The 144,179-nt window shown below is 40.7% G+C and overlaps 1 protein-coding gene across 2 annotated transcripts; it reads left to right on the forward strand.

Moving 5' to 3' along the window:
• Window positions 1-28,100: 28,100 nt before the first annotated feature.
• LOC146311257 (protein jagged-2-like) lies at window positions 28,101-100,098 on the forward strand. Of its 2 annotated transcripts, XM_084743131.1 has the most exons (26): window positions 28,101-28,549; window positions 29,520-29,843; window positions 53,335-53,392; window positions 65,559-65,819; window positions 67,351-67,411; window positions 74,276-74,406; window positions 75,640-75,759; window positions 75,843-75,956; window positions 76,817-76,930; window positions 78,798-78,911; window positions 80,061-80,107; window positions 81,751-81,924; window positions 82,033-82,183; window positions 82,638-82,802; window positions 83,373-83,486; window positions 84,947-85,060; window positions 85,461-85,574; window positions 85,754-85,870; window positions 86,978-87,005; window positions 89,785-89,870; window positions 90,534-90,647; window positions 91,329-91,444; window positions 92,236-92,499; window positions 93,762-93,893; window positions 98,687-98,846; window positions 99,535-100,098. In XM_084743131.1, exons 1-26 carry the CDS (start codon window positions 28,481-28,483, stop codon window positions 100,041-100,043), a joined length of 3,771 nt encoding a protein of 1,256 aa, XP_084599257.1. In that variant the 5' UTR covers window positions 28,101-28,480; the 3' UTR covers window positions 100,044-100,098. The 2 variants fall into 2 exon arrangements, with proteins under 2 accessions (XP_084599257.1, XP_084599258.1); XM_084743132.1 differs by lacking the exon at window positions 78,798-78,911 and having other exon boundaries at window positions 28,102-28,549.
• Window positions 100,099-144,179: the final 44,081 nt, after the last annotated feature.

Here is a 144,179-nt window from a genome sequence, read left to right on the forward strand (position 1 = left end):
AAATTATGATACAAGTAGCAACCTCAGTAAAGGGTGATGGTGTTGGTTCAGCCCAAAATCAAAAATACATATTTTTCCTCCGGAAAAGTGCTATTTATCCCTCAGAGTTTTTGAGATATCGGCTGGAGAGTTTTTTGTCTTCTCTTCATTATACCGGGACTAAATGACACAAGTCCGGTGGAGATCCAAGCATGAAAAAAATGCATTTGAAAAATTCAAAAACCAGCAAACCAGAAATCATAACTCAGGATGTCTTTGTTAGTTTTTTATCATATTTCATCAGCATCATCTTCTTCGCAGTTTTGATGACTGAAGTCTAGACAACAAAATCTTATCTTAGTCAAAGAAAAATTTAACTATTTTAGTCAAGTTTTCTTCTTTTTTTGATCATCAGATTATGTTGAACATTTCTGTCAGTCTAGTCTAATCAAAGCCATTTTTTCATTTTAGTCATTTTGGTTCTTTCCGAAAAGTCATGACTTAGTTTCTCAAAGAAATCCACAGATCTTGTTGGGAGCAGTTTCATGCAGGGATTATTTTCTTTCTGCTGAACCACACCCGCTATCCGTATCACCGTGCATCAACTCATGGATGAGAGCTTGCAGCTCAGCCGAGGAGCACGCCATTAATGTTTACATCCTGCGCTGTCACGAGCACAAGCCTCGCGGCCCATGGGTCCAGGATCTGTGGATTATCTTGAGCAGTCGAATCATGATTTCATGAAAGAGATGCTGCTGCTGAGTTTTTCAAATGTAGTTTTTGCCATCCAGTTCCATCATATTGGAGAGAACTGTCCCTGTAAACATCCCCATCAATCCTGCCTCCACAATTAGACTCCACAAGATTACATCAGATAACTTCTAGTAAGCAACACAACTCCTCGACTACCACCTGATTGTTCCCATGGCCCTTATGAATGATAGACAAAAGCTAAATAAAGAAATAAAACGCTGGCAGGAAAAGCGTTTCTCTTTTTTAAGACATGAGCCGGATCAGGTCCCAGTTCAGGAGGAAGGTTGGACAGAGGGACACGTCAAGTGTTTTGAGGAGAGAGCCTCAGCTTGGATCAGCTCCAGTGCTTCAGGTCTTTAGTTTTCCTACAGTACCTGTGATGTTTATCTCTGCAGCCTCAAATCATCTTGGCATAGACTTCCTGTTGGAGCCCCAGGACCCATGACTCAGGAGTGAAATATTGTGCATGCATGCGTTTTTATCTTAAATGCTGCAAGTTTGATATGTGATTGTACAGTATCTGTGTCTGTGTGCTTGCTTGCAAGTCCTCCACATCTGTACTGAATGTTTTTGTGTATTTGTGTGCGTTTGGGTGCTCCAGAGAGCTCAAAGGAACATTTTCCCACTGCTCCGTGGAGCCGTCGTTCTGTTGTCGCGAACCCGCAGCCGCGCTGGTCATTGTATTTGTGTCCTGTGTATCACTTCCTGCGTCAGATTGTGGATTGTTAGCGAAACAATGGTGTGTTTCGCCTTGAAAGGACACCTCAATCATTTACCACTAGGCTGTAAACGCAGACGTATACAGTGCTGTTGCTCTGAGACAATATGTATTTTTTCCCCCTGTGCTGTCACTTGAATGCAGCCTGAGCCGACAGTCGACGTAATGAATCATAATTTAGATATGAGCATAGCACTGATTTCTTTCTTTTACAACATCTAAATACAATACAGTGAACTGCAACTGGCATTCACAGTGATCAAGCAACAGGGCGCCAAGTTTCTAAACCCCACCCATGTCTGTTGATAAAAGAAAAGCCAGAAAGAAAGATCTTGTCACAGATATCGCAAGCAATAATGTATATTTCCAGTGAAAAGAGAAGATTTATGTCTTCTTCTAGCATTACAAAACAGCCTGGTGGGGGGTATCACCTACTGTACTTTACCACAAAATATTCGTGTGAGCCAAAGCAAACATGCCCACCTCCACAAATATGCAGTCAAGCACACACTTGTCGCTCCTGGTTGTGGTTGTGGTTGTGGTAGAGAGAATGAAGCCTCTCCCGCATCCCGGCTCACCACCCACCAAAGATGTTATGCAAAAGAAAGAGAGAAGAGGAAAAACAGAAGAACACAAAGAACACAAAATGTAGGCCAGTGCAAGACTTTGTCAGAAAAACTAACATGTTTAGACCAAATGGCATTCTTCAGGTCATGAAGTCTGCATTTCATTCATTTAAGATATGCCTTTATTTTGAAAATACCATGGCATGTCTGGAAGAGTTCAGTCATAAAATTCTTAAATCATAATTTAGCTGACAAAAATGACTGCGTTAAATGGACATACATCATTTGATATTGATTGCAGACCCCTGAATTAAACTGAAGCAGAATTGTTTTGTGGTAGACTTTGTGTTATTGGAAAATATCATATCGTTGTCCAAAGAATCAATAAAATCTTGTGATGAACCATGTGATTTACACCCCAAAGAATAGTGCAGAAAATAAACTCAGAAGTAAAAACAAAAGTTTGTGATACTGACATGTTTCGTTCAGCAAGATAATCTTCACAAATAAACGTTGCTTTTATAATTTTTGAAGCCTAAATTCAATCACCAGGAGTAAAAAGCAGTGTTAGGCTATTATTTCAAGTATCCAACTAAAAGCTCAGTCAAGAAACCAACTGACTCTGAGAGGAGAGAACGGATGGTTTAAATATGCTAACGGTATGTTCAGACTACCAGCGACAAAGCATGAAGCTACAAACTGACGTCCTACACTTGTTGCTGTGTGTCGGGCGTCAGGTGATTGCTGGTCCAGCACTCCAGTGATGTGGTGACACGTTGATTAGATGTTTTGGGGTTTTTTGCCGTGTCCCATCTCCTCACCCTTCTTGTGCTGTGTAAACAATGGAAGAAAACCTTATTCTTCCCTTTAAACAGTTCCAATTTAATCTAACCCTACCCTTTTTTCGTATCGGGGTGTCAACAAAAATATGCAGCTTGACAATAAATGTTCGCTGACTCTGCACAATCGCACTCATTGATGTCAACAAGGGCAAAACAGCACTTCATGGGTGATTCAGCAGCAACATAGCTGTTGATTTTTATCCGTCTGTAACTTTGTCACTGGATTTTAGGACTCATTCTTGCAGCCCTCTATTGCCAGTTAAAATTTTCATTTTAGATTTATGACAAAATGACTTTTGAGATTGTGTAAAGTTTTTTGAAGTGGACAAAGACTTGAGATTTTTATCAGAGGAGGAGACCAGAAATCCAAGCTGAAATATTCTGTAGTTCTTCCTTAACACCAGTGACATCACTGTGACATCACTGGATGTTTTTGCAGAGAGCTCAGCTTTCTTATATAGCAAACACAGGAATTTTTTGCTTCAATCGACTACATTTACTCTCAACACTGACTGGACATCCACATGAAAAGTAGTGACTTTTTTCCCTTTAAAACTTGACTGGTAGTGAAGAGCTTACTTGCGTTTTCTACCCACTTTTCATTTTCAGTCGCAGCCTCTTCTGAGCTCTGTTCCTTGCAAAAGAACTTCGCAATAACCAGTGTTTGTTTTGTGGGAACAACTTTTGTGCATGTGAAAATCAATTTAAATGTATCTTTTTTCTGTGGGTGTATTTCTGTAAATAATTAATAATAAAACCAGAAAAGTTATTCTCAAATCCATTTAGACTGGACTAAATTTAAACTGGCCACAGATAATAGACTTAAGTTTTGTTATTATCACCAGGTTGATCACAATGCACAAAGAAATTTCCACTCGCCGCTGTGAGGTTACCCACAGCCGAGGTGAAATCTTCATCTCTTCATCAAAGAATGTGAAGTGCTCATTCATACTCACACTCCGTGGCAGCGAGCGGGTAACACACAGAGAAAGTGATGATTCGTCTGCCGCTATCTGCTGCCACAGCAGAGGGTCATCAGATGAACGCGAGCAGATAAAACACACAGATCAGAGTGAGATACAGATGATATGTGTCATACATCAGGAAGAGTTTTATTTCCAGAGGAGCCAGTGTCTGATGGAGGGGCCACACAGGAAAACCATTGACATGTTGCAGGACTTGTGATTGGTTGTATTTTGGTCTGTTTGCTGATAAAGCAAACAGTTGAATTACTCTCAAGGTCCAAAGAAATAAGAGTTGATCAATTTTTCCTTTTCTCTTCAACCATGAAGCGTTTTTTCCATCTCCCTTCCACATTTAACTTCTGAGTTGTCCAATGAAATGCAGATTGATTTAATTTAATAAACAATCAATACTCGATTAATTGTTGCAGCTCTAATTGAATAACACATTTGAGGGCCACACAAAATGTCAAAATATGAAGGCTGCCATTGGCCTACAGGCTGCATTTAAGGACCTCTGAAGTGTTTTAGGTGTATTTGTACAGGAGTAAATATGGTTTCAATGAAGAAATTGTTCACTCTCCTATAAAACTAAATGTTCTGTTTTTGTAAAGCCTCGTGTCAACACTGCAAAAAAGTAAAATGCACCTATAGTATAAAGTTTAGTTACACATAGGGCATCCACAAAGATCTGAGTAAAAATAAACAGTCAAAATTGTCAGAAAACCTTGTTCAAAAGCAGCTCATTTCACTGTTTATACCATTTCTAAACACTATAGGTGTTGCAGATCACCTTTGATATACTATATAAGAACATTTTACTGCTGTACTTTATTGTCAGACAGCCTTTTCTAAAGGGAAACTGAATCTTCTGTCAAGGTTCTCTTCAATGCCATCAGACTCCTTGAACAGAATAATTAATTTTACCTCACAGACAGCAGGAGTTGCAGGTCAATCTGTTAATTTGTTTGTGTTATTGTGTGACTTTGGCGTTTTAACACATTAGTACATTGGTTCAGATCCAAACTAACCGTTACTTGCTGCAGTAGACCAGTTATCACGGTGGCTGTAAAGTGGCGAAAATATTCTAAATATAGTGTACACTTAAACCAACAGTGATTTCTGCAAGATAAAATAGTTGTTTGTCAAAGGAGTCTGGAGCAGTGTGATGCCTTCATCTGCCATGGCTCAGATTCAGAGGCAGACTTAGCCAGCGGCAACACACAGAGGGATTTATTGCAAGACAAACTCAACAACTGACGCGGATGTTTTATGATCCGTTCAGTAAATTAATTGTGTAATTATCGTACTAAATCTCCAAACACAAACACACCCAAACTCAAACCCAATACAGGAAACTGAACAAAAACTTAAATGACAATATTTAGATAGGATATTAGATTAAATCTAATTTATAATACTTTATGTTTGTACTATTATGTACATAAGACCCTAAATTACATGGTTGGTGGTGGTTGGTGTGTTACACTGCAGCTTTACTTCCCCTTATTGTTGTGAACTTTTTCCCAGGAACGTTTTCTTCAGTACATGTAATATTAAATGATTTAAGAAGTGTTTTTTTTTTAAATCTGTTGGAAGGGAAAAGCTGCAGAGACATGCATGTAGCAGAGCTATTTTAACCCATCATGATCTTTTCCTAAACCCTACTAATTAGATCAGACTGTGACTGAAAACGGAAAATAATCAGTTAAAAATTTAAATAATAAGTCTAGGAAATATTCAGGTAAAAGTGACAGTTTGATACTTCCAGGTCTTTGTGTTCAGTGTTGTGTCTCCTCTGAGATCACAGGTCACAGACTCACGTAGTCCTGGTCTGTCCTCTCCCTCTGTTGACCCTTTGACCCCTCGCAACACCTGAACCAGCTTTGAAAAGCGTCAGGACCCAGGTATTTTCCTTGCAGCTCTTGTTTGTACTTGTCTTTGTCTTCACTGTGTTCTTGTGCACAGTTATACACTCATTACTCATGCCTGTGATGATACAGATTTTCAGCACATAAATATTTGCTCCTCTCGCTCACTGCTCTGACTCCTCAGGTGTGCAGGATGCAGGGAGCCTCGTCCGTACTTCTGTGAAAGCTTAAACAGAGTTCACAGAAAGCCACTTGAGCTCGCGCAGGTATTAATTTGCAGTGATTACCTGTAGCTTCACAGGACCTGCAGCACCTCCAGCCAGCAATCTCAGACAGGGGCCTAATTGACACTGTCTGTGAGGAGAGAGGGGGGGTTGCTGTCGTTTTGTTCCTTCCTTTTTGTAGCTGAGGGCTCCCCACCCTGCACGGCTTAATGAGATGTTTACATGGAGCTGGGTGTGGGAACCGGGGCCCATATGCTCCTGTGTAAGATGACAGGGACCTGCTTTGTGTTTTGGCCTTGTTAAGAGGTTTGAGTGCTGAAATCAGAGCCTGCGGCCTTCATCGACCTACAGCGAGGTGACAGACACTCAGCATAACATCTGCTATCACACAAAGTGTTAAAGCGTAATGGAAGAAAGTCTTTATGAAAATCTAGACAAAGCCGACGTGAAAGACAGATTCGATCTGATTTTAACAGATAAGCCCTCTTCTTTTTATTTGGATTTTTAAATTAATTTTAGAGTTTCAGGTTCCCCTCTTACTGTTTACAAAGGCTGCGTTCAATCATTTTTCAATTCCAGTTCCAACACAGTACCTGATGTTTTTAAATACCTTAGTTTGAGGAATATAAACATGCCTTTACTATCATTTTTGATTTATTTATGGTTTATTTGATAGGGACAGATTCAGTATACATAAACAAGCTGAGAACCGATGGAAGTATCATAGTGTTTAGAGCGAATGCTAATTTGTAACACCTGTCCCTTTAAGGGCTTTTATGAAAATAAGTGATTGTAACAGTGAAATAAAAAGATGGTTAATTGATACAACAAAATATCATAAAATTAAGCAAAAACTGAGCACGGCAAAAAGCAGTAAATCACACATTTAAAGAAATTGCATTTAAAAATGAGACAGGAGTTCATGTTTGTTGCTAAATTCACCAGGATTTGGGAACTTGCTTAAAAGTGACAAAGTCTGCAGCAGATTCCAGGTGACCAGACAGTGAGTTCAAAGACTTTGATCCTTTCACACATAAAGCTGTCTGAGTAAAAGATGTTGTACAGAATGAAACTTTACAATTGCCACTTGAAGCCCACAGTATCAGAGGAGCAAGTCCATTTAAACATTTAAACACAAGCTTTACATATTGCAGATCAATGTAATGATTAGGTAAAATGATGTCACCTTATTCGTTTTTATATATATCCCACCCCTTGATATGCCACAACATGATCAGTGTTACTCACTTCACCTGTCAGTGGTTGTAATGTTGTAGCCGGTCAGTGTAGAAGGCAAAGGTGTCTGTAGCTGTTTAGGATTGCCAAATTTAAAGAGGGGAGTGAAAAGCCGGTCATCACAGTCATTTAGCTATTACGGTAACTGCACACATTTTCGGATCACGCCTTTTTGGAATGTATTTATAGTGTTGCACACACCATGAAGCTATAAATAGTTGTGCAGTGATTGGGCAGCCCCTAGGTCAAAATCTATTATGTGGCTGGACCGTGTATGCTCAGTGTGCTCCTCATGACACAATTCAGGACTTTCCAACACTTATTCATTGTGAAAGGACAGCAGCCACTCGGTAAGTCAGGGACAGTTTCAAGTATATAGGGCTGGCCCACTTTGCTGCAGTCCTGCGATAAAACGAGAAGTTCAAATCCTGCGTAGTTTCTCACCTCATCACAGCTGGCTAATCACTGCATGAAGTGGGCGTCAGTGTCAGATTGTCAGTTTTGAATAGTTACTGAAATTGGTGGTCGCAAGCTGCCCAATTCCAAAGTCGGAAAGGTTCTTGGGGAAAATATTTCTGAAGCTATTTATAATGTCTGAAAGGCAATTCTGACAGAGTGCACTCCATCTAAATATCTCTAGAAACCCTCTACAAAGACACATCCATGAGGCATCTTTATCACATTCACGAAATACATCAACCATCTCCTTTCCATGTGACGTAACAGTAGTTCTAGTCTGAATTTTTCATGCAAAATGACATAAAATGCTGTTTTCAGCCTCTCAAATGTGTATATTTCCAACTGTTCTTGTCTTCTGCTCTTGTCTTCCGCTTTTAGACTGACAAAATGAGACATTTAAAGACGTCACCTTGGACTTTGAAAAAAAGGGATGAACATTTTTCACTATTTTGTGACATTTTACAGACGTTGCAGGTGGAGATTAAACATGACAATTAACTGTAGTTTTTGTTGTTATTTGATAACTGCTGACCACTTTAAATTGACCTGCTTGGAGGTTCTGATTCTCATCCTTCTTTTCATCTACTACAAATATGAGTCCACTAATGTTCTCATTGTTCTTCATTTGTCTTTTCTCTGCTGTTCCAGGCAGTTCATGATCAGAACAACTTGTCATTGATATTTCTGACAAGCCTGCATCTCATTGCATAGCGTTCACGAGACACGGACAGACAGACAGGTGTAAAGGTTTCAGTCATCCTGCTTGCTGCAGCTGATAAAGGCAGTAAACCATCATGTCTCCAGTGTTATCAGACACACACACACACCTTTGGATTAGAGCGACTGCACCTGCTGCTGCTGCTCACACACTGACCTCAGTTTAGAGGAACTGAATCCGCCCGCCAACAAACACCTGCTCACCTGCCACCTGCCCTGTATGGGCGTCTGTGTTGAGTGTGTGTTCATGTGTGTGGGTGTGTGGGTGTAGAAGGGTGTGTGCAGGTCGGAGCGGTGGCGTCAGATCACTTGTATCTTTGTGTGAAGGCATGGAGGAGTGTTTGTGAACATGTGTCGTATAATTTTCTGTGTTAGAAGAGGTTTGTGTGTATGTTTGAAGATGATTTGAGGTTAAATATTTGTGGTTTTCAGAACAGCTGTCAGTGATGCTGTTTGCTGGGAAAACCACAGACATACTCTTCATGTCACACCTACCTTAAATGAATGTACATGTTCACATTTTAAGCCCATATTCAAAATCTAAGAAGCTCAGAGCAGCAGAAAGTGTACAATCATAAGTCTGTCAGTCTGCAGTGAAGGACAGTTCCGGAGAATATATGGGAAACATATACAACTAACATGGAGCACATTCTGATTGGCTGAGAGGTGTCTTTTTAAATTAAATGTCAGAATGTTTCACACTTTGTTAAATTTATCACAGCATCAACAGATTAAACTGGACGTAACCAAAGCATTGTAATATTCCTGGTTGTCATCAGACTGGCACATACATGTGCTTCACCAAAACGTCTGGTATCGCCCATTTTTGTCGATATTTTTTTTTTTTTAAATAGGTTTTTAAAACATGGGTAAACATGTTTGAAATTTTCTCATTGCCAGTAAATGATTTTCTGATGTGCACTGGAGACCTATAATATAAATGGTGGTATAAATGGTTTGAAGTTTAGTTTCTCTCCTGTGTTGTTGTTTGTGCTTTCAGGTATTTGCTGTATCTTACAGTTTCATGATCACTTTCAGCTGTATAGGTGTCGTGTTAAGTTACTGCTGATGAAAAGCCAACATTTCCTTATTTTGACATACACTCCCTGGCCAAAAAATGTCACCACCTGGATATTTAACTAAGAAAACAAGTAAGATCCTTTCATTGGATAATTACTGCAGTGATTGATATGTTTCAGCTGGTAAACAACCATGTTAGAAGACATATCCTGTGATCGTGGAAAAGATGTTACTCTGTTTCAGAAGGGTCAAATTATTGTCATGCATCAAGCAAAGAAAACAACTAAGGAGATTGATGAAACTACTGAAACTGGGTTAAGAACTGTAACAAGGATAGGATAGTGGTGAACCATCATCTTCAAGGAAGAGATGTGGTTGGAAAAAATCTTGAATGATCACAGATCACTTAAACGTTTGGTGAAATCAGATCATAACAAATCAACAGTAGAACTCACGGCTGTGTTTAATAATGACAGTAAGAGCATTTCCACACACAGTGTGAAGAGAACTCAAGAGATTGGGACTAAACAGCTGTGTAGCCTTAAGAAAACCACTTATTGGTGAAGCTAATCAGAAAAAAAGGCCTCAGTTTGCTAGAGAGCATAAAGATTGGACTGGGGATCAATGGAAAAGGGTCATGTGGTCTGATGAGTCCAGATTTACCCTGTTCCAGAGTGATGGGGGTATCTGAGTAAGAAGAGAGGCAGATGAAGTGATGCTCCCATCATGCCTAGTGGCTGCCGTACAAGCCTGTAGGGACAGTGTTGTGATCTGGGGTTGCTTCAGTTGCTCAGGTCGAGGTTCAGCAATATATTCATCGGATTCATGGGGCTCAAGTAGTGACAGTGACAGAAAGCATGAGACATGATTTTCACACAAGGATTGTCCACCACAGAGTCCAGACCTGAACCCCAATGAGAGTCTTTGGGATGTGCTGGAGAAGACTGTGGTCCGACTCTCCCATCATCAATACAAGATCTTGGTGAAATATGAATGCAACTCTGGACAGAAATAAATGCTGTGACATTTAACAAGCTTATCAAAATGATGTTATGGTGAATGTGTGCTGTAATCAAAGCTAAAGGCGGTCCAACGAAATTTTAGAGTGTAACTTTGGCCAGGCAGTGTATATAATAAAAGCTTTTAGATGACATAATAATGGGGCAAGAATCTGTCAGAAATTGGATCTTTTTCCATTGTTCAGATGGTTGATGAGCGCTTCATTCAACACACACCTTCAAGTGGGCTGACGCAACAAGTCTAACTGGGTGAAGCCAAGTCTGCACATGTACGTGGAAAAGTGGCAAAAGAGTCACAGTAGGTACGAATAGAGGCAACAAGACTTCATTTCCTTTGCGGAAAAGGGGTGAAAATTAGCATGTCCACGTCGGTGTCATGTTTCCATCACTGTTGATCGGAGCTGTAGCTGATAAATACCCGTGACAACTGATGCGTCGGCGTTTTGTCAGCGTTTTGTCCCTCTGCTGAACGGTTCTATCATAAACTAACTTTTATGTGTAGTTTCAGCCATATCTCACGTTACACTTTTAATGCCCTGAACGCTTTTAATTATATTTATAAATCGGTGTAAGGCTTTTAGCAATCGGGCACTTTGATCTCAAACTAACAGAGGATCAAGCTGTACACACAAGCTAAGTAGCCATGGCCCCACTTACCTCGCCATTCGGCTGCAAGAGCTGTGTCGACCTCGGCAAAAAGGTCGCTGAGTTGGAGCAGAGGATATCCACGCTGTATAAAATCCAAGAAGCTGAGAGACACTTGGATACTATCCTCTTCGGCCCCACACAAGGCTCAGTCAACAGTGAGGAACTGGAGGCCACTGCTCCGTACTTGCCTGACGCCCCTGCTGCTCCGGCCACAGGGCCTTTTCGGCCCCGCAGCTCCACTCAGCCCGCTGCTACTGGTCCGTCCGCTGGCTTCATTCCACCGACTGCTGCTGCTGGTGCTCCGGCTGCTGGCTTCATTCCACCGACTGCTGCTGCTGGTGCTCCGGCGGCTGGCTTCAGTCCACCGACTGCTGCTGCTGGTGCTCCGGCGGCTGGCTTCACTCCACCGACTGCTGCTGCTGGTGCTCCGGCGGCTGGCTTCAGTCCACCGACTGCTGCTGCTGGTGCTCCGGCGGCTGGCTTCACTCCACCGACTGCTGCTGCTGGTGCTCCGGCTGCTGGCTTCACTCCGCCGGCTGATACTGCTGCTGCTCCAGCCGCTGGCTCTACTCTTTCTGCTGCGGCCTGCGCTCCGGGTGCTGCGTCCGATCCTGCTCCAATGGATCCCTGGCTCCGGCGAGGGGCAAAGCCAAAAGCCCCAGTCAGTTCAACTCCATCACACCCGGAGCCCTGGGTTGCTGTCGGCAAGCGCGGAAAAAAGGGGAGGCTCTCCGCTCGCACTGCTGCAGCCTATGGCATCCAGTTGGAGAACCGATACGATATCCTCGACCCGCATGACTTTCCCCCACTATCCGGGAACCGGCAGCCTCCTCCACCTCCCGGGTCCAGCGGATCTCCATCTCCCACGGTCAACATACCTGGACGAGCCTCTCGCCCCACGCCCCGCCGCTCAATGCCGAATTTCACTCCGGCTCCGCGGGGCCGTTACTCCGCCATCTCCCCCGTCCAGCCCCCGTACTCGGATACCTCACCGAGGGAGAAATCTACATCTTCGCCACCATCAACCACCATCATCATTGGAGATTCCGTGGTGAGGAACGTGTGGATGAAGGGGGCACTCACGCTGTCTTTCCCAGGTGCCACCGTTACGGACATAACAGAAAAAATTCCAGACATCAGGAGATCTTATCCGGAGGCCGACAGAATCATTATTCATGCAGGTACAAATGATATCTCCAAACAGCAGACCGAACTCCTGAAGCGGGACTTCATTCACCTTTTCAACGTGGTCAAACAGTTTCAGTCAGGAGTTTTTATCTCTGGCCCCACCCCCACCTGTGGCCGAGGAATCGGCAGTTTCAGCAGGCTGCTCAGCCTGAACACCTGGCTGTCCACTGCCTGTAGATACCACAAGATGGGCTTCATAAACAACTTTGATGCATTCTGGGAGAGGAGGCACCTTTTCGGGGCAGATGGACTGCACCTGAACAGATCCGGCAGCCGTCTGTTGTCCGCCAATCTGGCATACGGTATCAAGCACGCACACACATCATCCACCTCTCCCTGCTACAAGCCCACACCTGCTGACCAGCCCATCAGTGATTGATGTCCCCCGGGTCCAAGTCACTATTATTTTAGTTCCACTATTAACGATGAGAGCTGCATTACGGGACTGGGACCCTCAGACTTCTCTAACAATTCATCTATCCCTGTTATTATTACCACCAGAGAACATTTAAAATACCACGACAAAGAAATATCCTCAGGCCCTAATCTCAATAACTTGAAATTTCTAAACATACGTGACCCCCCTGCTGTTCCTCCCCAAACATCACAGAGGTCACTAAACATGGCACTTTTAAATGTGAGATCTCTTTCAAATAAGACCTTCCTTATAAATGACCTGATTTTAGAGAACAATCTTGATTGTATGTTTTTAACTGAAACGTGGCTCGGCACTGATGGACCTGCAACCCTCATTGAAGCCTCACCCCCCCAGTACGACTTTTCATATTCTATTAGAAATGGTAGAAGAGGAGGGGGGACAGCCACAATCCTTTTAGCAGCACATGGTTTTAAAAACTTTTTATTTGGTGAATACATGTCTTTTGAATATCACTCTTTTCTTTTTAGCAGCCCTCCCACACTATGTCTGACAATATACAGACCACCCAAACAATGTACCTCTTTTATCACTGAATTCTCAGAACTCCTTTCAATTATCCATGCTAAATATAACAGGATTATTATTTTAGGTGATCTTAATATACATGTGGACAATAAATCAGACTCCTTTAGTCTAGATTTTTTAAACCTAATTAACTGTATGAATTTCATGCAACATGTTACACAGCCCACCCACAACAGAGGACATGTATTAGACCTGGTCATAACCTATGGCCTGTCGGTACAGGTTTCCTCTGTTGTGGATGTAGGCCTATCAGATCATTTCTGTGTCTTTTTTAAAGTGAACAGTTTTAAGCAACAAGAAATTCCAGAACATACTGTAAGGAAACGCTATCTGACATCTGACGTGGCTGCAAGTTTTATTGATATTTTACGTGATATTCCTCCAGAGATTCTACCTTCTTCTTGTGATTTTATTGTTGATAATTTTAACAGTAAACTCAAGTCAGCACTGGACATAGTTGCACCAGTAAATCTTAGAAAGATTAAAACAAAATCAAAACCTCCCTGGAGAAACAGTAACATAATAAAACTGAAGAGAAATTGCAGAATAGCTGAAAGAAAATGGCGGAAAAACAAACTAACAATTCATTTTCAAATGTTTCAGGAACAGCTGACTATCTACAACAAAGCAGTTAAAAATGCAAGAAGAGAACATTTTTCAAAATTAATCAGTAACAACCACAAAAATCCAAGAGTCCTTTTTTCAACCATTGACCATTTAATTAACCCTGTTTTTAACCGAAGTCTTGAACCAGACTTTTCATGTGAAGATCTTGCAGCCCACTTCAGAAGCAAAATAGATACTATTAGATCTAATATTTTACATTGTCAGTCTACACATTTTAATGTTTCAAAATGTTCACCTTTAAATGAGGAAACACTGGAGAGGTTTGTCCTGGTGGACGCTGAAATGCTTGAGAACGTTATCTCCCAGTTAAGTTCAGCAACCTGCCTTTTAGACCCCATTCCAACATCATTTTTTAAAGACGTTTATAGCTTTTTAAGAAACGATCTGCTGACCATCACAAATCATTCACTTCAGACTGGCGTTTTCCCCACTGCTTTTAAGACAGCAGTAGTTAAGCCACTCTTGAAGAGGAACAATTTGGACACATCACTACCAGAGAACTATCGACCTGTTTCCAATTTGCCATTTTTAAGTAAGATTTTAGAAAAACTTGTTTTTAACCAGTTAAATGATTTTATGACCTCGACAAACGCTGCTGAAATATATCAATCTGGTTTTAGAAAATATCACAGCACAGAGACAGCATTAGTGAAAATTGTCAATGACATCAGGTCAAACATGGACACAAAAATGCCGTCTGTCTTAGTGCTTTTAGATCTGAGTGCAGCATTTGACACAGTAGATCATACCATTCTTTTAAACAGACTCCATAATTTAATTGGCATCTCTGGCACTGTTTTTAACTGGTTCAAATCATATCTCACAGACAGGAAATTCTTTGTCAGCATGGGTGAACACACATCTAGTTTTTATCAAATGAAATGTGGTGTTCCCCAGGGGTCAATTTTAGGTCCAACTCTTTTTAACCTCTACATGCTACCACTTGGAAATGTCATCAGGAGGCACGGTATCAACTTTCACAGCTATGCAGATGACACACAACTTTACATCGCCGTGTCTCCTGATGACACAGGACCACTTGATGTCCTTTTTAAATGTATTTCAGACATTAAGTCCTGGATGGCAGAGAACTTTCTTCAGCTCAACCAGGACAAAACTCAGGTTTTAGTTATTGGTACAGGGGACCAGAGAGAGAAACTGGCTAGCAAGCTACAGGCCCTCTCTGTTAGCCCGTGTCAGCAAGTCAAAAATCTTGGTGTAATATTTGATGCAGAACTGAATTTTGAGGCTCATATAAAGGATGTCACAAGAAAGGCATTTTATCATTTAAAGAACATCGCCAAAATAAGACAGTTTCTCTCTCAAGCCAATGCAGAGACACTTATTCATGCTTTTATTACTTGCAGGATTGATTACTGCAATGCTCTTCTTTCTGGTCTCCCTAAAAAGAATATTTTACAACTACAATTACTTCAAAACTCAGCCGCTCGGATGCTGACAAAGACCAGAAAGAGAGCTCACATTACACCAATTTTAAAGTCTCTGCATTGGCTTCCTGTACGTTTTAGAATTGATTTTAAAATTCTTTTATTGGTTTATAAAGCTCTTAACGGTCTTGCCCCTTCTTATTTATCTAACTTGCTTTTACCCTATGAACCCAGCAGAGCCCTCAGGTCTTCTGGAAGTGGCCTTTTAACAGTGCCAAAAGTTAAAACTAAAACATACGGTGAGGCATCTTTTTATTACTATGCCCCCCGTTTATGGAATAGCCTGCCTGAAGATCTGAGGGCAACATGTAATATTGATATTTTTAAAGGCAAACTTAAGACCCACCTTTTTAGTCTGGCTTTTAATTAAATTTCTAATTTTATCAATTTTTTTTTTTTTTTTTTTTTTTTTTTTTTTTTTTTTAGGTATTTTATTCATTCTATTCCATTTAATAATTGTCAAATATTTTATATTCTTTTATCTTATGTATTTATTTATTCTTGTTTTTATTATTTATACTTTTATTGTTTTAATATTTTAAATTTATCTCCTGTGTTTCCTCATCTAATTTCTATCTAATTTCCTCATTATCATGATGTAACATGAGTGCTGATTGTATGGGTTTGTGTGATCCTGTGTGTGGGTGTGTGGGCGGGGTTGGGGGTGGGGGGGTATTCTCTTAGCTATGATTGTAAAGCACTTTGTGCTACAATTCCTTTTGTATGAAAAGTGCTATACAAATAAAGTTATTATTATTATTATTAACTGCAGACTCATTTGACCCGGGACTGAATTCTGACCCTTTCCCACTGAAGACAAAAGCCTTAAGTTTTTTTGTTCAGTGTAAAATGGGCTTAAGACCAGACAGGATGTATGTATATTTTCTGCACAACAGCTATAGTATGCGCCAGATTGAACATGTCTTATTTAATTATATAGTTTATGTCTGTCAGATTTGATTTGTACAGTCAGATTTAATCCAGTTTTAATCCAGTCTGACAGAAGCCTGATATGAAAGTGGAGCTGATGGATCTGCCCACAACCAGTCAGAGAAGTGACACAAATGACACATAAGCCCAGTTTATTACATTATATGAAATGTTTCTACAGGCTGCATGACAGCTACATAAACAGGGAAAATATGTGTGTGTGGGTGTGTGAGTCAAACACACACTGCAAGAGGATGGTTGATAAATCGTGAATAATGCTTCATCTTCTCTGCCTGTTCCAACACTTCACTCAGACGGTAGAGATGTGTGTGTGTGTGTGTGTGTGTGTGTGTGTGTGTGTGTGTGTGTGTGTGTGTGTGTGTGTGTGTGTGTTTCCTGCCCGGTATGTGCAGAGGTGGAGAGTGGGCCTCCAGCCTGTCAGCGGGCTGTCAGCTGATCAAACAGTGTTTCCTCTGAAGGTGTGAGCCTGTAAAGCAGGAGGTGAGACGAGGTGCACACTGAGGGCAACTGCTTTCTTGACCCTGTCTCCGTGCCGGAGGTCACTGCGCTCAGAACGCAGCACAACATGAAGCCGCTTTGCTCAAAGGTACTTCAGCAGGGCGGACGTTGGTTGCTGACATCAAAGTTTGAACCCTGTCCTCCTCTCAGGATGTTCTGACTCCTCTTAATCATCAATCATCAACACTCAAATGAGCATAAAACATCACCTCCAGGCAATGACCATAAAAAATTTGAAGAATACAGTCTGACTGACTCATCATTTATAAAAAAAAAAAAAGTGATGACACCAAACCTCTCAGCTGCCTTACTTTGGGCATGATGCAACCTTTATGCCTCTTACCTTCCAAAGTCAGATTTATCTTCTACTTAAATGAAAGCAAAGTGTGTTTTGTCTTGACTCTTTTTGCCTCTATAGAACCTTGACTGTGTGCTGCAGGAGTCACATGACATGACACATGATGTAGTCGATGTGTCTCGCCGTTTATGATGAATTCTGAACTAGCAGACCAGTTTCCCTCGGAAGTATGTCCGAATTGAATTATTCAGTCAGACCTGCAGTCAACATTTACCTTTTTATTAGCCATCACCACTCTTTACCTAAACTTAACCAGACTGTGGTTGCTGTGCACAGATACTGTAGAAAACAAGATTTTTAAGATTGCCTAATATTGATGTTCTTGCTAGTAAGTGGCAGTTGTGTTGTAGGGTTGGGAATTGTTTGTTTTTTTCCCAACACCGGTGTTAAAACCAAACATTTAAAAGGATATTGGCACCTAAATGGTGTCTGAACAGGCGAAGGCAAGCAAAGTTAGGCTTGAAGTTAAACAGTATAAACTGTTAACGATATAAAGTTTACTTGGTATGAGGTCACACAAGCAGTCAAGCATGGTGCACCCCTCTGCTTACAAGTGTATCCTGCGCCTGAAGCTTCCGTCCTTTGCACGTAATTGTTTTTAAACATTTGTTGCATGTCCCACCATGTGGTCGGTGTTGGAATCCTTTCAAGTGAAACACAGCCACACTTTAGACTGTTTAGCTTGATAGTTTACCTTTGTTTAGGCTACCTTCTAGCTAACAGTAGGCTACCTGCTGCCACAGCCATGTAGAAAGAGTGTTGCTGTAATGTTAGCTACCGGTTTGGTGATGTGTCTGTAACATCTGCACTAGAGGATACTATTGCAATCAACAGTTCAGGCACCAAAATGAGGCACCGTAATCTGCATCGTGATTCAGTCCGATGGGTACTGATTGTACCGGGGGACTGGGCCGGCACTAGTTGCAACGAAATGTTGCTGCTTTTTTATAATATTGTGGTATCATTTAGTAAGATAAATTTAGTATATGTCCATAAAAAAACAAAAAACAAAATGCAGTTTGTAATTTATTATACTCGATAGAAAATGATTATTATTATGTAGAAGGATCATACGCTGCAGATATACATGTATACACATTTTTCTCTGGAGCAGAAATGAATATGCTGTTTTTTAGCATGTGTTTGCTCCTTCCAGTGCTGCTAAAGTTTAGTCAAGAAACACTGAATTAACAGTTTTCTCTTCATCAGTCATCTTATGTAGCCTCTGGAAATTAAGCTTGAAATAGTAAAAATGCACATATGTTATCAAAGTTGAGTGTCTCACTAAGCATCCACAAAAATCTGAGTGAAAATAGACCTAATTATTAGAAAACCTAGTTTGAAAAACACCATATTTTTAAATTTTTTAGACCATTTCTTGGATTGTCATCTCCCTATTGAGCTAGTCACTGTAGTGCTGTACATTTGTTTATGCTATACTGTTTAAATTTTTTCACCTCTTCACTTTGCCGTCACAGCAGCTCTTTTTGATGGGTAACTGAAGCATCAGTGCTCACTTCAAAGGCCACAAACTTAACTTACACAAAACAGTAATCTTACCTCACAGAACACAGTTGTTGAGCTGTCGCTACCTCGATTGGTTGGTTTGTGTTTTTCCGTGACTTTCTGCAGATCGAGGCAGTGGTAGACCTGCAGCTCCTGTGTTCTGTGAGGTAAAATGAGTCTGGAACGATAGAATAGCTTCAGTTCCCTGTTGTTGAGTTGGTTCAGACTCAAAGCCAAGTTCAGGACAGTGTGCAAAAACTTGATAACAGTATTTCGAATTTGGATTAAAACTAATGTCTAATATTTCTAGATGCATATTATTATGTGCATAAGACAATAAATTATATAGGTAGAAGGCTAATATTTGAATCCAGTGATTTTTTTTGCCTGCCTTTTCCATTTTATCTTTATCTGAAGGGTGTAAGGTTTGCACCAGCACATAAACGCACCACATTCCTTGTTTTTGTTTGTATTTTTTCCAAGTCCGACAGCATTCCTGGAACTTTGCATCCAGACATTGATCCACATCTGAGTGTGACCTCCTCCTCCTCCTCGCAGACCGCCTGATAACTTCTACCTGACGCAACCTGAGGAAATCCCGCCTGCTTCTCCAAACAGCTCACAGCCACTACTTGACCCAGACCTTCACCCCACCCTGTGATGAGCAACAGTGATCTGTCTGAGGGTTAGTCGCTGGGAATTGAGCATCACACATTTAAATGCCTGCTGGGAACTTGACAGTGAATCAGTAACTCTCTCCACTCCCTGAACTACATCATCACCAAGTTCACATGCCCCTGAGCAAGGCACTGAGTGTCTGTGAATGTGTGTAATCCTCTTTTTTTTCTGCTTTAACTACCTCCTGAGCTGTTCCTGTAAACAAGAATGCACTTTTATTCAAGTCGCGGGGTTATACAGGGATTGAAGACAATCATCCATTCTGAGAAAATGATCCTCCAGTGTGCCGTATTGTAGTTGAAGGACCACACAGGCAAGCCGCAACAAGACTGTCTAAAGTTTACTCTTTTGTCAGATAAGAGCTCTACTCAGTTCTGTTTGCATTCTTCAGGACGGGACTTGTAAACGTTTCTATGGCAGCCCTCTCAGCCCTCAGCCTGTTTGTGTGCTGTTGCACTCAACATTGTGTGCAGAAGCTGCGGGCGAAGGTGAAAGCGATTGTGTTTTTGGTCGTATCCCTTCCTGAAAACACATTAGTCTTTGATTTTCAACAAGACCCTTGAACAACAGTAGCTCGTGAGTCATACAGAAGGAAGAAGAAAGAGATGGAGGTCAGAAAGGGAAATCGGGGGTTTCGTTTTGACAGAAAGGCAATGATATGAAGACTCTCATGTCAGATTAGAAAGGCAAACTGATACCCAGTCTGAGAACGTGATATGGTTCTGCTGGTGTGAATGAGTCATCAGCATTATGTATGAGGTTCTATAATATTGGCAGATACACTTGAGGAAGTGGAAGAGATTAATAACTAAGAAAGGGAAGTTGGAGGCCATATTTAGACAATCAGAGACCATCAGATGTACTTTTTTGATCCCCATGGGGGAATTGTTTAAAACTCTCTCCACCAGCATGTTTAGAGAGGGTGCAGCTTATACAAGTTGCTTGCAAAAATAATAAAAACCAAATATGGTGAAGAAGAAAGTTAGGAAATAGAAAAAAACAAGCTGAAGCAATCGCAACAGGCGCATGTGCACTAATATAGTATGGTCCAAGGTGCAGGGAATTTAAGGCATGTCCAACTCCACTTTACTTTTAAAGGGTGCATAATCTGGGTGCTAAGTAATGTGCACGGCACAAAGAGGTTGCGTTTAGTCTCTTAATTAATCATTGGTGTGTTTTAGGCGTAACATGAATGAAAGTGTCTTCTCCCATTACCTTTAAGAGCCAGGTTTGTCTGTCTGTGGCGCGTTGCTATTTAAATGAAGGATTCGGCGATGCTGAAGTGAGCCAATTCAGGGACTGCAGTTAACCTGCAGGTTGAGCCATAACCACAAAAATTATGTTATTTTACGGATGGGTTTCGGGTGGGAGAAATGGGATGGAGCGTCTCCTCCTGCAGACTTAATGCACGATCAGAGGTACAGAGGGATGACTGCTGTGACATTACAGCACACATGGAAATGTTACTGCAGCAGGATAATTACTGAACCTCTCAAAACATTGGAGTAAGTTGTTAAAGACAAGGCATCGAAAGCCGGCGCTGCCTGACGGGGCTGCTTTCAGTTTCATTTCCGTTTGCGCACTAATGTCAGTGCAGCAAATATATTTAACATTTAAGCAGAAAAACAAAAAAAATTAGCTATAAACTTGACAGGACAGAGGAAACTCTCCAGAGGAAGTAACTTTTTTAGTCAGATGTGATCTTTATACAGCTGCTTTACTCCAAACAGTTTGGAGTCTGAACTTCAACTGTGTGTGAAACCTTTACGATGTGTAGAACACAGAAAATTAATTATCAGACCCTGTCAGATTTAAACAATCATTGAAGTTAAAGATCTGTGCGTAAATTGGCAATGTCTCTCTCTTATGCGCACAGGGCTTCATCCCATTTCACTCACCTGCCATCATCATCCGCTATTAATCGGATTATTCATTTTAATGACTCGTGGATAAACTGCAGTGTCCTCGAAACAGAGTGCAAGCCTGTTGTGAATCCTTCTATGTGCGCTCATCTTACTGAGCAGGAAAAGTCTGCACCATTGATTTTAGATTTTGTTGGTCAATCATTGCCATAATGATGATATTAACAACATACAAAATTGATTTTAGAAAACAAATCAACAAACAGCTGATGGTCTCACATGTTGATGCCATAAATTCAGTCATTGAAACACTGAGAATCAGTTCTATGTGCAAGTGAGGCCATCAGTTCAACAAGATGAAGCAATAAAAAGTGAAAATGACTGACTCCTCCTGTGCAGGCAGGCACACGCTGTGCTCACCTGCAGCGCTGACTCAGGACTTCTGACAATGACAGAGGGATAAGTCTGAATATTTCATGTCCACTCATAGTAAAATACAGTCATCAGAGAAACAATTATCTTAATCACCAGGTGTGATTAATGTGCAGGAATTTGTACCAGTGGGATCGGTGCAGAGACAAACCTGAGCTTGTAAAGCAGTGCAACATATACACGCAATGGAAGACACGTATAAATAAGTATAAATCCACGGACAGTAAATATATAGTGCATATAGAGGGCATGTTTTTGGGGAATGATGCTGAAACAATTTTAAAACAGAAACCAACATGTGTCAGATCTAAGTGAGAGCTCTGTATGAACACAATCTCCTCGGATAAAACTTGTTGCTGGCAGCTGGAGTATTGTGTGACGTGGTGCAGCACTCGTAAACAACAGCATCATATCTGCACTGCAGCACATATCAGATCAGTGTGTGTAGACTTCAGCAGGGCTTTTGTTTAGTCTTTGTTCTGCATTAGAGGCCCCAGCGACGCAAGATGGGACTTTATCTCCTGCTGAGTTTCTTAATCCTTCAAACACTTAGCTGCCGAATATGAAAACAGGGTTTTTTTTTTAGATGTTCTCTTCCATCTCTAAAACAAAAGTCAACAGGTACAGTAGAGCTACACATACTGTACTTTACACAGTGTGATCATCCTTTTATAGAGGCAAACTTTCTTTGAATTCAAGATTTCAACAACTGTTGGATAGATTGCTGTAAAATTTTGTATCGGGGGCCCGGGGAACACTGTCCAACACCACCTTACCCTCCCTAACGGTCCATCACAAACGTACCTTCAGCAACTCTCTCAGTCCAATTCAACTGAGCAGTTCACTTCAGCTCACTTCAGCTCCAACAACCTGTACCATCCTGTCAGCGTCTTCTGTCTCTGGTGGCTTAAACATGTCTGGGAGAAACCAGACTTGCCAACCTTGAGACCTCAATAATAGGGAGGATACGATACCGAAAAATCTGAGGTTCAGAGACTTTGTTTCCTACATTCAATGACAAAATAACCATACAAAAGTACAAAATACACTGCAAGAGCATTCATTACTTTTATTTTTCAGGAAAGAATGCATAATTCGTCCCTCTAAGGTGGACTTGTATAAATCTCTGGCATAAACTGATGAAGTGAGGCATGTGCAGGCTGGTGTAACTGAACTGTTGCGTTGTGAAGTGACCAGTGATCCTCAGCTACAATCAGTCCAGTAAGTTTTACACAGCTAATTAACCTCATTACTTCCCCAGTTTGTCTGTCTGAGCAGCGTTTCCCATACTTCCTTATCACTGCTGATAAGAGTCGTCCTAAAGAGATGAACACAAGTCGTCTGTGTCTGTGTGCAGGCATGTGAATGAGTCATATGTACACAAGTATGTGCAAATGACAATGTGTGCGTGTGTGTGTGTACGTGTGTGTCTTGCACCTGCTTCCCTGGGAGGAAACATCTGCTGCAGCGTGTCAGAGGCCACCTGTCTGACTCCGTCCTGCAGCCGCTGACTGACCAGCCTGCAGAACTGATCCACTGTCTGCAGGAGCTGAAGCTGAAGCAGGAGGATTTTGAATGTGGAGAAACAGCTGTCCTATCAGACCGTCCCATGTCCCGCCATCTGAGACTTTGTGGGTTCACCCAAATGAAAGCCTGGTGTGTCGAATAGGGCAGCAACAGGAAATCTTCTCTGCATGCTGGAAGTAACAGATTGACGGGGTTTGCATGCAGGCTGGAAGGACTGAGATCGAAAATCAGCTTTACTTCAGCCATGTTAGCATCATGGTTCTAACAAATAGTGGACAGAGTCTCCGTGACATCACCCACAAGTTTCTGAAGAGCCACTGTGGATTTCATTGTACTGACTGTGACCGTCAACATCTTGGCAGTGCCTGACTCGGCTAACTCCCATCCAAAAATGGGCAAAGAGGTGGAGCGGGACTGGAGCTGAGGTGGCTGAATGAAGTGGCTACCTCATGGCTAGTCATCTGTGACCCACCTGTCATGAAGCCATAGTTTAAATAAAATGGATGATCAACAGTATATAAAAATATACCCCTCATACATTTGTAGGTTGTAAACTTAACCAGTCTCTGTTTTTGGGATAGTTGTGGCCTAAAATGCCTGCTCTTATAGCAGCTTTTCTAAAAAATCGCAGTGCTTGTTGGGATGGGTTTTTTGGCATTTTTTGCTATGAAATTGTGGGAGCAAAAGAAAATTGCAAAAGACAGTTGGGTTTTTTTGTACAATTTCAAAGGCAAAAATCAAAGGCAACTTGTTCCAGAGAGAACAAAATCATATTCTCTAAGTAAGCTTAGCAAAATTACAAAAACTCTAATAAGAAATATCTGAAACTCAAGCTCAAGTTATAAAAGACAAGTGCACAGAGCATTAATATGAGATGTACATGCATGATGCTATGATTTTTATGACTCACAGGAAGCTACAACGATTGGTGCAGAAATCACGGATATAGTGAATTTGCATAAATTGTTGCGATCACGACATCACATCTTCCTGGAGGGACTGTTTAGTAGGGGTGGGGGAAATTTCCGATTCTTAGATGCATCGCGATTCGGACGTGGACGAATCTGAATCGATTCACAAACGTCCAAATTTCGATTATTTAAATCTGTTAATTAAAGTGATACAGAACCTTCTAAATAATGTGGAACTAAGAAGCGCGGTACGCGTCATCGCCGGGACACTTTGGGACGCGCACCTGGAGCGACACGCGCACAGCGGAAAACAAACATGGCCGACCGGCAGCCACCTCGCCATGAGGTCCGAACAGCTCCTTCTAATTTAAAAGCAGCCGTGTGGAAACACTTCGGCTTCTACAATGTCGACGGCGGAAGCGAACTGGACAAGAGCCACGTTATATGTAAGTTGTGTCGAGCTAAAATAAAATACTTTGGCAACACAACAAACATGAGAAGCCGTAACTCGATTCCACCCGACGGAGGAGTCGGGGAGACGGCAGGCTGCTGTTGCTGCGGCTACTAGTGGCTACTGTTGGTACTTTCCAGTTTGCACATATTTCCAATAGTTTAATAAAATATAATCGAAATGAATTCTTATTACAAATGCGCTGTTTTTAAAAATTGCAAGTGACGAATGCTTATTCAGTGAGACAAAAAGAAATGTGTTTGTGAAAAAGTGCATCAATATACATAAAGATGCATCAATAATCGTTTTATAATCGAATCGTAGCCCCTGAATCGTAATCGTAATCGAATCGGCAGGTGCCCAAAGATTCCCACCCCTACTGTTTAGCATCTGGGAGCTTCTGACGTAGCCAGTGGATATCTGGATAACGGATATCCCGGCCAAGACTTCCTCATCCCTGTGCTGCTCTACAGTCCAATTAGCAACTTGAAACACGAGAATGCAATTGGACACTGGCCTCTATAACGAGATATCTGTACATGAATGCAGATAATTAAAAAAAAATTCTGAGGTTGCATTTCTGCCAGTGTGTTGTGCCTCTTTTGCTCTTCACATAAACGTTTTACCTGCACACAACTCAAGGCTGCTCAAACATTATTGGTTATTCCTGCTTGGACTACAAGCCCATAGATTCTGCATTCATATGCAGATATTTGTTATAGAGATCACTGTCCTCCATAAAGGAAATAGTTGTGTGTTTGATTCCTTTATGTTTAGAGAAAAATTGTCATCATCATTAGTTGATTGTCTTTTGCCACAAAGCCTCTCCTCAGGCAATGAATTAAGCCACACATTATTATTTACACCACGAAACTTCATTCATAGGTACTGAACTCTGGCCTGGTATGTAAATCATGTTTTATAGTAACCCACTTCATGAATACTTTTCCTCAGAAGAAAATAATGACTGACTTGTTTGGGGTTATAAAATACAGGAATGTGTTACCACGCTACCCCAAAGAGTGTAAATAAAAGGAATGCTTCAGGCTGTGGGGGCGGACAGAGCACCATTGTGCTGAGCTGCTCGCAGGTGTCCTCCAACATGATTTCCAAATTTCTGTCGGTTTGAAGGAAGTGGCAATAATACGGGTTTCCCAATGTGGCACCAACCCCAACAATCCAAGCTGCATAAAACAAGCTCTCAGGTTTGTTATCTTTCTCATGTCAACAGTGATTAAGTTTTTGAACGTTACTGAAAACGTGTCTCTCAGCTCACCTGTCAAACCTAAGGCCCACACGCACTCTTTTTTTAGCTGGCATTTTCTCTTCCTAATAACTTGGGTCTTTCATCTTTTCATAAAATAATTTTAATGCATCTCATCAATCTGAGATACGTGCACAGACGCTCCTCCACTGTTCTATGTTCTTTTCATTATGAACACTGGAGGCTGCAGAGGCACTGCAGCAGGCAGGTGCCTCGTTCAATATTGAGTTGTGTCCGTGTGCTCTTCTCATTTTTAAGTGGCTCAGTGGCAGTTTTTATGGAAATAAATACCTCTAAACTAACGTGCTAATCAGTGGTTAGTGTGAACTGACTGACAGAAATGATTGATGCATCCATCCATCTGGAGATGTTTGCCACATTGGGAAGTTAGCTTAAATAAAAGCTAAATTAAACCGCTATCGTTGCCTTTAAATGACTCGACAAACTCCAACGGTGAAAAAAAGTTTGTCATAAAATAAATCACACTGTTTGACTTATATGACTCTATATATGAGTGCATGTAAATATTTCATTCATCACATCCGCTAACCTGTCACTTTTTGAATTCCTGGAACACGCCGGCGAGATGCTTTGCCAAATTAGACGCGTTGGTTTTCAATCATTGTTTACAGACGGGCTTCGTGGTGTCTATGGGCAAGCCCTGACAGTCGGCTGTGTGAAGCCACTTTGTGCGCCTGCTTGTGAATTATTGTACTTGCAGCCGGTCTTCTTGTTCTGTCACAATGAAAGCTGCAGCTTGCATATGATGAAAAAAAAATAGGTGGGTACCTCCACCACCACCACCACCACCACGCAGAGGCAGACATGGGGAGTAACAAAGTACAACTACATTAAGATGAAAACGATAGAAGATGAAACAGACGAGAAGGAGACTTGAGATACTTTAGCACTTTTGCTTGAGTCTGTAGGGAGAGAAAGCAAAGTACTGCACACATAATGCAACACAGCTCATAGGAACTGACCCTTCGCTAAGCATCGCCCTCCTTAGTTACTGTTGCTATGCCTGCCAAACTTTCCAGTCCCACACTGCATTTATGAAGTTTACGCTGATAATGGTGGCAGATTTAACATCGAAATTGGGAATAATTGTTGAGACACAACGTCTGATCCCTCAGTGACATAAACAAAAGCAGATCCTTATTTCTAGCTGATGACGGTGGCGGACTTGAGTTGGAAGACTTTGAGCTGGAAGTCTGCAGCTGATATTTAAATGTTTCATTTTAACATTTTAAAATGAAACATTTTAAAACAAGTTTTTATGTAAAGTTGCCTGACAGCTGCATACATGATATAATGTTAATGCTAAAAGACTGAGGCTAAAGCTAGCTTACATCTGAACAAACATTGGTTGGATGATGATGAACGGCAGGTATATCTACATGATAGATGACAGAAATACACTCAGTAATGTGGGAGAAGGAAGCACAGGGACTAGAACAGTGCAGCGGACCTTGAGAAGGGAGTGAGCTCATAAAAATAATCTCCACTATATTTCAGATCTTTATTTGGTAGAAGAATGATTACATTTTACAGTATTGATCAATTCATATCGTTGATTATTCGTCCCAATTTTAAGGCTTAAAAGGTGACTGTTCAGGTGCATGAGCAGCGCTTTATATATATCCAAAAAAACCAGCCGTAACAGTAACTAAATCTGTAAGTAAAATTGGCAGAAACACAGTGGACACATACAGTACTATGAGTGAATTCATTACAGATAAACAGAATGACAGGCAGACTGATTGATTGATTCATAGATTATCGTATCTTCACTTCTTGCTGTGAGATCAGATGAAAAAGGAGGGAAATAAAGAAAGAAATTACAAATATAGTGTGATTAAAAAGTACAACCCCCCCCCCCCCAAACTATCTCCTCTGAGACTGAGTCTTAAATGAAATCACACCAGTATCCCTAGAAAACTACAATATTTGATCAAATGTAGTGTCTTTCCTCCTCTGATCACTCTCCTTCTACCACTTCAGTTTGTGTGGGTGCTCTTGATCAGTCAGTAGAGGGCGCTAACAGCCATGTTTCCTCCTCCTGCAGCTCAGTGAGGAGCAGCTCAGGTGTCCTTCACTAAACACAACATGTACAACTCTCTGCATGTTTTAAATGATTATTTATGGCTCAGATTTATATCATAAACTCTGTTTTTCTATTATTGTTTTAATATGAATTTACTGAAAGAAAAATTCTGCATGAAACTTGCTATACAACATATTTTGACTTGAAATTTTCTTCTGGAAAAAAATCACCACAGAGACGCATATTTTCAATAAAATTCAATGAAAATGCAAATACAAGCTCCTGTGTGAGAAAACTTCAATCATAAATCCATCAGCAGTCCTCCCTTTACTCCTTGTCCTTCCCCTCTCCCTGATTGGCTCAGAGCCGACAAACGTTCCACCCAGGCGGCCTGTGATTGGTCCCCGCGGCCGTCCATCACCGGGGGAGCGCCGGCTCCGGCTCTGGCCAACAGAGACGCACCGCTGCTCCTCTTCTGTGCTGGTTAGTGCGTCGAGCCGCGGAGGGAAGTGGAGTTCGCGCGTCTTGTTGTGCGTCCGTGGACCAAACAGCAGCAGCAGCAGCGGTGCGCTTTTTCCTCCTCCAGAGCCGCCCGCAGCGCAGGCATCCCGGGGAGCAGCCACGCCGTGCATGCCTCGGACACCAGGAGGAGGAGGATACCGCTCTCTTCTTCTTCATCATCCTTATTTTGACTGATTGAGACTTACATATTCTTCATTTCCCTCATGGTAACCAACACCGAGCAGCCGGAGACATGTGGAATAATCTGTGGAAACTGCAGCGCTTCTCACTAGTGTGTCTCCTCCTGACGCTCCGGGCTGAGGTGAGAACTTTATTCCACTGAGATGACGTTTTTTAATGATGCTTTAACTTATTAATCGACTGGAAGTTTGTGTTTTGGAGGGGGTGAAATTCCAGCCTTAATTCAATTGCCTGCTCGGCAGTTGAATCATGTGATGTCGGAATTTCTAAATTTGCTCTTCCTTCAGGGAGATAAGTGAAGTTTTCAGTTCACATGCCCATTTTTTCAAACATCTGCTGTGACAAATAAATGAATCCACTGATACTTAGTGACTGAAACCTAAAAGTTGTGACGTGATTTTGTTAAGGTTTTATTTTTATCCGTAAATGTTCATCACTGAAGCATCGTTGCCAGTATTGGGTGCGTTAATTGGTGTTTTACGCACACTGTTGGCTAGTTTAGTGAAATAGCTTCAGGTTTGCGGCGCAGCTTCACCTGCATGGAAAATTTCCAGGTTACAACAAGTCACATGAGTCAGATCAAAACCAGATCATCAATACTTTACCTCCTTTATCGATTTGTTTGATTTTCAGTCACCGACTCGGGCTTCAGGTCTTGTTAAGGTGGACTTTTTTGTAGTAATCGGCTGCAGCCTGATATGCAGAGTGAGCTAAATTGGAGTACTGGGTCGCGTTATCCAGCCCTGAAGTTCAACTGTGCCAAAAAGTACAGTAGTGTGGGCTGCAGTGTGACTGTACTCTGCCAAAAAACAGGCTCAAGTTGTTCTTTTCTCTTAAATCTGCTCCTAGTGAGAGAATTCCACTTGCTTACAACAGAAATGTACAGTTTTTAGAGCTTTTTTTTTTAAATCAGTCATTTTGGATTTTCTTGAACAGGTTGATACCTGACCCTCAAAACACTTAGATAACCTGAATTAATACACACCTATAGCCTCCAAATGCCTTTTCTGAAGAAAATTAGATCGTTTAAAGATAAGAAAATGAATATTAATGTCACCTGCAGCCGTTTCACTCTGTCATGTCCTCCTCAGGTGTCTCAGTCCACGGGTTACTTTGAGCTGCAGTTGATCTCGGTGGAGAACCCCAAAGGTCAGCTCCTGAACGGCGACTGCTGCGACGCGGAGAAGAGCGCGGCGGAGGGCCACTGCGGCGCGGACGAGTGCGACACCTACTTCAGAGTGTGTTTAAAGGAATACCAAACGGAGGTCACGACCAGCGGACCGTGCACCTACGGCTCGGAAACTACTAAGGTTATCGGTGGGAATACTTTTCAGTTCAAGGGCGGCCAGAAAAGCGGACAGAACCGCAACAACGATGCGGGGAAGATCATCATTCCCTTCCAGTTCGCGTGGCCGGTAAGTTCATCACGACGGCTCTTTGTGGAGGTGGAGATTAGGCAGTTTTATGTGCGACATGGTCCAAATTTCATCAGTTACTGCTGTAAAAAGCTTGGACGTGTAGAGGAAAGTGTGCGTAAAAGTTTCAAAATGTTAACCTGGATGCGTCATTACAACCTAGAACCAATTTAGGTTCTTTCAGGCTGACTTCATGTTCAGAATCTGTCATATGGTGTCAAAAAATGTAAAGTTATAAAATGGAGTTTGGATGTTTTGGTGGTCATTCCAGTTGGTACAAAGTGTAATTTGGCACATTTAGGCACAGTTTTGTGTAACGTCTTTAGTTGCTGTCTGAGTCTGCGTGTCCATTTGGCGACTTTTGGCGTCTCCGCATGATCAAACATCTCTTGAGGGACCTCACATTCCTCTGTTGGAGCTTTTCAGTGAACGTCTGTGTGCATCTGAGACCCGAGCGCGCATGACGCATGACTTTTACGCACAGCAGCGGTGGTGCAGTTGTATCTCGGTTTGATGAGTTACCAAACAAGCTGTTGTTTGTGCGGCTTCAGTTACAGTGTGTGGAGGGCAGAGGAAGAGGAGGAGAAGGAGGGGGGTGTGGTGCCAGTGTTTTAAGGGAGAAAAAAAAAAAGAAGGATTTCCAAGCCAGTGTTGATTAAGAAGTGGCAGGTAACTTATTATCTAATCTAAACAGAGCTGGGAGCCAATCAAAACCTGCTCCCGCTCCTTATTTGGAGAGCCAGCGTGGGAAACAGGAACAGAGCTGGCAATCAGAGCTTTATGAAAGCTGTTGTCAGGCTACAGGAGCTGCTGTTCCACCCAGAGACGTGTATCAGTGAGGTTTTAATGGGAAGAGTGACGTCCTGCGGAGGAAACGTCACAGGTTTGATTCCCACAAAATCAGCTGAGCGAGCTGTCAGAATAAGAGACCCCAGTCATTGTGAGTCAAACTGGAGAGTAGTAACAGAGATGACGGAAGTTCAAACTGATCATGTGTCCATAAATACAGTCAGTAATCACAGAATATTAGTTTTTGTGCTTCAAGCAACTAGTCAGTCAAGAGAAAAATAGTTTGACTCTTTATATAAATAATCATTTACTTAAATCAGAAATTTAGATCTCACTAAGCAATTTTTAGCTTTTATTGAGTTACAGAAGTCATATTTTCAAGTTAGATTTAAAGGATTTTCAAAATTTCTGTAATTTTTTATTAATTTCAGCGCAGTAATCTGTCTAAATGTGCTGTTGTTTCCAGATACTCACACTAAATCTTCTTGAAATCTTGACTTAAGTTGATTTTTATTGGAAATAGTTTGAAATAATCTTTTGCACAGGCCAATTTTTAACACGTATAAAGAAAATAAGACTTAATGAAAGACAAAAACGACCTGGAGACATAGACTTTTGGAGCGTATGAAGAAAAAATAATGTCCAAATTTCATCTGTTCCCAGTGAGGTAACTGAGATAAGATTGTGTAAAACTTGGATGCATTGTCAGAACGCTGCTGTGGCCAAAACGTTTCATCACAGTGGTGTTAATAATCTTCCATTCTGTGTGCAAAAAATTTAGAATTATAAAACAGAGTTTGTATGTTTTGGTGGTGAATCATGAAGCAGCTTTTAATCGGCCATCCCCGCTCATACAAAGTGTATTTTGGCACGTTTTAGTTGAAATAATCTCATAGCAGTTGCAGATTCATTCATATGTTTTAAGAAAAAAAAACTTTTAAGGCTCAGAAATGGACAAACATGGCCGGGAGACATGGGCTTTTCCAAAAAAATCCAAAAATAACCTACAGTCTGAGGATTTGTTCTTTTCTCTGCATCATGTGGCTGTAACTGGAATATTTGGGGGGTTTTATTGGTTGCTTGGATAAAATAAGCAGTTTAAAGACTTGAATCAAGCTCTGATGATAAAGTTTTGACATTTTAATAAAATCAGCGGTTGCTACTTGAGTTTTTCCATACTTGCAACAGCAAAACATGTGATCACTTATAGTGTTTGTAATCAGTGAACATCAGGATATAAGATTTTTGCTAAAATAATTTAAATTTCAGACATTCTTGCTGTGAGAAAGCAGCGCCTCGGCCTGTCTGTGCGCTTATGTCAGATACATACATCTCGTACATATCGGGTGCTTTGTGGCTACGTGACCTCTCCATTCATCACTCCCCATGGTCAGCTGTCAGCAGAGGGGAAGATGGAAGTAGTAAGTTGGGGCCCTGCGGGCGGATACGGTTACCACTAAGTTGTGTGTGACACAGGCGGTGGATATCAGTGTCACCAACTACTCAAACAAGTGAAGATCCCCGGTCAATCTGGGCCGGGGGATGCCTTTACCTCGCCGCCTCTCAGGTTCACGCTTTATCCGTTATTGGGTCATTGTCTCACTCGGCGTGTGTGGGGTCAGTATTTTCCACTATCCGCCCGGGAGGGGGTGGAGGAGCGTGTGTGTGTGTGTGTGTGTGTGTGTGTGTGTGTGTGTGAGTGTGAGGGGGGGCACAAAGGAAGGAGAGTATCAGTGTTCAGCAGCTTCTTCTGACGAGGCTGTCAAGGTCGAGGCACTTGAAGGCATTTTAAAAATGTCATTGCACTTGGTGGTTTTTAATGTGTTCTCATAAAGTTTTCACTGCTTGTCTGAATTGGTTGGTTAATCAGTTGTAGGGCTGCAGCTGATGATTATTTTGATTACTGATTAATTGATTAAACCTTAAAATGTCAAAAAATGTGAAAAATGTTCATCACAATTTCCCAAAGCTCAAAGTGATGTCTTCAAATTGTGTCTTTTGTCCAACCAACAGTCCAAAACCTGAAGACTCCTGACATTTACTGTTATAGCAGCAAATCCTCACATTTAAGAAGCAAATGTTTGACATTTTTGCTCAAAACATGACTGAAATGACTATTTATAGCAGCCATAATCAACAGACCAGCACCACTGCATTTAAGAAGCAATACATGATGCCTGCTGAGGGCTGCAGCTTGAGAGTTTTTGGTCAATTCATTTATCTGTAGTGAAAATTGTTTGTCACTAGTTCCCAGAATCTGGGATGATGTCTTCAAGTGTCTTATTTTTCCCGACCAGCAGCCTCAAACCAAAAGAGATTCATTTTAGAGTCACATAAAACAGAGAAGAGCAGCAAATTATCAAATTTGAGAAGCTGGAAGCAGACAGTATTTGTCATTTTTGGCACTTTTGCTTGACAATTAACTTAAATTAGTCAAACTGAATCATCTAATCAGATTGTAGTTGTATCATGACATGTAATGCGCGCCTGTCGATTCCTCCTTTGTTACTCGTGCTGACATTTTTCTTCACCAAATCAATCACACAAGGACAGAGGGTGTTGTAAAATGTGCAGGTTTTTCTTTTGAAGCAGGAGTCGAGTCCCTGAGCACAGCGATGTGGCACCACATGATCAGGACAGAACTGAGGCTGCAACCAACCATCATTTTCATTATCGCTGAGTCGTTTAGTCCATGTGGTTTCAACGTCTGGGACTGTGGGCCTTTGTGTCGCCCAATTCCTCTTTCTGAATATCATGATTATTTTCTTTGATCACATGAAGACTAAAGAACAATTGAGCAAAAGTAGCAAAATATTGCTGCTTGACATTACTTCAGACTACAGCGAATACATAACAAGGTCTGTCCAAATGCATTTATTAGTTTCTGACTTCTGACAGTCAAATTTAGTATGGTGCACCACTGAGGCACAGTCCTCCTACTATGAAAACCTGGTTTGTTCTAAAAAATGTCAAAAGAAATGGCGAAAAATGCTCATTGCAATTTCCCAGCGCCCAACGTGACGCCTTTAAATCGCTTCTTTTGTCTGACTGGAAGTCCAAGACTCCTCAGTAACTGTCAAAAAATGCCGAAAAAGAAGCAAATCCTCACATTTTAAAAGCCGGAACCAACAAATGTTTGACATTTTGACTGAAACGATTGATCAATTAGCAAATAGTTGGCAATTAATTTTCTAATCCTTGCAGCTTTAGACAGAATATAATAGATTCATATGGAAACATTTAACTTTAACTACTGAAAATGTGGAAATAGTTTTTTTTTAAAGATTTTTTCTATTCACTTATTTCTCCACAGATCTTTGAGAAAATGATATTCACTACTGAACTTAATGAAACTAATTGTGCCTGTGTTTCCTTCTCTTTTAAGTTATCACATACTTTAACAAAAAATGTTATAATAGCTTTTACACAACTCATTTTTTGTTTTCTGAGGACATATTTGTCTCTGTTGTCACCGAGAATGAGACAGTGAACTTTGAATCATGATTTTTATATAAAATTACTGTTTTCGAGATCAAGAGTGATCATTTTCACGCAACATAACTGTACTTTGTCGGGATTGAACTGAAATTAATCATCATCTCAGTGTTAAAGTCAACAAACTGTGCTCTGTTTTAAACTTAGTTTTGTTTTAGGTAATTAATGAATCATCTTTGAGACTTTAAGTGTCACGTTTTCAGGATGTGAGACGACAGATGTGTCACTCTGCAGCCACAGACTGCAGTTTGTGCTGTGGTGTGCTGTCGGCTGACAGACAGTCGTTGACAGTCCCTAACAGAGTGTGTTTGTGCGAAGCCGTGTGGCCTGTAGCCTCTGGTGCTGCTATAGTGGACTCCTTCGGTCGGCCCCAGTATCTGGGCCACTGGTCCTGACATGAATTAGCTGCTGAAAAAAAAAAAAATAATAAAATAAAAAAGAAGAAGGACATTGTTCTGCCCTTTTCTTTTGCCGATCGTTCCCCCTTCATGTTAACCCCTCCGGCTGTTTGGGTCTTTAGTGGCATCTTTTTTCATGAAAGGGACGCGGGGAGGGGGGACGCGGTGGGGATTGACCGATGGAGGAGAGAGGAAGCAGCCCCCCCTCCCCTTTAACATAAAAAATCCTCCACCCGGCTTCCTTGTGAGGATTCTGTCACGAGGGAGGTATATTTTTAGGATGCAGAAACTTGTAATTTTTTTTCTACAGTAGTGAAAGGAGCAAAAACAAGCATTTACTTCTTCTCCTCTGCCCCAAACCACCCCCCCACCCCGTCTCTCCATCTCCCTCTCCCTCTCTCCTTATGGGGTATTTTTAGAGCTGCTGTCCTCCCCTCACCCCTCTGTGAGTAAATCAAGGATCAAGGGTGCGTACTCCTTCAGTTTCATGGCCCGTTTTTTCCCCCCCTCTGCCCCCGCTCCTGCCAGAATTTCCCCCTCAGCCTGGCAGATCAGAGAGGACAGAGGTGGAACAGCTGTTGTTTAGAGACCTCCTCCTCCTCCTAGGATAAATGTTTTAGTGAAATAGCATTAGGAAAACAGGCTATGATTACAGATCACCTCACTCGCGGGAGTATCAGTGAGCAATCACAAAGTGCAATGTTGGATGACGGGCGAGTTGTCGTCTTCTTCCTCGGCTGTTTTCCTCGATGCCGTCACTGCCGGCGGTTGGCTCGTTTGGCTCATTTGCCGAGTGCGTCCCTGGCACGCTCACCTTCTCCTCCATCAGGAGCTCTTCTCAGTTTGGCGATGCTTTCATGGTTGATTAGTTTTGGGAAAAGAGGAGGAGGGTGTGACACTCAGGTGAACTGAGTGTAGGGTTGGTGTGGTTGGGTGTGTGTTCAGGCAGCAGAGTGAGAGATATGATGTTGTTGGTTGTTTGGAGTCCAGGAAGGATCTGTCATACTTTTTAGGCCTACATGTGCAAACCAGTTGTGCAACCAAAATAAAAGGATCCACTACATGCAAGGTTGTCAATGTTCTGAACTGTCAGTACCAGATTTAAAAACCCTGATATGCAGTTTAATGAAGCCTGGTCACTATTAATCTGCTCCTCCTGTTGGTGTTTCTGCACAAACGACAGCAGGAGTTTATGGCCTTGTTCAGACATTCAACCCAAATCTGTTTTTTGGCATATCCAGATTGACTTTATAAAATCTGGACTGCAGAAAACCACATGAAATGTGTTTTTTGCAAATCGAATCCAAGCCATATTTTAGCTTTGGACGCTCGGGTCGAATTTCAAAGTGCCTTTTGCGTCACTCACAACACAACACGCAGCAGATCTAGATCTAGATCTAGTGACAAAAGTGCATCAGAGTGGCTGAACATTGCAGCGTATCTCAGCCTCCTCCATCGTTCTGCACTGAGACTTGGTGGTGCAGTTGTTTAGAGGGCAAGTGAATGGATCTCCACTTCTCATTGTCTCATCACCAGCATTACTGAGGGCTAGGGTTGACTACCAAACTTGTACACTTAAGAGTACCAACTGAATTATATCAGTCCTACCAAATACCGATTTGTGTTTATTTGATAGGTGCCAAATTGCGATACCAGGGAGTGCAGAGTAACTTAGAGTACAGAGAGAGCAATGTTACCCCTACAGCTTCTTCATGTCACAGAGAGTCAAGGCGATGATGAGCCCAAAGTGGTCACACGTGTTGTTAACAGACAACACTTGCTGCGGTATTTGTAATCCGAAATGCAAAAAATTTGGTGAGGGTAGTACGTCTAACCGAACTCCAGCCACAGCTAACGTTTGCCACCTACAGCTAGCGCCTAAGAAGTTTAACTTAACCCTCCATTGATTATGAAACTTTAAGTGAGGTGTCAACAACTTCATTGGCATGTTTAGGTGATTAATTAGCTCATTGATGCATTGTTGATGGCTTTTGCACCATGTTGGTTGACACTGGCTGAGCACTTTTATTAGGATTAGCCAAGTAGGAAAAAAGGGCTGGTTCTACTGCATTACAGTAAAATTATGTACTTTTCTCCTAAGATATTGTCACAGTGTTTTGTCTATATTATCCAACAATCATACGAGCCTTAGCCTCTGCTGTTACCACAGCAGTCCATGCAGATGGGTTGCTGATGTTTGGGTACAAAAATCCAATTTGATCACATTTTTAAACAACAGTGTGGACAGTCTGAACAAAGTCTAACAGCTTTCTAATTAATGTTAGCGACCTGACTAAAGTGAGAGCACAAATCAATGTGCAGGTTATTTTTTTTGTCTATTCTTCGTTAAATTTGATCACAAATGTCACAACAAGGTTGTCAGAACCAGTTTGCCACCTGGGGCTGGGGCATGTACGGTTTTCTGTGACTGTTCAGGTCACAGTTTATGGGTGCTAATGTGGCCAGTGTCCATTGTCCTATGTTCCATGCTAACTGCTAATCCTAACCCATTATTTGCTATATAGAGCTGGGGAACCCTTGGAACATAGGAATAACCCCTGATCAGCTACCATCTTCCATTTGACTGAAAATAACCTTCTTGCATGTTAAGGTAACATCCTTGATAATGAATTACATGCCATCATCATGTTTACTTTACTCTGTGTGCCACAGCTCCAGTTTGAACAAGTTTTATTGGCACTGTCAGCCAGAAAGGTAGTGAACAGCTCGATACGGAGCACTGAGACTGAAGAGCAAGAGATACTTTTCCTTTCCTTCATGCATACATGACTTCAGAAGGTTTTGTCTCATGAAGAGACATTTGTGAACCTGGAACATGTTTCTCTTTGTACAACAACAAAATTCAGACCACAGAATGTCCCCCCTGCTCCCTCTGCATCTCCCCTCTGCTCTATGTGTCTTTAATAAGCCTAAAAGCCTGCAGGACGGCCACAGCAGGGCTCTGTTACGTGGTGTGTGCTGGCCAGGCACGGCGCTCAAAAGCTCTCTGCTCGGTTAACTGCGGTCAGGACGGGCCTGCTCATCTTTCCCACGCTGCTGCTGCTTCCGTGTCAGCTGACCTGCTTCGGAGGCATATAAATGTGTGATTAGCTGCTCAGTCTGTCCGGCAGATCGATTGTTGATGCTGCCGCTGGATTTTGGTTCTATGTGTGACCGATGTGGCCACAGGGACAGCTTTGTGTGCATGTATTAATCACGCTGTGGGGACATAAATCTGTTCTCACAGTTAGCAGATCCCCACACGGTGACCCAAACTTTAGTTTTAAATCCCTATCATCATCACTGAAATGTGTTTTTGCATCAGCGTGAGGCAAATAAATTATGAACATTGTGGAAAAAGTTAAATAGTTTTGGGAACTTAAAAGAAAACTCTTATTTACACAGTAACTGTAAGACAGTTTTAGAATATTGCCAATATGACTACATAGAGAAATTAAAAATGACACAGAGACACAGAGGACTTGGATGAGACTCAGTTATCAGGCTTATTATGACCTTCAATGTGGCTTGAAGGATTAGAATTGTTGCTATGGTTACCTGTAGTTTATTCCATACTGAGCACTGATTTAGAAGTGCAGTTAAACTTACAATATGTTTAAGGTGTCAATGGAAACCTTCCTGCCCAGTATGGTATATTATTGAATTAATGCCCAGCTCACTCTGTGTGTGTGTGTGTGTGTGTGTGTGTGTGTGTGTGTGTGTGTGTGTGTGTGTGTGTGTGTGTGTGTGTGTGTGCGCGCGTGCATGTGCGTGTGTGTGTGTTGGTACGCTATGTACAGATCAGTTCATGCATGTGTGTATGTTTGCACATGTCAAGTCATTTTATTTATATAGGAACATATCATAACAGGAGTTATCTGAGGGCACTCTGCATATAGAGCAGGTCCTGGCTGTACTCTTCATAAGGACATGCATGCGTGTGTGTGTAAACTTGTGTGTGACTGTGTGTATGAGTTTACTGATGAATATTCTCTTCTTGTTATGTCGATTCTGTCCACATGGTGGTTTTGGTGTTGTGTCATTACTGATCTCACTGTGCAGATTAGGCAGGTTGAGCTCAAGAAGAAGTGACATTGTTTCCTGTAAAAATAGGAAGCTTGTTGCAGGTATTGATTGGCGTTTACTGTAGCTAGTAGCACCGAATATGCCCTGCTGTCTTGCAGTCTTAGTGGTCCGTGTTAGCTAACTCTTCCCTGACTGCAAGCTGCCAGTGAACACGGCCAGACTAGATCCTAACGCAGCCTCCAAGACCAGTTTGATGACAGGGAATACAGTACTGAGGTTGCAACCTGGGGTTGAGTCAGCTAGCTGCATGTCTAACTGAGCTAATGGCAGGTATAATTTGGCTATTTTAGCATTAAGTGAAGCCATATTTCCATCAGGAAACACTCTGTAAATAAGCTCAGTGCTGTATTCCCTGTTAGTCTTGGAGGCTGTGCTCGGTTCCAGTCCAGCCGATTTCTCTTGGAGGCTGCTGAGCCTGGTTCTGTTGCTTGCTAATGGCAGCTAACAGTCACTGTTAGCAGAAGTTAGCACAGCATGACTGAGTTGAAGCTGAGCAGCCAGAGGACATCAGAGGGAAAACCAGACATAATTTCTCTATAAAATATGATCCAGTTTCACCCAAATCAGTGAAAAAAAGTTATTAAGTTTGGATTTTGTTCTGTGAGGCCTCCAGAAACATTCAACATGTTCATCAAAATGTCCATCCCAGTTTTTCAAAGTCCAGGGTGAGGTCTTTATTTTTCTCATTTTGTCAGTCTAAAGCCTATATATATCTTCGGTTTAATATAATAAACATAGAAAAGAGGCAAAGCATTTTCTGACATTTTGCATGAAAATTACTTGAATCGATTATCAAAATTGTTTGAGTCTTTTTTATCGAGCAACTGACTTGCCAGATTTACTTGCTCATTTTATTTTCCCCGGCCTTTCTGAGCCCTGACATATGTGATAAAACATTTAACATTGATTTTGACTTCACGGGAACTTGAAGAAACTCTATAGTTGTCTTTTACACCTTCTGAGATCTGATCACTGTTCATTTGAGTTCATGGTTTCCATGATCCTATAGCATTCCAATTACAGTACGGTCTGTGTATTTACACTCTGTATTACATGATCCCCCCCTTCATCCAGATAAGAAATCCACTTACAGATTACATGTTAATACCAGGTGCAAATGGGCGCTTTGTGTGTGTACTCATAATGTATGTGTGTGTTTAGGCGAGCCAGTGGTAATGAAATACATGCGTTGAGAGCACTGAGGTGAGCAGTGGTGATTAAAGCGTCAGACACACACAAACACACACGCTTAATTTCCCACTTGACTCACAGTAGTTGTTCACAGGGCTAATGGAGCTCAGCTGGACCTCACTGACATAGAGACAGAGAAGCAGGGCAGGATGGGAAACAGAAAAAGGGAGCTGGAGGTTAAAGATGACCAAACCCTCCATTGTTGCTGTATTTGTTTATCTCCTTATTTCTCATGTATCCCTTGTTGATCTTGTCCGTCTTTCCCTTTCTCTCTCGGGGTACATACCAGGAAAAACCCTGTGACTGCATACTTTGTGCATTTAGAAATCATTTGGCTCTTGTGCTCCAGTTTTGTTAGCTTGTTTTCCTAGCTTTGAGGGTGTGATCACACCTACAGTTTGCTTTCTTTGGTCCGAAACAGAGTGGGAAAAGATCATCGTGCTGTACTTTTGTATTTGGCTCGTTCAGGCTCACATTGTGGACCAGCTTATAAACCAAAGTTACATGACAGAAGTCTCATCATGCACAAAGTTTAAGGATTTGTAAGTCACAGCCCTAAATCTTTGTGTTTGGCTAAGAATTACAGATTTCTTGGTAGTTTTTCTTCTGTGGTGTTTATCTCTGTAAAGAGCACATGAGGTAGTAGCTGGAAATAAATGACTGTCATTCTTGTCTTTTCTAACAAGCCAAATTTGAGGAGTAAAAGCTCCAGAGTTCAAGTAAACCGCTGCAAACACGCTTGGTATGAACACCCTGACTCATCCTATGCTGAAGAAATCATACGGGACAAATCTGATGGAAGCTGTCCCTCAAAAATATTTCTACAATGTCCTTTTTTTTGCTGCTGCAACATGGATGTGGTGCAGCCTGTTGTAACCGTCCTCTCCAGAGGGATTGGGTGAAGGTTCAGCAGGGTTTCTCAACACATCTGGGGCCCAAAATCTCTGTCAGTAACCCCAGTTACCCAACCTCCCACTTCATGGAGAAACCCCGGGAACACTCTCACACACTTCTGAATGTAAAATGACTCTGCTTTATTGAAACTTGGCTCTCAGTTTTGTAAGTTTGCTCATCATTTCTGTCAGTTACGATTATATTGTGCATTGCACTGGTTTATTACTGAGCACATCTGGGTGACATTGCTTAATAGAAGTGACACAAGAAGTCATCCCAGAGTGTTCAACTTAACATCCATCACAGTTTGCACACTTCCTGCTTCAACTTTGACCTACCACATTTCATGTAGTTGTGCAGTTTTTCTGAGCAATGAGGGATTATCAACATTTTTCATCAGCTTCACATCCAATCAAAGTTGTTTTAGATGATCAGGCTAAACTGTTAGCTGTCAGCTTGCATTTCTTGCTCAGTTGTGCTTTGTTTTTGGCAAACCTTGCCACCATGTTCGGAAATCTCATCAATTACTGTGGGATCTACTTTGCATCTGTTGTGGAGGTCCTTGACATGAAAAAGTTTGGGAACCCCTTAACAAACTAAGATGACAGAACTCTCGATCAGATATTATGTTGCTAAACAATTAAAACCTATACAATTAATGTTAAATTTTAAGTACTGTCACGTGTAATGAAAGCGTGACTTGCAACCCAAAAAACCTTCAAGAAGAGCTCAAATGTCCGATAAGAGGATCCGTTTCAAAATTAAACTCTTCTTTAACCTGCAGAAAAAGCTTGATGGTGACTCGGATGCTCAATCACAGCAATCATAACACCCAATCAGAACACTTCCTGGATTTCTTCCAACATGACTGAATAAGGCAAACAGACGTTAGGGTGGCGATGCTGCTAAAAAAGTAAACTTCAGGTACGTTTGCCCAATTATTATGACTGTTTCATATGTATCGTTGGGTTTTAGACCCTTGGTTGAGCAAAACAAACACTATGAAGAGGTCACCTTGGGCTCTGAGAAATTTCGATGTCCATATTTTCATATTTTTTCAGTAATTAAAAGAATTATTTGATGCAGCCCTGATCTCAGCTAATGAAGGCAGTGAGATACGGTCAGAAACTCATGAACAAGCGAGTTAATCGACCTTGAGTTGAGATTGTTTTGTCAAATACAAGTTTAGTAATTCAAAGGAACTAAATAAATTAACTTTTCCTAAATTCGGACCTTTAGTTTCTTGCAGATTTGTCCCCATCTTCTCCTCTGACCTGACGTGTCTGTAGCTCACTTCTCTCTTGTGTTAAATGAGCTTTACTACACGACAACTATAAAACTCTGTACCCAAACAGCTCTCAAAACACTTCCAAGTTTCTCCTCCCTCTGAAGAGTTTAGGTTAAAACAACAGCTAGAGTTTGTGTTGCATGCAGTCTCTCTCTGTCCACCTCGCCTTGTTGTTAAAGAGTTGTATTTGTTTGCTGCTGCTGTGGCGGATCAATGCTCAGGTGGATCAATGATGAAGGAGCCGGTCGGGGTTTTCCCACGGCGTGAATATCACTTTCCCGCCGGCGCTGTGGAAACGAGGGCTGCCTTAACCTCTTTGTCACAGCACCTTTCAGCGGGAACAATGAGTTTATACCTCGGCTTTTGTGGCCTCATATTGAGTTATCGAGACGAGCGGAGGGAGGGGGGCGCACAGCGCTTGGAGAGGGAGATTGAAACAGAGAGAAATGGAGATAGAGGAGGGCAGCTGCGCCGGGCAAAATGTCAGGAGTGGATTTGAGAGCGTTTACATAAGGCCTCTCTTGTGCTGCTCTCTGGAGTGCAACATGCTGAATCTGGTATTCACGCCTGGTTCAGGTGTTGGCTTCTCGCTTGACACGGAGCTCTGAATTTAGAGCCGCATCCAGTTGTTAGCAGACGAGGACGAACAGCGACTGATCTTCTGTCGTCTGCTCGGCCTACCACAGTGTCCGTTCACCTGATTTGTCTATCTTTAAGGACTTTCCAGACAGTTTAAGAGAGTACAGGAAGGCTTGCAATAAAATTTACAACATCAGGGATGGAATGAGTCCCTCTTGCTTTGTGGTGACATTTCAGTTCTCTTCTCTGAACCCAATATGTCATCCTCCAATCATTTTATGACCTGCAGTGAAAACATTCTCAAGGGATTTAGTTAATTTGATATTATATGAGACAGAGAAAGTTCCATGTCCTCGTACTGGAGAAGCTGAAATTTTGCAAACAACTGGTCCTTTTATTCTGCAGATTTTATTTTATGCCGCGGTTCCTTGTTTGCTGATGCTTCATCACTCTGTAGGGCATCTGCATGAAGATGTCTGTAGAGTATGAAATAATCTATAGGACTGATCCAAAAATGACTCATATAAGCATTTGCTGACAGTTTTCCTCTTTAGGCAGCTCAGGTTTTGGTAACGTTCTGTCTACTACTATTTTATAGCTACTTTTTGCTCGTTTTTTCTCTAAATTTGCGGCTGTCTTGCTGTTGTTCTGGTGCTTTCTGTTTCAACTCCTCACTCCCTGCAGCCTGTGCCTGCTCTTATTGGCTGTGTAGTGCCTGACATGACCAGATAGCAAACCTGCTTGATATCTTTCGGGCGCCTGCGAGGCATCGGCGAGCTCTCAGCGAGATCTTGCATCGTGTCTTTGGACTGTTCACACACTGTGATCGTGTGTCGATTTGTGACCTAGGGAACGCAGATTTGGGGGCTTTTGTCTGCGAAATGAGGGCTACAATCCCTAATAGTGTGAACTCGGCATACAATCCAAACATCATCTAAAGAAATCAAAACTGGTCCTGGTGGATGGCTGCCCACATTAGACTCTTGATCTGCATGCGGTTTCTGCAGGTTTTTGCTTGACCACTTTTACGTCAGTGCTTGCTTTTGGTGGGAACTATTGGGTCTCTGTAAATAACATTATAATAGGACCTGCTATGTATGAAAAAATGCTGTGAGAGAACTTCTGTTATGACCTGCCGCTGTACAAATAAATCAGCCAAGATAAACTCCTGATAAGTAAAGGAACATAAACCTTAGATTCAATTCTTAAAGTCACATTCACTGTACACATAACCATCCACAAAGATCTTTTGTTGAGTTTTGCAGGGACGTAACAGTCAATATTAAGTCTGTCACTAACTAATTATTCATTTAAATTAATCTGCACACAATACACATAATCCAATCATAAGATGTCGTAGATTTGACGCCTCTGCTACTTCAAAATTCCCCGTTCAACCAGTAGTTAAAATCTTTATTAAAAAGTGACACCTTTCGTGATTATTCACAGGACTGTAAGAGGTGTCTTGCTGTTGACTCACGCTGTTGTTTTTCTGGTGAGGACGGTCTCTGTTTAGCATCTTTACACCTGCGATGCTGCTGCTTTCTGTTTAAAAAAAAAACTGCTCATTTCTGTCTATTCGTAGCTTCATGTCTGAACACACATTAACTCAGCAGCCCACCAACACGCGCCCGTATCATTTCAATCATGAAATGTCAAAATTGCTCAGTTTTTAAATCACTTTCTTACCAGGTTCCTCAGTGAGTCACTGTGAACATTTACGGTCATGCTTGGTCCTGAATTTCTCTCTCTTCACTCTTCCTCTCTGGTCTTTTTGCATCCACTTCGCTCTGTTTACAGCCTGTTATCGAATCAGTGGCTTCAGCCAAGCATTTGAACTGGTCACAGACACATTCCCAGTAATACACGTGCAAAATCTGTCAGACAGTGACTCCACATTTTGACAAGTGTTGTATAACAGCCTGAAATATCTAGAGGACATCTTTCACAGGGATTGAGGGGATTTCAGTGATACTGATACGAGAGTAGTTTGCTTTTTCTTAGATACTTATGTTAGATATTCAGTTTTTGATGATTTTGATGCTTCAGATCATGTAGTTTTCTCTATTTTCTGTCCAATTGATCTCTGTTTTTTGTTATTGACAACCTTGTAGCCTTCCTTTGCTAATCTTCTGTGTCCCATCACTGTTTTATGAAGCACAGATGCCAGAATCGGATGCATGAAAACATGTTAGCTATTGTTTTCTATCCAATTAGACAATGCATCGCCTCAGAGTCTGGATTACGAGTAAGGAGATGTGCGATAAGCGATTGTGGTTGTGATACAAGGTAGTAATGAAGGATAAGACAACATCTCTGTCTGCTCCTGCCTTGTGGTTGCAGTAGACGGTAGACGGTCGTGTATATGCACAGCGGTTGAGAGAGTGTAACAGTGGGAGTGCAGGTTGAGTCAGTGCAGCCAGATTCCCGGCGGCAGCATCTGATTACAGACGATTTGACGAGGAGGTAATAAAAACCTGAGCACAATGTTTTACTCTGATTTTATCTCAGTACGTGCTGTGAGTTACTGGGCTCACTGGGCTGCGTTTGATGTCTTTGGCACCTTAATTTGATAAAGAACAAACAAAAATTGTGGAAGCAAGTCTAATATGCAACACAAATGCTCCCTTCATGAGATAAAACATGCAGAAACATATTTTGTTTATAATATCTAGAGAAAATATCTTTCTCCATATTAAGTCCTTATGAAGTCATATTCTTTTCAAGTATGTCACTGAGTCAGAGGACGAACTAATGGATTTAAGGCAGCATTTCTCTCACTGTTCCCTTTGCAGAGCATCGATTTACTACAGAGGAGAAATTCACAGAATTCCTCTCCGTCGCTGGAGGAGTCGGCGTAACCTGGAGCGACAGAAATAGCTTTTCACGCGTTTGGTGTGGGAAAAGTGAATTGGGTCATTTTTCCATTCTGCGGCGCGCTATAAAGACCTGATTAGATTAGCTTTGATTAGATTTGCTGTCTGAACGAGGCCTCCTGGGGGAGGGCTGGTGCGGTGAGGCCTCCTTAGAGAGAAGAGGTGCTGGCGGTTGGTGGAGGGGTGGAGGGGCGGTGGGCTTGTTCTGTTAATAATGTGCTAAATTAACCATCCCAGCTCCTCTCTGCCGGGAGCGACATGTTTTATTCATGTCAATAGACTAACAGGTGTGACGTGACAGGTGTTGTCGCTGTTTTTTTTTTTTTCTTCCTCTGATCACAACTCGAGAAAAGTTGTTAATTGGGTCTCAGGCTTTTTTTTTTCCTCCCTTTTTTTTAACCATTAACAATTCCCTGCTGCTGTGAATTTTCAATTAAAGGAACATTCCTCTGGATTTTAGTCCACCTTAAAGGGTTAGTTTTAGAAGTGGTATGAGGTACTTACAGTCAGTGTATTACCTGCAGTAGATGGTGGTTTAGAGAAGCAGGAGTACAGAAATAAAGCAGTGCAATGTGTTTTAGTCACTTAAACAATCAATATCATTTTAAATGTACGCAATATTTAGAATATTTTCATCACTTTACTTTGCCATCAGACAACCTTTTCTGAGGGGAAACTTGTTATATTAACTCTCCCTGAAACAACCAAACTCCTTGGACAAAAACAGTGATTTTATCGTGCAGAACACGGGAGTCGCTGGTCTACCGATGCCTCCGTCAGTTAGTTAGTTTGTGCTTTTGTGTGACTTCTTTATTGTAAAGGGTTGCTTGGATTCACTAAAGTGACAAAATAGCACAAACAAACACGCCAATCAAGGCAGTGGTTGACCAGCAGCTCCCGTGTTCTGCAAGCTAAAATCAGTCCGGTGGCTTTGGAGAGGGTGATATCATTTCAGCTGCTCATCAGAAAGGCTGTCTGTCAGAAAGGTTGAACATTTTAATATGATGGTCTCTGGGGACTGTCTGGCCTTTGGAGGCAGCCTTAAGTGGCGAGTCAAGCAGCTGCATTTTTTGACATTTCTGGGTTGCCGCTTGAATTTTTCTTACAAAAATGCATCATTATGGTGTTTATTTTTTTATTAGTACCAATATTTCAGGGTAATAAATGTTTTTATTCTATGTAAAAACTGTGACAGTGTAAAAGGAGTTGCTGGCAGTGATGGATCTATAGAGAATTACAGCTGAATCTGCAGCTCTCCTCATCTTAACAGAGCTTTACAGTGAGTTTTAACTTATTGTTTATCTGTGTGGGCACAACTTTATTGTTTCAGAGTTGCTTTCGGCCCCAGAGAAAAAGCTGTAAAAGTCCACTGTACACTCCCTGCTCAGCACCAAACAGCAGATGGACACATTTAGCAGCTAGCTGGTGAACACTGTGGAGCATTTAGCAGCTAAAGATCCAGATGTTTATCTCAGGCGGTGGTGGAGACCAAAAATCCAGCTAAAAGAGAGTGAATATGTATCTGTTCTTTGCAGTACATTCGTGCTGTTTTTCTCGCATGTGATTTATTATTATATCGACAGTTTAATGTGTATTGCAATGTTTCCTCTTGACTTTTATTGTGATTTGATTTGCCACATCAGTCTATGGAAATCATGGGAAAAAGATTTGTTTGCCAGCTTGCTGTCACAGGTAATAATGATAGAATATTCAGAACACACACAGTCAGTGTAGCAGCCACCAGTGGTGCTACTGCAGTCTAAGCAAAGAAAACAATTTATTGGAGAGAAACTAGGCTCCAGAGTCCAATATAAAGTTTTGAGTTTCTCACAGAGAGTAAATAAAAAAAGGTGCTCATCTGAAGAATGAATCTTATTCATAATGAATAAATCTTATTAGCATGTATAAAAAACATATTGCACCATGTGTGTGGAGCAGCTCCAGACTGTACAGTAAATTCTCAGTAGAGTTGTGTGTCGCTGGCGGCTGTTCCTGCCGCGCTGCAGCAGTAATTTATTCATTGAACAGGTGAAGGCGGCTAGGAGTGGGCTGGTTTCTCCTCGCCTAATGAAAACTCAAATCCCTCTGACTCCTGTAAATTGGTTAGGAGGTGTCAAGTGTCTCCCAACACGTCCCCACCCTCCCAACCAAACCGCCACCCCATACCCACCCCCCCTCCATCACACGCACTTAAAGAGCACACACCGCACACGCATTGAGTCGACTCATAAGGTCGTCTCTCTGCAGACGGCAGAGACGTGACACTTTGATCCTGCAGCTCCTGGCCGTCAAGGACACACATGCTGCACACCAGCATACACTTCAGCTCAGTCACACACACTCAGATATGTATACACACACACACACACACACACACACTCATGTCAGGCTCCACTGAGGCCGTGGGACAGCCCCATCTGTCTGGGAGCCAGTGGCTGTGACATTTAAAATTGATTACAAAGGCAAAGATTGATTATGATAATGTCCACTTATTTTCACTCATTACAGAGTTACGGCAGCTCGCTGGGCTCATAAATCACTGCTGCGTCGTCTCCAGCTGATGGAGGCTGAGTGTCGTCCGCGCTGAGGTCATGATTTTTGGGTTATTGATGACTGGACTAAACATTCGTGCAGTTTTGACACACACTTTCACTCGTCTGGTGGTAAGAGGGATACATACTTGTAACATTGCCCTGAACCTTCTCAGCTGACCTTTCATGAGTCTGATCCCCTTCCTTCATCGCTCCAGCTGATGTGCACTCATGTCACGCTGCACCCCGAAACAGAGAACCTGCTGATTCCCTGTTTCAGAGCAACCCGATAAGATTTATTTGATAATGTAATACATTTTTCAATCGTCAGCCCTACTGCTGTATGTAGAGATGAACTGATCCACTCTGTCTCAGTTCTGATCTGAGTCTGATCCTTGAATTTACATATCAGCCAATACCAATACTTTCATGTTGGCTTTACACACATCACAGGTTTTACTTCTTTACTTCTTTCAGTTGCAGACTGTCTCATGTTGTGTTACAGCAGGTTCTTGGTCCTGTGCAAGTCCAACTCTGAGACAATAAAATATGGGGATTACTGTGTGTAGAAGTGTTTAATTTCTAATTAATTAACTAATTACGAACTGCAAGAACAAATCAAATAATGTGTTATGTGATTATCAAATTAATCGCAAACTGTTTTGGCATTTGAATTTGAACTTTTTAAGGAAAAAATAGTCAAAATTCTCAGATTCCAGCTCATTAAATATCAGTATGTTCTGTTTTTTTCCTCTATCATAGGAAACTAACTTTCTGTAGGTTGTGGGCAAAACAAGCCATTTGACGATTTCATCATCATTTCATCATCTTGGGCATTTTTCACTGTTTTCTGATAATTTATAGACCAAATAATAACTGATTAATCAAAAAAATAATCACCAGGTTAATTACTGATGAAAATAATTGTTAGTTGCAGCCCTATTTGTGTCATTTTTTATCTCCGTCCTCAGGCATCACACTATTTGACCTCACTGTCGCCACCAAATTGATACTAATTCATTACGTTTTGGCTACAGAAAGTAGTAGCACCAAGTAGAATTGACACCTGATACTGATTTTGGATCAGCTGATCCCAATTATATCTGTGTGTTTTAGTTATAGCCTCAAATAGGATGTAGAAATATCATTAAAGCGTAGTAAAACATTTATGAGCACATTGCAAATTGTTTCATTAAATCCTGTAAAGGTGCCAAGAAGTGATACAGGACCTGGTTAATATTGCTGTGATGGACTGCAGTGCTTTGTACTGAAAACTGCAGATGAACTGTGCTGTAACTGGCAGGAATATGATGATTACTGCTTTTTTTGTCGTTTCACACATTTGTTTGACTAATCAGGATCGACAGCGGACCTGCAAGAGAAGAAGAAAATCTGTGACAATGTTCAATATTGCAATGATGATAAGATTTGCAATAAATATGAAAGTGCTGTTGTTTTTCACCACATTTGCCTCATTCTTATCTCCTTCCTCAAACATGACGCTAGCTAACCTCACTGTTGCCACCAAATTTACACCAATCATTCTAAAGGTAGTTGACAGTCAGCTGGGGCTTGATCTGATTTGGCAAACAGTGTGAATGCATGGCCTCTTATAGCTCAAATGTTTGCATGCTGAGTGTGAATGCATGGCAGAGGTTTTGCAATGTGTTTCTCGCACATCTTCGCCTCATCACAGCACTTTCACCATTATCCAAACCACCCAAAACCTGGGTTTATTATCAGCTCCGAGCAGGACTGAAATTTAGCTACAGTTCAAAGTGTGTGAAGAAACAGAGCAACACGTTATCTTACTCTCCATTAAGCTCCTGTAGTACAAAGGAGATGGACGGTATGTTGCTTATATGTTAGACAAAGCTTCTCAGATGTCTACTGACGGATGCATTTATAGCCTGAAGAGGAAAAGTGCTTATCTTGTCCTATTTGTTGGTGATGTTCTTACACTCTCAGAGAGAAAGGCTGGTTAAAAAAAAAAGAGAGAGATTGTGAAAATGCTGCTGTGAATGCATCAGGTCCTCTCCCACATCCTCAGGCTCACAAAACCTGTCTGAAAACCTCAATGGATCAACGTTCCCACATTTGATTTGATTGTTCATTCACCATGAAATGGTCTTTCAACTGTAAAACTAGCTGCGCTAGTAGGGCTGACAAGGACCTGTGGAAAGGAAATACAGCACAGACTCTCACGCTAGCAGGAGTCCATGTATATCCACATCGGTTCTGAGCCAGGAGGTCTTGATTTGCTCCATGTCCAGATCTTTGTAATGCTGCTTAGTTTCATTAGTTTCTCTTAGATCCTTGAGAGGAAAGTGAAAGGAGACCTCAGCCTGCTTTGGTAAATGATCTGCTGCTTTATCTCATTTAGTTCCTCAATTCTGTTTTCACAACAGCCACATAAATCTCATTTGTCATTTTTATGGACTGATTTACTAGTTCCCTTTTGTTCTTTTTGTAGTTTTGGCATGTAGTCAAAAATATAGCATAACTGCCCGCAGATCTTTTTCACTCTCGAATGAGGTCTTGGATCATGTTCATCTGCTGCACACTGAGGAAACTTACTGCCAGCAAACAACATCATGGATGCATTCACTGAAATGATGAATGAAACCACAAGTGTTCTGAGCTTTACCAGTTTATTCTTGACTTTTTACGGGCGACTCTGACTTTGTAGTGTTACTTACAAAGCACTGTTGTTATGGCATTTATGCTCAGATATCCATTTCCTCTGTTTTTCCAGTTTCTTTTTGGGATCCTAAAGTATGTCTCAAACACCCCCCGTCCAAATATGCTGAAATATGGTGAGACTCCACTTGCAGCTAAGCGCTGACTCTCGCCTGTGGGGGCCTCTGATTAGCTGATTGATTAATTAGTTGATTGTCAGAACATTTTCAAACATTCGCAACCTTCTGTGAGATTGTGAATGGGAGATTTTTGATGCTTTTCTCTGTTTGATAGAACTGTAAATTGAACTTGTATTCTGGATTGGTAATCAAGCTCTTTAAAGTTGGACTTTGGAAAGTGATGAGCATTTTTCTACTTTATCTGACATTTTATTGGTCAAACAACTAATTGAAGATGGAAATAATCATTAGTTGCAGCCTTAATGACCACCATAAACCTTTCTGTCTGGGCTTATTTATAGTAGAAGATGTCGATTACATTTGCTTTCTTGGGGCCAGATCGTGCCTCATCATGCATCTGTATCTGTTGAATGTCATTGTTCTCTCCTGATCAAAGCCAAATTTGAAGCTTCCTCACTTGAAGAAACAGTTTCAAACCTGCTTGTTCAGAACACATCCTGAAGCAAAGTACTTGTAAGAACACAGTCTCATATCTGACTCACGATTTTGTCTCTCCTGCGTCTTTTCTGTGAACTTACCCCCGAAAATCTGAGCACCATAAAATTACCTTTAAAGTGCCGTAAAGCACTTTAGCTCTCTACCTTCTTGTTTCATGTTTCTGTCCTCTCTGTGTCTCTAATCTCTCCCAGCACCACTTTGTAACCTCCCCTGTAATCTTCCCTGCAGCCCTCAGTCGCTCTGAGTCAGACTTGGGTCATGGGAACTCACAGCTGCTCGTCCGGCCCCATGCAGTTGACAGACAGCGAGCTCCATTTCGGTTTGTTTGCTGATGCCCGTGAAAAAAAGGAAAAAAATAGCCCTGCACCTGAAACAATCCAGAGTTTGAGTTTGTTGCTGTGGGATGGCCGAGTCCATCTCCTCTGGAAAGTAGGGCATAGTGTGCAGGCATGCTGCGCTTTTACACACAATATCCACACAATGCTCTTATCATTGCACCAAACAGTTTACAATAACTAATATAATGTTGGTATTACTTTCAGAATGACCTGATCTAAACTAAATGAAATTCTGTCATGAATGCATGGCATGAACGTCTGTGACTGAAATGGACCTACAGTGACTTTAATCTGGCAGATCAAGGTCTGGTTTGGACCAGCAGCACTGCTTGTGCTCTTACACCGTTGTACAGACTATATATCAACCTTCTTTTCAAGCATCTGCATGGTCAGATCCATAGCTTTGCAATTCAGCGTTGTGCAAGTTCGCACTTCACAAGAGCTCACACAAACTTAAGTTCATGAGGAATAAAAATGGACTAGTTCACATTCATTTCTTCAGTTTTCTCCTACATTGTAGTGTTGTTGCAATGCCAGAATTTTGATCTCAATACCAATAACCAGTTTAGTATCACGATACTCGATACCAAAACAATATTTGAGACTGAAACGATACTAGTTATATATTTGATCAGCCCTGGATATGGAGCATGCTGTTGCAAAACAATGAGTTGCAAAATACCAAAGTCTGGGGTAATTCCCATCCAAAGTATAGAAAAATTTGAAATTAACCATTAACCAGAATTTAACTACTTGTTTTTTGGAAAACAAAGATAACCAGTCTTTCACAAAATGCTGAGGTCGACTTGGGTGGAGGATCTTTGTGGCTCGTGATCTCATCGCTTTTTTAGTGATTTCTTGTGATCATCATTCAGTCACAGATGTTTTCTAAGACTAGTCGGAGGCTTCATCTTGATGTGTCTTTTTAAATTTGTTGATGTGGCTGGATGTGGATAGTTTTTATTTCAGACCACAGTGCATTGTAAAAAGTATTGATTCCATCATCCCAAGTGTCTCCCCTGACACTTGACTTAAAATGCACACAGAGTCCTTAACCAGATCCCAGCGGGAAAGGCTGGAAAAATGAATTTCCCCATCGGAAATCAATACATTACCACATAAAGTGCCCTTGAGCGAGTCATCAAATCCCTGCTAGTTCTAGGGGTGCTGACCTCCCCGTGGAGCTGAGGAAAAGACGAACGCCCACCCTCTGGGATCGATACGGTGTCAGGGAAAAGGTGATTGGGAGAATAAATCCCTGCCTGATCCAGAAATGACAAAGGGAAACTGGATTCAGTGTGTTTTGGCTCAGAAACTGGATAATCATGATAAAGCAAACCTGTCTGGTGAAATATGAAAAATGAGTTCTGTTAGTTTCCAGGTGAATGTTTTGTTCTGCAACAGAACAGTAGTTTGTTAACCAGCCTGGGGCAGATGGAAACTAATAAGTGACAGCAGTGTGGGAACGAGACTCATTTTCCCATCGTTACTCACCTTTTATGCAAAATATGTGCGTGTGTGTTTGAAGTCACTCATGTGTCTGTTTATGAGTTATGGCAACTCGTATCTGAGTTTCTGAGTAAACTCACCATCATGTGCATGTTCACGTCTTGACGTGGGCATATCTGAGTTTCTGTGTGTTTGTGCTGTGTTTCTGTATTAGCATGCACTTTGATAACCTCTGGCCTCCTTTCTTCTCTCTGTTTCAGCGAGCGTATACTGTGATAGTGGAAGCATGGGACAAAGACAATGGGACACACAGTAATGGTAAGGATCACCCATCTGTACTGTTTTAAACACACAGCGGTACAGAATATAAATTATCTTTGCACTTTTTTCTCCTCTCTATCCTGAATTACACTCTCAACCTTTTTTTTAAAAATACTTTTTAAAGTTTTCTTCTGTTTTTTTTTTTGCACATCATAACTCTATTAAATGTGATTACTGTATTTTTTTTCTCATTTTGGCTTGCCTGGAACATTAAAATGGCAAGTCCAGTAGTCCAGTTCAGAACATTTGTGACTGTTCACTCTGCACTTGATAATGTGTTGGTTATTCCCCAGCTGTCTGAAAAATGTCCCATTGGACCAAAAGTCCAATATCTTGAAAACAAACGCCCATTGCTCCAAACTTTAGAATGTAACTTAAATGAACTTATTTTACACCAAATCATGGTCCTTTTCTTAAACCTAACAAGGTATTTTTGGTGCCTAAACCTAACCAAACTGACATGGTTTGATGTTAACCATTGTGTTTATTATTGTTACCATGACGATGAGTGAGTACTCTCGTAACAACAGGCTTTTGAAACAATGGGCTTTTGTTTTCGGGTTACGACTTGTCAGACAAATGTACTTTTGGTCTAGCAGGACATTTTTCAAACTATCAGGGTTTCTAGATGATGGGAAATACCCAGTTTGCCACTCTGTTCTGACGGTTATAACTGGTCTGATTTATTTCCCATAATTAATTTTGCATTGTTTATGTGTTACCGAGGCCTAGCTAGCAAATACTTACTTGGTTGGTTCCTTTATCAAGAGGGTTGAGAGGCTGGTTATACTAGAAAATAAGTAGTTTATATAACGTGTTGCCCGATGATCAGAAATTGAAAATACTTAGGACAGTTGTCTGGTCGCTCTAGTTGCTCAGTTGTTGGAGCATACACCTCATGTGCAGAGGCTGAGCTGTCAGAGCAGCCATGGCTTTGATTCCAACCAGTGGCCCTTTGCTGCGTGTCTTATCCCGTCTCTATCCCCCATTTCCTGTCTGTCCAAAGCTGCCTTGTCAGTAAAGGCTAAAAAGCCCCACCCCCAAAAAACACAGAGACAGAGATGCAATATTATTTAAACATGGAGATTACGCCGCACATTTTCTGTCTCTCTCCTGGAGGACATTCATAGCCTTGCTGTTGGTTGTTGACAGAAACAGCTGTGTAGCAAATGTACAAAGAGAGCTTCAGAGGGATGCTCAAACTCTGGAACCCCACGTAGGATTTACGTAGCAGAGCAATCACCGCATAAAGTTGTTGTAAATGTTGGACTTTTCAGTTTTCGAAAGTTACAGACATGGTTGGACCATCCAACATGCAGCTCTCTAAAGGAAAGATCTAGGTATCATTAAATTAAGGGTTAGACCTCAAGGAAACAGGACTGTGACAAGAATATTTAATGCCAATCTGCCAACTAGATTGCTCAGCCATTTTCAAGTTTTTCAACTGGTTTGCTCCAGTAATCTTGGGGAACGGGGAGGGTTGGAATTGCTGAATCAACCCTGCAGAATCCTAAGCGGCATCTCAGCTTCTGTTGATGTTTCTATCAGACAACAAGATTGTTTGTCCACCTATCTGCACCATTTGTCCATCTTGATCAGGGGGAGCTCGTCAGCAGTCTTCGAGCACGTCATAGCGTAGGTGGAATCCTGAATAATTTATAAGGCAAAAATAATTTATGCCATATTTACGCAGTTTCACACCAAAAGGCTGAATTATTCTTTATTCTTTTCTGAAAATTGAAAGTAAAATTATTCAAAGTATTCAAGTCACCAGAATACAGATAACAAAGTCTCTGAAACTCAAAACCAAACCCCTGCCTATTTTTGAGATCTCAAGGTTGGCAAGTGTAGGCTGTTTTGCGTTGATATGAACACAGCAGTTCCTGTAGATTTTGGCTTTCCCTTTGGTGTGCCTTGGCCAGAAAAAGGCTGAAAACCTCTGCCCCATGGCAATGTTAATGAAAGTTAAAAATAACTTAAGCATCCACCTATGAGTCAGATTTGCTCCAAAACTTTATGGGTTCTTCCTTGGCCCATGCTACACCCTTGCAGTTGCATGACAATCGGGCCAGAAGTTATTTGCTTTGTTCTGCTGACAGACAAACCTTGGGGAAGCTAACAACAATGAAAGACAGCCAACTCATGGAGGAAGGAAGCATCTACAGTCAGTTGACTAAAATGAAAGGAATGGGAGATGTGTGCCATGCTTGGTGATCGTTGCTCTGGGCGAGCGTCTCACGTTCATACTGACGTCTCATGCTGCAATCCAACGCAGGTTGAAAGTCAGTAGTTCTTAGTCGGTATTCCTGAGTTCCAGTGTAGATGCATCCCAGTGCATCTGCTCGGGAAACCATGGACGCCTGCCTCAAACCTATGTTTGTGTGGTCTGTATTGGTTTGTAAGTCTCAGAACTTAACAAGCATCTAGAGCAGCTGATGAGAACACTTAGAAAGAGACAGGAGGAGCAGGTGAGTACCACATGCTTGCAGGGAGTTCTATCAAGCACAGATCAACTGAGTGGAAATGGGAACTACAAAGTTGTTCCAGCATGCGTCACAATAAAAACACTACATATAAGGGAAAGGTAACTCTGCTAGTTGTTCCCTGTGTCTGCTGCCATATAGCTGCACTGTCAGGTATGTTTACGTCTGACTATGGCAAGTCCAGAAGTCCAGGTCAATACATGTGTGATTGTTCACACTGCAGTTGATGATGTGATGGTTTTCCAGTGCCGTGCCATTGCTCCAGCGGCACATTATTCCAAAAACAATGAAGCCAAAAAGCCCATGTGTCCATAGAGGGCCATTGCTCCGAACTTATGTACATAACTTAACTTATTAACGTTCTTATTTTAACCCAAGCCATGACATTTTGGTAACCCAAACCAAGTATTTTGGGTGCATGAACCTAACCAAACTGTGGCTATTGTTATCATGATGACAGTCAACAGATAAAAGTCACCTGACGTTTTAACCTCAAAAAACTCTCGCAAAAAGTTTGAGGTGGAGTGTGTGTTTTTGCAACAATGGGCCTTTGGAACAGTGGGATCATGTTTTTGAAATAACAACATTCAGACAACTGGGCTATCAGTTCAGTGGGGCATTCTTTGGACTATTGGGTTTTTGAGTAGTCCACGGTTTGGCACTCTATTATATTCTGGGTGCAAGTCAGCAAAGACGAGATGGATCTGACCTGAATTCATGACTTGGAATTCTGACTTGACTGACCGCTCCGTTGCACTTTATTGTGTTGGAGGTTGTTTTTGTCCAAGTTCCAAGTACAGAACAGCCCAAAAAAAATCACCTTTGAGCTGAGGCTTGGGCTTTCCCGTGCAAAGATCTGACTTATGATTGACAGGTAGCTTATTTGTAGACCTCCACCACCTCCATCTCCCCTTTTCTCGCCCTCCTCAGGGTCACTCAGACCGTTTTCGGCTCTCCTCTATATTAAGCCTGTGAGAGCATTGCATCGTTAAGCCATTAATTACGGACCACGGCTCTCTTTCCTCTGATGTCTGTCTCCTAATTAGCATCCCGACAGCTGTCCGGCTACCGCACGCCACTTCATTATCCTGCTACACTGTGACAGGCTGCCTGGCATCCAGACTGCCGTGCCTCGGCCCAGGCAGCAGCTCTGGTGGTGGGGCCCTTGAGTCTTTTCTTGCTCGACCACCTGTAGACGTGACGGTGTGATGCTTTATGGAGGCAGTGACGGGCAGACAGGCATGAGACTGAGCTCATGTGTCGTGTCCCGTCTTGTAGACTTCGAGTGAGTTTTTTTCTCATTGCATGATCACAAGTTTGATCCTGGAACTTGTCAGTAAGTTTGTCAGCAGCTGAGACTGAAATTCAACTGAAATCTTACCTGCTTGCTTCATTATAAATATAAATGTAATTTTATAACATGAAAAAAATCCTCCATGACTGTTTGTCTGTGATGGCCAGTGTGTCTCAGGAGATATTTGGGGATTAAGTGTTGTTATCTCGGTGTATCTACTTTCACTCGTCTGTTTCTGTCTAAGTTTGGGATTTCCTAAATTTTTGGGAATTACTCTGGACAAATGTCAGAGAGACAGGCATGAACCTGTTGCCTCCAGCTGTGGGTGTAGCAAGCAGGTGGAGTGAACATTAGCAATACTGTAGCGTGATTAGAGAGAGTGTGTTATCATCTGTTTCAGGCCAGGTGTTCACAGGAATAAGAATCCAGGGATGTCCCAATCGAATTTTGTTTTGCCCCACAGCCCATTCTGAGCCCTCTGATTGTCTGCCAACACAAACTCTCAGTAGACTGTGCTGTATTGTCATAATTAATACAATTGCACAGTGAACATTTAATCAAAGGTAGTCTTACAGTTAATCAAGTTAGTAAAACCAAGTTCGACAAGTAGATAGCTCTTCATTCTGAAAACACAGCCAGTAACACCCATTCCTTGAATGGTTTCCCAATATATTTTGTGTAGTACCCAGGGCCAATACCTTTCAATCAATATCTTGAAATAACCCAGTACCAAATAGCATCAAACAGTCAAACGATACCTGCATTCCATTCTTTTGGTACCTAGAAAAATGACTATTTATATGGTTTTGCTTGCAGCTAATCACCAGAAGTGTTCTTCATAAAGAACCTTTGAAAAAAGGTATCAAGTGAAGTACTCTGTAGGTAGTGGTATCACTTTAAGGTGACTGGTATTGGTACTGGTATTGTAATTTTCTAGAGGATACCCAGCTCTTGTAGTGCCCATTAGGGGTGAGCGATATGGCCAAAGTCTTTTGTCACGGTATGGATTACCGTATCGTAGTAACAGTGTATATAATGATACAGTAATTGTTCTGGAAATTCAATTAAGAAAAACAGTAAAACTATTCTTTCTTACTAAGCTTTAAGGTTCCAAATGAGAACAATAATTTCAGGTGTTAGAAGAGGCGCATTACCGCCAACAGAATTTACTGGGAAGCTACAGAAAAAAGATAAAAACCTCAGTTTCTTCTCATTGTTGGATGGACAAAACATGCAATCTGAAGACATCACTATGGGATGTTGGTAAAGTTTTGTGATTTTTCCAGACTAAATAATTTAAATCTGGATTTGAAAATCAATTGTCTGGCTTCAACATGCAATGGACAATGGGCTACAATATGAAAAATAAATTTGTCATGTACCGGTCCATTTAAAGCTGCTTTGTTGGTCCCAGTACAAATCAGACAGATTAACTCTGGGCATCCTAATAAGGAATAAAGTCTGCCAAATAGGGCTGCATAATTAATCGAAATATTATCAAAATCGCACTAGTGCTGCAGACATGTTCTGGCTTACAAGTCTTTCTCTCCAGATGTAAGACAACAACAAGTGAAAATAAAAATTGTGATAATTGTGAATCAATATCTGCCAAATAATCACAATCAGATTTTTTTGTTACCAGCCCTACAGCCAAACAACAAACATGATGGCGTCACGATAATGATTATAATAATAGAGGGATTACAGAGAGGTGGCTCAAGTGAGTTTCCTGCCCTGTGTTCCAGTCTGTGCTACTGGAGCCGTGTGTGAACAGGTCTGGGCAGCAGGTTGGAGAGGCCCCAGGAAAAAGAAGGCTTTGTGAAGACTGTTTATGCTTCAGGAAGCCCCCGCCTGTTTAAAAACAAAACACAAATGGCAGGAGAAAAGAGGACGGAGCTGTTGTTGACTCTGTGGGCTGGTGGATTGTTGGCTGGTGTAGAGCTCCACTCGAGGGCAGAGATATGTACCAATACTGGGCATGTGTCAGATCCTGTGCTGATAGCAGTAAAACATCCGTACTGGAGAATCGCCTCCCCGCGCCAATCAGAAACCAGGGATTTGCTGCTGCCCCAAATACTCACAAGAGCACCAAATGAAGATTCATCCGCAGCTGAAAATAGTCCCCAACATGTGCACTAAGGCTAATTAATTACTTGCGCTTTGATCAGTGCATAGACTCATGGACTTGCCAATTCAATATTTTAGGCTATATCCGAGGCACTTCCAATACCCGTATTTTGACAAATGCTTTGCCTTTAACAAATATCGCACCTCCAGCAACACCTAAAATATCGCCAGCCTTATCATTTATCACTGATGGACTGATAGTTTGTTGCAGTATATTTACTTAAATGTAAATATCAGAAAAACTTTTGGTATTGGTGCCAAACCTCTGCCATTGTATTGAAAATTAAGGGTCTGAGGGTGTGGCACACTGTGCAGATTGTTCAGCCCCTCGAGGTAAACTGATTTGTGATTTTGAGCTAGCCTCTATGAATAAAATTTGACTTGACTTGAAAGAAGCCTGCACAGAAGTTGCCTGGCCCTCTGTCAGATACTGATTTATGCCTTTAACAACTTAAACCTGTGCATTATTGGAAAAAATAAAGTGGTAGCCTGCTCATACAATGATGAAGATTGATGTGAGCAATGAAAATAAGGTAATTTACATCATTACTAACATGTGCCAAGCGGCAATAAAAAAAAGATTCATTATGAAGTTTTGGCAATCGCAGGACAGCTTTTAAAAGCTGATCAAATGTAATTTATGTTGTCATATAATTTCCATTACGCTATCTGGAGTGTCTTTATTAACCGTTGGAGAGAAGAGACGATCCGTTGGTCATTTCGGCGTCTTTTATCTGTTCTTATGATTTATGCGTAAAGTGATTGGTTCATTATAGTTGCCTTAAGAAAAGAACGAGGATTTTAAAAATTGTTATTATTTCATCAATTCATCCATGATGTGTACCCAAGATAAATCTGAGGGGATCATTAAATGATTAAATGAATAGAAGAGTAATAGAATGCCTTCAAGATAACAGTCTGAAAAGGAAAACCGCTCATTTCTTCTTTATCTTATTCTTTTTATCAATGCAAAATCTGTAAAAACACTGTTTTTTAGCTGCTGGCTTCACATTTTTGGACAGTTTTGACTCTAGGTTTGTGTGATGGACTTTTATAATTACTTTTTATTTTATAGGTCAGATGATTATTAGACTTTGGAGCTGCTACAATTAGTCAGAAATCTGTTAGTTGTCAAGATTGGTGGTTCCTGTTCCTTCAGTGTCAAAATGTCCTTGGATAAGATTCTTTCAGATGTGAATATTTTCTGCTTTCTTCAGTCCTTTATGAAAGTGAACAGAATATTTTGCGGTTGCGGACAGAACGGGACATTTAAGGACGCCACCTTGGGCTTTGGGAAACACTGATTTTTTCATGATTTTCTAGCTTTTTATGGGCCAAACCACTAATAGATTAATGGAGAAAATGACCGACAGATTAATGGATAATAAAAATAATTATTAGTTGCAGCCCTGTTTGATTTACTAAAAACAGATGGATTGAAAATAAAGTTTCTTATTGCAGCCAGAGCTGAGAATAACAACTATTTTTTGGTGCCGCCTAAAATTTGGCAACTGGCAAGTACTGAAAGCTGCAATTTTTAATGTCTGATTGGATTTGTTCACTTATTTTGTGATCAGATTGTTCCTGATTTAAATCAGAATTATGCCAGTTTTGCATAATTTTGTTTGGCAAATTTATTGTACAGCTGCTTGTACTCAAACATTTAACATTTTAGAACTTCTTTTGTGAAGTAAAAAAGAGGCTTTGTGAGATGCTGCTAGGTTTTAATTTCAGACTGTTTTGTAGATTTTTGACACATCTATGTAGTCCAGATGGGACCTAAAATGTGACTGTGCATTTTTCTAAAAATCAACAAGTGTAAGGTTAAGAGGAAGACAATAAAGTGACACATTTTAACTGGCGGCGTGAACACAGGCTTGACTTGAGTTCAAAGATCACCTCTGTTACAAGCGACAAGCTGTAAGAAGGTCAAAGGTCAGAGCAGAGGCGCCACAGCCCCCGTAACAAAACACTCCAGTTACAAACAGCTTGTTGCACGAAACTGAAAACTAAAAAGCAGTCACGCTTTGTTTATAAGATGAATCCTCACACGGACAATCATGTTGCTCTTGACACGATCAGCTGCTCAGATCTGAAGCCCCTCGTTGTTTATATAAGCCGGTTTTATATGGCCCACTCTCTGCTGCTCTCCCTAGTAACAACGGCCTCTCTTAGCGTGTCTCCTCCAGTACAGAGAGAGCTCATGATTGGTCTATATTTTTATATCTAATTGCTGGAGATGAACAGCAGTGAGTGAGTGCCTGGGTGTTTCAGGTGGTGGGTGTGGGACTGAAATCTGTGGCAGTGTGTTAGCTCGCAGAGAGACTCAGTAAATCAGGACAGCGTGGAAATGGATTCTTACTGGGCTTTTTATTCTCTTTTTTTACTGTCTCAAACTTTAGCAGTTATGATGATGACATTAAAATATACAAAAGGGTGTGTGCCTTTAATATAAACTCAGAAATGGTTTTAAAATGAATCATAACCCTTCACACCTCGAGGGGAAAAGTGATTTAAAGGTTTAAGCAGTTGTTCAGAATTTATTGTAGTCCTATAAAGTTATTTTTGAAACAGTTTAGTTTAATAAGCTTAAGTGAGACACATTTTTCCTCTCTTGAAAGAAACCCTGACTTTACATTTTGGTGCCACAGTCTGACTTGGACTGGTATGGCCAGTGGCTTGCGGTGGCTAATGTTACCTACGTTAGCAAGCTTTAGATAGCTGTCACTTTGAGTTAGTTCTCTTTGGAACTTGTGCTACCTTTAAGCTAGCTAATTATTAGAAAATCATTAATGAAACAAAAATAAAGTACACATTATTTCTCTGTTGAAAGAAATTCTGACCCATACTTACTGGCTTTGCTAAGGCCTGCAGCTTAAGTTGGCTAACGCTAGCTAACGTTAGCAAACTTTAGAAAGATGCCACTCTGTCAATTTGACTTTTTTCTACTATTGCAACTTTTAGGGTACTATTATAAAATTGTTACACTGTAAAGATGATGAATGAATGCCTTTTACCGCAATTAATCAGCCACAAGTCAATGGAGTCACAAGTGGTGTCACAAGTAGCTCTCAAGTCTTTGTACTCAAGTCCCAAGTTCTAAACCTGAGTTTTGACTCCTAAACAAGTCAAAATGTAACAGTGAGTGAAACTACAAAGTTTCTTAGCTGTTAGCTAAGCTAGCTATAATATATAACATTTCTGCATAAAAACATTAGATGTATGTGTACTTACATTAACTCAAGTGTTTCCATGAGAAATCTGTATTTTAGTCAGAGAAACAGTGTGTTTCCTGATATCCATTCCTAGCTAGTTGTTATAACTTCCAGGAAACACAGGATGTGTCAGAAATGTGAGGAAAGAAGTCAGCGCGCACGAGAAAACGTAACGTGAATAAAACTTTAGTTTTACCTTGTCCGTGAACAGGATTTCTGCCTCATGTTTGCCTCATGTCAAATAGATTTTCATCAGCTTTGATTGTTGTTTAAAAGTGAAGAAACAACTCCCATGATCCCACGCTACTTCAGATGTCAGCAGACCACCTCTTTTGTTATTGTTGTAATGTTAGAGAGACCCATAGCGGCAGAATTCACACATATTGTGTGAACGTTAAGCTAAGCATTAGCTTGCTAACTTTGTTTATTTATTATGTTTACTATATTAACATTAGCCTTGACTTGCCGTTTTTTTTTTTGTGCAGCTTCAAATGTTGAACAAAGTTGTAAGTTGTTTTGTCTCCATCTATAATTTTTGATCTGCATGTTTTGCATACTTCAGTTTGCTTTTTGTTGACCACCTCAAAGTTGTTTTGTTTTTTCCCCAACTGGAGCTTCAGAATGTAATGTTAGCTCTCTCCTGTAACTTGATTGGATGGTGTTGATTGGCTCGAACAAAGTGGATCTGGAGATTAAAGTGTCGACTTCCAGAGAATTAATAGTGTTTAAGTTAGTTGTTGGAAATTAAAGGAAATTAATTGTTTCATTGACTGATGCACACTAACAGACATCTTAATATTTGGACTTGAGGGAAGATATTGATTATTTTCAAGTCAAAAGGCAAAAGTCCAGGTGAAATCATGAGTCAGTGTCCAGTCCATTTGCACGTCTTTTCTGATTGTGTCAAGTTGAGGTTAAAGTCATTAAATTTGTGACTCGAATCTGACACGAGTCTGACTTTCCCAAATCTTTCCTGTCAGGTGTAAATAATCCCCAATTTGTTAATGAGTTCTCCTTAATCTAAATAAACCATTTTTGTCATAAAGCTAAAAACTGGGCTGTTTATCTCAGCTCATAAGCAGACATGGTTTCACAGGACACTTAAATAATAGCTTACTAATTAAAGGAAATGTTAGCAGTAGCATTTATAGTCTAAACTGGTTGTTGAAATGTAGCTTATACTGGCCGCTGCAGTGGTCTCATGTTATTTTCGGTGGATTTAAACCATTAACTGGGGCTGTGTCTGTGCTTTGTTCACCCCACTGAAGACAACAACACTGTGAAGCACTGAGGATGAGCTCTTCCCTCCGGCTCTGTCTTGTCCAGGTCACGCTCGGCTCCGCGAGCCACAGCAGCAAAGCCTGCTGGGTCACGGTTCTTCTGTTCCTTGAGAACAAGCTAAAGGGCCTTTCCTATGTCGCCCTTCCTCGTCTGTTCCCCGTCTCTTATTATTTCCGGCCTGGCTCCGATGGAGTTGGGGCTGGATATCCTGGAGAAGGGGGGGTATGTGAGGGGGAGCGTGGGGTGGGGGTGGGGGCAGAAAAGCATTTCACCAAGCAGGAAAACTGAAAAAGCCTTTTCGGTTATCAAGCCCTCGCAGACCTCGCTCCTACACTCTGTTTGTGCTTGCTTAATTTTCCTATTCTTTCCCCCGTTTTCCTCTTCTTCTTTTTTTTTTTTTTTTTTTGCCTTTTCCACATTCTTGGTGGATCAGAGAGAAGTTTGACCGGAGGTTACACCTTCCCTCTTATGTGTGCTAACAACAGGCATTCTTCGAAGCCTCGTGGACTGTCTTATCTCACCAAACACCGGGTTGTCGGGTCAAATCCCATAACCGGAATCTGCCCTGCTCTTTGGAATGTCATTCACAATTTTTGTCGTTTAGACTTTCCTATCTTAACTGACCCAAATTCTTAACCTGTGGAGTGTTTTACTTTTTTTCTGCAGTGCTGAAAAAGCAGCCGATTATTCAGTCGGCTGTTCGCTAAACTCCTCTCCCGAAAGTGCCTGTGAAATCGTAGCATAGCAACCGTAACCAGAACTGCACGGCAGGTCTGTCAAACTTTAGACTTGTTCACATTTGGGCTGATTATTTTGACTAAGATTGCAATGGCAATATAATTTACGATAATAGAGGAAATGATAACTTTTACATCATTGATCTCACTTTAATTGAAAAATGCATTCAAATGATTATAGTGTGATTTCTGTGGAGATCTGGATTTTTACCTTTTGATTGACTTGAAAGTTGAAGATGGCTATGTTGTGATTAAGATAAAATTTAGATTAATTGTTCAGCCCCACTCCACAAGTGATTCTGGATATCTAAAGAGTTTGGATTTGGTATCCAGATATGTTTTCTTTCCTGATCCCTATTCCAGTACCTTATCTTTGCATATCTGCAGATACTAAGCACCAATATAAGTGCATTAAAACCCCTGTATTCATATGATATAATTACTATCATCATTATATGGCCTGGGTCGAGTTCAAAAATAATGGGCACTGTTGGGAAATAGCAGCGTCCCATTTATGTGATATCAGATTGGTGCATAGATTTGCACACTCACCGTTATCCTACTCAGCATTTTAGTCTTCATCTGAGGCATTTCTGACACTGGTCCTTTTTTTGTCTTTTCAGAGACAAAAAAACAGCAGCAAATCTACTTTTGCACCTGCATTTGAGGAGGCAAAACTGATGATCATCAGTTAGAAACAAGATGCTTCTTTTGTCTTCTTTCTGTTTGAACTCAAGGACCCGTTGTTTCAAATATTACTGACAATTTCGAGGACTAAAAATGTGCATATTATTACTGTAAACTGCAAAAGTGCCAGAACAGAAAGCTTGACAGGTGTAGCAACAGCAACCAATCTAGAATTTCAGACACAACAAAGAATCAAGAAGATGTAATTAAAAAATCGTCATACAATCTTTAGTTGATGGAACAGCTAACTCAAAACTTTATCTACAGCTTTTTTAATGAATTAGTAAAAAACTCAGCTGCTTCACTGCTTTAACCTGCTTTGTATTGACTTGTTTCTAGATGAAGAGCTGCTCATTGAGCGCAGCATCTACAAAGGGATGATCAACCCCGGAGAGGAGAAGCACACGGTGGAGTACAAAAGCCTGATCGCCAGCCTCGAGTACACCATCCGCGTGCGCTGCGACGAACACTACTACGGCAGCAAGTGCAACAAAGTTTGCCGTCCCCGTGACGACTACTTCGGCCACTACGTGTGTGACCAGTTTGGGAACAGAGAGTGCATGGAGGGCTGGACAAATCTCACGTCGGACTGCAAGACAGGTACGGAGAAGAAATCGATCAGTCATACAGTAAACACACAAATCATTACACAGATCGGTGCGTGACTCCTGTTTTTCACATAAACTGACAAAAAGCAGTAAAATTCAATCAATAAACTTTATATTGAACTTTTTATTTTTTCCTCTCCTTCCAATAAGTTGATAGAATAAATCAAATCAGTGTTTATTTTGCTTATAACTTTTTAATAGCTCAGTTTATTTTTCAGTTAATTAACTCACAGAAGGCCTTTGATTTTGTATACAATACAATATTTATTGCAATATTAAAAAAACCTCCTTTATCAACTAATGAATCTAATAAAATAAAATAAAATAAAATTTGTTCTTACCTGCTTCTGCTTTCCTTCTTTAATAAAACAAAATAAAAGTGACCAGATGTGCAAAAAACTGACATGAATTGTCTATGGCAATGAATGCAAGTATAATAAATAATTATAACAGTAGTCATTTTATAAAATAAAAAAGAAATTAGAAAATAATTAACCAAGTGATATCACAGTATTTATTGTCACAGTCTATTAGCAAGACATTTTTAATCACAATATTGCAATATTTAATGTATTGTCACATCTGTACATTATGTTATATTAATATTTACTTTTAAAGTAACTGATATCTGATCTTTCTTTGACTTTTTGTCTGTTTGGGGACTCTGCACTATGTGCATTAACACCTCAAGATGCTTCTGAAAACAAAAAATGAAGCAAAATATGCAGAGAAATTATAAGTGAGATGCAAATTATGCAACAGATTTTCTCTAATTAAGTAGAAAAGCAATAAAAAGTTAAAGTGATTTCACTCAGATATTTGTATTTCTTAGTTACTCTATCTCATTTTCACCTTAATGTTAAAGAAAAACTGTGCAGGATTTTCTTAAAAAAAACAATGCAGGAACTGTTTGGCAGTGCCTGAATCTGCAGAGACCCCACCCTCTGCTTGTACCTTCATATTTTATTTTTATTTTGCCGTCTTATGACGCTTAACCAACCCAAAATATCTGTATTTGACGTCCTTGGAATGAGACTGGACTGTCTTTCTAGTGCGTTTACATACAGCAACTGACAAATCCTGCATTTTCTACCTTCAGGAGTTAAAATAAATGTCCAGAAAATGAACTGATGAACCAAAAACTAAACACCAAACACTTAACATGTCCGTGATCACAGGAACAGAGCTTCCTCAGTTTTTATCTCCTTGCTGCCCTTTTCGGGAAAAGTTTTGAAGTTCATTGAAGTTCATGTCAAGTGTCACTTGTCAAGAATTCAAAGAATGTTTGGAAACTCGTCACGTCTGGAGACACCTTCAATTTTCCGACAATGACTTTGCCATCCATTGTTACCACAGCAGAGATTCTCTGCCTCCTCACAAACATGGAAAAACAGGAAATTAGGTTTTAATGATTTCAACATCTGCAAAACAAGGTGCAGGGACAAAAAGCTGCAAACAGTGTGGCGTTATAGATGATTTTTAAACAGAAACTAACACAGACTTTCTCTTTTCTCTCCCAAAAGCGATCTGCAAACAAGGATGCAGCCTCAAGCACGGGACGTGCAGCGTGCCGGGGGAATGCAAGTGAGTCACCTCCCCCCGTTTTTGAATTTTTGTTTGTTTGTTCCACTTCGTTCACGTTACAGTGTGCACGGCTGTCAGCTGATATAAAATATGCTCCTGTTTGGAATGGAAACCCCCCCATCAGAGTTTAATGAGGATAACAGTGGGGACACAACAGAGTGATGAGGCCATGAGGGAGGGGGGGGGGGTGGGGGGTGTGTTGTTGATAACATACCAAGCAGTCTAACCCCCTGCCTCCCCCCATCCTAGTTCTGTGAAGTGCCCCCCCATCCCTCCACCTCTATCCCTCAGCTCCACTCTGATCCAGAAGCCATTGTTCTGCTTCCTGTTCTAAAGCTGGCCCGCTCCTGCCCGCACACACACACACACACACACACACACACACACACACACACACACACACACACACACACACACAAACAGATGTATGTTTCCTCCCTCGTCCCTCTCCTCCAGCAGCAGAGAGGCACTGTGCCCCCGTCGCCCTCCCCCTCCACCCCGCTCTCTAATGTCTGCAGCCCACATCACCTCTTCCTATCCTGGGCCTTGTTATGGCTGCCACTCGCCCGTTGGGAAGCGTGGATTCCACCCAACGAGCTGCAGAAAACAGGCAGGGGACGCACGGAGCGGGGGGTGGGGGGCAAACCCAACTAAATTGATGCTTTTGAAAATTCAAGAATAGACGAACTTGTGCTGTAAAAACATTTAACAGTTGATGTTAACGGCACTTTAACATCTGTAGCTCTGCATCAAATGGAAAAGACAGAATTGTTGTTGCATTTTACAAACCCAGGTCCAAAAAAGTTGTGACGTTGTGTAAAACTGCAAATGCAGTTTGCAAAAACCTTCGAACCTCTATGCAGTTGAATACAGTACAAACACAAGATGTAAAGGGTTCAAACTGATTTGACTTTAACATTTGGACTGCAGGCAGGTCAGTCTAGTACCTGAACTCTTTTACTACGAAGCCACATGCTCAAGATTATGAGCATTATTAGTTGATACTGCAGGCAGAAACAGGATGATACAGCAGCTTCTTATACCGTTTATGAGAGGTTAAGTGTGTTTCTTTCACTTGCTGAAGAAAGACTGAAAGATTAAAGATGTAAACCACAGGCATGAAGCACCTTTGCTCCAGATCATTGTTCAAATTTCACCTCTGACTTTGCAGATTGTTCAGAATTTATGTGCAGTAGTTTGCAGGTATTTGCATCTGAAACGTGTTGTCACCTGACAGTAATTTATATTAAAATATTTACCTAAACAGCATCCTAGTTCATCAGCACTCGCTTTAGACACTTTTCTTTGGAGTTTGGTTTTGTACAGACAGAGTGGTTCAAATGAGAACTTTGAGCACCACAGAGGAAATGCCACGGTGGTGGTTAATTAGCTGCCTCTAACGAACACCGTTTCTCGCCCTGTCGAGTGGCAGCACACTGTAAATGTTAAAGTGATGGGATTAGCAGAGGCCTGATGGCGAGACCAACAGTTGCCACAACGTTTTAGCCGCACTAGCAAGTGCAATTATTTCCCGACTATTGTGTCTTTATGAGCAGACAGACTGTCAAATTGTTTCCACCATGGACACATAAAGAGGACAGCACAGTTACACACAGAGAGCTGTGACACGGCTGCACAGACGACTACGAGCGTTTTAAAAAAGGCTGAGCAGGCGTTTGTTGCATGTGAACAGGAGAGGAGGCAGCAGAGAGAAATTTAGATTTGATTACATGTGGAACTGAACTGTACATTTAGACACAACGGAGCACGAGAGCTTTAAAAAGCCAAACTGCTCACACACACACACACACACACGCAGGGCGGCAAGTATTTGGAAACAGGAGGAGAGGCGAGGGGAGGTGGTGGAGGGGGAGGGAGGTGAGGCAGGTTTGATTTAGTTAAGATCTCATAAATAAAAAAAAGAAAAGAAAATGAAGCTGACATTTCTCATTGGAAATGGCCGGAGGATTGGAAGAGAGAGGAACACCCTGGAATGTGCCTCAACATGTGATTTGGAGCTTCATCGCAATCAGGGGCACACACACACACACACACACACACACACACACACACACACACACACGCACATACACACAAATACACACACACACACTGCTGATAGAGAGGAAGACGATGGGTAACACTTTTCCAACAGGAGAGAATAAAAGCGTTTTTGTTGTTGATTTAAAGGCAGCAGTCCACATTAATCTTCACTGACACATTAAAATCATCAGCATAAATCTGCGGCTGTTAACTTAAAAGCTAGTTACCACCCAGGCTTGACAAAATATCATAATGACACATCACACAAGAATGAGAGGACAAAATGTGAGCGAATCATCACACACTGTCCTGATGATCCAACGGGGAAAGAAACAAGGGTTTACTTTTGTAAAACTTCAGACTGAGGTCAGGTTTGAGTTCGGTTATTTTGACATGAAACTTTTTAGAAAGTTTCTCTATTTCTTCCTCTGATTTCTAACCATCCATATGTGTCAGGAGACAGAGTGTCGCAAATAAGATAGAAGTTGTTATAAATTGGGATTTTCCAGCAAATGGAAAGGCTTAAAATGACTTCATTCTTGCATTCTTTTTATCAGTCACAAGGGCTGCAACTAATGATTATTTTCACGATTAATTGTTTAGTCTATAAAATGTAAAAAAAAATATGTGAATGCTCATCACATTTTCACGGAGACGAAAGTGACATCAACAAATTGTTTGCCAACAACAAAATGTGCTGCTTTTAATAATTTATGATCATATTGATCTGAATATTTTTGTGTTTTGGACTGACAAAACAAGACATTTAAAGGAGTCCTCTTCTTTTTCACAAATTTCTAACATTTTATTTGCATTTCAGCCCCAGAATAAACATGACAGTTAACTTTAATATTTGTTGTTATTTGGTATCTGCTAATAAACAGAACAAATTACATAGGTGCAAGTAAAAATTAACTTTGGCAAGTAGTTCTGTTCTGTTTGTCCAACTGGGCAAGTGAAAAAAAACTTAATGTTGAAATGATGGCCAAAACTATAAAAATGAGACATGGACAAACATATTAAACCAATTTAAGGTGAATGTGATGTCAGGAAAAGTGAAAAAGAGAGAAATAAATGGGTAAAAACAGAAAAAAGTAAACAGAGACTAAAGGGTTAAAGACAGAGTGAAGCACAGAGAAAAAGAAAAAAGAGAGAGAAACAGAAAAAAAGCGTCTCAGGCTGGCAGAGGAAAACTAAAAATGTGTGTTTGGTATCTTGTTTCTTACACACAGCGCATTCACAACCTACGCTCCCTCATGTGACACTACTAAACATGTAGCTAGGCAACAGCGGGCTAAGTCCGTCCGCTGGATTTGGGCGCGAGGCTCGCCTGTAAATAATTCAGCACACACGCACACACACACACACACACACACACACACACAGCCCCCTGTACCTCTGCCCCTGCCCACCGTCCCGTCCTCTGGGTGTGGTTTGTCTGAGAGGGGCAGCAGCGGAGGAGCGGGGGTTGTGGGCAGGCGGGATATTTTCGGCTCCGGCTGGCCCCTGCGGCCCCTTCCATTGATGGGACGGCAGCAGCGGCAGCAGCCCGGCGACGGGGCTTGTGGGTAATGCCACCCTTGGCCTGTGGCTGCGCAAAACCATTTCCCCTGCTCTCCCACACTGCAGCCAGACTGACTGTCCACGCTGCCACCGCTGCTGCACGGCTGACAGTGTGCAGGGCACTGCCGCCGACCGCAGTGCCGGACAACACCACACACTGTACTGTAGTAAACAATACACTGCTCTGTCACACACACACACGTGCACACACACTCATGCACATGCACACAACTGGGCTTCACTCACCCAGCGAGATCAGATTAAAGTTACTGCGGTCGTGCCTGCAGTCAAAAGCATTTCAGTTTACGAACTGTGCATGAAATAAAACTTTCTGTTTGTTTTAACATCACCTGAACCAGCTGCATTATTTATTACATCAGTCTTTGATCTAATTAATGAGCCAATGATGATTCCCAGCTCATGACAGGTGTTTGAAAGGTGCCAAACCATAAAAATGCAAATAAATCAGAGACCCATTTGCCACCTGAGGCACTAACTTATTTCTTAACTTTACATATTGGTAGCACCTTTAAAGGACCAGTTCATCCAAATTACAAAAAATCTTTTTCAATTAAATTTTCATTACTTTTGTCCTATGGAGAAGGCAGAAATCTTAGAGAAAAATATTCACTAATAAAACCAAAATCATCTGCATGGATAAAAAACAGTAGAGATAATTGGAAATATAGTATGCTTTGTAATTTGGATGAATTGACACTTGAATCTAAATTAAAACTTTTAACAGCTCTGTTTTTGCAACCTCTTTAGCCATCAAATGAAATTTGCCACAGATATTCAAGGACTCTTAGGAATTTTAATGATTTTACTCTGACGTGACCTCTGGTTCCATCATATATTATACTTTTTATACTCTTTTATATATAAATATAAGAAGCAAACTTGTCAAATGTTAAAGATTAAAACTGAAATCTTGATTCAAAGAAATGATCAAAGAATAATTAAACAAATCTGATCAGACACTTTATGTCAAGTTGTAGCAGTTGTTTAGGACTCGGAGCCGCAGACATAAACTGTACTCCAAAAAAGGACTGAGGTTCAGCCTGAGCAGCGTGGAGCCTCCAGTCTGTCACTGTCCTCAGCTACCCAGTGTACTACAGCACATTACAGCTCACTACACGGCAGTATATCACTGCTGGGCACAGGAGTGTTTGGTCGGCATCCATTTTGAAGTGTTTGTGAGCCGGAGTGGAGGGTGGTGGTGGCGGTGGCGGTGGTGGAGGGAGGGGAGGGGGTGGGCTGCTCCCTAAAATAGCCCCCGACGGGAGAAATGACAGGACAGGTGGGGCAAGGTTACCGCTGGCCTTGGAATAACAGAGTGCTGCCATAAACCAACAGATTAGCTAACCCTGCACTGGCCTCCCCTTCGAGACGACTAACCCTTCGTTCCACAAACCCGCCGCTCATTCCAAGTTTGACCTCGAGCGAGCTCACGACACAGGAAGAGGGCTGAGAGGAGACATGCAACACACGACACACGTGAAGAAATGCAGCCGCAAAAAATGACTTCTGAGAGAGTTGCAGATTGTTCTCTGCAGTCGAGTGCTTAACTTCTTATTTTCTGGATACTGCTGAAACAACTAGTTTCAGATTATAGTACTGTTAATTATAATATTGTTCTAATCTTTTAAGGCATTTGTTAAACTGAAATTAAGGATGCATGATTTCTTTTCAGCCAATAAGATAAGATTGAAAATGATAAGGACATTAAAAGACTTTTAGGAATAATAAATAATGATATACATTTCCCATCCCAAGCAAAAATGCAGACATTTCTTTAGTTCCAGTTTCTCCCATGTGAAGATTTGCTGCTTTATTTCATTTTAATTTTTATTTTTGGACTATTTTTGGACAAAACATGCAGTTTAAAGATGTCAACTTGGGATCTGGAAACTTTTGTTGGACATATTTGACAGTGAGTGACATTTTAGAAAGGCAGCAGCTCTGTTTCGATTGCAAACCAATTTGTTTCGAGTCTTTTCTAAAAGTTTAATTTTCCTTGAATCTAGTGCAGTAACACTAGATTCAAGGTCCGGATTTGATTCTCTTTCCTGCACATCATCCCCTCTCTCTGCCACTTTTCCTGTTGAATATTATGAAAAATAATCTTTAAAAAAAATAAAGGAACAGTGCTTAGGACTTTATAAAGGACAGAACTGACTTTATAGAAAGGGATTTTTGCAAAGTTGCTCACAGCAACATTCGGATAAAAGATAAATGAACATGAATGCTCGCCAGTGTTGTAAGCAGCATGATGGGACACACACACACACACGCACGCACAACACGAACACACACTTGTTGTTCAGGAATGTCCCCTGGTCCTGTGCGTCCTAAGCTTAGGAGCTGCAGCAAACGTGTCATTCACCTTGATGAAGACGTTCTGTGCGGTAAACTACCGCCAAGACATTCAGCGGCAAACTCAATCAACGCTTTCCACTCAGCGTCTGTCCTGCATGAAGCCCCCCCCCCGTCCTCTTTACATGAGCTGGAGTAGTTAGAAACATTTCCCCTTTTCTTTGGCACCTCCAGCTTTCTTCATGTTTACCAGGGGACGTTGATTTGGCACGTTGCCCGACATCAAGTGCTCCTCTGTGTTTTCACACATTGTAAAAGTATTAAGTTACTTGTTTGTTATCACTGCGTAACTATCACTGTTTTTCATGGCCCACTCCCTCTGCGTTTTTTAAGTGCATCTGTGTGCCTGATATCCCCTCAGGCTGGAGCAGTAAATCAGAACACATTCTCAGTGCGCTTGTGAAATAAGAAGCACTTTTATTGTACAAAAAATACAATCAGCCACTGTTGCACCCGATGAACTCTGTTCCCTGTGTGCTATTTTTTGGTTATCAGCGGTGGAACAGGCAGAAAAAATGACTCACTTCAAAGTCTTTAGTTGTTTTAGCAAATTTGAAAGTACTGAAAATAAAAATACCGACGATGAAGAAGACTCGAGTTTGATTTTGCCGTAAGGGGAAAATACTCCTTCCTAACTGTAGTTTAAGGTTTCAGATCACTTCAAGAATGAAAAGAAGGAAGGAAAGAGAAAATAAAAGAAAGGAAGGAAGAGAGAAAGAAAAAGTTAAATAAGATAGGATTGGAGTAATAAGGGAAAGTAAGAAAGGAAGGTGCAGTAGGAAACAGGGACAAAGAGCGGGAAGGAAAAAGGAAGAAAAGCTACCACGTATGTCAGACTGTTGAAGTATAAGAACTAACAATCGTTCACGCTGTGTGTTGCAGGTGTAACTACGGCTGGCAGGGTCCGCTCTGTGACGAGTGTCTGCCGTACCCCGGCTGTGTTCACGGGACCTGCAGCGAGCCCTGGCAGTGCACCTGTGAGAAGAACTGGGGAGGTCTGCTCTGTGACAAAGGTCAGACCCTCAACACAATGTTCCTCTGCAGAATAAGTACATGACAAAGCAAAACAACATCTAAGATATCCGTCTTTTGGATATTTAGAAGTGTGAAGTCAAAGAAAACTGGACTTGCTTTAGATTTTGGATGATATGTCACCTCTCATCTTAAATTAATTTTGCTATTAAGATGTTTTTTGGGCTGATATTTTTGTAAATTTTGCTCCTCAAGAAGCCGTTCAACTGTTGTGTCTAAAAATGTGTGGAAAACAGTCATGCCTGCTGTTACCAAGCAACATTTCATTTGCATACCGCCAGATCGTAACAAATGGAGCAGGTCTAGACCGTACTCTTAATCAACCCAGTTTTTCCCACCAAGAGCAAACAGTGAGGCGACTGTGGTGAGGAAAAATGTCCTTTTAAGAGGCAGAAACCTCGAACAGATCCAGACTCTTTTTTAAGGGTGCGGGTGAAGTTGTGATGTTGTGATGTCCTTGAACAGAAACGGTGAAACAAGTCCTCTGGAGCTGATTGGTTATGATTCTTCTCACATGACCTGTGGTGTGTTTGCTGCATCCAAATGCCACACCAAATGCACGCAGTGATACTGTCACCTTTGGTTTTGACTGTGCTTTTCACTGAAAATAAAAAAAGATTTGCACACAAACTCATAATCATTTACATGTGATTTGACATTATTTGTGATGCTGTAGAATTTCAGATGTTTTTGTACTTTCCAGACAGCCGTTGGTTTAAATTCTTTTCCAGGCTGTTTTAGAATCAGTGTATTAATTTTAGATATGTGCAAGATGTTACCTCAAAACAATAACTCTGACAAAAAAAAAAAAAGAATGCAGACTTGATGCTCATTGTGACAGATTTCATGCTGTCTGGAAATGGAAACCAGTGGTGGCCTGGAAGGAAAGTCCACTACAGGATGATTTACTCGTGAAGTATTTTTGGTTTTCCATATATGAGCTAAAACATTCAAAATCACTGGTGTGGTCCTTTAAAGCTTGGCCGTCTTGCGCCACATAAGTGGCATGAAGACACAGTTTGATTGGTCAAGATGCTGGGAACTAAAGTAGAAATTACATTTTCTGTAAAAATGTTCTTACATTGTGTTCATTGTAACCTACAATCAATGCTTTTGTAAGAAAACAGCCTGTAACACTGAGTTATTGAGTATGGTGGTATTATAGACACACACACAGTTTACTGGAGGTCACATCAGTGTTCTTTGCTCTGCAGATCTGAACTACTGCGGGACCAACCGGCCCTGTAAGAACGGAGGAACGTGCATGAACACAGAGCCGGACGAGTATAACTGCGCCTGTCCAGACGGTTACTCCGGCAAGAACTGTGAGATCGGTGAGTCTCTGAGTCAAACAAGGTTCAGATCCAGGTTTTTGTGCAACGAATTATTGATCATTACCCATTACTTTTCTCTCTAGCTGAGCACGCCTGTGTGTCCAACCCGTGTGCCAACGGAGGGACGTGCCATGAAGTCCCATCAGGCTTTGAGTGTCACTGTCCAGCAGGCTGGTCTGGGCTGACCTGCGCTAAAGGTGACAATGAACTTTTAATCTGTTTTTCTTCTCTCCAGTCATTAGTTAGTTGGATCAGGTTTTATGTTTTCTTTTCCAAACTGTCATTAATGTTGTGTGTTAACTCTTGGTACTCTGTGTCAGATGGATTAAACTTGTGTTTCTGACTTAAATTACATCTAGATTTGGGAAATATGACCACGCAAACTCTGAGACGATTGAAATTTGTCAGTCATTTGAGATTTTAAGTCTTTTATTCCTCTAATAATGCAGGGTTGGAGGACATAAAGGTTATATCCAAGGAAGTTGTTTTTTTCCTTAGAATTGTGTTTTTCTTCAGTGTTACTTAAAAGTTTAGTACAATAGGTCCCATTAAACTGGGCGCAGGACAAAACAGGCTAACTTAGCAGGCCAGAGTCACAATTCTCTCATATTTTCTCCCTATTTTCACAATGTTTCACACAGTTTGTTCTTTTTTTTCATGATCACAACCTGTTTCTAGCACTGCACAGCCCTCCTTAATACACCCATGCTCACATCTTGCCCTCCTCAGCAAGTGAGAGATGGAGAGAGAGAAATTTACTCAGAGAAAGGATTACATGAAAAAAAGCAAATTTCCTGGAAAAAAAAAATCCCTTTTCTTAAGGAAAGTTTTAAAGTAAAGGGGAACATTTTTTTCTAAGATCAACCTAACTAATATACCCTCTGAAAAAAACATCTGCATGCATCTATTTGTAAAAAAAAAAACAAGTCACCAGAATGCAGGAAGCTCAAATTTTCTGGGGCATGACCCTGAGATCCCCCTCCGAAATCCCCTTTATTGTATGTGTAAGAATCACTGAGTTTTTTTTTTGTTTTGTTTTTTGTCGGTTGTGTTTTAGACACAGATGAATGTGCCTCCAGCCCCTGTGCTCAGGGTGGAACCTGCATCGACATGGAGAACGGCTTCGAATGCCTCTGCCCTCCACAGTGGATGGGCAAGACCTGCCAGCTAGGTACGCCTCACCGAACGCTTGATAAACAATAACACAGGATGCCTTTCAAATTTTGAATAGCCTCATTTGTGCATATCTGATTGTCATTATATTCTGAAATTTGATTTGGAGCATCTTGAGGAGAAAAGTGGGCGGTAAAGCTGAGAAATTTATCTCTGTTGATAATTATTGATAATATTTAATGACCATTTTTTAAAGACCGGGAGAAAAATGTTCAATGTAACCGCTTTATTTTGAATTTTGCTGCTTTATTTAGGCCTGTCATTTGCAGCACGATCCATTGCTCTTTTTTAAAATCTTGTTTCAAACCATCGTTGCATGTTGTATGATATTTTTGTTGTGACAAAGCCAGTGTGTTTCTGTGTGTGTTGCGTCTACGGTAAATGCCATGCATTCAACTTCATTCCAGGAATCCCATTTGCCTGCAGAGTTACAGCATATCTGTGTGTGTGTTTATGCTGCCGTGTCATTTAACCAGTAGTGTTGCTGCAGGAGGGCCACTAATTTCAACTGAGTGTGTGTTTGCGTGTGTTTGTGTATAACGGAGACACTCGCTGGGTATCATCTGCAACTCGAGCCAGGTGACTTGAGTAAAGCTAAAAATAATCTCCCGCCTGGCAACTGCTAGCCTTGGGACCAAATATACTCCGCCGGGGGGTTATCTTTGGCTCCAGACGGGGTGTAACGGGGGAGTATGTACGCTACAGTGAGGCGACGCCCCGCATAGCGGACTCCTCACCCCCCGTAGACTTCAGCCAGGAAACACTTTATAACCTGTAGACATGTGCGGGGAGGGTTATGGATTCTGTCATTCTCAGAGCCCTTTCAGGGAGCGGGTTGGTACCTGGCAGAGAGTGGGACCAGGAGGAGGGGGTGTGGCGGTTGAGGGGGAAGGTGGGGTTTTTGGGAAGGGGTTGGGAGTGTTTAGTTTCAGCAGGCCAACAGGTGCCGCTTACCTCCTGGGAGTCGTATTAATGCACTGTGTCGGTTTATAGTGAGCGAGGCGGCACGGCGGGGGCGGCAATGACTGCCTCTGAAACTGACCACTTGGAATGCCGCAGGTTGGCCTTCAGGGAATGCAATGGAGAGACGTTAACCCTGAGGGGGGGGGATAAAGAAGTGAGGCGATGGAAAGCTGTGCAAGAAATGAAACCCCGTCAGACATAAACTTCGCCCTGTAAATGTTCTGGCAATTTTACATGTTTGAAAAAGACCCGAGTCATTTACCCATAAAAGTCATAAAACTTTTCACTACGTGGTCGTAACGTAATTAAATCCAGTCACATTAGCAGAAAGGCTTCACCTCACACAGAGTTAAATATGCATATTATTGTCTTTAAATGTTCTGGTCATAAATTTCTCATTTCATTATTATTCCTAATGGTTCATTTAATAACCCGTGAAATACTGTGAGTATGAGCTTATTTTAATTCACAGAGATGTTCTTCTGCCATCAGATGAGTGTGTCTACATTTGTGATGCCAAAAAATCACAGTAGGATACAACAAAAAAAAGTAAAATAAGAATAATAACAATAGTGTAATACCGTTGACTGTGAGCACAGGATATTTTTATGCCGTGAAAATCTCAGACTGTTGCAGCCATAGCCAAAAGTCAAATATCATACGAGCATTGCAGCTCTTTCCATAACAGTCATTATGGAACATTGCATTAGCAGGTGCCTAAAACCGGCAGCATTACAGATATCTGATGGGGTTTTTAATCATCAGCAGAAGAAAGTCCTCCGGTCTTTGGTGTATAATTTCATTGTGTTGTACGACATGAAGCTACGCTTGGTGATGGGGCTCCTGAGCAGGCTGTTGGCTCTCATTCATTCTCTCTGTGTCTCTCGTCTCCATTTTTGCAGACGTTAATGAGTGTGCGGGGAAGCCTTGCCTCAATGCTTACTCTTGCAAAAACTTGATTGGTGGATATCACTGTACCTGCTTTCATGGATGGGTGGGCCAGAACTGTGACATCAGTTAGTATCAACCCAGTAAATCACTAGTCTTCAGCTTCTTTCCACCTACCTGTAGCACTGTTAGACACTCTGATGGCTAGCTTCTGTTCCACTAGCTTCTGTACCTGTCTGTAACCCTCACTTCTTATTCATTTATCAGTTTCCGAAAAGCCAAAGCATACAGATAAATTAGTATACAATTATACTTGTCAGTAAACTTTGAACACTTTATGAATTTTATCAAGAAACCCCTTTTTTGTTAGCACTGAACAGTTAGCTTTCATGAAGTTCAGACAGCACGCTAACAGCCAGTTGTTGTTTGCAATGCTAGCAAAATAATCTTAGCCTTATCTTTTTAATAGTCCATTTAGTACACTAGTAAATGCTATCTACTAAATGGACAGAAAACATGCTTTACTACTCCTCCCATGAAGCTTTGAAGGTGCGCTAATAGCTACTGAAGGTAGTAGGTGAAAGCTAGTCTGTGAAAGAAGAAAAGTCTGTGTTTTTAATGCATAAAATAGCAAGCTGATTTAATTTTACTTTCAATTACTTAAAATTGCAACTGATACAACAGCTGCCACAAGGCTTTGTAGCATGCTAATGACTAAAACCCATGAGATGCTAAGTGCTAGTGAAAACAACCTTAGCTTTTTTGCTTAAAATGACAAGTTATTCAAATCTGACTATCAAGTAAGGTTGTAAATCCTCATTAGTCTACAGTATGGACAGAAAACAACACTAACATGCTGTGGCTTTTCAGAAAGAGTGATGAAAGAAACCCTTTATGAGAAACTCTGCTAAGCTAAAGATGCTAATGGAACAGAGGCTAGCTAGCTGAGAGATCTGGACTTCAACTCACTATTCAATCTCCTTCCTCTTGCCTCTCAAATGGCTGTTCATACCTGACACACCCTGACCTAATTCTCCTAAACTATAAGACTAAAACTGAATTTCTCCCAACTGTTGTAAATCTTGAGTCTCGTTCTGACTTCTGCAGTCTGGTTTCATTGCATGTTCTCACTGCACGTCTGATTCAGCGTCTAACACGGATCCCTTCACTTCGCTTGTCTCGATCACTCTTCCTTTAGCAGCTGCATGTTCCACAATTGTTCCCAGTTTGTCAGACTCACAGCTGATGTTTTTCTTTGTGTTTGTTTTTGTTCTCAGACGTGAACAGCTGCCACGGTCAGTGTCAGAACGGAGGGACCTGCAAGGTAAGATCCAGAAATACCAAAGCTGTAAGATAGTTTTTATGACCTTCGAGAACACAGAAGTCTTTCTTGAATTTTTATGCTTTTTAATATAACATGACGCAATGATGGAGTTGGAACAAAATTATTGTTGTTCATCAAAGCACCTGTCAGAACATCAAAGAAGATGCCCAAGGGTGGTGTAGTTTTGAAACCTTGGTTACCAACGTGTGCTGCCTGGAAGGGTTTTTCCACCTCTAATATTAGTGAATATGTGCACATAAATGTCTTCAGTAGGGATGTAACGATACCAGAGACTCCTGGTACGATAATGCCACAATAAAAAGTCCATGAAATGATATTTATCTTGATATTTAAAACAAAAAACAACTTCCTATGTGTTCTTATAATTGTTTTTTCCTTTAAATTTAGTGTTTCTGCTTTCAGTCTTTAATATATATATATGTATATATATACTGTTATATCTCTGTAAGTGTTTTCCTTAATCGATCATTGGTAAAATTCATGATCAGTTAATCTATTAATCATGCTTACAAAATATTAAAAATGTTGCATTTACCAAACAACCCATCAGTCAGTTTTATTTGCACAGAAACATGCTGCACGTTCTCTAACAGCGTTACACACACCCTTTGAAATAAAGGTGCTAACTAGAACCATGTAGGGTTCTTCAGCTTGTCCCCATGAGAGAACCATTTTTTGGTTCTTGTTAGAACATTTTATAAAAGTTCGCTTGGAACCCTTTCAAAGAATTGTACCTAGAGCCCAACATAAAGGGTTACACCTAGAACCCCCTGTGAGAGGTTCTATAGAGAACCCTTTTATGGTGCAATGGTTCCACCAAAACCCTCTTTGGAGGTTCTGTCTAGAAGAACAAGAATCCAACCAGGGGGTTCTACTGAGAACCTTTTTATTTTTCCACAGGTTTTATCTAGAATAAACTCAGGAGGTTCTACGGAGAACAGTTCTATATTATATATTATATATTTATATTATGGTTCAAGGGACCCTTGATGAAAGTGGATTTGAACAACTCTTTGTTCTAAAAAACATTCTTTGGATGAAGAAGGTTCTTAATAGAACCCTTAGTCAGACATAGAACCCTTCACAAACCCTTTCCTTCAAAAACGGTTCCTCAGAAGCAAATTGTTCCGGGTACAAGAACCACAGCCTTCCAGAATGAATCCTTATTTCTAAGAGTGTAGTTTCTGAAAAATGTTTATTTGATAGTCGATTGATTAAAGTTTACACGATTTATCAAATTCTTAACGACCAATCAATCGATCATCGATTGATTGTTATCATCCCTAATAGTCATCCATTGTTTTTTGACCCATAGATCTCAGATATTAAAACAATTTTAAGTTTTGTTTTAAAAATAAATCATCTTGGCCCATGTGTTGAAGTTTGTCAAATTTACCTGTAAGTTAAATATCATATTCTTGAAATCTCTGAATGTATCTGAACATAATCAATAAAAGAAAATATCACTGCACTGAGCTTGGAGCATGCAAGTGTTTTTTTTTTTTTTTTTAACACGATACTCGATTTGTCTGTTAAATAAATTTGAATTTCTGCCACTTCGATCACCTGCATCTGAGTGAAATGTGACAGCAGAGTTTCTGAGATTCTCGATTTTGTTCCAGGAGGTGGCCAGGGGCTACCAGTGTGTTTGCCAGGCGGGATTCGTGGGTCGGCACTGTGAGATTCAGAGAAACCGCTGTGCCAGCAGTCCGTGTAGGAACGGTGGCCGCTGCCACGCCCTGCTGGACGGCTTCATGTGTGAATGCCCTCAGGGCTTCGCTGGGACAACCTGCGAGGTGAGGACTGGATCCAGCTAGTAAAATAAACAGTAAAAAAAAAAAACAGCTCGGTGCTCACACTGGTTGGTGAGAACACACCTTCACATCCCTGTTTTCCATCTGCAGGTGCAGAATGACCCATGCAGCCCCAACCCCTGTCACAATAAAGCCCAGTGCCACAGCCTGATGGGTGATTTCTACTGCAGCTGCCCAGACGACTACGAGGGCAAAACCTGCTCAGAGCTAAAGGACCACTGCAAGACCAACCGGTGTCAAGGTAACAGCACCTGGAGAATCCATGTAACCGTGTTTTCATCTTATTGTGTCTTTATACTTTGTTTTCATCTTGTTACGTTGTCTTACATTGTTTTCGTCTTGTTACATCTTATGTTGTTTTCATCTTCTTCCGTCTTTACACATTGCCTTCTTCTTATGTCTTGCGTTGTTTTTGTGTTCTTACAGTTTTCGTCTTTTCACTTTTTTTTGTCTTATTATGTTTTGTTGCCTCCTTTTCGTATTCTTACATTGTTTTCATGTCTTGTTTGTGACTTTAATTGGGTTTTTTCTTCAGTGAAAATGAAAATGCAAAAATGATCATCATGAATCATATCATCTGTCAGAACAATCAGTGTGATTTATAAACCGTGCAGCCCCACCTGACAGTAAGACATAAACTTTCCCTTCTAAATTTCTGTCTCGCTGATCATCTCTTTCTTTTCTCACTTCGCTAGTGATTGACAGTTGCACCGTCGCCGTGGCAACCAACGACACCCAAAAGCGGGTGTGGCACATCTCGTCCAACGTATGCGGCCCCCATGGCCGATGCATCAGCCTGCCTGCCGGGAACTTCAGCTGCTCCTGCGAGCCAGGATTCACTGGCACCTACTGCCACGAGAGTGAGTCATTATTAGCTCAACACACAACACACAGACTATATTTATCATCAGTTACCCTCAGTGGGAACCACATGATTCTTACGGTAATTCAGACTCCAGTTGCACTAATCATCACTCTCTTAGTTTAGACTACAGCAGAGGGGGAAAAAAAAAACACGAAAAGGAAATCCAGAGGAAAACATTCGGAAAGTTGTGCAGAAAAGTTCCTTCACATCCGATTACTTTTTGTTTTGGTACTCTCACAGGATGCTTCTCAAAATCAAACATTTTCTCTAGTTCTCTAAAGCTGATGGAAACAGGAAAAAAACTGTTATGTAAGACTGGGTTTTTGCATCTGAAATGTCCAGAAAGGTTGTCACGAAAACAAAAAACTGAGCTGCAACATTCAAATTGTCAAGAAAATGTAGAAACATATCAGCATATGTGTATCCAAGAACAAAAATTAGGAATTAAACCTTTTTTTTTTTGTAAATTTTTGTGACTCTTTGCGTTTTATGCTTTGTGAAAACTGAATGATTAATTCCAAAAAGTTTGATTAATAATTGTAAACATCTCTTCTTTGTCCTGCAGACATTAATGACTGTGCATCATCCCCCTGTAAGAACGGTGGCACGTGCATCGATGGGATCAACTCCTTCCAGTGTTTCTGCCCAGACGGCTGGGAGGGCAGTTTGTGTGATGTTGGTGAGTGAGTGTGTGTGTGTGTGTGTGTGTGTGTGAGTGTGTGTGTGGGTGTGAGTGTGTCTGAGTGAGCTGCGTTTTTTGAGGTCAGTGTGAGCAACAGCACAGGTATACAGATTTTAGGGAAGAGCCCTGTGAAGTCATGCAGCCTGTGAGTCACTGGGAGAATCTGTGACTGGCCTACAGCAACAGAGGAATGATCAGCAGTCTGAGAATCTTATAGAAGACAAAACAATGGAGGATTTGTTTTGGAGATAAAAGCAAGTAGAAAGATGTGGTAATTTAACCACCTGACAGATTCTAAATTTGACTTGTCGCTGGAATCTACCAACATTTATAGTTACTGACAGAGGTCAGTGTGCACATTTGCAGATGACACCATTACTTACATTAACATTTACACAGAGAACTTATCCATAAACAGAAACAAGTGAATTAACAACAACTTTGTTTTTGACTGTAAAGCTCCAATATTAAAAATACACCAATCAAACTAAATAATTAAATTATTTAGCGATATAGTAATCTCAGAAATATCCTGCAGACCAGATAACCTCATACAAAGTTTTTTACAGTGTGAGGTCTGCCATGTTTAAGTTAAAGTCATGGTTCAGAATTTCTCAGCTGAAATTTCCAACTTGACCCCCAAGCTTTCGAGATGCAGAACAACATGACAAACTCAGACAAACTGATATTTCTTGGTGTTAATTAAAAGGGACGTTTTAATTTGGTTTTTCAAAATGGGCCAATATGGAAACTTTTTGTTTTACGGAACATTATGCAGATTGTTTTTATTTATTGGCAATACAGGCAGCATTATGTGCATATTTGATCCTTTTTCTTAATTTACAAGTTACAAAGTTGACATGCGTAACTGTTTTTTATATATAAATGTATGTATTATTTTGATTAAATACAGGCAAATCTACTATATGTTGTCCATTAGTTGATGGTTTACAGTGCGTGCTACCGTGGGAGCTCCTGCTACTGTTGTGTGACGCTTAGACCTGCAACAATTAATTGATTATGAATCAATTATTAAATTAATCTCCAGCTATTTTGATAAATGATTAATCCATTTTTTTTCAACTCCTTTATGACAGTAAACTGAATATCATAAGGTTGTGGGCAAAACATTCGGGCTTTGGGAAACAGTGATCAACATTTAACACTATTTTTTAACATTTTATGAACCAAACATCAGTCGATTCATTGAGAAAATAATCGACAGAGTAATCAACAATGAAAATAACCATTAGTTGCAGCACTTGTTACATAATACAACTTTGAGTGTTGTTCCATAATACTTGGTTGGACAGTTCCAAGTAGTTGTCTTGAACCGAGGAATAATTTCATGTTTTCACACATTTGAAGAATGTAGCTCTCTGTTATCTCAAGATGAAATCAGTATAAAAACAATAACTAATATAACTGTGCTGACACATTGTTTGTCCATGTTCCAGATGTGAACGAGTGCAACAGAAACCCCTGTCAGAACGGAGGCCAATGTGTCGATCTGCTTAATGATTTTTACTGCAACTGTGTGGACAACTGGAAGGGAAAGACCTGCCACTCACGTGAGTTACAGTAACACGAGGGAATATCTATGTGTGTGAAGTTTACATGGTTTCAGCCCCCTGCATTGTTATAAGGTAAAGTTTAATAAGCTGCAAAAGTTTGTGATAGTTAGAAAAGATTATTTTTGTTATAGTGAATATTTAAATAGAGCCCATGCAGCTCTTATGAATGGCACCTTTGTCTTTGTTTTCCATGTTCTCCTACATGTCAGGTCTTATATTCTTTAACTGCCTCAGCCTCTTAATCTTACTTCTGAGGCATGATGCCCTCACTGGCTGCTGTGCAGGCTTGTTTTACCCTCTGACGGCGTCTTTGGAGCTGAATTAATCGCTACTGAACCCTGGCGCAGAGTCAAAAGTTTGACAAAGTCTTTTTTTTTCCCTCTTTCCCTTGGTTCAGGTGAGAGCCAGTGCGACTCCTCTACCTGCAGTAATGGAGGGACGTGTTACGACCACGGAGACAACTTCCTGTGCAGCTGCCCCTCGGGCTGGGGTGGCAGCACCTGCAACACAGGTCAGGCGCTCACTGCACTCTAATTACGCCATTATGGCCCTGGTAATAACAGTGTAATAATAGGATGTTGCATCATTTCGACTGTGATCTCAGGCCAAAGGAGCAGCTCTCACACTGTGGGATGGTCAGATTAAAAACTTTTCATAAAAGGGAATCTTTTTTGTTTGTTTGTTTTTCAGCCAAGAACAGCACATGTGACTCAGGTCCCTGTGAGAACGGAGGGACGTGTGTTGGAGGAGGAGACGCCTTCACCTGCATCTGCAAGGACGGCTGGCAGGGACCCACATGTTCACAGAGTAGGTCACAGTTAGAGCTTGTTCATGTTGTGAAAGACAAAAAACAGTCGTTTGAGCATTAAAACAGCGTAGCTACAGATCCTTAAAAAGTCTTAAATTCACATTTACCTTAAAATGTATTAAATATTTGTTTATTGAATGCTGTGTGCATGGTCTAAAATTAGCTTAACATTTAATCTTTGGCAAAATCAACACGATTTTGAATTTGAATGCTTCTGTTATCCTGTTACAGTCTGTAACATTTTCGTTATTCGTGTTCACAAACTCAGCATCTGTCTGGGTGGAATGGAGGAGCTAACAAGTTAGTTAACCTGTAGACGCTCTTGTTTCTTACTAACAGTTTTTTCCATTTCTCCAGTGCTTCCATTAATCTCCACTATATCAGAGCCCATCTCATTCATATCATGGCATTCAGAATATAAATTCAAGGAACAATGTGTATTTAATTATTTTGCTATAATGATGTGCACACAAGTTATTGTTAAATATTAAATAATTTGACACAAAATATTAATCTAAACATTATTTTATTTATTTTATTTTATTTCTCCTCCAGAGTCTATGGTCACAATTGTCTCCATAGCAGCAGTCTGTTCTTCATAGCAACAGTCTGCTATTCAGAAATAACAGACCTTAGACTGACTGATCAAAATTTAGTATTTAACAAAGCTGTGTAATAACGGCTAAATAATGTGCAAGAAACATTACCGGGTAAATAATTACCCAAGTCTCCAATATTTGTTCAAAAGACAATACTTGGACAATTTGTCCAAATATGTGTGACAAATGTATTTGGACAAAAGTTCAGAAGAATAAGCCTTTATTTTCACATTTGAACTTTTTAATCAACTGTTGCATTAGAAAGTCTTGTGCCAAATATATCAGGAGTTTCTGAAAAATCTTAGTTTCCCTGTAACAATTATGACTTGGAGAATAATTCTTAATAACTAAGTTGACACTTTTTAATCTCTTATGCACCTGAAATAGTTGATAAAAAGTCATTTATTGTCATATGTGAGGAAAATGACCAGAACAAGTTTCAGGTTTTGTTAATTAACGTTCTGAAAGTTACTGTTTGTCACTCGGTTCATCTTTTCTCTCTTGCAGACGTCGATGACTGCAATCCTCATCCCTGGTGAGACTTCTTTTTATTATCAAGCTGGAAAATGTTGGCATAAATACAAACACACTCATCTTTTTTGCCACTACTTACTAGTTGTGGATTGTTTTCAAGGCTGTGTAGAAAGTTTGAGAGACATTTGACAGTTATTGAAGGCTGATAGTTGCAGCTCTCTGGCATGGTTTCATAAATCTCTCAGCGCTCTCAACATGCCCCCGGGGGGCTTTTAATATCTGTATTTCATCTCTCAGATTCAAAATAGCTAAACCTTTGGTTAATTATAGTTTTAAGTTTTGTTTTTCTGTGATGGTATTTTAATTAGATTATTTTTAACTGGTGCTACAAACAGCAGGAGTGCAGATTCCACCTGTAGAAACTTGTCTATGACGTCAAACTCAACCATTTTTCTCTTTATTTGCACGCCATTGATGCCTGACACGGTTCTGAATATGACTTGATTTGCTCTGTCATCTTTGGGAGGTGATTTGACTGAGGTGGTCTGGACTGCAGCCCTACGTTTTTGTGACTATTTATCAGTGCCGGCTGCGGCGCCTTTGATCCTCACCTACCACTGGATAAACTCCAGCTACCTGAGGTGCATTGTTTCCACTTGACAATATATAAAAGAAGTATCGGAGCAGCTACAGAGAGTCCCAGCCACTCTCACCCTTTTTTTTTTGTCTCTGATCCTGCAAATCTGATTTTATGCTTCTGATTTTTCCCACTGAAGATTGTGAATATGGTGGTTTGAGTGCAGGAGTCTGAAATCGTGACTATATGTGTGTTTCTGTGCACATTCCTCTTTTTTTCCTGTGTGTTTTGTTTGTATGAATTTGTGTGTAAAAATTTTACGTTCTTAGATTTTTGCTTCTTGAATGTGACGTTTTCTTTGATTTATTTAACTGTAAATTCAATATCTTTGGGGTTGACCAGACAAAACGAGACCTTTAAAGAGATTGTTTGGATTATGTGAAGGGGGGTTTTATGAGGTATTTGAGGTACTTTCGCCACTTAAAAAAGTTCCGCCTAAAAAAAATCAATATCAGTTTAAGCGTGTGCTATATTTAGAATATTTTCACTGTTTTACCTTGTCGTCAGACAGCCTTTTTTTGATGGGAAGCAGCTCTCATACAAGACAGATTTTCTCTCTCAAAACGAACCAAACTCCATTGGCAAAATCAGTAATTTTACCGCACACACGATTTGCTGATATACCACTGTTTCAATATTTTAGTCTGTGTGACTTTGGTGTTTCAGAAGGATAGTTCAGATTCACGAAAGTCACACAATGACACAAACAAGCTAACAAATCGAAGCAGCGGTAGACCAGCAGCTGCTGTCTTCTGCAAGGTAAAATGACTGATTTTTCCTATGGAGTTTGGTTGGTTTGGAGAGAGCGATATTTAGCTTGTATAACATTGGTTTTCCATCAGAAATGCTGTCATCTATGCAAAGTAAAGCAGTGACAATATTCTAAACATAATGTACACTTACACTGATATTGACTTTTTGTTTTCATAAGTGGCTAAAATAAACAACCCCACTTAAAATAATCTGAACTATCCCTTTAAAGGCATCAAATTTTCCATTTTATGACATTTTTCTGACAAAGCCAGAGTAAAAGCACACAGAAAAATCAGAGGCTGCTGACAGCTCCTCTTGATCAGAGACTCTACCCTGGACAAAAGCCCCCCCCCTCTACAATGACTGACAGGTGGATTAGCGGTGGTTTGGGTTTTGGGAGGGAGAAAGGGGCAGGAGAGTGTGAAGAGACGCCCCTCTCACCATTCAGCGGCCCGACCCGGGGGTAGTTGTGATGAGTGGAGGTGTCGGGGGGGCTCAGTATGTGGTCAGCCGGGATTTACATATGAAGTCTGGACATTGATCAGGGATCAGCTTCAGCCGGCTGACACTCAGAGTCTCTGGAAACTCTGCAGGAACAAAAAGTCTGACAGCTTGTCTGTAGCTTAGAGGCCTATAACATCATGACAGATTTGTATTTTCGTGATTACCAAAGCACAAAAACAACAACTTAAAGACCTGTATGTGACTGAAGAGTAACCGTAACAAAAAGGAACATTTTAGTTTGCAGTTTCTTCATTTCCTAGAAGTTTCCTGCAACAATGTTTATCTAGCCGGTCATTTCTTGAGAAGTTTTCATTTTCATGAGAGGATGATGTAATGTTGTTACTGTAGTGAAATGGACGAAGACAGTTGTCACAAATAAGTGACTTCTTTCTTGTCAGACTGTTTCTGAAAATTAGACCGCAGTCATGCAGAAAAAGGAAGTTCTGTTGCTGAATTTGTGACTTTGGACTTCACACGAAACTTCCTGGGGAATTACCGGCTGCGTAGGAGCTCCTTCTAAGGCGCTTAGAATATGGGACTAACTAATAATTTCATGTAATTCTATATTTCATAGTTTTGATGTTCTCAGTATTAATCTACGATACAGAAAAATAATAAAAATGAAGAGAATGTGAGACATATCCAAACTTTTGTCTGGTGCTGTAGTATATCAGTGCACACCTGTTGAACTTTTTTTCTTCTACAGTTTGTGACAAGGTTTTCCACAATCAGCTTTCAAAATCAAATAAATCAGCAAAAAGTGTTTTCACACGCGAGGATTTAGAGAGTGGGTGTTGATTTACAGTTTCCTACAAGCCCACCTGCCAGGAGAGGCAGAGTTTTTGTCCCCTCAGGGCAGAAATTTAACAAAGGAATTCACTTTTTATGATCTCTCTGTCAGCTCTGCAGCAGCACTGAATTCATGTGTCTCTGTCTGTCTCTGCAGCTACAACGGCGGCATCTGCGTCGACGGCGTGAACTGGTTCCGCTGCGAGTGCGCCCCGGGATTCGCCGGACCGGACTGCCGCATCAGTGAGTCCCTGGGAACAAGAGGGGGGCGTGTGCAGGGGTCAGGTTGGGCGGGGGGTCAGGGGTGAAAGGCCGCGGTGGGGGAGTGTGAGCCGATTGCTTCGGGGCGACAGATTAGGAAGCCTTTTAGGAAGATGGTCTTAACCTCTCCCCTCTGCGCTGAGGAGAGGTCAGAGCTGAGGTGCGTCAGACGGGTCAGTGCGCTCTCCCGCGGCCTTCTGGGAGAAAGCTCTTGAGAAAAGCCTTTTCAGAACCAGAGTGTTATCCAGTTGAAGCGTTTCAAACCAAACTCCTATAAACCCTTTGTGCAAAGATCGATTCTCTGGATTCCATCACTCATTCAGGGTATTTGAATATAACATTCAGACCTCTCAAAGCTCCGTTTTTTTCTCAGCTGCAGATAAGCTGCAGAAAGACTTAAAGGATAAATCAACAATCCAAGTAAGACCTGTGTGAAATGTATAAATTAAGATAAAAAAAAAACCCAGGTTGCTCTGCTCTCAAAAAGGTTCTGTAGCTCAATTTTTATTTTAGATATCATGCATGAGAAGTTAAATACCTAAACCCGATATTTTCTCCAACTGAATTTGAGGTATTTTATCACCAAAATCAGTAAGAGAGTCCTGCATGTGTTTATAATAACAACTCTTTGGTTTTCTTTTGAAGACATAGACGAGTGTCAGTCGTCTCCTTGTGCCGAAGGTTCAACCTGCATGGACGAAATCAACGGCTACCGCTGTGTTTGTCCTCCGGGACACGCTGGACCTCGCTGTCAAGAGTGTGAGTACAATAAATCTCAACCACAGCAGCGTTTTAAAGACGGGGATTTGCTGCCATGTTTTTTATTTATGATGTCAGGTCAAAGGGATGGGAGAAAAATGAAAACTAACACTTGTTAACATAAATCTTATGTAATGTCAGCTGGTCGTCTGTTTGTGTTTTCTGTAAATCTGCACTTTATTACTGCCGTCTAATTAATGTTGTGCAGTTGTATTTTCAGCATGTCAATTTTATAATTTTAGACATTTTTGGCATTTTGTGTGGTTTAAGTTATGAGACACTGATGGAAAATCGATTTTTTGTATTTGAATAATATTATTTCTTATCTCAGATAAATACACAACAAAATCAATGCATTGTCCAAATGGAAATTGGTGTGAACACAGTAACACAACTTTACTTGTAGTAGAGATGTTAATGATTAATGGATTAATCAGCATCAGCAAGAATTTAAATGATTAATCGAAGGGCAGTATTTGGACATCATTTGGCATTGTCTTGTCTTGTGGAGCCATCTGTTGAACAAAAAAAGTTTCAGTTAAGGAAACTGCACAAAACTTTCAACCCTAACTTGAAGATTAGTGGACATTTAGGAGATTTTCTGCAGTAGCAGTTCAGTAAATTGGATGATCGACGACTGAACTACTTGTTTTTGTTCTCAACCTCTTTTATTCTCCGCAGTCATCGGACTCGGGAAGTCGTGTCGTCACGCCGGCTTGCAGTTTCCTCACGGCAGCCGGTGGGAGGAGGAGTGTAACGCCTGCCAGTGTGTCAACGGATACGTTCGCTGCTCTAAGGTCAGGCTCACAGAGAAGACTTTTACTTTGGATTTTTTTTAAGTGTGATTGTATGAGGTAAATAGTCAGTGCAGCTACTTACAGTAAAGAGCGGACAGCATGCTTCTCAGTTTGGAGAAGCAGCAGGAGAACTGGTGTAGGAAGCTAAGCGATGTACTCAGCTCAAGTGTACACTATATTTAGAATATTTTCACCACTTTAACTTTCCTTCAGATGGCCTGTTTCAATGGGAGACTGCTGTTATATAAGCCAAAAATGCCTCTGTCTAAAGCCACCAAACTCCACTGGCAAAAACAGCAGTTTTAAATTACAGAACATGGCAGCTGCTGGTTTGATAAGTTAGTTTGTTTGTGTTATTGTGTGACTTCTGTCTTTTCAAAACTTAGTTAGGATTCACTGCAGTGACACAATAACACAAACAAACTAACCGATCAAATCAGCAGTAGACCAGGAAGGACCAGGTTTTGAGAGGTAAAATTATAATTTTTCCCAATGGGGTCTGGTGTTCTTGGTGAGAGCAACATTTAACAAGTTTGTTGTCGGGAAACTGACAGGAAGGTAAAGTGGTGAAAATATTTTAAATACAGCGTACACATGAATTGATATTGATTGTTTTAGGTGACTAACGTTCTGACCCTGTGCACAGCAGAACGTGACTCATCTGCTGTAGGTAATACATTGACTATAAATAAGTACAACCTCACTTCAAGTAATCCAAACTATGCCTTTAACACTTGACTGTTTGCGTTGTCAGTTAAACCCAGTGAATCACTGACGCCGTGTTCTTCCAGGTGCGTTGTGGTCGCCGGCCCTGCCTCCTCCCCAAAGCTCTGCCTCCTCCTCCGGACACAAACCCTCCGTCCTGCCCCGGAGGTCACGAGTGTGTTGAGCATCAGTTCCTCACCTGCTTCTCACCGCCCTGCCACCAGTGGGGTGTGTGTTCGACGCCGGACCCCCCGACGCCCCTCCACACCCAGTGTGAGCCTAACAGCGGTTACCTTGACAACAGCTGTGCTCGCATCACGCTCATCTTCAAAAAAGACAAAGTGCCACAGGTGAGGGACTTTTTGTACATAGATAAGTTATTTCATAGTGTTATTCTTTATGGTGGGTTGTGCAGAAACAAGGGTGTTAATTAATCAACACTTTGGGTAAACTATCAATAGTTAAGGTCTTTTTATTAAGCAAAAATACCAAATGTGTTGTGCTTTTCACAGTGATTTATCATAACCACTGGATTATTTTGGGGTTTGAACTGTTGGTTGGATTGAAAAGTAAAGTGAAGTATACTATGAAAGTAAACTATGAGATATTGGCCTGAAACATCGATGTTTATTTTTGTACCATCATGTGGCTTCTCTGTGGCCCAGAGTGAAAATCTGTGGTTTTAAACAGCAGTCTTTGACAGTTTTTAATTCTTCCAGTCTGAGGAAATGCATTAAATTAGAAAGAGGAGAAAAAATGGCCCTGGCAATAAAATAAAATGCTCTGCTTTAAACATTATGTTTAATGAGTGAATATTTAAAGTATGACATTTAAGACGGGACGCTTTGTGGTTTTAATATTCTCTATCAAAGCAGGGTGTAACACAGAGACGTTTTATCCGCCCTGATAGCTGCTGTTCTCACTGAGAGAAAAGTCTCAAATAGGAGCCGAGGAGACTCATTAATCCAGTTATCGTGTCATTTCTCATTAGCCATGTAACCTGCTTAATAGGAATATTGTCCTTTTCAGAATAAGAGCAAAAACTGGCACATTTTGTGTATGGAAATGTCGTCACTGTCCAACCCCACAATGCATGATGTCAATTTCCTTTCCAGATTTTTTCTCAGAGAGTAAAAATAAATTATGGAGGAAAGAAAAATCAGCAGAGTTGCTTTTTTATCAGATTTTGATGTCTTCATCTTTTATAAATATGAAAAAAGACTTTGTCCCTGGAGGGGAAAAAAAAAGCTGACCACAACCGTCCAATTAAAATGACGGACGTGTTCAGCCCTTAATGAAGCTTCGGTCTCTTGTCAGTCCAGATGGTTTTTTGTTGTTTACTACTGTTAATGAAACCTTAACCGGCCCCCTGCGGCTGGTCTGAATACAGTTTTATGAATGGAAATGAATCCATTGCTCTGACACAGATACTGATCTGAGATCTGAGCCACGGTGTCCCCTGCTGGGCAGGGCTTTCTGATTGGCTGCATCTGAAACAGACTTAGGAGGAATTAGAAGCCGATTGTTCCTCACCAGCAGTGCAGATACTAATCTGTCTTATCTGTGTGTGTGTGTGTGTGTGTGTGTGTGTGTGTGTGTGTGTGTGTCACAGGGCACCACTGTAGAGAACATCTGCTCCGAGCTGAGGTACCTCCCTGTGACTCAGACTCTGGCCGACGAGCGAGCGCTGCTCATCCTCTGTGACCTGTCCTACACCAACGGTGATGCTGTGGAGGTCGCCATGGTGATTATTGCATGCAAACACACACACATACCTGCCCACGCACACACTGACGTATAGTATTGGCCCAGTAATGGCACTGATATTTACTGGGAACTAAACATCATCCATGCAAATTTGGTTTATTCATTAGAGATATATGGACACTTGTATAAGAGCTTATAGCTTCAGTTACTACAGTTATTATTACTGCTTAATTTAAGTCTTTGATCAGGAGAAGAAATTCTACAGTTCTGCTTTAGCTAATTCACTGTTTAGGAAATACAAATACAGAAGAAGATACGATTAAAATGAGTTTTCAATAAGTTACAGATCAAAGAAAATTCAAGAAAAAAACTGGGCTAATGCTAGCTTCCAGTGTTTCATTGCTCCTTGTGGTAACTTTAAATAGCTTTTGATTGCTAGTTAGCTCAGTTAGCCACAGCGCTGTTAGACACAGCGGGGAACGCTGGCATTGATTGGTCCCAAATGAGCACCTGAATCGAAGCAGGGCGAGGGGGAAATGGAACCGCGCTCAGCAGCCTCTCAGTGAACATGACCAGACCGGTACTGAACACAGACCAGCAGAGGCCAGTTTTTGACAGGGAGTACAGTACTGAGGTGATCTGGATTCTGACGTGGGGTTTTACGGTGGGGTCAGCTCCAAGGTGCCCGGCAACAAAACCACCATGGTGTTGCTGGACAGATGGTGTATTTACTGAGCTAGTAAGCTGGTTAGCATGCTAACTTCATGCTAACTTCTGCAATACCATACGCAGACGTCTTCACACTGTGATGATAATTTCTGTTATTTTTTTTTAATGCTTTAAACTAAAATTCTTACATGTTGCACCTTTAACTTCAGTGATTACATTGTGTTATTGAAGAATAATTGTGCTTTTTCTTACAATTCCAGTCTTATTGTCATAGTCCATTTTTCAGTTTTCTCTTTATTTACAGATAAAACTGAAAGTTAGTGTTTTTGACTCTTGCGGAACCAGGAGAGAGCTATTTCGTGCAGGTGTATAGACACAAAACAAAAAATCCAACACACCTTCAGATTTAGAAGCTGCTGCCTTCTCTCCCTCTCTCCGCCTCACTTTCCCTCTTTTCTTCTCCCACTTTATTAAATCGCACTTAATTTGTCACAGCAAATCGTTTCCAGAGGAGTCCTGTAAAAAATCTGAACCTTTTTTTATTTTCTGTTTCTTCTTCCCTCTCCGAGTTAAAAAAAAGAAACAAGAAAGAGAAAAGGAAAAGAAAAGACGAGGGAGAGGCGTTTGAAGCTTTTAACAACATCTGGAGGAGATTTAGCTTTTCTGCTGGAGCACCTTGCTGATCTTTGTCTCTCTGCTTTCTCTTCTTCTCTATCTTTTTTTCTTCTTCCTTTTCCTCTTCCTCCATCTATCTCCTCCTCTTCTTTTCCTTCTCATTTTCTGTTTCTCTCTCCTCCTTGCCCTTTTCTTTATTGCTGTCCTTTCTGCACCTCTTGCTCCTCTCTCTTATTTTCTTTCTCTTCCCTCCTTCTTTCCCTTTCGGCCACCCAGACTCGGGGGAAATCAGTCACTTCGGGGCTCTAAGCTCTTAATGGAGGGGATTAGCTCTTGTTCCTCTGATGTTTTCAGGCCTGTTTTGAGCGACAGATACAGGAAAAGGAGTGGCGAACCTGACATCCACCCAAACCCCACAACAAGGCTTTCATAAAGAAAGAAAAATCACTCCCACTTGCTGTCGACTCGCGTTGCAGCAAAATGTCTCATTTCCAAGTGTGGGTGAAATCTTTATAATGTCAGCACGCCTGGCGGAGCACGGCCGCTTCTCAGCCACCGAATCGTGTCGGTTTATTCTCTTCCAAAGGCTCTGGGTGTGTTTGTAAAGCGATCAGCGGGCCACTCTGCTGCGAGGCCTCCAACCTGAGCGAGAAACAAGTGGTTCAATATGTTTCAGTGTGTTTGTGGGAAAGCACAAAGAGCGCTGGGTATATCTTCACTGGGACGGTGAGGCGTCCGCGCTTCATGTTGACATGTTGAGGCTGCGTCAAGTGTGTTGGAAGGGAAAAAAATCAACAGATCTTAAAGTAGCTTTAGCTAAATATTTGGAAGCAACCTTCGGACGAGCTGTTAGTGAAGCCTCGAGAGCCAAGTTAGATCAGGCAGCTTCGTCACGAAGTTGTTGAAACAGGACAAGGCTTGTTACAGATTTAATTAATGTAATAAAAATAGTTCAATGTTTATTCAACTGTAAATTTAAAATGCAAGTAAGCAAAGTTAAAGGATAAGTTAACCATCAGAAAACCCAAACCAGGAGTGAATTAATCCACTGGCAAGGATTGTGTTTATCAAAGCCTGATATATCTTCTTCCTCTGTGGTATTGAGCGCCAATATTGTCCTATTAAAACACATAAATGAGCATCACTGAAGCACTGTCATAACCATGAGCACACACTAGTTTTGTTTGACTCAGTCCGTCATGCAGCGCTATGCTGTACCAAATACTCATGGATTAATCCGCCACTGAAAATAGTCCCTAAGCATACGGAGGCCTTAAGGGACCGGTGTGCAGGATTTAGTGGCATCCAGTGGTGCTGTTGTAGAGACTGAAAACATTTTTCCTCACGCTCCACGTCCAAGCAGGTAACCATCTGATCTCTCTGGGTGCGGCTGCAGCTCTCCGCTGTGTTCCCCAGAGAACACGCACTGATTCTGGTTTTGATGGAAGTCTAGTCAAGCTGCACAGAGCAGATCAAGCCATGCAGGAAGTCAGACGGGGGAATGGCCTAGGAATCTGGTCAGTTTTCAAAATAAAAGAACCTGCGCAGTCTCCCGATCATAAAAAAAGAAACCATTTAACTAGGTAGGATATTTAACAATGGTAGAAGTGCAAAAATCAAGGAGCAATGGCAAGAAAATTAGGCAGACGCAATATTATTAAGTCATGCCTGGTGGAATCGAGCAGTAAAGTGAAAACTTTTGTGTTTGATTTGAACCCTCTGTAAGATAGAAATGTCTCATTATAAGATAATGCAAATACAACAATTCCTATTTTAAGATGATTAAATGCTAATGATAATTTTGGACAGTCAGCAGTGCTGAGGGTGGATACTGATCCCTGTGTCGCTGTGATGTAGCCTGTCAATCACTGTGTGTGTGTGTGTGGGGGGGGGGGGGGTTAGAGGTGTGTGTGTGAATGAGCTGCTGATTTCCTCAGGAGAAGAAAAGAGGAGTGTTTGTCCCCGGCCGAGCGGGGAGCACAGCTGGCCTGTTCTCTATTGTTTGTCCTAATTGAACTGCGCAGCACACAGCTAATCCCCCCCTCTGCCCCCCCTCCACCTCCACCACCTCCCTGCTCTCACCCTCAGCACCTTTTTAGGCAATTAACTCCACCCTCTGTGGTCTCAGCAGGGGGGCGGAGTCTGCAGCCTGCCAGATGTTAGGATGAGAATCTCTTTTATTCTGACACATGAATGTGTGTTTTTTTTTCTTCTCTCTCTGTTTTGTTGTCCTGCGTAGCCTCAAGCCAAACTCCGACCATTTGGCAAATGGCTCTGATTTTCTTTCTTTACTTTACTGATTGAGTCTCTGCTGTCAGTTTCTTTTACTGAATCTAGTGGTCAAATCGGCTTTTCATTTTTACACTTTTAAACGTGTGAAAGGTCTCAGGGGGCGTTCAGGTTCCCTGTAATGAAAATCTAGATGCTTAAAACTTTCTGAAGGGGAAACACTGCAGGTGTATCAATGAAACTGCAGCTGAAACTCCCCTGGTAGATTATTCAGTCAGACACTTATTTTTGTGTCACAAGTTTTCTGAAATGTAACATTTAAATGAGCAAATAAGGCTGTATCTTATTAAATATACAGTAATTTGCATAATTTTCTAGAACAGAAATGTGAACCTTGAATAAAGCCACATCTAAAATACTTCTTCTTCTTCTAGTTCTTTTTATCGACGTTAGGGTAGCAAATTTTGTGCATTTTCCTTAATCAATAGCTGAAGAGCTAACAACAGATTCATATTTAAATTCAATTATTAAATTAAATTACACATTTTAGATTCATAATTAATCACAATTTGTCTCTTTTGTTGACCATTTTCTTTTTTCCTCGCTTTTTTCTAATTTTTTCTAATTTAATTTTAACCATCAGAATACAGACAGGAATAAAACTGTCAGGTTTGGTTTATGTAAGTGCTGCTGAAGTGCAGATTTCTGGCTCAGATTACAAGAAAAAAAAAAAAAGATATATATTGTAAAATTTCATATATTTTGCAAGACACTACAGGTAATTAGGATAAAACTAAGACATGAAACTTCTCCAGTTCATTACTTATATTAAAACCACTATTTTTGTAATACATTTTTGCTGAATTTAAGAGAAATCTACAGACACCAGTAGACAGTTTAGTAAAACAAACACCTAAATGTGTGTTTTGGAGATTTTCTTTCTACTTGTCTGAAAGAAGACATGTAGGAGGCAAAGCAGACCAAAATCTTAAAATTGATCAGTGCACAAAAAAAACAAAAACAAACCAAACAATGTTTTTACCTCAAAATGATCAATGAATGACTCATCAGAATCAACCTTTTTAGTGAAAGAAACCACCAAATGAAATTAAGTGCAACAAATGTCTCCCTGGAAAGTGAGAAATTGGTGTAAGAATGTGAAAAATGGTTGTCACTCAAGTATAATAAATATGATTATTTATATTAAATATACAAGACTGGACTGGACATTTGGTAATCTTGCCTGCCTGATCTTCTTCAACCTGTGAAATACAAAACAAACTGACGCCTGTCCTCTGCGTCTCTCTCTCTCTGCAGTCCTTCGAGCAGGACAGCGGGTCGAAGGAGAGCGATCGCGGACAGATCCAGAAGGCGGCCAGCGCCATCATCGGCGCGCTCTCCAAACGCCCCAACAGCACCATCATGTTGGCCGTGGTGGAGGTCAAAGTGGAGACGCCGGTGGTGTCGCAGCCCGTCGGTGAGTCACATGTCAATGATGTTGTTTAAATACGCAAATAATAAAAGATGGAGGACCTGCTGACATGACGGTGGCAAATAGTTCAGTTCCTCCCAATTCATGTGCACATGCTGTACTCTTACAGGCATTTGGGGTTTTTGTGTTTTTATTTATTTATTTTTTGCTTTATGCTTGTTTGTTTTTTTTTTCTGTCACTTTTTTTTTAACATTAACAAATAATGTTCTGTGTTAGGTATAAAAATAAAAAAATCATGGTGTGGGTTAAAAGAGTCCATTGACCAAGACTGGCTATGTTAAAAGGGTTTGAAAGGCTTTCTGTCAGAAAGTCCTGAAGGCTAACTTTTCCTTTGTGAGTTTCCTGCTGCTTCCAGTCTCGTCTGTGTTAAGCTAGAGGATGAAACTGATCAAACTCTCAATCAGGCAGCAACTAAGCAAATATCTTTAACCTAAAAATGTAAATTCATATGAAATGTTCTTTCTTTTTAGTTACTAAATTATCTGTACAATCACTGAACATCAACTGACTTTGTTATCTGACGTAAGATCTGTATCTTATCTGAATAAGATACTTAAAGCAGTGGATGTAAATGCACTTTTTGAATATGTGAATGGTGACTGTTTCAGCAAAAACAGGCTCAACTTCTCTTTATTTTGCCCTTCTAACACCTTCTCTGGGTTCCTCCCTCAGGTTACCTGGTTCCGGTGCTGTGCGTCGTCTTCAGCGTCCTCTGGATCTTCTGCATCGTGGTCTGCGTCTGGTGGACCCGCAAGAGGAAGAAAGAACGCGAGAGAGCGGCCCGATCCGAGGATCCGAGCAACCAGGTCAACAACAGGCTGGAGCCTCTGCGGAGCAAAGACAACCGCGACAAAGACATTCAGTACGAATGCAAGAAACTGATGGGCCCCTCGGACAGGACGTGCGACGGGGCCGAGGGCGAGGAGGACAGAGAGCAGGAGGGGGAGCAGGAGGAAGACGAGGAGAGGGCGCTGGGCATGGGGGAGAAGTGTCCGCCGCAGAAGTGCTCCATAGCGGGGGCGCAGGACAGGGGGATGATGGGTAAGGGAGGGGTCATCTGCACGTCACGCAGCGGTCCGGTCAAGGCGCCGCACCGGACAGCGTACAGCCCCAAAGACAACCGGTGTAAAAACCTGAACGCCGCCAAGCTCAGCGAGGACATTAAAGACCACTATGTATGAACACATGAGAGCAGGAGGAAGAAACAAACTGCGATGTCTTCAGCGTCACTGACTTTCAACTCTTAAAAGCACCAAAAGTGAAGATTACAGATGCTTTAATTTTCTATTTTTTGTTTGTCACACCTTATTTAACTTCTTCGCCTGCAGCACGGAGGCTTATTTTACCAAAAACCGACAAAAAAAAAATACAGAAAAACAAAAAAAAAAAAAAAAAGAGGAAAATAAACATCACAGCTTTTGGATTTCTGGATTTTAATCGTCACTGTTGGAATCAAGAAGAATTTTCTTTTTCATGGCTCCTGATTTTTTTTTCTGTTTACAGACTGTTGCTGAACTAACGCTTCCCTTTTATTTTATTTTATTTTATTTTTTCTTTGGACCTCGGAGATCTAACTGAACGTCATTGGCTGGCAGCTGTTAACAATGTTTCTACTGTTTGGTGCATTCGGTTCCTGTCTGCCTTAGCCCAAACCTGCGGGCCTTTTCTACACTGTCTTCATATCATGTCTTTTTATAAAAACAAAAATAACTTAAAAAAAAAAAAAAGATTTTATATACATTTAAGTCCTTGAAAGTTGGCACAGAGAATCCACTGTATGATACCTGGCATGAGCATTTTTTTTTGTTTACATTCATAAACATCTTTTCCATTTTGTGTTGAGGCTTAAAGGTTCTTACGTATAATATCCTTTCAAAATAATTGTCACTGCTTCCTGATGATTTTTCAGTATTTTGCTTTGGTAGAAAAGTGCCTTCAGCCCTGATTTTTTTTTCTCCTTTTCTCTCCCCCTATAGAGTTTATGCAGAATTTAAATACATATAAAGGGAAAGATGTCCTAGTAACAACTCTTCATACCACAGTAAAGGTTATTTTCTTTGCGATGTACATATGTAAATATGAAAAAAATGGCTGTGTATATTTGAATTTAGTAACTTAAGTGATGCTTTGTATCATAGTTATTCTAAAGATTAAGTTTTTGTGGTTGTTGTTTTTTTTTTTTTTTTTAATGATGTCATTCCGTTTATTAGTGTCTGTTGACACTTTGACAGGTTTTATACAGATTTTTTCGGACTGTGTCCAGGGTCCCACCGAATCATGAGCATCGGTTTAACAAGAAAAACAGATCATGATTGTTTGTCTTTTTGTGTTATGATTATTTGTTATGGCTGTTGAGAGTCTGGAGAGCCGTTTGTTGACTCCGTCAGTCATTGTGAGAGGTTGTTGACCGAGGCCTTGTTCAGACTGACAGCACAGATCTGGTTTTTGTTTTTTTGTTTTTTGTTTTTTTTTTGTATATCAAGATTGGATCCAGATTCAAAGTCTAGACTGCTTTTATTTGCAAATCAAAAACAAACCACATTTGGAGGTGGTTTAAAATGCAAATTCAGTTGGATTTTTACAGATGTGTCTCAGTCTGGACCGTTGACATATATAAAGATGGACATCATGTCTTCAGTTCCTTTCACCGTGCAAAACTGAAACCAAAATATCCAGATACGATTGCTGCCATCTTGCACTGGTAACTTTATTTGAAGTCAGAGTCTGAACAGTAGTGATCAGGGTTGGTTTCTGTCCATACAGCTGTCAATCATGACATGAAAACCCTTTTTTTATAGCATCAAATAGCCAATCAAAACCAAACTTAAAAGAAAATTAACACTTGAACAAACATCAGCGTGATAACAACAGTCTAAAACGACAGAAACCGTGTTAGAGAAAAAATTATTTGAAGTCTACATTGATGTTTTAGTTTGGCTCATATCCTATCTGTTAACATAGAGGAGGCATGGAGGTACTAAAGCCAGCCAGCAGGGGGCGATAAAGATGTTTGGTTTCACTTTTCACTGTAAAAACAAAATTGTAGAAAAAACTCAAACTTTCCAGGCAACTTACTGCAGTTTTTTTGAAAAAGTTTTACCAATTATTCATGTTTTGTTGAGATAATTTACTTTTCTTATTTTTCTTTAAAATTACTGTAAACATCGATGTGGAAGTGAATAATGGTTAATATATTAATACTTTTAATCAAAACCATTTAATTATCAGCCAATTTTTGAAGGTTGTTTTTTATTTCTAAAGGAAATGAGAATTGTTTTATCTTAACCAAAGATTTTAGTTTAGCAAAACATTTTTTAGTTTATTTCAGAGAGTTTGAGTTGCACCCCAAATACAAAACTCTATTACAGTAAGTGGCCTTGAAATTTTGAGTTGTCTCATCATCTTTTTTTACAGTGTTCAGGAGCTGTCATGTTGTCTGTGTTTATGTGGACGGTCTGGATGCTCAAATCGGATTTAAAAGTGTCGTTTGCAGCGTGATACAACAGTGAAGTCAAATCCAGAGCAGAATGTTGACCAGCCTCCTTTGTCACACCAGACAAACTTAGCTCTGCTCTGTGATTTTACAATGTGATAATTCAGAAGACGAGATGACGGATCATTTCTCAAGCTTCTGCATCATCAGCATATGTAGATACTGACGCCTACACCGTTACCACAGTAACCTGTGCAACAAGGTTGGTGATGTCTGGACACCCAAATCTGATCTGATCACCTACCAGTGTGGATCGTCTGTCTTGAAGATCTGCTGCAGTCTGAACAAAGCCTAAACGCTCTCACAACTACTTGTGCAACAGTCCTGTTCATTTCAATGGAGTCTTTTAGACAAAAAGGCCACCAAGATTCACCTCTCTATAACAGATATTTACGTTTTTACGAATCTGAGAGTCCAGGTTATATTAAAAAGCACCAAAAACAGTTCATTTTTAATCATTTCAGTTGTGAGATTTAGTATCCCAGTGTGCACATTCTGTTTGAAGAGCCCTTCTGCACCCACTGACTCAGATAATGTGGGCCAACCCTCCAAAAAGCATCTAAATGTCATTGATTTAAATGCTGCCTTTTAGTCAGACAGGTTCTAAATGATGCTTTAACTCAGTTCACTTACAATTTTTTTACATTTCATGCTGGTGTCTCACATCCTGCTGGCTGTATGTACGTATATAAATATAAAAAAACACCCTGTTCGCATGATGTTTGAAAGCATCAGGGTATCGGAGCACAGGCAGGTGATACGGGGCCTCCAGCAGGGACACTTTCGGTTTCCTTTTGTGTGAGATGACATGAATAGTTTGTTTTAGCACATGCCTGAAACTTTTGTTCAGGCTGATCTGCTTTTTCTTTGAAATGATGCTGCAGGATGTAACTTGCAGAAGCGGAACTGGATTGGTGTATTTTCTGCACTTTTTTTTGTCCACGAGTTTCATGGAAAAGTTCTTTAGCTGTGTCAAAAATTACTCCCTCGTTCACTTATTTAACACTTTCTACATGAAAAACAGTCAGCAGTGTTGTTGCACAGCTTTTCACTCGCTTCACAGCATCTGTTTTGTTTCACCATTTGTTATCCCCTCTTGATGTTAGGGACTCAAGTTGTTTAAGGGTTGCAAATAGCGATTATTTTCATTACTGATTAATCTGTTGACTATTTTGTCAATTAATTGATTAGTTGTTTGGTCCACAAAATTGTGAAAAATCCCAAGATGACGTCCTCAAATGTCTTATTTTGTCCATAACCCAAAGATATTCAGTTTATCGTCATAGAGGACCACAAAACATTCACGTTTAAGAAGCTAAAATAAGAATTTTACTTAAAAAAAAGACTCAAAACAATCAATTATCAAAAATAGTTGGCAATTAATGTAATAATTGTTGCAGCTCTATTAAAAATAGTACTGAGGAGCTCTGCTGTATGCTGCCTAACCCATGACTTGCTCTTGATTAGGGACTCCAAATGGCACAAAGTAAAGTAGCCCTGTGCTGCATCACAGAGTCGGGTCTTAAACCAGCGCTGATGCATCTTATTTCTATTTTCACTACACACTTAAACGGGTCACAGGGTCCAAACTTAAAAGCACTGCTGCCAGTCTCGTACTTACAGTTATAAATTCACCATTTTACAGTCTGTTGACAGTGGAGATGCCACGCAGGGCAGCAGGGTGTTTAGTGAGTATGAAAACCTTCTTGTGCTACAGGAGCCGCTTTCATGATGGCGATCCGCACCCCCCCCCCCCCTCCCCGCCCCCTCCCATTGCAAGACACTGAATCCCCATCATAGACAAATCAAAAAGGTGTGTGGTTTGAATGGGAACGTTCGTATCCTAAACTGTTTTCCCTGTTTTTAACCCCGCCTCTCCTCGTGTATCTATCCTGGTCTAATGAAGGGAACAAGTTGTAATGTTGTTGATGTTGTTGACTGTTTGTGGTTGTTGTCCAGTGTTTGTAAAGAGTCTGTTTCTGCACTAAGAACACACAGGAGAAGAGAAACATTTAGCATTACCTCCACAGCGGTAGTGAGAAAAAAAAAAAAGTCAAATATTGTCACTATTTGTGGATGAACATTATGTTTTCAATATTTTATGTTTTTGTTAATAATGCTGATGCAAATCGTGTAAAACCCAAATTCATATTCTGTCAGTAAATTTTACATTGTGTTAGTCCCACAGGAGGGGCTGAATGTGCAGAACATTGTAATTATTTTGTACAAAATTTGGTAAAAGTCTTGGTTTGTTAGTGGAATTTTTTTTGTTTGTTCTTAGAACAATCCTATTATTTATTAAAGTATTTTATACCAAAGTTCATTTTGTTTTTGTCTTTTCTTGTGTTAACATATTAGATGTTTCTTATTGGCTGTTGCTATTTATTTCAGGACTGACCGAAGCCCCACCCACCTTTGTTACTGGTGTTATTCCTGTCAGGTTTTACATAGAACTGAATTTTGCAGTTAACATTTTTTTTCTTTTAATCTTCATTCTTCTTTTTCAGACCTTCATTATCTTCCTGAGGTGCACGTAAAATTAGATATGAGATTACACAAAAACAGGGGATAACCTCACAAATTTGGAGCTAACCTGCTCCAGAACAGGGCCAGCAAGTCCTAGGCTGAAGTTGGGGTCAGCCCATTTTGGAACAGCCAGTATGAAAGTTTTCTTAGCCTGGGGCTAACAGCTCCCTTAGCTAAGTACAATGTGGAAAGCCCAACAGAAAGATCATTAAAGAGTTAGCCCTAGTATTTTAGTACAATATTGTAGCCAAGTAGTTGCACTGTGCATGGTGGTCTCAGGATGTAATGCTAGGAGTGAGAGTGGTGAGAGCTCCCACTTAACACAGCCAGACTGGGACCAAAACAGCCTTAGAGACACTGTGTAGACTATAGCACCAAGGTGGTTTTCACAGCTAACCAAGCTAATGGTAATTAACAGTTAGCCAACATAGTTTAGCAACAAGTAAAGCAGAAAACTCTGTAAACAACCTCGGTATTCGGTGTTTGCCCTGGTGACCAGTCATGGGAGGCTGCTGCTGAGCCTGGTTCTGTTGCCCGCTAACGGCAGCTAGCAGTTAGGGTAAGCTACTGAAGCAACAAGTAAGCTAAAGCTATCTGTCCATCAGGAAACTCTGTAATTATATAACTGTAAGTTGAAGCTGAGCAGCTGGAGGACATCAGAAAATATTTTCTCCATAAAATCTGATCCAGTTTCACCCAAATCAGTGAATAAAATGATAAAGAAACCCTGCAGTCCACTCCGGTGAATGGATATATTTTCCTTCCATTCTTCACTGCATCATAAGCAAGACAGCATTTCTTTGGACACAAAGTCCAAGATGAGTCATCCACAGTTTTTAATCAAGACAGACTGAAATACTATCTAAAAATACCTGAGAATGTTTTTTGTCATTGTTGAGCCAGATACTGGTTACTGATAACTTTTGTGTTGAATATCAAATGTTTAATTGAAAAATGTTAGTTGATAATTAGATTAATTGTAATTGAGACTTGGCTTTCAAAATTCTGAAAAGATTTTACTCTTTATTCTGTTTAATTTGACAATTAAATCTTGTACGGCTTCCAGGTAGCCAATCAGCCCTCTCTCTGCCTCCCGCCTCATTTAGCGCCAGACCAATGAGGTGAGTCGTTCGCGTGCCTCCATCTGCCTCTTTAATGACACTGTGGGAAATGATTAACATTAGCCGGCTCTGCATGAAAGCCTTCCAGCAGCTGTGGTGGATATCCATAATGCTTGGTGGGACGTTATGTGCCGTGCTGTGTGTTCATTAACCCGGCAGTTGTTTCGGGAAGAATGGGAAACGTGTCTGGAATCCTGGATGGCGCGGCGCTCGGGTCACATGCGTGTTCAGAGCGCGATCGCTGACCTACTTGGAGAGAAGTACAATGAAGGAGAAGGAGAGATGATGGTGGAGTAGAAGGAGGAAGGGCCAGTGGTGGCATTAGGATCGTGTGTCATCCCACAATGCAGCGTGTAAACTGATACCAGATTCCTACAGGAGCTGGTTGGAGTGAAGGCTGCTGGTCCACACAGGTTCAGTTTTTCCATCCTGCAAATTAGAATTTCAGCTTAAAAGTTCATTCTTTGGTCCAGCTGACAAAATAAACTCATCACAGGGTCCATTTAGTATCTTCTTGAGTTTCAAATGAATTCTAATAATCTTCATCAGCTGATAAAGATTAAATTTACGTTTTTTCCTGAGTGATTTTTGAAGTGGAGTGTATTGCATACAGTAGATCGCAGTCTGCATGGCCCCGACTTGGAGAAGCTGCAGGAGTGCCAGTGTAGGAAGCTAAGCAATGTGCTGCTGTGGACAGGTTCAGCAGAAAAAGGTAGTTTAGACACCCATAAAACCATCAATATCAGTTTAAGCTATATTAAAAATATTTTTACCACTCTACCTTGCCATCAGACTTGGGAAGCTGCCGTGACATAAGACAAACTCCTTTGGCAAAAAGAGTCATTTCACCTTGTGGAACATGTGGGTTGTTAGTATACCGCTGGTTTGATTGGGTAGTTTATTTGTGTCATTGTGTGACTTCTTTGTTTTCAACAATTATTAAATTAAATAATATATGTTCTCCACTGACTTCTGCCCACTTTACGTTCTTAAGACATTTCAGCAGAGACACAAAAACATTTTGGTGGGTGCTGAAGCAAAAAAAAGGTTGCAGTCTCTTTTTTTCAGTCTTTATTTTAGTTGTTTGAAACTACTGAACTGTTGTCTTTATGATGTTGATGTGACAGATCTATTCTAATGATTGTTGAATGATGATTATGTAAGTGGAAACATTCATTTAACATTTGTTGTTGATTTCTTTTGATTTTTAAACATGACACTGGAATGCAAAAAAATATTTACCATCCTTTAATAAAGAACAAGGTCTCATGGACAGCTGTCAGAAACACAACCTCATCAGTCACATTTGAAGGCAGCAGCATTTTTCATGTGTGGTCATTCATTGGCTGTCTGTAGGTCACATGGCATCAGGTTAGCCAATGAGCTGCAAAACTCTCAAAGTGGTGAGGAAGTAGCTCATGGTGTGGCATGTTAGCAAAAATAAATGTGTGTAAGACAGAGATGAGAATTCCAATGAACATCTGAGATGAAGAAGAGGCTGAATCAGGACTTTGGTGAGTTTGGTGGTGGACTTTCATTCACATTGTTGTTGTTTAATGGCTGCCAAATTTTAAGACTTATTTGTCTGTGAAGAAGTTCAGTGTGAGTTTTTTTCCACCTTGTTCCAGCTACAGAGGATGAGTGTATTCATCATTTTGTGGTGAAGTTTTAGGTTTAGCTGTCCTCTTCTTCTTCAAAATGTCCAAGTTTAATGCTGTTGGCTACAGCTCTTGTCTAATCCATTTGCACTGAGTTATTGATAATCAAACTTCACTGAACTGATGCAGATCTGTAAAACATCTGTGCAGTTACAGTAATACTGCTTTGTAGATAAAATAAGTCAACTTTTGGTGTCACATAGGACAAGAACTGTGGCCTCCTGGGTGAAGGTTTTGTATTTGTTTTACCCATCTATCCCATCAGTGCAGACTAAATGGTTTAAAATGACACACAAAAGCAAAAAAGGTGTGATAACATTCAAAATGACTTAAGACATTGGTGTGTTTATCATGTACCATTTGAGGAGTCCAGGCTGGTTTACACGACAGCGTAGCAACAGAGACGAATGTTTAGCATTAAGATCTGACCAATTAAGTTCCTCGTTACCTGGATGGCAAACGACTGCATGCTTTAATCCTAAATCTAACGCCATGCTTGGACAACCCTAACTGAGCTGCATGACAGAACATTATGGTTTCATGGCTCATTTAAACGAGCAACACAAAGGGGTCTCCATGGAGACATGATGCATGCTTAGCTTGATGTTTAACTGAAGCTCTCACATCTTCTGCATCCAGACAGACAGAGAGACAGAGAGACAGAGAGACAGACAGACGGACAGCTCACCATGGCAGATAATCTGCTCAGACGATGGATGGCTGCCATACCACAATCACCAGGCATGCAGGAGCGGTGGAGCCACCTCGTCTCAGGTAAGAAGTCTGGTTCACTGGAGCACAGACACTGTAATGTGGTGGTTCCCAACCTGGGGGCCGGGCCCCTCTGGGAGACCAGGGGAGAAATAAAGACTGGGAAAAAAAGTTGAATGAATATGACCTATGGGGAATAAACAAACAAGAGTTTGCTGATTCTATCCTGCCAACCTTTATTTCACTAAATTTCAACATATGAATCCTTTTTTAATCAGTTCCTTCCCTAATTATTGATTGTTAAACATTTTTCAGCTTCTGAAAGGAGGCCATGCCAGAAAAACAGTTTGGGAATCACTGCTGTAATGGATGGTTCATATTCAACACTATACCAACCCCTCTCAAAAAAGAAACATAAAAAATCACACTAAGAAACGAACTGATCAAGTATTTTTTTTGTGTATTTTTATTTTTTGTGCCTAAACTTAAAAAACTGAGACATTTCACAGCTTTAATCACGTTTTAAAAGGCTGTTCCACTGTGTTAAAAATAACTGTCTGGCCACGTCAGATACAGGTGCTAAGGTTTACCCTGTGTTTCAGTACAAGATGCCGAAGGGTGCTGACAAATCATTGGTATGTGACGACTTGGTATGAGAACTTGTTGGAAATTCGGCCTAAGCTTGTGTCTTTTTAGGATGAAACCATATCCTGGCGAGGCTGCAGCAGTGAGGATAATCAAATCTTGTCTTTGGTATTTTATTGGGTAACTCCACTATTACAATTTAGGACAACAACGAAGTAACTTGAATGTTTTATTTTAACTATCCCAGTTGGTTCATGGATCGATATACTTTTGCATAAGAGGGGCAAAGCGCAGCGCTGTACGTCATGTCTGCCTGGCATACAAACAGCTAAACTAAACTTTAGCACTGGATTTAGCTAAGTGTGTAAATTGTATGTCTACTCACAAATCTCATAGCCTCATCTGACTGCTGATATTTTGTCATGCTTTATGATAACTGTTGAGATCATGGTATGTTATTAAAATTCTTCACATATGTTAGGGAATTTTCCAATCTTTAGGTATCATTGACAGGCCTGGACCAACTCTTAATAGACACACTGTCTTTCTTGTAGACAGTAGATGCTGCTGTCTTGTCCTTTCAGATTAACGAGGAAACATCCCGATAGTGTTGTTACAGCATCTTAAGTCGGAGATGTGTTTGTGTTGTCTCTCTGACCGGAGCGGACATAACTGTAATCGGAGATTGGATATCACTGACCCTGAGCTAATGGGAGCAGAGGGTGCTGAGCTGTGCTCTCAGATCTTGTTCAGTCATTCTTCCCGTGTTTGGATTTACAGACCAATAGTTTATTTCTATATGCGGTAGATGTGTTGGGTCTGACCTTATTCATCATGACCTCATCTGTGAATGTTTGAAGACAATCCTGGAGGACAGAAACTCTAGAATTGAAGGGAACATCAGGACAAAGCGTGTACCGATTATTCTTTCATTCTCCTTGATCAAGTTTCATCAAACCAGTTTCAGTGTAAGACAAACTGGACTCCTGTGTACTTTCTCCTTTTGATGTATGGCTAAAAGATAAAAATCTACAACAACATACAGCTGTTATCTCTTTGGTTGTGCATTGAAAAGCCAACGGCAGCCAAAGTCAAAGTTTAAGTAATTTGAACTTTGAGTGCAGCGCTCAGTGACGGTTTTGAGTGGTGTGCCACACTGAGGGTGACGCCTCCGCCTGATTGGCCACAGTGGCTCTCTCCATAGGAAAACAATGGCACAACCAGTGTGCAGTGGTTTTATGTGTAAGCAACTCCATAGAACATAAGAGCTGAGTGGATCATAGGCTTTGGTGATAACCTGTGTGTGTGGATTTTACTCCAGGACTGTTTTCTCAACAAGGGCTGCTAACAGTACGAGCTCAATGATGGATCGATGCTGGCCATGTTGGACTGTTGTAATACTGAGGGACAGTGAAGAGAAACTGTGTGAACGTTAAGCCTCATTTGAAGCCAACTAAATAATGTATTTTTTTTTTATGTTGCTCCATCTAGTGTTAGCTTTAAAGCTGGTTCTGCTCTGTGATGCTAATGGTGTGTGTGTGTGTGTGTGTGTGTGTGTGTGTGTTGCTGCTGCATGTAAATGCATTTGATAGACATGTCCTGAAGGGAAAAATATAGCTACGTGTGAAAAAGAAATGGTCGAACAGCAGGAATTTGCTTGCTGTTGTTGTGTAACTTTTATTAGCATCCATATCCTACCAGCTGGAGTCACTCAGTGCACTGTAGCTGATTGAATCTAGACATAAAATTTCAGAATTTCCATCGACCAAGATTTCCTTTGGTTGACTGTAGCCCCAGTGCTCACACCAGGATCTTGCACATTTAGACCTTCAGTTAACTGGACAGATTGAAAATGAAAAGTCTCAACACTTAAAAAGATTCCTTTAGAATTTCTTTTTGGTGTCAGGTTAAATTTTGCACACTGTACTGGGAGCTGCAGAGTGAACATAAATACCAAAATATGATCATAAATAACCTTAAAAATACGTTGAAATGGCTCCAGTGGGTGAGGTTTGTGAGCAGAGCCAGACTCACTGTAAAATCTGAGGTATTCCCTGACCTGCTGCTCTGGCGCCACTCAGCTTCTAAACACAATGACCCAGATATAATGAAGCCGGGAGGCTCAATGACTTTCCCCAGCCTCCTCCTGCTTCTCACACACACCCTGTTTCCACACACGCGGACCTCAGTCCACACACACCTGTTTTCACCGGATCACCAGCAGCGTGCTTTAGCCTCACACACACACACACACACACACACACACACACACACACACACACACACACACACACACACACACACACACACACTCGAGTGATGATGAAATACGGCCACAACCGCTGGTGCTGGACCAGGTCCCTGTGAGTGTCAGTATCCAGCTCACGTCCCAGAGCTGCTCAGACCAGATCGCCTAATAATAAACTCGCAGGCTGCAGCTCGCGTTATGTTTCCATTAAAGAGTGGTGCGACCTTTAAGCGAATCTCTAAAATTTGGACAAAATAAAATATGAATTAACTGTCTTTAAACTTATATTAAGGAGGATGAGACCCTATTAAATCACTCCATATTATTTTCACCTTGTGAGTCTGTGTGTGTGTCATCATGGCAAAATGTGGTGCTGGAAACACCTACAGTACACTGAAAAAATATAAGTTTTAATTTTTCAAATCAAGTTCACAACACAGTTGCACAGATGTACCTCTGATTAATTCAAATTAACAGTTTGCATTAATGCAACTTAAATTTAAGGTAAGTCAATTGAAAAGTTTCAGGTTTTCCACAACTTTACCCACAAAACAAACAACCTTACAGTGTGGTTTCAGGAAAAGTAACTGAAGTGTGTTCATTTAGTTTGTGAAAAGTAGATAATATAATTGCTAACATTAGCATGACTTAACTTTAGCCTGAGTCAGCAATAGCTAGTCTGCTCACTGAGTTTAAGGAACAGTTGTAGTGAGGAACTCAAAACATGTAGAACATCAAGTAGATTTAAATAAAAGGTTAAAAATAACTGATGAAATATGAACACAGACGATCAGACACTGAAGGACACAGTGCAGGAGCTTCAAGTGTGGAAGTTGCCTCTTGTAAGTTGTTTTTTGTGTTGTGTAGTTGTGTGGTTTGTTTGTTGTTTGTTTTGTGGTTTGTTGTTTGATCGCTGAATATGATGTGCTGTTAAAAGTGCAGGTGTTATTAGCTGTAGCTTAAAGTGCAGGAGTGTGTAAGTTGTGTTAAATTGCTTTATTGTAATGTATTTCACTGTGTTATTTAAGAATCTGCCATTTCCTGTAAGAAGCTCTGCATTTATTTGCATGAATTTGTAGATTTATACGTGATTTCTTATTTCTATTTACAGACTGAAATAAAGTCCACAAATTCTAAATTTTAATTTCACAAAAACTTAAAGCAACACAATTAAATCAATTCAGGTTGACCATTTATATAACACAGTACATTATTTGATCACAAAATACAATTTTGACTTTTCCTCTTTCTGAATAAGCAAGAGCAGATAGTGACTCATCTGCAGGGAGAAAAACTTTTTTTTTTAAACTCTGCCAAGTTAATCATGAAGCTGAATAAGCAACTTCAGACAGAAAAAATATTCATTTCCATCTCATTATTTGTGCATAACATCCGTATCTGGGTGCATCCCCACCACAGGCAGAGCATTTTTTGAGTACTTTGGCAGGTCAGGGTTAGGAAACTTCACAGGTGTGTAGTTGAGAACGAAGTGAAGGCCGTGTTTGAAGATCTGGGTCTGATCTGACAAGAAGCCTTGTCTGGAGCTGAACTGAGGACGTTTCAGATGTTGTGGTTTGGTATGGAGGTCTGTAACAGTGAGTGACAGTGTGATATTTGAGTGCTTTCCCAGCAACAGAAGAAGTAGAAGCAGATATAATTGAATTCATGTCCACAAATTACTCAATTTGTTCCCTCAGATTGGCGTTAAGTAATTGTAGCAGTAGGATTGATTTTCATATTGGTCTGAAATGAATATTGTTGTCACAGTCATTCCTCTTGTCCCCTCAACGCTCTCTTTCTCAGACACTTTTAAAACGCCTCACATCATGTTTCGGCTGCTCCTTGTTTACTCTTTGTTAGCTTTGGTTGCTGTCTTCGTCTGTCTGTGTAACGTGGTGCCAAACAAACAGCCGACAGTCCAGATGAACCACTGCAGAGCGACACAGTTTTGATTTTGGTCTGAGAAATGTGACTTGAGAGATTTTACATCGTACTGAATAACTGATTCTATTCTTTTTATTTGTGCATAAAGGCGGGCTGCTCGATTAGCCATAATCCCAACTATTTTGATCAAAATCGAAGTGATGGCTGGCTTGACCTGTCTTTCGTGGAAGGGACGGCTTGCTTGACTGCAGTGACCTGAACCAAACATACCACAGCCTCCCTGAGAGTGATTTTTGGCCGCGGGGCAGCGGTGCACCGGTGCACCGCTTTAAAGACAAAGGGGTGCATCGGTTTTATCTCAGTTGTTTTGTTTTCATAATCACTGGAAGCCAAGTGAAATACTTAAAAAATAAAATTTGATACAAGATTTAAAGTGCAAAAAAAATCTGCTTTATTTACTCAAATGATTAACCAATCACAGCTGATCCCTGCTGGGCTCGACAAAACATCACATGTACTCATTCTGCATTCACTAATTTTGAGTCACTTTGCCTTAAGGAGCTGCTAACCTTTAAAAGAATTTAATCTGATCAGGTTTCTGACGATGGAAGATGATTTGTGACCCTGTCAGGACTGAAAGTTTAAAGTCGTATCGTTTGACTCCCAGACGAACAAATCAGATGTGCATGTGAAGCACAGAGAGGCTCCGGGTTCGACAGCATGCGATGAGGAGGCGAGGGGAAGCTTGCACATGAATAAGGAGATGGGGAGGGAAGCAGGAATGCTCGGTGGAGCTCCTGAGGACAGCAGGAGAGCCGGATTCCTCCTCGGAGCGACCACGCCTCAGCCTCTCAGCTGGCGGTGAGCCCTCCGACTCCTCCCAGGGTTAGGGCCGAGTCCACATGTTCAAACGGAGATGAAAGGCCCCCGGTAGGAAGGTTGTCGGTGCCAATACCAACCGCCTGCCAAGTAAGCCCTGCTTAGCGGCGCTCTCCCAGATGTTCCCGACACTGAATATTCTGCTCTTCGCCTCTCCCCGGGGACGAGGAGGGAGCCTCCGCTTGACCCCTTCACATCAAAGTGTGGAGGAGGACTCAAAACAATGAGCACTTCCACAGAGGGAAGGAGTGAAAGTTTCAGTGTGTGTGTGTGTGTGTGTGTGTGTGTGTGCAGAGAGCGAATCAATGATTTAGGAGGGTAAGAAGTGGGTTGGGCCGTTCATCAGAGTAGCTGACGTTAATGCCTATGTCCTGTGGGTATGTATTCAGAGAGCAGAGAATAGGCCAACACATACTTTGAGCCCACGCCTGCATCCTTTCGCTCAAAATGTAATCCATACTGTACTGTTACTGTATGTACATGCAGACTCCCCGCTCATGGCAACATCTGTTTCACAGTATGACAGTGACGTTAGAAGTAAAAGTAATAATCCTGCTATGTAAAAACATACAATTACCTTACATTAAATTACCTGCATGAAAAGCTTTGCAGAATAACTAGTTGATATACTCTTGGACTATTATCATTAATGTGTTTATGTGTAAGCAGCATTTTCAAGTTGCAGCTGGTTCAGATGAATTCTACCGCCTCTGAAAACTCAAATCCACAACAGTCTTCTAACCATGTAATTTACAATCTTATGTGCATAATAATGAGCATATAAAAAGTATCAGAAATCAGATTTAATCCAAATTTAAAACACTGTCATTTAATTTTTTGTACACTTTCCTGTTATGGCTTTGACTTTGACAAAACTTCAACAAAACTCCCCTCTGCTGCAGCTTCTCTCTGAGTCTGAGCCGACTCAACAACGTTATATTGAAAGAAAAGAAAAGACACAGGAGCTGCTGGTCTATCACTGCCTCCATCTGCAGCAAGTCAAGCTAGTTCAGACCCAAATAAACTTGTTAAATTAGTATGATTTTACATTTATAACCATCTACTGAATGTTGTGTAAACACTGAAACATTGGGCACAAACATCTGTTTCAGCGAGCTGTGAGGAGAAAAAGTCATAAATTAAGACACACAGGATGTTCAGTCAGATGACAGTGGAACAGTTCGAGTGATTTCATTGCCTTCTGAAATCTGTAGCGTTTGATTCGGCACGCCTGGATTACACGCACACCACCCAAGGCTACGCATTTTATAGACAAGCCTGAACTGAGAGAGGAACGCCGTAGCTGCCAGTATCATCCACCTATTCATCACGACAAATGGACTGGATTTGTTTTAGAGCTCGCACATAATAAACACACAGGAGACGCTTTCACAGGGAGGGGAAACCGATTCTTATTCTCTTACTGTAAAACGCATCATGTTGATATGCTTACATAGTTGTGCGTGCTGCACATGGTTAATTTGTCAAATGACGTGTGTGTGTGTATGTGTGTGTGTGTGTGTGTGTGTGTGTTAGCTTCACAATGCGACCAAAAAGCCTGAAGCTTGAATGAAAGAGTTCAGGTACGGTTGATGATGCTCATAAAAATGTTTCATGCACTCGCACATACGAATGCCAATATTTAAAGTAGCTACTTTAAAAATATATATTAATTAACATAATAGAATGATTTAAAACAGAAATGAACACAAAAGTAAAATATTTTTGCAGCCAAGATTTTACAAAATGTGTGTGTATACATACACGCGAGTGAGTGTAAAATATATATAACCATAAATAAACTATGCACACAGTACTAACTTCAATAAATTCAACTACTTAAATACAAATATTTGAACCTCAAATGAAATATATTTTTAAATTTTAAATTTTAAATTTAATTCAAAAATAAAAATATACAAAATAATTCAAATGAAAGAAAATACACCCACGTTCTTTTAGTGACAATCATTAAAATATATAAAATAGAAAATTTCCTATATTAAAACATAATAAAAATATTTCAAGTATAAAACTGTTGACTTAAGTATATATTATGTGTCTCTATTAAACAAATTAAAATGAAATTCATATTTTAAAGATTTTACAGTATATTTCTATTAAATAATAAAATCTGTTAAATAACTTGTATTATAACTTATAATGTAAATCTTTTAAAAATATATGTGTATAAATTATGTTTAGAATATAATAATAATCAAAATATACACAATATAAGTGTGTATACTTAGATTTAGAAATATAAAAATATGCAATATGTACTACACTAATGTATGTGTACATTAAGTTTTAAATTCGTATTTTGAATGAATAAAATCTAAGTATTTGTGAGATAAAATAAATTTATAATATGTTGTATGTGTAAATTTAAAGAAAAATGTGGACAAACATACTGAATCTGGATTTTGAGTAAATGCTGTTATTTAAGTAGAACTATTTAAAATGCATTAAAATGAAATACATTTTTAATAACTTTGTATTTCTCTTTTTTGTTAATTTGGTTACTCTTTGGTTAATTTCTTTATTTACATATATAGTTTTCATAACAGAGGGAACCAAGCAACATGATTTTTATTGCATTTGAATGGTAGTTTTAAGTTTAAATGACAATAAACTTAAACCTTGAACCTCCTTGTATTTTATGTTATATAATCAAGTCTGCCCTTTATATTTAAAATATAAAAAACATTCAGATATATAAAGAGGATGCAGACCCGTGTTTAATAGGATAATAATAAAAATAAGCAGACTGGATTGTGTATATCAGACTTTCCTATAAGTACAGCGGGCAGATCAGACTTTCTGACCTTTCTCTCCCCTCTCTGTCAGCTTGTACAACACACACACACACTTTCACACATGCAGACGTGACACAGGTCGAGCCGGACCTTACGTCATGCCATTTGCACGCTGTGGGGTCGGGCCCCGGGGCCTTTGGGTTGAGACAGCGCGATGGACGGACCACTGTGTCATCAGTTGGCCGGAGGTGCAACAATAAGGCTTAATGCGTGATTAAGTCCCAAATCAGCTCTCATTACGAGTGAACACGTCAACCGTGAGCGCGGCGTGGCTCCCTTTCAGAAAACTGAACCCTGCATCCAAATCTGCCCTGAAACACCCCCCCCCCTCTCTCTGTGAACTCACACCGTGGCTCTGTGAGTTTCTGCTGTTTTAGTCTCTTTGCATCTTTGACTCGGCCGGCATTCGTCGGCATCTGTCTTCTGATGCTTCATTTAAGTCTGCAGCACGCGACCTTTCAATGTGAGTCAGCACATATCGCTGGTCTGTCTCCAGCTCTTGTCATTCAGCTGTCTAAACCATCCACTGTAGCCTGAGGTAACCACCATTCCACAATCCTCCACAGATACTAAAGATAAAGACTGTAAATGTGCCAATCTCAGATTTTTAAAAATCCTCCCTCAGGTTCAGTTTTTGAACAAGTATGGTCTGATGACTGCTGAGCTTCTCTCTTATTTTTGCTCGAGTTTGATTTTTGACTTTGTTGTATGACTCCGATGACCTCTGATCTCACTCTGACACTTTGAACGTTCAACATTAAACTACCCAGAGTTCATGACCCGAGGTAATGAACGGTAATTAAGCCATTTAAAGGAGAAATATGCGATATATTTACTGTACTGTACTGACAGCTGTGACCTGTCAAAGCAGGGGTTCAACAACAACAGGCTTCAGCAAATACACTTCATCTAAAGTGTGGGAGCATTTCAGACAGAGATGAATCAGCGTGCTTCTGTTCTTACAAACTAAACTTTCACGAACAATCAAACACGACCACAAACTGGAAGTTGACTGATTAGTCAACTTGTAAAATAACCATGAGATTAATTGTTTAAAAAATAATCATTAGGTGCAGCTGTAGAACTAAATGAACGCCAGCTAAGCCAAATAAAACACAGTTTGCCAGGTTTCATCACCTCATTGGCTGAACACTGAAGGTGTATAAAACTTTTCAGCTCTTATGACTATGCCACGTCAGTCGGAGCTGATCACAGGCGTTCTACACAATGCTTGTGATTCCACCAGCACCAGCGGCTCTCCAATCCGCTCTGCTTTAAATATGCGCCAAATCTATTTTTGACAGATGCTGCGTCAATTAGCGGTTCATCTCCGGTTGATTTTCAAAATAAAAGAACCTGTCCAGACTCATGCTCATAAAGACAGTCTGAAAGGAAAGGATCTAATCAACAAATTCTGAGCAAATAAACATAATCCGGCAAAATGCAGCTCTGTGGAAACGCTGCTGAAACGCTGCTGGTGGGGGACTGATCAGAACCATGGTGCAGACTTGCCATGCTCGGTGGAATCAACCAGTAAGGGCCTCAGATCCCCATCTGAAAATGTCTGCCTCTGTAGGAATCCTTTCCATAACACCGTCAGACACTTAGAGTAACAATGTGAGCCTGTCAGTGGTAAAAACAAGCACCTTCAGTGGATGTACTGTGACTGTGAACTTGCCCTCAGGGTTTACACTGAAGCCACTGTAGCCTGTTTAGCGGCTGTCAGCTGAGATGATCTACTCAACCAGTCCCAAAAGTTTTTGTACTTATGTAGAACTGAAAATATGTTGGTTGATTGTGTCTTCAACCTTTGGAAACGGCTCTCAAAAAAACATGATGTGATGGTGATTTCGACATCTGGAACCCGGCTGCAGCGCCTTAGTTTCACCCAGAGAATCTGCCCAAAAACAGAATTGGTGGTGATGAGGGGAGAACTTGGTGAACTCAAATGCTCCCCAGCAACAAATTTCATTTATTGGTTTCGGTCTGGAGATTTGAAAACAAGAGGAACTCTTGATGTTCTGCCATCTTTATAATTCAAACATAATCTCAGTAACCACAGTCTAACTGTTGAGGTCTAAGTGTTTAACCTCCGTCTGCAGCTCTGCAGGCACACTGTGTTCCAGTTTACGGTTTGTCTCACCTGTGTTCTGCTCCCTCTGCTCCCATGTCTCCTTCCTTCTCCAGAATCACTTTAACTGCTAAAGGCAAAATGTACAGCAATTCATCTTGATGACGTTGGTGCACAAGCATTTTTATAGCTTAGAGAATGTGTTATTATAGTCATTCAGAGCAGGATACATTACTGAGAATAATTAAAGGCTCAATGATCAATGTGGATTTAATTTGGCAGATATGACGGGACGAGCTGGACCATCTTTGGGTCTCTAAAAGATAATTTTCATCCAAAGATTTATTTTTCTAGCCTTATGAAATGCTTTTAAGTTGGTAAATTTACAAAAAAAAATGAAATAAAATAACAAATTAGAAAACAATATTTAAGTTTGATGCATCTTGGGCACATGCCAACTCAAAACAAATACAAAGACACAAAGCTACTAAGAAAGATGCAAAAGGACAACAATGAGACAGAAATCAAGGCGACACAATGTGACAACAAAGAGACATAACATGACTACAAGAAGATGCAAGTGGCCTACAAAGAGACAAAGAACAACTACAAAAACATGCAAACCAACCTCAAACAGATACAAGGTGAGGACAAAAGACAGAAACTGAGACAAAATAACTACAAAGAGACACAAAGCAACAACAAGAGATGCAAAATTATCACAAGAAATGCAAAAGGACTGCAGAAAGACAAAAATTACTACAAAGATGCAAAATGTTTACAAAGAGATGCACAACAACTACAAAGAGACAAAATGGGTCCAAGTGGAAAAAAAACAAACTAGAAACAAAGGGACTAAAAAGAGACACAAATTGACCATGAGAAGATGCAAAAAAACTACAAAGAGATACAAAAGAACTACAAAAAAGATCCAAAATGAGTACAAAGAGACAAAAAATATTATAAAGAGATGCAAATCAAAAACAAAGAGGCACAAAAGACTACAGAGAAATGCAAAATGTCTACAAAGCGATGGACAACAACTAAAAACAAATGCATCTTTTTTTTTTTTTTCTGTGTTTCCTGCTCCTGTGAGGCGTGTGGGGCCTTTGACATGTCTGTGTCCAGATACCTGTCGTCTCAGACTCCATCTATGAGTTTGATCATGTTATATGTGATTTTTTATACATTTGCACACAGAACATTAGAATAATATTCTGTAATATTGTGACAATATTTTCAAGCATTTAGCAGACCTTTGCCCGACTTTATACTTTAATTTTTTACACCCTGATCTGTGAGTTAGATGAGCTTAATGAGTGACATACTCTTAAAGACACTCATGTTCCTTAATGTAGCCTGTCCTCAGAAGTTCTTCTTCTTCTGTTGTCATTCATCACATCCAAATTCCCCTGACATCACAGAACATCACACCAAGGTGTGTTTCCCTGGATTTGACTCTCGGCTTGTCTTACTCGCACTTTCATCAGACTCCAACCTTCCATCAAATAATAAAAAAAAAGTGCCAGATTTGGTTTGCGCCAGGCAACACCACCGTAACATCAAATCTGCCTCCACCTTTCTCTTGTTAAACCCCGTCCTCGGTGAGGGAGAGCATTGTCTCGGGCGATAAATCCCTAAGCTCACGTCCCTGGGCACATTTCACTCATACCACCTCATGCTACCTGTCGATCAAGGCTTCACCACAGGTGCTGGCTGATGGATGGATAAATCACGCTCTCTTCTTTTAAGCCGGGGCTGATCATTAGAAGCCTCCTCCGCTACCCTCGGGATCCTGGAGGAGCTGATTTGGCATTTTAAATGAAACATGTTGAGATCTGCCTGTCTCAAAGTACAGAGAGAAACCAAAGAGTTTGGTGGAGTGAAAGGTTCTAACTGCTGTCAGATGAGAACAACTGCGACTGCAGTTCTGAAGAGTCTCGCGTGCTTCTGCTTGAAGTGATGGACTAATTGTTTGTCTTTTGGGAACTATTAGGACCTTTGAACTTCATGTACTGATGTCACAGATTTATAGACGTTCCATTCAAAGTCCTGTTCCTGCGATGACAGAGAGAACAGTGGTCCTGAATTTATACTGCAGAACATGAGAGTGCACATATTTTGTACACTCTTCGAAATAAAGCTACTAACTACAACCACAAAGGGTTCTATTGCTTTCTGGTTCCTGTTAGAACCTTGTGTAAAGCTTCTACTTGGAATCCTTTCAAAGAGTTCTACCTCTCATGCAACCTAAAGTATTATACCTATAATCATCTGTGAAAGGTTCCACCCAGTACCTCCTATGACAGGGTTTTAAAACCTTTCTATGGTGTAATGGTTCCACTCAGAGTCCTCTTTAGAGGTTCTATCCAAAACCTTTCCACCCTCTTAGGGTTCCAAAAAGAAGCCACTGGTTCTACAAATAACCCTTTCATATTCCATGGGTTTTAGCAAAAACACACAGAGTGGGTTCTGCCAAGAACCTCTTTATATTACAAGGACAAGGACTCTTGTCTACTAAGAACCTCTTTAAATTCCATGGATTTTATCTGGAGCACATCGAGGGGTTCTACTGAGAACTTTTTAGATTCCAAGGATTTTATCTAGAACACAGACATTTTATTGTATAACCCAATGGATTCATCTAGAACCTATCATGGGGAGTTCTGTTGAGAACCTTTTCTATTCCATGGATTTTATCTAGAACATACTGAGGGTGTTCTATGGAGAACCTACTTATATTCCAGTGGTTTTAAGCAAGAACCCACCAAGGGGGTTCTACCTAGTACCTTTTTAAATTTTATGGGTTTTATCAAGAACACACACAAGGGGTTCTACTGAGAACCTTTTTATATTCCATGGATTTTATCTAGAACACACCAAGAGGGTTCCATGGACAACTTTTGTATATAACAAGGGTTTTATGTAGAACCCACCCTTGATGAAAAAGTTCTACAAGGACTTCAACAATCCCTGAGGAGATCTTCCTTCTAAAGGGGTTCTTTGGATGGAAAGGCTTCTTCATGTAACCCTTGGACCTAAGAAAGAACAACTGGCAAACCCTCTCTTGAAAAAAAAGTCTTCTTTAGAATCAAATGGTTCTGGGTAGAACCTCAGCCGCTTTTAGAACCCTTATTTCAAAGAGTGTATCATCAGCACAACAGCGTTACACAACAGAAGTGAGGATCTTGTCCAGATTGCTGTCAGAGTTCTCGTCTGATCACCAGCACGTGTTTACGTTGGTCTTTAGGTTTGTTTCCTGATCCTGTTGGACCGGAGTCCAGATCCATGTTCATGCATCATGTGACTTTTCTACACACGTACAAACACAAACACTTCTGGTTATGGTAAACATGACGTTTGTGATGATTAACATCTGTCATCTGCATCCCTCTGCTGTCCATCTGTGACACACAGACAGAACAGACTGTACCGCACAAGAACATACAGAACAGTGGAGCACTGCGAAATGTGCTGCGCAGCTCAGGCTCAGGAGGTTCTTGAGAAGTTCAGAAGCGTGTGAAATTAAAACTGATGAGGTTAAAGAGCGCCCTTAGTTTGAATTATTGTATTATTGTACTCAGATCCTGACTTTGACATTTTCAGTGCATTATTTCACACTTTTTAAAGAAAGGACTAAAATCATTTTAAAACGAAATAATTCGTCGTCTCCTTTCAGTCTTATGCTTCGATACTTTGGAGAGAAACGTGCAGATGTGAAGCTGACAGCAGCCTGTGAGACTGTTCCAGGACTGAAATCAGAGGCAAACCTCAAACCAAAATCTCATTGAAAAACAAAAAGCTACTATGATGAGACACACCTTTACCAGAATAAGTTCCAGCACATCCCAAACATGCTCTACTGGAATTCAGAATATGGCAGTATTCTGAATTTTATACAGGTCATGTAAACAGCATATTCTGGTTTAGTATTTTGAAATTTGGCTTATTGTGAACTGGTCATATTCTGATTAAGACATGTGGGACACGTTGGTATTATTCTGGTTTTAGGAGCATTCTTTGGACGTGTAAACAGCAAATTCTGATTATGCATCTCAGTTGGAGTTTTTACCGCAGTTTAGCAGCTCTGTGCTCTAAACAAACCAACTAGCCAACAGTTTGCAAGGCTGGGATACAGATGCATGCACAAAGGAAAAACCCATGTTTGTGGTCTGAAGGAGAAACACATCTACACTGTAAAAACAGAAAAGTTGAGAAATCTCAAAATTTCAAGGAAACTAAGAGGTTTTTGAGCCCAACTCAAGCTAAAGTTTAACCAACCTATGTGTGGTACCATTAGTTGGAATGATCATTTTTTGCATTACATTTTTTACTGAAAATTAAATAAAATAAAAGTCCCGCCTCTAACTGGACAGATAACCAATCATACTCATGCGGTGACACTTGGGGTGGCCAATTAGATTTCATTGGTTTGGGCTGAACTTCATCAGATCATCTTGACCCTACATGCCCAGAAACACTGAGATCCTACCGTGTGATTGGCTCACTAGATGTTTGCGTTAATGTGCAGGTGAACTGGTGTAAAGTGACTGGTGTGTGTATATTATTAAATTATTTGCGGCGGGTCAAACTTGTGCACAAAGCCTTCCACAGGGGCTTCACTCAGTCGGCAGGGAATTTAGAGAAATTAAGTTTTGATTCGCCATGGTTACTCCAAATCATTGCTTGTGATGAAATCTTTGGTGAATTGTACTTGATGATTCAGAGACATTCAGGTATGAACATGATATAATCTGCGATCAGTTTGCCAAACCTTCGGATGTTCTGTGATTTATTAAATTTTGGTATGAACAAGAGGTTCAGTAGGTTCGAGCATCAAGTTTGTTTCATCAGGAATCAGCTATAATGACTCATTGGATTTTTGTTGCCTGCACTAAATGGTTACCACTAAGATGGGTTTGGAATATTTGTTGTTTTTTTCTCAGGGACTGACTAACATGGCATCCGCGCTTCTACAGTAGGTTTGCCAAGCTATTGTATAATCTATAACTCTGACCACAGCAGCTGTCAAAGTAGAGAAAAAGTCGTGTATAAACATGGATCAACCTGACAGGGGAACACGACCAGAATATAAATCTTCTCCTCTCAGAGCCTCGGCTTTGATGTCCGACAACAAGAGCGGACCTGTGTTTTTCCACCCTGTGAGTGAAACCAAAGCCCTCAGTGGATTTTGGGGAGGTGGTCCAGGACGTTTCTGCTGACCGTGACTTAGAGAAAGCCTTTGAACTAAACACCTCTTAGCAGGGTTGTGTTCCTCCGCACTGCTGCTGGTGCTGGACGGGTGGATGGATGGATGGAGGGTGGGATGGATGACTTCTCTTGAAAGGAGAGGTTCACTGCCCTTCAGAAGTAGCTGAGCTGAGACGACAGAAGCGATGCTAAGTGGCTCCTGTGAAGAGGCCCACAGACGTCCAGACGGGGGGTTAATGGGCCACTTCACCCCTGAGTTTCCAGGTCAGATCTCAAGATAGACATCAGATCAGTGACACAGACAAACCGCAACCTGCCCAACCACAGTCAGCTCAGGGAGGAGGGGGAGAGACACTCCTTTTCTCTAGAAAACAGTAATGTTCAACCTACTGACAGAAGAGTGTTTTCCCAGCACATCATCAGGTTGGAAGTTGGCCATGTGGGCGGTACTGAAGGTAGTCAACACATCTGAACTCACCACCAGCTCCTGACTGTTTACTGCCTTCAAATGGGGTTGTGATTACTATATGAACACACCTCTCTTGTGATAGGCAGCTTCTTTGCACAAAACTGTCAGTTTTGGTCTTTAGAGTAATGTGGTTCTGCTCAAAACTGCAGGAAACACTGGCTGGTTTGCTAGATAGCACCAAGGTTCCACGCATCTTGAACAGAGTTCATTCGGTGTGGAAGAACCCTTTTATAATATGGTACATCTTCAAGGATTTCAACAATCCTTGAAAAACTCTTTCTTCCAAAAAAAGAGTTCTTTGTGGAGCCTTTAGTCCTGCAAAGAACCCTTGGCAAACCTTTGCTCCAAATGGTTGAAGGAAATGGGTCCTTTTGGAACCCTCGTTTCTTAGACTGCACATACTGGAATGTGTGCTGAATTTAAAAAAGGTATTTCAGCAGCCACCTTGACTCAAACAGGAATATTCATGATGACTGAGCAGATTTAACCCCTTTATCTATATACCATGAAAGACTGTACAGAAATGTTTGTCAGTGAATATCATCAGTTTTTTCAGTTGTAACATCACACTGTGGGGTAGTTTAGTAGTCGAATGATGCTATTTCATAACACACTTGCTTCGTTTTGACAGCAGTTGGATAATACTGCTAAAGGCAAAATCCACGCAAGACTAAATACTTCTTGTGTTCCATAAAACCCCGTAAAAGTCAAGTAGAACAGATAGATTCCTGTTTCTGCTGGAGCACCTGTGCATCAAGACATAAGAGGGGGAAAAACATTTCCATAGCAGCTTTGGGGAGGAATGAAAAAACTCTAAAAAGCTATTTTGCCCTAGACAAGAGTCTACATGAATCAGTTGCCACCGCTGAAAAATCTGATAACATTCAGACACATTTGCATCAAAAAAGGACAAAACACTTTTCACTATGGAGTCTGCAACTGCTCCATCAGTTCTAAGATGAAAAACTCAACTAAGGAAGCTGCATGTTGTATCATTACCATTAAAGTTAACCAGCTTTTATTTAAAAAGCAGTTGTGGATAGAAATCAGAGTTTCACTGAGTTTAAATGCAGGTAAAACATGTTCTCTGATGCTGTAACATGTAATTCTACTATTTTGAAACCGAGGCCCTATTTTTATTTTTATTTACTCATTTATTTTACATATCTTGTGGTCTAAATGATCAAACAGTTGTTGCAGGAGATGCAGGACTAAGGAAAAGGACTTTTAGTGGACTTACTTTGACGGGCTGATTAGTCCTGATGGATTACATTACAGCCACTGCAGTTGCCACTGAAGCCCATGTCACAGCTGCTGGCTGAGACAATGTACTGGACCGATTCAAAAACGTCTAAAATATGTAAAGACTTAGGTTAAAAAAATACCAGAATGATACTACATGATCGTATCATATTCAAAAGTTTCCCAAACTTCCAGTGATAATATAAAACTCACACATCTAACAATCCCCCAATCACAACTGGGGATGTCATTTATCTTTGAACATAAACTCGTACAGAATTTTGCTTATTTAAAAGTGAACAGAGAGATATTTGGTGCTTTGATCTTTACCGTCGCCAGTGCGATCACTTCTGTGTGTCCATGACTCACGGAGCAAACTACTGGACCCACCAGCCTAATTTTTTAATGTACATTATTCACAGTGTTTGACCTTTTTTTTGTTTCTGGCTTCATGCTGGCGACAGTCGTGGCCAGAGGCCTTAAGTTTTCAAGTCTTGCCATTCTTGTGAACGTGACATCTCAAGAACGCCTTGAAGGAGTTTCTTCAAACTTTGCACAAACATGCACATGGACTCAAAGATGAACTGATCAGATTTTGGTGGTCAAAGGTGACCCATTTTTGGCCACAATTCAAGAATTAATTACCTTATTATGACACAGTTAGGATACTTGCAGTGCTTGAGAGTAACTACTTCCATGGTACTAGTTACATGAAATGATGTTGTAGTTAGTGAGAAAAAAAACTATGTAATTAGATTATGGTTACTAATTCAAATGTGGCTAATTATGTCTAAATATTATTTTGGATTACCTGGTGGAGATCTGCACTCTATTGAGGGCACTCCTCTAGTTATCCATTACTTTTAATGTTGCAGGAATTTCAGATTTTTGTTTTAGTACATTGCTTATTAATCAGCACATGTCCTGACTTTACCTAAAGGCTGAAAATACTGAATCCGATTTTGACACGCACACAGTATGAAATGTTTTTTTATGCCTTTTCTGTGTGTGTGGTGGAACATTCAGGTTCAGATCCGTGTATTTACATCCTATTTACATCATTTCAACACGGTCCACTTCTGCTTCTGCACATAAATAACTATCATGCATCCTGTAACTGCAATGGAATTTTAATGCCTCCTGTAAATGGATGCATGTGACATAAATCATCATGCCATACGGCTCCTACATGGAAACATGTGGAACATCCCAGTTTTCACAGTGCAGATGAGTTAAAGTGTGTTACAGAGAAAATCCCACAGCAGTGTATGTAGATCAGGGCATATTTCTGCGCTTCCTGTGCCCCCCCCACCCCCCCGCCCCCCCTGCAGCCATCCTACACCTCCAGCCTGGCCAGTGCAGGCAGGTCGGAGCGTTGGCCTGCGCTTCAAAGCTTCAGCTCTGCTTTTAACCGAAGTCAGTGCCAGAGAGAGTCTGAGAGAGTCTGACAGAGGGAGAGTTTCAGTCCCAGATGCTTCTTGTGGAAGTCCAGCAGAGTGCCAGCAGATGGGTCTGAATAACTGACATGCTGGGAAACAGACAGACAGACAGACAGACAGACAGACAGATCCTGGTGTCGCCGAGCTGCCTGACGCTCTTCTCACCTCAGTGAAACACAACTCTTATTTTAACACCATGATCAACATGTACAGCTCGTAACATGAGAAGGAAATATTCACTGCAGAGGTATGCAGATGGGAAATTTGGCTGCAACATTCAATTTGTTTTTTGTACTGATTGTTTCTGAAGCCCAATGTCTGATATTATTTCACTTCAAGTCAGAGTTATTACTTAGAACAAAGGTGAACTTTATTTCTGTAGCCAAAAATACTCCTCATTATGCCACAATGAATGTTTGTTAGAAGAGCTATCATTGACTGCATATCAAGATGGACGAGGTGACTCTGAAAAATGACACCAAAATATCCCGGATACTAACGCTGTAGTGATCGAGAGTGTCCCGGTGTCTAGGTCCAGCCCATACAGCCAGCCGACTTAGTCAGGAGCAGAGCTCTGCTGTCCATAATGATATTAAACCTCATTTTATAGCATTAAATAACAAAGTAGGAGAGGTCACAGTCACTCAGTAGAAGCACCATGGTGAAGCACCTACTGCAATGCCACCACCAGTGTTTCGCCAATGTTACCATGACCCCCACATATGTTGTCCTTAACTGAAACAAGAGTTTAAACCACTTGTAGCCCCTAGCAGCTGGTTGAGAAGAGTGGTCGCATAAAACAGAGCAGTCAAAAAACAGCTTTGGATTTATTTCAGTCCATAAACTATATGATTCACAATCTTATAGCTCGACCTGACTGTTCGCATCACGCCATGCGTTACGTTTACTAGTGAGATTGTGGTCTGTTTTTAATGTTATAGAGTTTGAGGAACCCTGACACACTTTTCTTTGGTCATGTCTGGAAGGGAACCCTTGATTTGTGAAACTCTTGTGAGTTTTTTGTAGGTTGTTCCTTCTCTGTTCTTCATCAGTCTCTCCTCCCTCTGCTTGTGTCACTTTGACACATCTGTGGTCTCTTCTGCCTGCATCGTCACATACAGCTGTTATCTAGTTGGTTGCGCTTTGAAAGGTCAGCAGCAAACAAGGTCAAAGTTCAAATAATTTGAACTTTGCACACAGTGGTCAGCGGCGGATCCGAGCGGTTCGCCACGCAGAGGGTGCCGCTCATCGAATTTGTGCCAAATTTGAAGAAATTCCCTTCAGTCATTCTTGAGATATTGTGTTCACAGGAATGAAAACAGGATGCCTGTGGTCACGGCTGTGTCATTTCAGATACCAATGACAGTGATTTGTGTGAGATGGTGTACCTGATAGTGTTCCTGCTACTTTTGGGGAGTGAGACTCAGACTATAAGTGGGAGCTGAAGCGAGATGCCGGTGCAGAGAGCACGCAGCAGTTTGTTTTGGTGTTTGCTACAGCCAAAGCAGCCTCTGTGCTGCCCATCAATAAACTGCTGGTGAAACTAGCTAACACCATGTAGCTCACTGAGGGATGCTACAATATTCAAATGCACATTCCCGGTGATTCCTCTATAAGGTGAATGCTGTATTTGTTCTGTTTACCTCACAATCATTTTGGCAAAGGATAAAATGATTGTTGCTGTGATAACATTGCAGACCACAAAAATCCTCCCACATGATATTACGAACCACCATAATGTTTTGATATCTGTCTACAAACTGATGGAGCTGTCACTGAAACTGTCCTCCTTAATTGTGTTTCATCATCCCACCGGTACCTGATCCAACACGCCCCCACCAACGCAACCCCCTTACATTTTTTAGATGCACGGATATTTGTGGTCTGGACGCCCACTCATGCATTTTTTTCTTGCATGCAACACGTGGAACACCTACTGTAGACGTGGACTTTTACTTACGCAACGCTCTGAATGTTTAGACTTTTAAATATTTAGACCCTAAATTATTCCCCTGCACTTTTGTACATTGTTTAAGGTGGTTTAAATGCAGTTGTGATATATTCTAATGCCTTTGAGTCTTATTCAAAATGTTGTCTGCGGAAGTGATAATGAGGAGAACAGCTACACCTCTGCCTTGAACACTTTATCATGTCACAACTGAGGTGTCGTTGACATCCCTGAATTTTCTCTCTGATTTAATTTAAGCACCATGGCTTAGAAAAACTTTGTACTTAATAGCAGAGATGAGGACTCAAGTCACACATTTGATGACTTTAGACTCAAATTGACAAAATCAAAAAGCTGGGCTTTAACACCAGTGACTCAAGATTTCACTTGGACTTGAGCTTTTTGAAGTGAAAATAATTGATACCTTCACCAAAGCTCAAAGATTAAAGAGTCTGTTATTTTAAGCGTGATACATGAATCAATTAATTTCCCATAAATTCCTAAATCAACTAAAATTAACGCTATTTATAGCCAGCAAGTCAACGCTTAATTCCTTTGTAAATTTACTTTGTTTTGAACCAATCAGACAACATCCAGTTAAGTTGCAGGAGAGAACCATGAAGATTTAATGCTACATTACTGAGCACCATTGGAAAAAAATGATAAAAGATAATTTTGTTGATGTCCAAAACTATGAGTATGAGTGAGTTTCCATCCAAAGCACAGGAGTTCAAGTATCTCGGGATCTCGTTCACGAGTGTGTGATTGATGAGCTGAACTGGAAGAAAACCACTGCTCTTTCTCGTTGAAAGGAGCCTGCCTACGTGGTTTGGGCATCTGATTAGGATTCCTCCTGTTCACGTCCATTTGAAGGTTTTCCAGGGACGTCCTGCTGGACGCAGACCCAGAGCTCACTGGAGTGCAGGTTGAAAATTATGACGGAGGCGCAACAACTTCCAAATTCGTTTGACATTCGAAGTTGCACAAAAAACTGTAAGTCAAGGATATTATTACAATAGTTAGCAAGCTAATGTGTAGCTAACATTAGCTTAACAGCTAAGTAACTTTATGACTTGTTTAGCACTTTAAACTCAAAGTTGAGGACTTGTCTGTCTTGACTTTGGACTTTAGCGCTTGACTTGAGACTTAGTTGTGACTTGCAAAATGACTTGGTCTTACCTCTGCTTAATGTTTAAAGCTATATGTGTAGCATTTCCACATTAAAATGCCTAAAAACACTAGTTGTTTATTACATATTTTATTGAGTTGTTTACTCACATTATCCCAAATGTTTCCCACAATGTTTATACACAGAAATCTGTAAGATATTTAAGCTAACAGTGCATTTCCTGCCAGCTCTTACTAGCTAATTGCTAGTTGCTGTAAATTCCAGGCAGGGTTGCCAGGTATGCGTGACAAACCCAACCCAATGGCAGATCAAAACTAGCCCAAAACCGGCCCAAAGGTGAATAAAACCAGCGGCAGGTGGAGAGCAGACACATCGTATTTATGTGTTTATATGGGTGTGTGTGTGCGTGCCAGGTCTGTGTGTGTATGTGGTGATCTGGAGTCAGTTTAGTAGGATTTGGGTAGAAATAAATTATTTCATTTAAAATATGGATGTGTATTTATAGATGTTAATGTAATTTGCATGCAAAATGGGTTCATCAAACCCACGGACAAAAAAAAATTCATCCCATGGAAACACTTCAAAAGTGGCCGAATTCCATGGGGAAAAAAACGTGGACCTGGTTACCCTGCTTCTGGGAAAACACAGGATATGTCCGATACGTCACAGTGCATTTTTTGTTATTGTTTTAATGTGAAAGAGACCCCTAGTGGCAGAACTTACATATTGTGCTTTTACGTATGTTCAGAAAAGCAGCTCAGGTTTTATAGCTAACATAAACAGCTGCCTTCACTTCTTGATCCAAAGGATTGTCAATATTCTGGGTGATTAGCGCCTTAATAATGCTGCCTACCCTAGTTTCAGTGACATCTCTGGCAACCGAGAAAACCTGTTGAGCACCATGTGATATGAGCACATTGTTCAGCCGCAGCTCAGGTTTCTACACCATCACCGACCACATACAGCTGGACACGAGCTCTGCAGTATTTTTACCCAGCGAACACACACCTGCTTCTGATTCACACACACATGCTGTATCAGTGATCATCACTGGCAGGTCGGTTTGCTCATCCTCCTCCTTTCCCACAGAAACGTCCATAACAGAAAAAGGCTGGATCCACTCACGAGGGGAAAAAAAAAGGCTTTTATGTCAAAGCCTGATCCGTTTTCAGGAATTCATCATTCAATACTTCAAAGATGCAGATGTCGGAATCTTCCAAAAATGTTAGTATTTGGTTGGCAAATGGCAACTCTCATGCTTCAAAGTGGATGTGATTCTCATGTTAGCGGTTCGGGAGGTTGTAGTGCGTGTTTTGGAACAAAGCTTCCCTCCACGCACACTGAAAGTTTTACCAGTATGTCATGAATGGAGCAGATGTGATTGGATACCATTGTCCTTTCCTGTGGACACACCTGTGTCTCAGAGGCCTGTACAACAAAGCAGGTTCAACATACCCAGGAAATCTTTCTTGTTATCTGACTTCACTAACCGCAATCACGCTAAGTGGTCACGTGACGGTGGTTATCAACTCCGTATGTCAGTCCAGGTTTTCTCATTCTAGCCGTGAGCGTGCTCACATAAACGGGGCGGTGCTTTCACCATCCAACCAATCAAAACCAGTTTCAGACCTATCTTTCAGCTGCGACTGTAGTGGTGTTATATGGACTTGGGAGCAAATGAAAAATGAACGTAGGCTTATATTAATATCTTATGAGTAGTGTTGCCATCACTCTGTTGGAGGATGATATTGGTGTGTAAAAAGAACAATGAAATGGTTTTACCGGTCTCCTAGACCCTCAAATGATCTGAGCACTGAGCTCCATGGGATCTTCTTTTCCAAAGGAGTTGATCGGTTGCTAAACGGGGATTTTGTCGTGTTGATCTCTTGAACATCATGTGCTACAGAGCAGGTTAGCTGTGCAGCATAAGTTATTGTGGCAACGAAGTGAACTGCCATTGTAACCCTGAAAAATGAGGGTCAGTCCTAAAGTTACCTCGCTAACCTGAAATTCTGCTTCATAGTACAGGCCTCAGGTTTGCCGCACAACGCTGGTCACAGAAATCTTGACTGCTTCGCACCGTCTTCCTTGACACATGACAATAGAACACTGTAAGTCTAATGGCCCCTGGAAGATGGGAAAATCATCACAACTCACAACACTGAAGTGTTGACAGTTATTAACAACAACATTATTATTATTTTCTTAACAATGTCACTCATTTGAAGTTGTGTTTGTGCCCCCAGGAGCTTTTAAGGCCAGTATTTACTCTTGAAAAAAATATCTGTCTCTTTATTTTCTAAATAGGGGACTGCCCGTTGTTCCAAAAATACAGCCCAAATTGGAGTTGTCCTGTCCACTCTGTGAAGATGTCTGCAACAGATACAGGCAGCTGTGGACTTGAACCCAGGGTGAGTCTGAAGGCCTGGATATACTCCCAAACTGACGTGTACACCGACAGCTGCAGGCCCCATGGGTGCATAGTAGTTCTGACATGGAGGCAGGTGACTGGACAAAGAGAGGCGTTGTCCAGTCAGGCTTCGAGATAACGTCATCTGTTAACGTCAGAGGTGGATTTACAGCTCGCAACAACTTAATACAATACAGTTTTTCGTTTTTGTCTGATATCTTGACTTTAAGATGACTGAAATGTTACACATTTCCAAACCCTTGTTAGTGTAATTAGCACACATTGGCTGGAAGGGTGTCAGTTTGGGAGTATAATCCAGGCTTTAATTTGGCATGTTTACCATGTTACGTGTAACAAAGGGAACAAATAGTTGAATATTCATGATGAACAGCAAAATCCAGTTCAGCTAAAAAAAATCTGAGCTGAAAACTACTTGTTGCTCATAGTATCTTACTGTATTTAGCTGTGAAAATGTCAGGTGACTTTCGTTGTCATGGTAGCCATAATAAACATGTGGTTAATGTTGTAAAACAGTTGCGGTTTGGTTAGGGTTAGGCACCAAAAGGGGGTATATGTTTTGTCATTTAAGTTATGTCTGTAAATTTGGAGCAATGGGCTTTCAGAGCTGTTGGACAACTGGACTTTTGGTCCAGTGGGACATTTTTTGGACTACTGAGGTTTCGAAATAACGGGCTTACGGAACAGTTGCATGGCACCTCTAAATGCTGTTTGCTAACTTTGTCTGTCTGATGTTTGGTGCAAGTTAGGTGGTGTATATTTGTTAATCTGAGCTTTTGCAATGAAAACAGCTGCATGCTTCAAGCCTGACATCTCTGATCTCAGTGACATGCAGACTTAAACTCATAGTCTTTTATTGTTCCATGTGTGAATCCCGTCTAACAGGAAATAGCTGCCAGATCCATGTGGTGAGGAGTGAAAACATTACAAGCCGTGATGGCTGCATACCTCCTCTGATGCTGGGTGCCGCAACAGCTGGAGCCTGAGCGTTAGCATCGAGTGTCATCATCTGTCTTTTTCTTTTTACGTCATTTAATGTGTTGAACTTTGACCACAGAGTTTTCTGAGCTACTTCTTCAGCTACAATAAGCTCTTAAAAAACTGCTGAATCAGCTGGAAAATGAATTTGTCTCAAAACTAAAAAGGGCTGTGTTTTCTCAGCTCATGAAAAGTTTAATTTTTAGAGATACGAGATTCTCACGGGGCAGTGACGCTGCAAACATATGATGATCTTATAGCATATGATACATTTCTGTAGATTAAATTAGCCAATAATATATAAAGTAGTTAAAAGGAGCTCAGCTTTAAACATCTACAGCAGTGAAATAAAGCATAAAGAGAGGCCATGATTGAGTCGGTGTAAATCACAGTCTCACGTAGCTTATTGATTTAAAATGGTTACTTCATGTACCTGGCAAGGTTTCATAAAATAAACACACTGGCACAAAATGCAATAAATGCTATATCTTATTGAAATCAAATTATCATTCTTTGGCCATGCAATATAGTTCTTCAGTAACTTTTAGCAGGATTGTTGCCAAGCAACACAGCAAACACAGCAGAAAGCGTGTGGGTGATTATTAACATTCATCTGGATGTCATCATTGGCCAGAAGCAATGATATTCATCCAGAATCTTCTCCGGTTTCTTTGTAGGGATGATTTACATGCATGCCCTGTCACTGACATGATTTCTCTGACATGTAAGCTAGCTAAACATCTTTAACTCACCATAGATTGTTGGTGCAGTTTTTCCACTTTGGGTGAGATAAACAGCAGCAGCAGGTAACGTTAGCTCAACGTCATTTCTCCGGTGAAGAGACAGGACACACTGAGTTCTCTGCCTGCTCAAACTTAAATCCCTGTAGGCTGTATTTGTTTCTTTCGCTGGCATCTTTGTGGTTTTTTCATTTTGCATTTGTTGGATGACAGCATTGCATACTTCTGACCGTTCTCGCCCCTTTTGGGTGATAATTAAGTCCCTCCAGGAAGCTGCAATCACAATAATTCATGCAAATTCAAACAACCCCTGTGAATTCTGCACGACCTTGCAATTTTGTCCAGTCACTGCAACTTTTCCAAAAACATGACCGATCATCGTAGCTTCTCAGTTCCACCAATCATAGCAGTCCCTTGCATAAATGTCATACATGTTTTTGTATTTCTTTCTTTTTTTTTCTTTTTTTTTCAATTTTGTCACAGGTACTGAAAAAATCATGAGGTTTGTCATTGTTACTGACATTTATCAATGCTTTTTTATACTTTCTGTTTTGTGCTTCCTGTTTTAACTGAGTTTGAACTCCAGAAAGATTTTAGATTCACACACACACACACACACACTGACTTTTTATTTATGTATTTATTTATTATATATAAGCTAGTTTTCATCTGTTTTCATCAGATTTTTAATTAATTATACAAAAACATGAATAAATCACAACTTTTTTTTTCACCTCCTCCAGCAATTTCATTGCAAAAAATGCCCCAAAGCATTGCAACATACATCACTTTTTTTTTTTTTTTTTTTTTTTTTTTCCCAGAAAAGCTACAGTGAAATCAGTAATTTTAGGCCTCAACAATCCCCAAAAACAGCCTGCACAGTCCTGGAGGGACTGATGAAAGGTTCTGGCTGTGGATTTGTTTGACACAGTTATACTAATGTTATACAGTCAGAGGTGTGAGTTTTTAGAGCTTTGAATGTGATTCAGCCAGTAATAATCACCTGTAATTATTTTATAAAATACTGATTTACAAAATACAGTTACTACTTCACTGGAGGACTCGAGTAAATGTGCGTAGTTACTTCCCCTCACTGCTTTCAGTTAAATGTTTTTAGCCATTTGGGAGAATTTCAAAAATGCAAAGCTGAGAGAACAACCCACACACACACACACACACACACACACACACACACACACACACACACACACACACACACACACACATATACACGAATACCAGTCAAAGAAGAGACAGTAAGTGTGTGTTGAGGACATACCATACCTGATTATTCATGCTGTTGAAGCAGTGGCTCGGCTTGAGGTCTGCAGCAGCTGTTCTCTCTGTGTGTTTGTGAGTGTGTCATCATGACAGTTTGAGGTGATCTTAGAGAACTTACCGTATTGAACGTCTGACTTGACTCACACACACAGACTAGACACAACTCATTTCATCATCACGTCTCCTGGAAGGTGAACATTTCATATCAGAGGATACACACACTGTATAATATGACTTAACATGAATAAATATATGTATATTTTATTGGAAACTTTACTCCAATATTTAAGAGTCAGCTGACAGAAAGCATTCATGAGCTGAATCAAACCCTGAGGACAAATAATAAACAGAAACACATTTATTATCATCTGAATGTGGTTAGTTCTTGCATGAAAAAGGCTAGTGAAGCCTAACGTGAGTAAATGAGCCGTACTGTAGCCTCTAATGTTACCTTGGTGTTGTGACCTTTGTACACCAAACAGTAAACCAAGACTGCCGTCCAAGACGCTGCATCACCGCTAATCCCGTCTCACATCACACGTCCCAGAGAGCGGATTAATCCGTTCTGTTTGGATCTGTAACCAGGAAACATGATGGAGCTGATTTACACTGATTCTCCGTGTCTGACAATCATCTTTAAAAAGCTGCTAAACTGAGACGACCACAAAGGAATCAGATACAGTCACACCACATGTAGGACTTTAAGAAAGTCCTGCTGGGGTTTGCAAGTATAAACCAATGACTTATAAAAAAAACAAAACAAATGAAAGGATAATCAGAATTAGATGATTATGCAAAAAATGAACAAGATTTAAATCCCCAAAGGATTGCAAGATTTTCTGTTTGTAAAAAAATCAATTTATTTAGAATTTTGTCATACCTACTACAGAAGTTGCCAAAGTTAGAAATTTTCAAAGTTGAGTAAACTGGCTCACTAAAACTGTGGTTTTTAAAAAATCAGAACTCCTCCAACAAGAAAATTAGGTAAGACAGTCTTTGATTAGTCCCATTTGTACCCCAGTTTTCAGTGGTGCAGCAGCAAAGTGGATAAAAATAGAAAGAAGCATTTATAAAAAAAAATAGTAAACAAGTAAACACAAGACAATACAACAAGGGCGAAATATTAAAAATATGAACAGTTTAAACGAGACGAAATACAAAAATAGGACCAATATATTAAAAATAAACAGACTCAACAGTTGAATTACAACGTTGCACAGAGGGAATATTGATATTGCACGTTATAATAGTAATAATAATGATGATGATAATAATAATAATAACAATAATAATATTCATATTAATATTAATATTATTAATATTAATAATAATAATGATAATAATAATAATAATTAAAGCTGCAAGCAGTGTTGTACAGGCCCTCGCCTTGAATTGTGACGTGCCTCAGACACGGCAGGAAGGAATTCAATGATACTTCCTGTCTCCACTAGGTGACGCTATGACTATGACTCCTGATTGGCATGTAGATGTGTTCAGACCGGGACTTTTATCAAACATGTGAAATCTGGTGCAGATTGAATCATTTAATCCAAAGTTTTAGCAATTTCCTGTTTCATGGCGAGACATCAAAACTCGACGCCACGCCATTTAACACTGACCCAATCTTTTGATAACTTTTGATCACAGATTTGTGTCAATAGCAAACACCTGTTTTGAAGTCAACTGGTTAAATTCTGTGGGAGAAATTTGTTAAAATATAATGCATGGAAATCACCAAAATTGACCATGAAATTGAAAATGGCTGTCATCCTGTTGGGTTCAGGCGATGGGTCCAAGAGACTTTTTTGTGCATATGAGCATGATACATGTTTGTACCGATTTTCATGCTCATCAGTGGAAGGTGCTGCGGGGGCTGCTGTTTGGTGGGACTGGCCAAGCCATTTGCCATATTATTAAAGCTATATTATACGAATATTTTTCACCATCACTAATGCATGTATCATGTTTCATGCGCTGTTGAGCACATTTAATCCCTCAAAAGTGCTACTGGAGAAGGAGAAAAAATAATCGGCTCCTCACACCATTCGGTGCTTGGGCACTAATAATAAACTTTATTTATATATCACTTTTCTTAACAAGGTTTCAAAGTGCTTTACAGAAAATGAACAATAAAAGGAGCCAGAACAAAGAAACAACAAATAAAACGGCACAAATAAGAACAACACCAAGGAACCAAATAAAAGAATTTTAAAATCAATATGAAATAAAACAGGGAGCTCAGAGGAATATGTCCAACGTTAGGATGATAATTCACCTGATTAAAATATTGATATCCCACAATGAAATTAAAATTCACCCGGGTGAAATATTGCACAGTATGACGTGACATTACACCTGAGTGAATACTGATATTTCACAGGTAAATCTGAGAGGATGCAAGATGATTAATGCTGTGAAAAAAAATCTGGTTTCATGCCTTTTTCTTAAGAAGTATTGCACAATTTTACTTTTTAAGGCTCTTGTCAATTTGTCAAATGAAACCCTCTAAGAGGAGAAACACTCTGAACAACTCGTAGGAACATGTAACTTATGACAAGGCGTTGCAAGTAGACACTGATTCACATGAAGGGTTCCCATGCTTTCTAGCTTGGGAACCACTGTTTTAACAAAACACTAGATATTATTATTTCTGTAGTTAGAATTTATCATGGGAAACATGTTTCCTTTGTAAGTAAGCCAGTCATTGCTCAAATAAGCCCTCATTTATTTATCTACTAATTACTTGTTAGTCTTGTCTTAACAAATCTGCATCATGATGCATCAAACTTAAGTGACATAAGCACAGTTTGGTGATCTGCTGTGTGGGAACCAGGTTGTTTTTTTCTTTATTCGGTATTTAGACAACAGTAATTTGATGTTTGCTGTGGTGAATCTGGTGAAAACTTTCTCAAGGAATTCACCAAAACCGCAGAATCACCTGTGTTGCTTTGGCAGAAGACAAAACCTCATCAGTCATGTTTTACTCTTGAGATAAGAGAACAAAGTTTGGTGTCTCCAACGTGTCTCTTTGCATCTACTAATTACTCTGTCTTCACAAATGTCCTTAGACCGGAACATCAACAGCTCAATAACAGAGATGATCCAGTGCGTGGGAGACGTATTCTTCTATTTTATCACGGATTCTCGTTCTTGATCTAATGATTATCCTTTCACAGGCTGGTGGACTGCCAACACAAATCTGAGAAGTCTCATAACTCATGCTCATTACTATTTTGACTGAACTGGGCAGGAGCGTCCAGAGATAAAACATGCAATGAAACTCACTTTTAGTAGGAAGTCAATGCGATAGAAATGGCGTTTGCAAACATGATCCCTCGAACAGGCCTAGAGCATTTGAGAACAATGCCTTTCAAAAAAATTTTTGCACTTGATTTGAAAATGTTGGTCTGAGTCCTGTTTTAAGGAAGCTGCATCACTGTTCATCAGGAGTGGGAATGAACTTCAAACCAGCTACATAACTGATGTTGACATTTTGAGTCATGTTCATTAAATGGTTTTATGGATAATCTTTTACACTAAGTCGGAAAATCCAGTGTTAGCTACGTGGTCATGAATCATGTTAAATCAGCAGAGGTGGGAAGTGACTAAATACAAATGTATTTTTCAGACAACTTTTTAATTTTACTCCTGACATTTAAACATTTAAGACATTTAAATATCTGTACTTTCTACTCCTCACATTTTCAGAACGGGCTTCTTACTTTAGTTTCTGTGCATCTGAGGTGATGGCGATATTGATTATTTAAAAAAGACATAACAAGACAAAAACAACATAAAAGGTGTAACAAGTCAAAAAACACATAACAAGACAGTAAAGATGTAACAAGACAAAAACAACAAGACAAAAAAGGTGTAACAGGACAAAAAAGGTGTAACAGGACAAAAAAGACATAACAAGACTAAAAACAACATGAGATGAAAAAATGGCACAAGACACAAAAAGTTACAAGATTAAAAAAAGTGACATAAAATACGGCTGTTTTTTACTTTCATACAGAGCGTGTACTTTTTCAGTTTTATTTGAGTAAAGAAGTTGAATCAATATTTCTACTTTTATCAGTCTTTTTTTGTCTTAGTTGATGTTAGCTTAGCATTTTCATTAGAGTTAGCTAACACTCGACCACTGGCTCAGCATGGGAACACTCTTAACTATATATATCAAGGAGTTTACACTGCGATGGGATCATCTGAGTGACATTAATGGACCTGTCTGAGCCTGCCTGTTTGGCAGACATGTTCAGTGTGTCAGTTTTCTCCTGCAGATGGATTTGCTTTGAGGAGAGAACAGCTAAGTCATCTGCAAAGTCTAGATCTTGAAGTTGGGAGTCCAGTTAATTCTCCAGGATCTGTCTGGTGTTGTCTTCCTCAACAATCCATGGCAATCGGGAAGAGAACAGGATGCATGGCACCCCACTGCTGCACACCAGACTCTACATGCAGCTTTAGAAACTGACTTTTAACCACAACATCAGCATCTGTGGTATGCTCAATAAGTTAAAGGCATTGAGAATACTGTAAGAAGTTGAATCATTTCAAATAAAAAAAGGTTGCCATGAATTGCAACTATAACAGGAACTAATCATGGCTGTCTTTGCTGTGTTCTGTCATAAGACCAATCTGAAATAATCTGCATGAAATATGTGTATTATTAATGCAAAAAAAATGAAATTAGGCTTCTGATTGCCAAAAGCTCCTCATACTCCAGCAGAGACTCATGGAACAGTACATGATGTTAGCTGCATTTGGACTAACCTGATGGGAAGACAAGTAACCAAAACTCTCAGTTGGCACTTTTCGAATGCGCTGATTGCAGACTGAACCTAAACAAACAAATCCCACTGTGGTTCCGAACAAAGAAAATCGACAGGAAGTGTGAGTTTAAGTGAAAGTCTAGTAGAGAAAACAGTTGTCAGTAGGCCATAAAGAAGTTTGAAAATCCACCACACATGTCCTGTCAGCATCCATAGAACAGAATGTCAACAACCGAAGGACGTGTGGGAGATGCAGCATATTTTGATATTTCTGTTGAGGCTGTATTAATCTGGTGATTACCCTCATGAAAACCTGCCAACACAAACCGCTGCAGCCAATGGACTCCCAACGCTGACTCAAATCAAAAAAACTTGATCTCCCGGCCGCTGATCCTCACTGAAAGAGAAGGACATCTCAGTGTGACAGAGACTTACGAGTGATTAATACTCTGACGTGTGCTCCTTTGTTCCTCTTTTGAACATTACTGTCAGCGAGCTAAACCCTCGTCCTTGCCCAAACACGCCACCCTCGCCGTGCCTACCTGTGCTTGTCTGGGCAAACAGCAGGCGAGCACGTTGAGACCGAGTGTGTTACGGTGATGGGTGAAATACCTTGGCACAGAATAAACATCTTTTACACATAGCCGCAGGGGCCCATGCACTGTTCGAGTGACTCAACAAGAGAACCTGCATGAGTGGGCGATTTGGCTTTTTCTCTCTGTCTTTGATGGAAAGGAGAGGCTACCTGCAGCACGCCCCTATCTGAAGGTTTCACTGGCAACTTCCTGTAAAGATCCTGCAAGAACTGAGACGCCACAGAGGAGAAGAAAAGAAGAGCGCTTTAAATGCTTTGACCTTTCATTTGCCTTTACATACGAGTTCGCTGTATAATGGGTCACATAATCCTATAATTCATTCTCAAGACGTTATCTTTCTAACTGATGAATGGTGCCAAAGAATTCTCCACAAATGTCTATAGCATTTGAGGATGTCCCAGTGAAACCAGTGGCATTTTCCCTCTTTCAAGAGGTGTTCATTGAAAAGTCATGAGATTATCTGATGGTAAAGATAGCTGCACAAAGTCTGCACAAAGGCAAATACAGTGAGATCTCCCATTGACCAATCCTCCCTAAAGGTTCTCTCTCTCCCCGTTTCCTGTCACATCTTCAGCTGTCCTCTCATTAAAGGCATAAGGCATTTTTGTACACTAAATTGAGAATATTTTCAACAATGCCTGACAGCCTTTTCTGATAGGAGTTGCTGGTCTAACGCTGCCACACTTTGGGAGTCTGTTTGTGTTATTGTGCGACTTTGGCAAATCTGAACTGAACTTTTAAACCATAGAAATCACACAATAACACAAACAAACTAATTGATCGAGGCAGCAGCAGACTAGAAAACTAGAGTTTGGTTGGTTTGGAGAGAGGGGTATTTGGTTTCCAATGAGAAATGGCTGTCTGACAGCAAGCTAAAGTGGTGAAAATATTTCAAATGTTGGATCTACAGTTGTGTATCCATCATTGGGACTGCTGTTCTCATTAGGACAGCACAGCCCCCAGTGGACAGATCAGGAATAGCAGTGCATTTTTATTGAAAAATTAGAATTAGTCACTTCTCTGCAATTTTCACATGCTGCAAAGTGGGCCGGAATCAACACTTTGGCGGCCCACTTCCAGCCTGCAGACCTTTTGCTTGACATCCCTGCTGTAGAGGCTTTCACAGATCGCTTTGACTGAAGATACACTTTAGATCTTGGATGCATGTCTTTTTAACAACAAGCACACAGTGGCAAAGTGTAAATAATGTTTTTTTTATTTTAATTTTTTCTCGACATGGATGGAAGTTATCTTACTCTTTAATTTACTAATTGTTCTGTGGTGCAATCTCAGCTCCTTTAGGATTATTATGTCAAACAATTATCTCTTTCTATTGACAGATCTTTTCATACTAAATTAAAAAGAACCACTCATTTCCATACTGAGATGATCACGTTTTCCAGAGACATTTAAAAGTGAGCTCAGATGCGCAGACTTTGAAATGCCAGTAAATCAAATTAATTGTGCCACCTTGGTGTAATTACAGTAAACAAATAAAACCATAATGGAGGCGGTTAGTAGCCTTTATCTCATAACTGTGGTGACAGTGATAGTATTTCCCAATATAAGAAAAGATTCTTTGTAAACCCTGTTTTTTTCGATGGGGCTTCCTCATTTTCCGCTGTGGTTTTACTGAAGAGAAGATGAAGAGATTGTGGAACTGATTTGACAATCAGCCATTTTCCTTAACGAATGCTGCCAATCAGAGAGATTATAAAAGTCTTTTTTGTAGGTCACAACACTCACAAAACAGCGCCCTCTTTCTGTTTGTTTTTTTCTCATTAAACAATCGAGCAGATTTCCCACAAGATACGATCCAAATCTAAAGTGCGGTATAGAGGCCAGAAAGGGTTTTGTTAGTTTAATTATACTTTCACAGTAAGTTTAGTGGTGATATATTGCAGCTGAAAAGCTAAATGTCACACTTTCTGTCCCACCATTGTTTCCGTCTCCTTGTCATTCAGTCCAGAGCAGAAGTTCCCAGAGGAAGAGGATTTTTGTCTGAGGGTAAAGTCAGCCCGTCGTGTGGTTCAGAGGAAAAAGTTCCCACCTTTGTGCTGTTGGGATTCACAGCCCTCGCTCTGCCTTGGCTGCTCTCTAATGGCCTCTTCCACTCTTGTTCTCACATGTTCTCTTTGGTTTGGCTCAGAAAATGAATGGGCACTTCCTTCGACATGCAGCGGAGAGCAGCGTGTCTGCTTTTTCCGGTGGTTTGGTTGGTAATCATCACCTCTCAGTTTCTGAAGATTTGCTAAGCGTTGCGTTTGGAAACCACTTGCTGCATCATTTGTTCAAACTCTCTGTCAGTCTTAAATCTGGTGAGGATGAGGAGCGGGAGCAGAGCCAGAGGGGGAGGAAGCAGGAAGACTCTCTGTGTCACATTGTGACAGAAAGCCTGCATGCTCTGTTATCCATATGAACAAAATGTTTCAGCAACTTGGAGTTTGCGTGTAACGTGTTTGTGCATGCTACATATCTGTGTGTGTGTGTGTGTGTGTGTCTCTGTGTGTGTGTGTCAACAGCAAAAGTGTGCAAATGTTGGTGTAGAAGTTGTTCTTCTGTCATCCAGACTATTAAACAGTAGCTCTGCTTGGAAAGACCCTAAATGACTCTGTGTGTGTGTGTGTGTGTGTGTGTGTGTGTGTGTCATGGACTGTACTGTGCTGATCTCTGCGTGGACCTAACAAGTCAAAGTAAAAAAGACATACTGGAAAGTGAGCATATTGTTGTGAAGCGGGGACACATTTGAAAGTTAGTCCATGTTGGCACATCAGGACGTTTTGGAAAGTTACAACATGTTGGACATGTTGGACAATCAGGATATGTTGGAAAGTGAGCATGTTTTTTGAAAAGGGACGTTTTGGAAAGTTGGACGAATAGGACATCTTGAAAAGTGAGCATACTTTTGATAAGTTAAGACAGAGAGTGACATTTTGTAAAGTAGGACATGTTTGAAAGTGAGCATCATTTTGGAAAGTGGGGACATGTTGGGAAGTTAGGACATGTTGGAACATTAAAGCATTCTAGAAGTTCAGCATGTTTTTGGAAGGTGGGGACATTTTTAAAAGCGTTTGGAACTTTAGGACGTT

The sequence above is a fragment of the Lutjanus erythropterus genome, chromosome 18 (genome assembly GCF_056507025.1).
Source record: "Lutjanus erythropterus isolate fLutEry1 chromosome 18, fLutEry1.hap2, whole genome shotgun sequence".
Classification (NCBI taxonomy): Eukaryota; Metazoa; Chordata; class Actinopteri; order Lutjaniformes; family Lutjanidae; genus Lutjanus; species Lutjanus erythropterus.

Excerpts from the sequence above, each read along its gene's own strand:
- LOC146311257 (XM_084743131.1), top strand. The coding sequence starts at position 28,481 with ATGTGGAATAATCTGTGGAAACTGCAGCGCTTCTCACTAGTGTGTCTC. Across the intron at positions 83,487-84,946 it reads GGGCAGTTTGTGTGATGTTG|ATGTGAACGAGTGCAACAGA; the intron begins GTGAGTGAGTGT and ends TCCATGTTCCAG. Across the intron at positions 91,445-92,235 it reads GATACGTTCGCTGCTCTAAG|GTGCGTTGTGGTCGCCGGCC; the intron begins GTCAGGCTCACA and ends GTGTTCTTCCAG.